This window comes from Armigeres subalbatus, chromosome 3 (assembly GCF_024139115.2).
Source record: "Armigeres subalbatus isolate Guangzhou_Male chromosome 3, GZ_Asu_2, whole genome shotgun sequence".
Taxonomy (NCBI): domain Eukaryota; kingdom Metazoa; phylum Arthropoda; class Insecta; order Diptera; family Culicidae; genus Armigeres; species Armigeres subalbatus.
Window position 1 is genome coordinate 408,528,144 of NC_085141.1, and position 144,179 is coordinate 408,672,322.

General features: G+C 41.3%; 2 protein-coding genes across 4 annotated transcripts; one reads left to right on the forward strand and one right to left on the reverse strand.

Annotated features, from left to right (window-relative positions):
- Window positions 1-2,056: 2,056 nt before the first annotated feature.
- Window positions 2,057-48,026, reverse strand: LOC134227104 (nucleolar transcription factor 1-like). Of its 3 annotated transcripts, XM_062708374.1 has the most exons (6): window positions 47,877-48,026; window positions 47,232-47,326; window positions 46,570-47,125; window positions 45,277-46,314; window positions 2,370-2,513; window positions 2,057-2,311 (listed from the first exon to the last, which is right to left on the reverse strand). In XM_062708374.1, exons 2-6 carry the CDS (start codon window positions 47,299-47,301, stop codon window positions 2,239-2,241), a joined length of 1,881 nt encoding a protein of 626 aa, XP_062564358.1. In that variant the 5' UTR covers window positions 47,302-47,326; window positions 47,877-48,026; the 3' UTR covers window positions 2,057-2,238. The 3 variants fall into 3 exon arrangements, with proteins under 3 accessions (XP_062564358.1, XP_062564357.1, XP_062564359.1); XM_062708373.1 differs by lacking the exons at window positions 2,057-2,311; window positions 2,370-2,513 and adding an exon at window positions 12,212-12,696 and having other exon boundaries at window positions 47,877-48,025; XM_062708375.1 differs by lacking the exons at window positions 2,057-2,311; window positions 2,370-2,513 and adding an exon at window positions 44,959-45,188 and having other exon boundaries at window positions 47,877-48,025.
- A 3,533-nt stretch (window positions 48,027-51,559) lies between these two features.
- On the forward strand, window positions 51,560-98,202 carry LOC134224162 (splicing factor YJU2-like). The gene is made up of 3 exons (XM_062703446.1): window positions 51,560-51,751; window positions 51,809-52,377; window positions 97,579-98,202. Exons 1-3 carry the CDS (start codon window positions 51,728-51,730, stop codon window positions 98,078-98,080), a joined length of 1,095 nt encoding a protein of 364 aa, XP_062559430.1. The 5' UTR covers window positions 51,560-51,727; the 3' UTR covers window positions 98,081-98,202.
- Window positions 98,203-144,179: the final 45,977 nt, after the last annotated feature.

The window sequence follows — 144,179 nt, forward strand, 5'->3', positions numbered from 1 at the left end:
ACGATTTTTGCTATGGAATTCGATAGCGCATGCAATCTTCAAAATTGGGGAGACTTGATTCTCTCTCTATAACATCTACTCAATAAATATTTTTTTAGAGCAAACCCTTCATCACATCTGTCAAATCTACAAAAAAATAGCCGCTTGAGAACAAATTTATATTTTCTTGAATTTGTTTGCCAAACTTCTCAAGTCTAAGAATCAAGTCTCCTCATATTGTGACAACAACTCAAAATTCAATTATCCTGAAATTGTGGTGGAATGTTGGCATTTTTATCAGTGAAGATCATTTCAAGACAAAATTTTCAAAACGACTTATCTGCTTTTGTAAATAAAGATTCAAACGACGATTTGACGAATCTGATAGCTCTCCCACGCAAACCATCACCATCAATAGGTAGGTGAAGGATTCCGCTACCTGTTGATGGTGTTGGTTTGCGTGGGAGAGCTATCAGATTCGTCAAATCTTAGTTTGAATCTTTGTTTACAAAAGCAGATAAGTCGTTTTGAAAATTTTGTCTTGATTTAGCATATTGACGGCTTGTGCTGTGAAAAAATGATAGCATTTTGTCAATATTAGGGGAAGTTGTTCAAATTTTGCTAGTCACTAAAAAACATCTTTAGGAGGGACAAACACAGTAAATAATAGAGTAAAAAAGGTTGTCAATCAAAAAATAATTCGTCACATAACGATCATTTAGAGGATCTATAATAAAAGAACGCTCTAACAATACTGCTATAGTTCTCGGTAAAACAGCGGAGAATTAAGTCTCCCAAGGGGTCAAGTCTCCGAAGGAATCAAATCTTCCCACCTTCTCCTACTGTATAAAGTTTGAGCTTTAAAACAAAATCGGAATTGGCAGGTCTCCTGCTTGCATGACTGTATACCAATTTATAAATTGTGACGTGAAACACCTTCAGTTAGCTACTGGTGAAATGCCAGTAAAAGCAGCGAGTTAAACGGCTTTCGAAGTTTCAGCACGATCATTTTTTTAAGATCCGTAATTTTATTCCGCCATGATTTACAACATTTTATTCCAAAAAGAATAAATATACTGGTTTACACCTTCTAGGGGAAGGAGGGGCAATATGCCCTAGCTAAGCAAAGACTGCTTTGATGTCTTAGCTGTAACGATTTTCATGGGTATTTTTACCTCATGCAACAGTTAAACAATATAGCTAACTGATGCCATCTAAAAATTGATCGCGTTTTGGGGATTTCGTTTAACATCGAACACAATAATCAATTCAATACCAAATTTTCAAAACGACTTATCTGCTTTTGTAAACAAAGATTCAAACGCTGATTTGACGAATCTGAGAGCACTCCTTCGCGAACCAGCATCATAAACAGGTAGCAGAAGCCTCCACTTACGTATTAATGGTATTGGTTTGCGTGAGAGTGCTCTCAAATTTGTCAAATCGACGTTTGAATCTTTGTTTACAAAAGCAGATAAGGGTCTGTTCAAATATTACGTAACGCGAAAAACGTTGTTTTTGAGAACCCCCCACCCCCTCGTAACAATCTGTAACAATTTTCAGAACTACCCCCACCCCTTAGCGTAACGCGTAACAATTAAAAAAAATTGAAAAAAAAAAGATTTTTGGTAGGATTTAACACGCGTTACAATAAATAATAATGCATTGTATATTTTATGCTATTTTAAAGAAAATTAACATTTTTTAACATTTTTAATTTTTTTTCTCTATGCAATTAATTTGTTACGCGTAACAATATTCCGAAGGACACCCACCCCCCATATTTTGCTTAACAAATCGTTACGAAAATTAAACAATCCCCACCGCCTATTGCGTTACGTAATATTTGAACAGACCCTAAGTCGTTTTGAAAATTTGGTATTGAATTAATCAATCATGTAATTAACACTAATTTCGGAAAAAAAAAACTTTAAGTACGCAAGTGGTTTTTTGTGGCAAAGTTTTTTTTTGGTTTTGTTCATCAAATCAAATGAATCGCTTCTTGCATCGGTCATTAAAATATATATATATATATATATATATATATATTTGCAAATTGCAATTGCAGATTGCAAATTCATGTTTGGTTTAAAGAAACCAATCTTTCAATAGTTCGGGCTATCTCTTATCTAATCTTGCTAGATTAACTTAAAAAACGAAAACTCAACTGACCTTAAAAAAACAATTTACATTCAACAAGCCATTCAGTGAACATCACATGAATGCGTATTTGAAATTATTCAGCCCGAACTTCAACTTTCAATGACGAAGATGAGGAAGAATGTTTTTACAAAATGGTTCCCAGGAGTATGTTGAAGGCCGGAGAATGGTACTGTAACAGAAATTAAGTAAATTCAATATAGCATACAGTATAACACTGTTCAACTCACCTTAGTTGTGTATTCGGGATCCAGTTACTGCGTTCTTTGGAGTGGGATTGTTGACACGTGTTCGACGAATTTTCTTGTATACCATTTACTGATTTGAGGTCTCCGGGAATGTTCTGTGGAGAACGCTGAGGTGAAATATCATATCTGTAACAATGGAAGGAAGGAAGGAAAGTAAGCTCAACGTGATTCTCCATTCAGGGTGTTGTACCTCTGTTGGAATATCAGGTAGTGTGCGACGCTTCGCTGTAGATCGTAGATGGTTAGGAAGCAGGCGCCAGTTGATTGTAGATGCTCTTGGGTAGAATAAGGAATATTGTTATGGATGTATCTTAGAGTGGGGCGCAGTTGTATGGAAAAACGCAAACTTCGTCCGATCAAGTGAGATCAAGGTTTTTCTGAATCGTTTTGGGACCCCAATCAACTGTGCAAAATATGGGCTCGATTGGTTGCGACCTCGCATGCCGCATCGCGTTTTAAATTTACATGGAGATTAGTATGGGAAAACGTACTTTTTTACATAGCGGCTTCAATTTATCATCAATCACGTGACTCAATACGTTAGCATATAGTCTGGAAGATGCCGAAAGACTTTGCTGAAGAAGGTACGCAGCTGGAAAAAAAATTACAAAAAAATAACAAAAGTCAAAGCCAAATAACAAAAGTCTTACAGAATTGTAAGTACATATGTAGTGTAGTCAATTGGTTAACAAGCGGTTAATAAAAAGCAATATAGCTACTTACACTTTTGTAAGTTGATCCTGACATTTGTTACGTTCGGGAGTTCGTTATTCGTTTATTCGGGAAAGAAACATGGTTTGTATAAATAATTGCGGGTTCTCCATTGATTCATATACATAATCTTTACGTGTTTTTTAATAAATGCTCGATAAGTTTGTTTCAAATATTTAAATTGATTTTTCAAAAGAAATTCAGCAAACGATCATTTTTAAAATTGCTCCAGAGATATTTATCATTGATACGAACGAATGCTTCAAGTTATCCTGCCTTGAAAACCAACGGCGTTTGAGGCTGCCTTCATCCGAAGGAATTTCTTCAGAAGTTTGTTGAAAAATTTCTTCATAAGTTTCATCAAGATCCCCAGGAGTTTTTCGCGATAGTTCATTTTTAAGAAAGAGCAAGTTCAAATATACACATATTTTTTCCAGGAATTATATCAAAAAATACTTGGCACTTTCCTTCAAAAAATTTCAAAAACCCTTATGAAAGATTATCGTTTTTTATCCAATATAAAATTGACTATGTTATTGAATCAACCCGCAAAACCAGAACACTACACAAAGCAAGGAGCAACAGATAACTTTCTCGCTTACAGAAACATTACCTAACACTCTAGCAGAAGAGTCCCGCATAGTAAGCCTAGAGTATGGAAATACCGGATAAGAAAGCAAGTCGACTGCGATCTATAATCGGTAAAACTCGGCTCGGTGCTTTGCGCAATCGGGAGTACCCGGCTTCGGTGCTAGGCTAAACGACATAACACGGTGCCGATGGTTGAAGACAGACACCGAGAGCGGTTTTACACTCGTTGCGGTGCCTACTCATTCGTCAGCCACCGAAATCGAGTGGTAAGCTTAATGCATTTGGTGGTGTGCTTCGAAACAGTTCTCGGTGCGGTGCGGTGTTTGGACATGCCTGGCTGGAAGGTCTACAAAAAATGTTATTACGTTTCGAAAAATGATTGTTTTAACCATATGCAAAAAATCAATGTTTCTGCCAGCACTACCGGACAACCTGTAATTGTCAGAGGGCAAAACCCATTTTCCTTCTAGTTGGAATTTTTTTACTTTGTGAAATCATTCCGAATATCTCCCATTAGCTCCAAAGTACTATAAAATCAATAATTTTGAAATAACACTCAGTTAAATTATTGCCCCACGTAGTTCGGCAGTGCTGGCAGAATAAATGATTTTTTCCAGCAACGTGCCTTCTTCAGGAAAGTTTTTCGGCATCCTTTGGGTTATACTTTAACGTAATGTGCCACTTGGTTTACGATGAACTGAAACCTCTAGTAGTAGAAATGCAAAAATATACGTTCTCCCATACTAATTTCCATACAAACTTCAAACGCGATGCGGAAAGCGAGGAAGCAACCAATCGGTTCCAATTTCTGCACAGTTGTTCAGGACCCAGAATGGGTTCGAAAAACCATTGATTTGAAAAAATGACCATGACGCCCCACTCTAATGTATATTGTATATTCCTATTGTTGAATAAAGATAACTGCAGCTGCTGGCAGAAGTATCAGTTGAAAGGGAACTCTAGTTGTTATTCTTTGTGAGGGGTTCCTTTTCCGGCCAACAGGTTATGGGCCCAGAAACGTTCCCGTTCTCCATCTTAGTGGGATGTTATGGCCGTCGACGTTATCGCAGTGGGATCATGGATCGACCGCATAAGTCGCTTGCCGCAGTGGGATCATGGATCACCCACGTAAGTCTTGGGTAGCGCCGGACGGAATTCATTAGGAGTTTGGAACGTTTGGTAGGATGCTGGCTGGTCAGGAGGAAGCTTTGAAGCGTCGGATAATTCACAGCTGGTGCTGTGCAAACGTCGGATAGAGGCCATTTGTACGGGCAACGGATTGGGCCAGGAGGCATTGTTCGGCGAGGAGGAGCTCAGGACTAGAGGCTCAGTGTTAGAGGGAGCCAGAAGAGTTGCGAGGCGGAGTGGAGGAGGAGTGTTGGAATATCAGGTAGTGTGCGACGCTTCGCTGTAGACCGTAGATGGTTGGGAGCAGGCGCCAGTTGATTGTAGATGCTCTTGGGTAGAATAAGGAATATTGTTATGGATGTGTATATTGCATATTCCTATTGTTGAATAAAGATAACTACAGCTGCTGGCAGAAATACCAGTCAGTAGCCTGCCGTGGAGTAAGAGGGAACTCTAGATTGTTTGGAAATGCTAATATCATCTTCCAAACTTGGACGTACATGTTCATGATAGCATTAGAGGCGAAAGTATAGAATTGATAGTTCCGTTAGGATACGGCAGGCATGAAGAATGTTTTTATAGAAGTCGATTTGAAAGCGAGCGGAGGGCAATATTTGTGATGGCACATATCGCACGACCTTCCTTCTGCCAAGCTCCCGTATGAAGGGGAGGGAAGAATATCAGTGTGGAAGCTGATATATCTCCACTGGCAAAAGGAAGGTGGTTTGACTTGCTCATATGCCATCGCGTGCGGAAGGATTTGCTATCGACGAGTACTGTCCCCAAATTTCTAATATGACATCAGCATTTAGTCGAATAGGATTTTTATTGCACAGTTCTGTTTTCTCATTGCGTCCGTCTCGTCGCAACCAACTTGGCTGCCTCGGAGAGAACAAAGCAGAGAAAGGCACTGCTGCTGTACCGTCGACCAATAACAGCTTAATTGATGGATGCCCCACCAAGGGTAGTACACTAAATTAATGATTTCGTGTGTTACTTCTACGTGAAGTTAAACGATTTACAATGATATGGAAATGCTAATATCATCTTCCAAACTTGGACGTACATGTTCATGATAGCATTAGAGGCGAAAGTATAGAATTGATAGTTCCGTTAGGATACGGACAGTACTCGTCGATAGCAAATCCTTCCGCACGCGATGGCATATGAGCAAGTCAAACCACCTTCCTTTTGCCAGTGGAGATATATCAGCTTCCACACTGATATTCTTCCCTCCCCCTTCATACGGGAGCTTGGCAGAAGGAAGGTCGTGCGATATGTGCCATCACAAATATTGCCCTCCGCTCGCTTTCAAATCGACTTCTATAAAAACATTCTTCATGCCTGCCGTATCCTAACGAAACTATCAATTCTATACTTTCGCCTCTAATGCTATCATGAACATGTACGTCCAAGTTTGGAAGATGATATTAGCATTTCCATATCATTGTAAAACGTTTAACTTCACGTAGAAGTAACACACACGAAATCATTAATTTAGTCTAGATTGTTATTCTTTGTGAGGGGGGTCCCTTCTCCGGCCAACAACCTCGACATACCACACGGGTGGGCGCGCTGTCCCACCAACTGCCTCACTAGAGGAATGATTTTAGGGTGGATTAGCACACGTGTCATCGTTTTGTTTCGACCCGATTCATAGTGGTTAAAATCCCTAAAAACGTGATAGTCAGCTTTTTCGGTATGATATCGTGTTTTAAATGGCATAGTATGCTCAGCAAGTATGTCCTGAGGAATAGTTGGAACTTGTTCCGAGAACATATAGAAAAGAGAAAGGCCCGTTTCTGGACCTAACCACATGGTTAGTACCCTACCGTGACGCCATCTTGTCTAACACTTTGCACAATACATAATACATTCAATATTTCAATTACCTTTCTCTTGAAATATTTCTAAATCACACAAATGTTTTGCAGTGCAATTTTGCTTAGCTGATTTTGAGCAAACTATACAATAATAGAAGAACATTTTAATAATCATACAAACAATATTTGTTCTAACACGAACCGTACTATGTTGTTCTTCTTTTCACATATTTTTCTTCGTACTATTGCCCGTACTATTAGTTTTAAGCATCGCTACCTAAGTTTTTTATGTAAAGAAACAACACTATAATTAATAAGTTTTTAACACTCTTTAGCTAATCACAATTTTAATACTTTTTAAATTCTAGACACGACGCGCACTTCTAGATCGTCCACTGGTAGAAACAGGAAAGAAGCTTTTCTAGCAATGGCTGAGTATTTATACTCTAGATTTGTAAGGACGGATTGCAATTTTAATAATAAACCTGTAAATTTACATTCATCAATTTGCTCCTTACCTTGCATGTAAATCCGTGCGCTACACTGGCGTAATCTATGTGTCGAGCTTGACATCATTCTGACAAGCGATTGTTTTGACAGAACATTCACACCATTGTCAATGAGTGTTGTCACGAAAGGAATGAATAAGAGAGGAGCCATGAGTGTTTCACTTGCGAAAGCGGCACTCAATTTCTGGTGCTGTCAGTTTGTTTCATTAGGGTGGGATATGAATTTTGGACTTGCGGTGGAGCCAGCAAGATACAATTAGACCAGAACGGTTACAAGTTACAGCCTTATGTAAGATTTTTATTTTTTCAGCCTTTTGCCTTTCTCGTATACTAAGTATACGTAAAGGCTACAGCATTGCTCCAGAACTTTTGATAGAAGGCTAGGAGACCCATAGTGTTATATACCAATCGACTCAGCTCGACGAATTGAGGTGATGTTTGTATGTTTCGCGAAACCGTTTCCTTTGCCGCCAAGCCCATAGTCCCTTCGGTACAACCAGAAAGTAATGCTTCAAAGGGGGGCCAGTGCATAACGCACCCTCGAGGTTAGCTGCGTGTCCTGCGATGCTGCAATCGAACATCGTGACTCGCTTTTTTAGAAGAACACCATGGTATCGTGCACCCAGAGGGACTTGCCGACGCGGTGCCTACGCCTGCCCCAGCCTTGACGAGGACCCCTTTTCGTCCTCGGGCTCGGAACCCGCCCGGTTGACCGACGCCGCGAAAGCGACGATACCATGTTGTTCTTTACGCGGCCACTTGTTCGATAAAAGGATCGAGTTCGACCACAGGGCACCGGTATGACCCATGAAGCCGACTCCGAACCCTTGGACCACCTCTTATTTGCGCCTGAACTAGCCATCCTTGAGTCCACGCGCCAACTTCTGTGTAGCTCCGAGACGATTTGGACGATAGCCGATAAAACGGCGTTCCAGCCAACTTCATCTTTACACATCCTCCGAACTAGGTTGTCCGGGGTAGTGTCCAGACCACATGTGCCAAGCATGTGGTCACGCATTGCGCGAAAACGTGGGCACACGAACAACACGTGTTCCGCCGTTTCCTCTAAACCTGCGCACACTAAACACTCGGGCGAGGCCGAGCAAGCCAGCTGCGTTACCTGCACTGTGATTTTGCAGCACGCTTAAACACTGGGCACTTCGAACCCCCCATGGGGTGCTTGCTGTTCACAGCTTTGCTGGAACAAATCAAACAATTGGGAGGGTTCGTGCAGCATTGTGCCTTATGTCCAGGCACTTGAAGCAAACTTCGGGTTGCTCGTATATGCCCACAGGGCACACCGACCATCCCACCTTGACGCTCCCTAACTTGACTACCTTGGAGGCGTCCGCTGCAGATAGCCGAACCAGTGCTACCTGCGACTTCTTGCTACCCTCATTCGCCTGGGCCTTCTTTTCGGCCCTTGACGTCTTCGGTTTCCTCTTGTTCTTGACCAGGGTCCAGGAGGCGCCATCCCCCTCTATTTCCCTGGTCTGGGGCGGCTGAGAGTTCCCAGCCTGCCGTAACCCCTTACCACCGTCTTTCCTGGGTGGATGGACCTTTTCAGGTCCTTCCTCCCCCGGTTTGGGAGGTACCTAGCCGGGGTTCAGCTACCCAGCCCCACTACTCTTGTTCGGGGTAGTAACCCTCCGCGTTTTGGAGCGGCCCCCAGGGAGCTCATCGCCTGGAGACTGTCTCTCCCGTTTTTGTGTCTGCTCCGTTGGAGCAGTGACCCCGACGTGCCCGCGAATACTTGAGCCTCAGTCTGGGTAGACTTTGGCACCACCGTCTTCGCTGGCACGCCCTCGGTCGATTCAACCTTGCCCGAGTCCGCGAATCCTTGGGCCTCAGTCTGGGTAGACCTCGACTCCACGGATTTCACGGGTTTACACTTGGCCGTCCCGACCGCCCCCTCTAGCTTTGCGTCCAACATCGACTTTCGAAGTTTCAGCAAGTTCCTCTTGAGGTCCTTACTGTCCAGCTGTTCCGTTGCCACCTCGAAGGCCGAAAGCTCATCGCGTTTGCGGTTCATCGCCTTCACAAGCCATGAGCCGTCTATAACCTCTACCGGCGTAACCTGGTTGATGGTTAAGTGACCCACGCTGGCGCTGCGCACCGAGCTGCCGACTATTGCTTCTGGCCTCCTAGGCGGAGACCTGAACAACCCACCTCTTGCGAAGGGGTTGTCGTCCAATGAAAATAAATACTAAGGTTTGGAAATCCATATATTGTGTGCGTCCCTTTTGTGCAGTGTTGGTAAAATCACTCATAAATCTCAATCAACGAGCGCTCCCGTGCGAACGAAATCGTCTGCGATTTTAAAGGAATGCATCACGCTTGATTTTTTCATGCTAAAACGCATCATTTCACTCATTTGCCAAAAAATCATTTTGGTTTAAAAACGCATTTGAAATCACTTTGGGGGCAATTTATTGCTTATACATAAAAGAGTGTCTAATATTTTATGCGACAAACATCAATTCACTGTTTTTAACGAAGGAGAACAAAAGAAAACCTACGATGATTCAAATGGATGATTTAACTCGTCCACGAGTTGTTAGGTGCTGAGTTTGGTGCGTTTCGACTCAAGCTTGATTTGAATCGTCCATGAGTTTTGTGATTTTGAGTTTTTACCAACACTGCTTTTGTGTATGGCGAAAAAGCTTTCACTACTACATTCGAACGAGCTCCCATAAGAAGCCATTACATTTTTCATCATCCACTAATACACTTGCATTTGGTCTTCTTCCACACCTTCTATCTATTCTCATTGGTTGTCGCCTACACTACTACCACTAGTTGAAGAATTGCCTTGGTTTTCCATTTTGGTCCCACGAGTTGCTCGGGAAAAGAGGTCCACCACGCCAGAGCCCAGCATAACGCGGTAAGGGACAATTACTGTGGAGGGTGCCCAGGTACCCCACAGGCTCCGTTAAAGGCCTAGCTCATTATTTCACCCCCTGGCCATGCATCCCCTCGGCACGGGTCGCTTAACGCCTTGGGATTAGGGGTTAGGTACGATGGTCCCTTTGGTCGCACCCACTCACTCTAGCTGATGTCAGAAGGACAACAGTGCCCAGGCTGCACTACCAGCTAAGTACAAAATCCTTAGCTGACGGTCGATTGTCATCGTGGAAGCGTGAGATTGGAACTTGTGAGGACCAGAGCTGTGTAGGTCGCTCCTTCCCAGATGTCAACTCACAATTTCGCAGCCCAAGAAGACGGTGTGTGGCGGCGAAGAATGAACCACGAGCTCGCCAATTCTACGGCGAACCCAGTATCCAGAAGGTAGCTAAAGCCGGAAGGGTACGATGGGCAGGACATGTTGCAAGAATGCCGGACAGCAACCCTGCAAAGATGGTGTTCGCTTCATAGCCAGCAGGTACGAGACGGCGTGGAGATGTAGACTAAATAAATGAATGAATTAACGGAAGATGTCTTTCCAGATGCATGTAAATTTGTCTGCGCTCACGCCTATAGATAAAACGGGCAGCACACGAAAGGTTGAAAATTATCGCCCAATCTCTATCCTTTAATGTATGGCTAAAACACTGGATCTTTTTATTCATGACAAAATGTACTTTGCGGCTAGACTTATAATTTCGGATTATCACGGTTTTGTGAAGAATCGTTCTACCACCACCAATGACGTACGTGGGCATGGTCAACTCCAGTTTATAAAGCGGATTTTTCGAAAGCTTTCGTGGCCCGCTAATCTTCATACAGTTTGTGTACATTGACTCCACCTACAAAGAAACGCTTCGGTTGCTGCTTTATTTGACCGTGTGTGAGGTTGTTCTAACAACCATTTGACAGTTGGTGATTCGGCTGAAAAAAAAACAAAGCGGTTTGATTTTGGTTTGAGCTGTCGGTGGCGGAGTCGAAGTTCGCCGAACATGTTTGAGCGTTTGAGCGACTTCACTACGTTGCGCAAACCCCCATATATTTTTTATGGTTGGTGTTCAAGTTGACGCTTCGGTCGTCCGTGTGTGATTGGCGCTTTATGTTGCATGAAGAAGAAAAAGCAGAAAAATGGTATTTAAAAATATTCTCATAGGAAACCAAACACAGACATCAAATCGTAGCACTAATTGATTCGGAATGCCTCAAATAGGATAAGAATCCTACATAAAAGCTCAGCTATGAATACTGCAAACTAATAGCTAGTTGGACATATTTTTGCGGGATTTAACTGATGGACCGAAATCTCGTGAAACCTCGTTATATCCCGTAATGGCGCCCAACGTCGGGCGTCAATGTAACAAGCTTCACCTTATAATTATTTTATACAAACAAAAGGATACACAATTTCCATGTAACAAATAACAAATTAAAATAATGCACGTTCTCTCTTGGTGCCCTGAGAGAGATGGCTAGGTGATACCCATTACGGGATATGACGAGGTTTCATATAAGATTTTGGTCCATCAGCCAAATCCCGCTAATACATTTTTATTGCGTATTGCGCATTTTGTCAACAGCAATTTGCTGTATTCATAGCTGAGCTTTTGGTGTAGCATTCTTATCCTGTTTGGGCACTTTGAATCAATTAGTGCCATTTGGCATCAATGATTCGATGTCTGTTTCTGGAGCAAACTTGTACAAATCACTACTAATCATTTTATTGCCTACTTCCAGGCTTTCTTCTTGAATCCTGACACATAATCAACGAACAAAACAGACACAATCCAGCACCAATGATACGGACTAGATCAAATATTAACAACTCTTCGAGCAAGATAAGACAAACCGTAACAAAGCGAGAAGTGAAAAATGAGAAATGAGAGAACTAGCGAGTGGCCTGGAATATGAGATGTCCGGCTTTGGTCCGGACAACATGGAGTGTACATGTACAACCATCATAGATGTAGATAGGCCTCGGTCAATGCTAAAACTAATAAACCGCCCAGAATAGAGATGTTGTACGTTGGTTCTATTTACCCTTAGGGGTGATCAGGACCCATGACTGAGTGTAGGTGATATTTGATAAATTATTCTACAGTGTGAGAAACATGTATAAATGCTTAACACAGTGGCAATTATTTCGAAAAATACTGAAGAGTTTAGATGGTGAACACAAACATTTACTTCCTGTAACTTAACTTCAAACGTAAAAATACAACGAGTCAAATAAAGTATGAAAAGAATAATGTTCTAAATAACTAAATCTATCTGGCACAATTTGAACATTGCGCTAAATCAAGCATTTACAGTTGGCATTAAATGTAAGACAAAACTAGGCACTACAACTAGTCATCTTCCTCCTCTTCCGAACTACTTTCTTCATCATCATCCTCCTCATCATCGGAATCTTCCGATTGTTCAGCCTTTCGTATTGTGTTCACTTTATCCTGGATATACTTTCGGATCTGATCCTTGGGTAGCGATTTCAGGTACACCTCGAAATCGATGATGTACTGCTTCTGGGCAGCTTTCAGCTGCTCGATAATGTCACGTTTCTTCGACGAAGACAGATTATCATAGGATTCTTTGTGTTTGCCCAATTTGCCCTTGTATATGTGCTGCCGATAGAACTCTTCGGCATCTCTGCAAGTAAAAAAAAAGAAATTTGCAAGGCATTAATTACCACCCTTGTGATCAGTTGATTAAAACGGAGCAAAGTTGGCAACCTAAGGACGAGATTGACATTTATGCACGCTAAAATATTAGTATTTACAAAAAAGATTCACATTATTTTTGGCAAAATTAATTACACACATTTATTGTAAGCTTATTTGAAATAAATCTTAAAACATAGAAAGGTTCTTTTCTTTAGGATGAACATGAGGGCGTTGATAGATCGTCGTCATATCATGAAGTAAAACAAATGGTCTAATGCCAACAAAAGATTTCGTTTTATTCTCAATCTAATTTTTATATCATGCAGTTTCTCAAGTATTTCTAGAATTTTCTATGCGATAGGTAACCGTTGTTTTTCTAATATCGAGCTTGCCTAACACACACTTGCTGTCTCGTTGACTTGGGCAGCCATCTTGCTCCGTATATCCCACAATGAAACGGGTACTTAGTATTTACCCAGTTGTTGCGTGCTGCAGAGATGAAGACTGTTGAGATATCGAACGTTAAACGAAGAAACCAACGTTGGGTGGATTCGATTCGTTTCGATTCTTGAGATCCTCTCAGCAGAACAGTATTCGGTGCTATCTGAAAACGACTTTGCAATCCTAGCAACGAGTCCGCCTGGTACCTTGTCGACGACGTAAGTAGTACAATAGTGGAGGGATGCGAGGAGTGAGGGAAGGGAGGACACAGCGAAGCTGATTACGGAAATAATGGAGACAACTGCGAAGCGTGCATCTCGTATAAGGGGAGCTCGACAATCAGCAGGTAGGCACATGCATGTAGTCGCAAGACCGAGGATGAATCGCTTTAATTTTTCAGTTTGCAAAAGAGTCCGTTGATCTCATATTGAAAGAGCAATATCAGGTAAGTTATTGTATGAACAAAATTACACAAAATGATGACTTGATATCATAATTAGGTCTATGGAATGTCTTCTCTTTGTCGCGTATCGACTATGGACTTAACCACGAGCGTTTTCTTTTTCCACGATTCTTCTTCTTTTCGCTCGAAAAAATGACATCCGCTGCGGGCCGATGAACATTTGAGTGAATTCGGAGCTTTTAGTTCACCGGATGTTCACGTTGATGTTCATTTTTTGTAAACTTTGCCCTCAGATGAGGTTTTCTTCTTACTGAAAATCGACGCGTGACGTCATCGTGGTTTAGTCCATAAGTGAAGAGATCAATTGATAAAGGAAGAGTGGCGACAAGAAGAAAGAAGACACAGCAAGGTTTTCGCCAGCTCACTGGATTGTTTATTGATGTTTCTAAGCAGGGCTCTGGAATTACAAACGACGGCAATACGGTCCTTAGATTTTTTTTCAAAAATTGAACAGCGACGGGGCTATCGACGCCATTTTGTACCGCTTGCCCTCCCCATCGTAAAAAGGGCTCGCTACTACCCTCGTGGTGGCCTTTTCCATCGATGCCATCGCATCTTGGAACACCAAGAGCAACACCGAAACCGGTAGAATAGGGTGGTTGCTATTCCGATCCACCGTTTTGGATCTGCCAGAATTACCGAACCATCTGTCAACGAATCCAGCCAAGAATCCACCCTACCAACGAATTAGTTTCACTTGTGAATGTAATGCCAAGAAGATTAAGCATATGCTTAATTAATTAGCCCTTCCTGGCCATTTCATGCACTACTAACATTTTCACCGTTCTTTTTAATCGCGTTTGTGCGGGGGTGCGGACTGGCAAAAAAGTTTTGGTTTTAGAGGGTCGGGAAAGCTTCTACATGGTCAGAAAAAAGTACCTAATTTTAGATACTTTTTTTCTCTTGCATCTCCTTCCCTCTTCCCTTTGTTGTCATAAAATGAAGAGCAAAGCCACTCAACAAGGGCATTCAAGTGTGGGAACCCAACGTTGAGTAATCTCATGTTTACAAAAGTTGAGTGAAATTTACCTAATTTTTGGATAGTTTCTATTTAAAATTAAGGATCTGTCTCAATTGGATAATTAAACTGAAATTAAAAAAATTAGATACATTATTGGAAAATATACAAAAAAAAATGAGATAAGCTTCCAAATAAGTACCTGAGAACTTTTTCCGTATCTTACATCAATCAGATTTTAATTACAATTTGTCTAGAATTTATGATAAGCATTTTAAAATGATCTTCCTATGCTGCGCTGCAGGATCTGTCAAAGTTAACACCGTCGTGTGTCTTCTTCTTATTTTTACTTGGATTCGTCTATATCAACGCATAGAAGCGCATCGTTGCAATAGCAATAGCAATAAAAACAAAACAAAATGTTAAACGTCATGCCACACATTCAATTATCCAGAGCCACCGTGAGTAGTTCGTGAGCTCCCTCTTCCCAACTAAAAAGATCCAGTCATCATCCCTGCAGGTTTTATCAAATGTGTTAGCTGAGGAATCGGTTGTGAGTCTATTATGAAGCAGTGACATTTCAATAACAATTGAAAATCAGAGGTTGCTTGATAATTTTTACTGAAATACCGACTTTTACTTTTACCGACTTTTCACCACCAGTATGCGCTGCTATCAAAAAAAAAGTTGTTCGCTAATGACAAGTATGTGATATTGAAAATGCTATCTTGTACTTTAAAATCTTTGATAACACCCATCCCCATGATGAGAACGTCTTTCACAATATTAAAGCGTTTATATACAGTGTCGGATAAAACTAGAGGCGCGGCCACGTTCCGAGACGTGGGTAGGACAAAAACTGTGTTATCAAATCCATAGAATATTTTTAGAACTTTCCGGAGATCCTCTCGGATTTCAAAAGATTTTTTCGGACATCTTAAGATAGTTACAAAACTCCCTATGACTATTAAGACAATCATTACATTTCCAGTGTTTATAGTGTTAGTGTGTTATATAGTTTTCCAAGAAGTATGTGTTCAAACATTTTTACGAAATTGTAATAAATATGTAATGGTTTCAAGCAATTATCACAAACTTCTAGGAATTCGAACCTTTAGAAATCTTCAGAAATATCGATATATGATCTACCAGTGAAGCTTATGATCGTCCAAGAATCATTCAGGGTGTTCAGAAGTAGTAGTAGTACAGTACAATATACAATCTTCGATATAACGTACACTCGATATAACGTACATTTTTCCCCGATATAACTTCGGAAAATGATTTTAATTTGGGTAGTTATTCCAAAATATTTTACGAAGTTGTTAATGATCATTCATGTGGGGATGACATCATCTTATGGAGTCTAATTTTATCAGCTAGAAGCTGTTACTGTTTTCTTCAGTTCACACGATCCTCAGAACTCTACCGAAGTATTGGATAATATTGATAATATTATTTATTTATTATTTAATCAGACTAAGGCCGAAGTGGCCTGTGCGGTATATAAGAGTCTTCTCCATTCGGCTCGGTCCATGGCTACACGTCGCCAACCACGCAGTCTACGGAGGGTCCGCAAGTCATCTTCCACCTGATCGATCCACCTTGCCCGCTGCGCACCTCGCCTTCTTGTGCCCGTCGGATCGTTGTCGAGAACCATTTTCACCGGGTTACTGTCCGACATTCTGGCTACGTGCCCGGCCCATCGCAGTCGTCCGATTTTCGCGGTGTGAACGATGGATGGTTCTCCCAACAGCTGATGCAATTCGTGGTTCATTCGCCTCCTCCACGTACCGTCCGCCATCTGCACCCCACCATAGATGGTACGCAGCACTTTCCTTTCGAAAACTCCAAGTGCGCGTTGGTCCTCCACGAGCATCGTCCAGGTCTCGTGTCCGTAGAGGACTACTGGTCTAATTAGCGTTTTGTAGATTGTCAGTTTGGTACGGCGGCGAACTCTATTCGATCGGAGCGTCTTGCGGAGTCCAAAGTACGTACGATTTCCAGCCACTATGCGTCTCCGAATTTCTCTGCTGGTGTCATTTTCGGCAGTCACCAGTGAGCCCAAGTACACAAATTCTTCTACCACCTCGATTTCGTCACCACCGATGCAAACTCGCGGTGGGTGGCTCACATTGTCTTCTCTTGAACCTCTTCCTATCATGTACTTCGTCTTCGACGTGTTGATGACTAGTCCGATCCGCTTAGCTTCCCTCTTCAGTCTGATGTAGGCTTCCTCCATCTTCTCAAAGTTACGTGCCATAATATCTATGTCGTCGGCGAAACCAAATAGCTGGACGGACTTATTGAAAATTGTACCACTCGTGTTAATCCCTGCTCTTCGTATTACCCCTTCCAAAGCGATGTTGAATAGCAAACACGAAAGACCATCACCTTGCCGTAACCCTCTGCGGGTTTCGAAGGGACTCGAGAATGCCCCTGAAACTCGAACTACGCACATCACCCGATCCATCGTCGCTTTGATCAACCGTGTCAGTTTATCCGGAAAACCGTGTTCGTGCATTAGCTGCCATAGCTGGTCCCGATCGATTGTATCATATGCGGCTTTGAAGTCGATGAATAGATGATGTGTGGGCACGTTGTATTCGCGGCATTTCTGCAGTACTTGGCGAATGGCGAACACCTGGTCCGTGGTGGAGCGTTCGCCCATAAAACCCGCCTGGTACTGCCCCACGAACTCCCTTGCAGTTGGTGCTAGTCGACGGCATAAAATTTGGGAGAGTACCTTGTAGGCGGCGTTCAGCAATGTGATTGCGCGGTAGTTGCTACAATCCAGCTTATCGCCCTTTTGTAGATGGGACACACGACACCTTCCATCCACTCCTGCGGCAAAACTTCCTCCTCCCAAATCTTGGTAATGACCCAGTGCAGCGCTCTAGCCAGTGCCTCACCACCGTGTTTAAAAAGCTCTCCTGGTAGTTGGTCAACCCCAGGTGCTTTGTTGTTCTTCAGCCGGCCAATCTCCTCCTGGATTTCCTGGAGATCCGGAGCCGGTAGAATTATGTCCTGCGCGCGTTCTCCCAGGTCCATCACCATACCGCCATCTTCGTCTGCCACATCGCCATTCAGGTGTTCTTCGTAGTGCTGCCGCCACCTTTGGATCACCTCACGCTCGTTCGTAAGAAGGTTCCCGTTTATGTCCTTACACATATCAGGCTGTGGCACGTGGCCCTTACGTGAACGGTTTAACTTCTCATAGAACTTTCGTGTGTTATTAGCGCGGTACAGTTGCTCCGTTTCTTCACGGTCTCGATCTTCCTGCTGGCGCTTTTCCTCCGGAAAATCGAGTTTTGTCTGTTCCGCGCCTGTTTATATCGTGCCTCGTTCGCCCTCGTGCGGTGTTGCAGCAATCTCGCCCATGCTGCATTCTTCTCTTCCACTAGCTGCTCACATTCGCCGTCATACCAGTCGTTTCTCTGACCCGGGGCACCGTGCCAAGTGCAGCGGTTGCGGTGCTACCAATGGCGGATCGAATATCTCTCCAGCCATCTTCAAGAGACGCTGCGCCTAGCTGCTCTTCCGTTGGAAGTGCCACTTCCAGCTGCTGCGCGTATTCTTGGGCTAGTCTACCATCTTGTAGCCGCCCAATGTTAAGCCGCGGCGTCCGACTTCGACGCGTGTTGTACACCGTCGAGAGTTTTGAGCGCAGGCATACTGCAACGAGGTAGTGGTCGGATTCAATATTCGCACTGCGGTAAGTGCGGACGTTCGTGATGTCGGAGAAGAATTTACCGTCAATTAGAACGTGGTCGATTTGGTTTTCCGTTTCTTGGTTAGGTGATCTCCATGTGGCCTTGTGGATATTTTTGCGGGGAAAGAAGGTGCTTCGGACTACCATTCCGCGGGAGGCTGCGAAGTTTATGCATCGTTGGCCGTTGTCATTCGATACGGTGTGCAGACTATCCGGTCCGATGACCGGTCTATACATTTCCTCCCTTCCTACCTGTGCGTTCATGTCACCGATGACGATTTTAACGTCCCGCAGTGGGCATCCATCGTATGTCTGCTCCAGCTGTGCGTAGAACGCTTCTTTCTCGTCGTCGGGTCTCCCTTCGTGTGGGCAGTGCACGTTGATGATGCTATAGTTGAAGAAACGGCCTTTAATCCTCAGCTTGCACATCCTTGCGTTGATTGGCTGCCACCCAATCACGCGTTGGCGCATCTTACCCAGCACTATGAAGCCGGTTCCCAGCTCGTTGGTGGTGCCACAGCTTTGGTAGAAGGTAGCCGCTCGATGCCCGCTTTTCCACACTTTCTGTCCTGTCCAGCAAATCTCCTGCAGCGCCACGACGTCGAAGTTGCGGGGATGTAATTCATCGTAGATCATCCTGTCGCAACCTGCGAAACCTAGCGACTTGCAATTCCATGTTCCAAGCTTCCAATCGTGATCCTGTATTCGTCGCCTAGGTCTTTGCCGATTATATCGAGTCGCATTATCTCTTATATTGTTCGTAATGATTGGTTTTCTAGGCGGCTTATTGGGCCAGCGCAAACCTCCTGTCTCGTCGGAGGGCCGTCGTGTCAGGGCTGTTTAGCGTCCCACCTAACACCAGGACTTGGGCTTGTGCGCTTTGAGTGGCACACGGTCGCTTTGGTGGGGCCTACTTGCGGATACATGCAGCTTTTTATAGAGGTTTAACAGGGCCCACTGTCAAACCCCACCACATCCTAGGCAAGCCCCACAACTCGCAGATGGCCTGGGGAGGGATCGTCAAGCCCTTGGACATAGTCCCTGCTGCCCGCGTTGATAATAATGATGTTTTATTATATGGACAAATGTCTAGTTGATATTGGGCAAAAGTTCTGTCAATGTCAGAACTGATGTCGGGTTGCTTCCCGGTCTAAGTCTGCCAATGTCGAGTATTGATATTGTAGATTCAAGCTTGAAATGTGTATCATAGATTATTTTTAAATTAATCTTAGGGGAAATTTCTGGAGGAGCTCCCGAAAGAATTTCTGGCGAATTTTGTGGAGGAATTCCTGTAGCAAATTCTAAATGAGCTCCAGGAAGAATTTCAGAATCAATTGAACAAAAAATCTGATTGACCCCATGAAGGGATTGAAAAAAAAACTAAAGAAATTTTCAAAACGAATTCGCAAAGTAATTTCTGGAGGATTCTAGGGAGAATCGCCAAACATAATTCTGAAGAAATACCTAGATTTCTTCTGGAATTTCTTTTGGATTTTATTCGAAAATAGCCCCAGGTAGTTGTTCTTTCGATAAATTGGGTTTCTGGGTTTTTCGACCGTCCCTCCCCCCATGTAAGATTTTTCCAATACAAATGATTTTTTATTTATATGGCGCGTAAGAAAACAACAGACCCCTCTCCCCCCAAAAGTGCTCACGTAATATATGTACGGCACCTTAGGTCAATACTTCCACATCTTCCTTTCTTTCCTCCTTCCTCAATTCGTTGAGTAATAATTTTAAAAATTAGTCGAGGAATTCCTCCCAAAATTCTAGAAAAAAAAATCATAGAAACTCATGGGGAATTTCTGTACTCCTGAAGGATTGTCAAAGGAACTCCTGAAGGAATTTTCGATATTCTCAGATTTTTCCAAGATTTTTTTGGGCATTAGCTCAAGATTTCCTTTAGAAATCCCACAAGGGATTTCTTTGAAAAATCCTCCGGAAATAACTTTTAGATTTATAAAAATCCTGTTTAAATTCCTCCGGATGTTCCTTCGAAAATTGAAAGAATGAATTTTAAGAATTACTTCAGAATGTACCTCAGGAGTTCCTTCGGGATTCAAAACTTCCTCCTAGATTACTTTCAAAAATTCTTTGAATCATTTACTTAGAAAAAAAAAACATTTACGAATTCCTTTAAAAATTTCTCTGGAAATACCTTTTGAAACACCTTTAGAAATACCTACGGAAAATATTTTGGTAATTCTTTTGGACATTCCTTCCACAATTCCTTATGGCAGCGGTTCTCAACCTTTCGAACTTTTGAATTCATTGAGGTACCCCTATTTTTATCGTCGTAATGAAAATAAGCGTAGCTAATAAGATATATGAAAGACGGACCTGAGAACTAAAGTGATAAATGGCTCTCCATCATTCACATGGTTTCTATCAAAACAAGTTTTGTTTTCCGTGAAATTTTCCAATTGAAATTGAGTTTATAGATCTATCTTCCAAGTCTCTTGAAAGCAGGGTTTCGACTTTTCGGGTCAATGAGACCAAAGCAAGCGTTTTTCGGACCAAGGGAGAATCCTTTTTCGTTGTTTATGTTGAGGATCATCTTTCACCCATCAATCTTCCTCCAGAATTAGCCTGGGAAGATAAACCAAAATCTTGCCTATTAGATGAAAATCCTTTTTCGTTTCATCACTTTTACTTCTCACTCACTTTTCGCGAGAATTATCGCAGAACAATTACAAAATTGTATGGCCGCGGTGGGATTCGAACCCAGAATAGTAACAATAATAGCTGTGGGGATGCGCTTACTCTAGCCACACCACCACGCTATCTGTACGAAAGCGTCAAGTTATTTGGTCCACATAAGCTACTACCATTTGCATTCATGGTGCCACGAAAAGACTCAGATATGAAAGAAAAAGAGCAAACCAACGTTTGGCGGCAATCGAAGTGAGCGAAAAATGGTTATCACTCTCCAGCAGGCATTGAAAAAAATCAGATCATGAGTAAAAATCGGCTAAATTCATGCCAACTTGATGCTCTACTGCGGTCTAATCGCTGATGCTTTCTAGATCGTTGAAATTTGGCGTTCGTTGATTCAATGTTTAAAGATCTTCATCGCTCACCAATGGGAGACAACTGAGTGAGGCAAATCACTTGGTAACCTAACAATGAGTGTTGTTACCACACGCTGTTAGAAAAATCTTTCCAGACATTAGGAAAATTAAGTTCGCTATAAGAATGGAACTCTGATACGCTGCATTGGAGGCTTTGATACTTTCTCTCCTCCATCCCGGCTACTTGAAAGCAGAGTGAATAAAGCAGGACACCTGATGTGTTTCGGTTTTATTCTAGTAGAGCGAGCGTACCACAAATGCTCCAATCGTAGCTTCCCTGGATACCATACCAAGTTTGGCTTGGCGAACTCTGTTGCTCGTTGGTTACGCAGCAACGATCGCTCATAATCATTGTTTGGTATCCATCTGAGCAAGGCTGTTCACTCACTGGCATAGGATGCTATGATTCAATTAGATCAATGCTCGTCCACTTCACTCACGCTTTCAATGCCTGCTCTCCAGGCTGTTTTTCTTTCCCGAAAAGCGATTTCTCCCCGAAAATTTTGGCGAGGGAGCATCCTGTGCTCCTGAGATTGAGTGAGCATTACGAACCCTGCTTGAAAGGACTGAGAATCTTTGAAAGAGGCTTTCAAGCCCCAAAAAAAGGCTTACGAGTCTCTTGACATGAGGCTTCCGTGCTTCTTGAAGTGGGCTTCCGAGCCTCTTGAAAGGAGGCTTCCGAACCCTTTGAGAGGTGGTTTCTAAGGCTCTTGAAAGGGGGTCTCTGAGAATCTTGAAAGAAGGCTTCCAAGCCTCTTAAAAAGAGGCTTCCGAGACTCTTGAAACGAGGCCTCTAAACCATTCGGAAGAAGGCCATTGCAGCTCATATGTGACCATATTTAGTCACACTCAAGTTGCTGCCCTTGGGAAAGAGGCTTCCAATTATCTTGAAAAGAGGCTTTCGAATCTCCTGAAAGAAGGCTTTCGACCCTCTTGAAAGGACAGCTTAAGCATCTCGGAAAAAGGCTTCTGAGAATCTTAAAATGAGGCTTCCAAGCCCTTTAAGAACAGGCTTACGTGTCTCTTGTAGTGAGGCTTTCGAGATTCTTGAACGGGACTCTCGAGCTTTTTTTAAAAAAAAAGACTTCTTACACTCTTGAAAGAAGGCTTCCAAGCAGGCATTGCAAACCATCTCATCATTCGATCTTTTGGCAAAGATACTGATGAAATAATGGGATATCGATCTTAGTTATCTATTCGCTCATTAAACAAAGTGCAATGTTCGTCATGGAGAAACATTTTTTCACAGCTTTTGTTGTAGCAACACCTTCGCAACGCGAACAAACCCCGAACCGCGCTGGCTATCCGGATCATCATCGAATGCTCAAATGATAATATCTTTCCAGAGTGCTCTTCGATTAGGGATAATATCTTTGCACAAGCAAAGATAATATCCTGTCTCTTGAAGAAGGCTTATGAGTCTCTTGAAAGGAGACTTCTGAGCCTTAATGATGAGAAGCATCCGAACCTCTTGAAAGAAGGCTCTTTATATTTTTCAAAGTAGGCTTTGTAGCCTTTTGAAAGGAGTCTTTTTATCCTCTTGAAGAAGGCTTCTAAGAATCTTGAATAGAGGCTTCTAAACCTTTTAAGAAAAGGCGTACGAGTCCCTTAAAATAAGACTCCCGAGCGCCTTGAAATGAGTTCCCGAGCTTCTTGAAAGAAGGCTTCTGATGCTCTTGATAGAATTGTCTTGGAAGGATGTCTCTCAGGCTCTTGAAAGGAGGTTTCCGAGTCTTTTGAAAGCAGGCTTTTGGGCCTGTTGAAAGGAGGCGTTCGAACGTCTTGAAAGGATGCTTTCGAGCCTCTTGGAAGGAGGCTTTCGAACCTTTTAAGCCATTTAAATGGAAGACCCCACGTTCAGATTCTAGATTTTGGTTCGAATGCTTATACATTTTCTTTTCCCGATCAAATAGATTACATTAAAGATTTTCAAATTTTGTAACTTCGTCGTGTTGTTCTTTTGACCTTTTGTCCTACAGCTCTTCAAACTCTGTGCTGGTTATGGTAGGCAAGATTAACTAGACTTTGAATGAATGATTTTTTTTTTGTGGTGGTTACAATGGCAGCTGTCCCTTGCTATTAATCTACACTGTACCCCGCCCATATTGGCTTCTACGAGCCTCCCGTTTTTCATCATCACACAGACGTTCCTAAGCGATGTTGCTCATGTGGTCACTGTTATGGGCCGTGTTGATGAAAACAAGGATTTGTATAACAGCCCACCCCCATCATTATAAGCACTTAGTATTGTCAAACTACCATCACTAACATCAACATCACTCTTTTCATCTTCTTTACATTTACAAAACTATATAAGTTTTTCTGCCACTACGAATAATTTCACTCAGTATAAGCAATGAAATCACGCATCATATTCACCTACTATCATTACGTTAATGTTAACATAGTCATCATGATCACCGAAAATTATTGCGGTCACTATCACCGTATCGTTCTTTCTTCACATTCACAACTCCTCCACTATCTTAACTCCCTTAAGCAGGAAACCAGCCTCAGAAACGAGTCACCGAAAAATAACCAGACCGTCAAAACCAAATTACTAAATCGTTGGAACCATATTTGTTTATAATTCCGTTCAACATTTCCAAATTCACGTCACAACTTATACTATGTTCACACTAGGGCCTTGTAACATGTTATTCGGCTATCTTGATGAGCTTTCTTTTGTCGATAATTTGAATAACATGTTATTCAGGCCGTAGTGCAAACATAGTATTAATAAGTATATAAGTCACTGCTTACGATTTTGTTGAACATATATTGCAGTCGTGTGTTTAATGATGAGTCGATTCACTTAATTCACTTCACCCATGACTGCCAACACCGCTACATCAATTTTTACATCAACTATATTTTGCACTTCTCAGTAACCATCCTAAACAACACTTCAGCATAATTTTCCACCTATTTCCTAAATCAATTGGTTATTGTTTTGATATAATATACACACACACTCACAGAAACATATATACGTTTTTCACAAATGTGCATATATATAAGCAAAGTACGGTTATCATTTACAAAGTAAACACATATGATATATACATTTACGCAATGGAATAAAAATATGATAAATTTATAATTTATTTGCACTTACCATGTATGTATTCTTTCTATCTACTTACCACTTATTAGCTTTAATAAGTGTTTACCAGATTTCAGATTCTTCCGATTCCTGACGATATTAGTAGGATCATGCTGCATTTGGTGTTGGCTCGGAGTCTTCTTAATTTCGAAGCTCCATCATAATTTATTATAGTTGAGATCGGGTTAGATAGTGAGGAAAATAATGAAAAGAATGGATATTAGTAAATGTCATTTTATTATTTATGAGGTTCTTTTAAATGGCATTCTCAAATTAGTGTAGTGTTATATTTAATATCAGTCGGATTTAATTAAGTAGCTTGTTTTTTCTAATTTCAGTTAGAGATTTATATAATAAGTGATTAATTTGGTTACAGCATAGCTGGGCCTTTCGACGACAATATCGATTTATTGAATAATTTTTCCTCAATGTGGTCCACGTTGTCTTGTAACTGATCTAGCAGGAAATAATGAGCACTTCATTTTATAACTTATTTTTAACATAAACGTTGACTACGATAAAATTATGAGAAGTCTCTTCTAAAGTAACTCTCTAGTACAGGATGCTAGACTTGGATCAGCTAAATAGTATCTTCAAAACTATGTTGCATAGGCCATTAAACTACGTAGCCAATGTTGAATACATTCAAATGAATTATAGATTGTTGTGAAAGGAGGTGTCTGTATCGATTACCTATTTTGACATTATTCAGTTACAACACAATAGGAGGCTAAGCACAATTGACTGACTATTAAAAGGCTCTTTATTCAATAAATTCAGTCGAATTGTACCACACCTCCCTTAGCTTCTATCCGCGACATGTAGCACGCACCCTGTCGGTCATTGAGGAAACCGAATAGTAGTATACGAACTTACAATTCAATTCCCAAAATCTATATCACTTTCTTCATGTGTATTCAAATAGATTCCAACCCCCAGTTCGTAGACTCCTACCAGCACAGATTACAGTTCTCCTAAAATATATCAATATTTGTGGAGAATTATAATCCAAAGCCCAGGGATGACTGATCGCTATGCATATTATATACAACACAAAAGATTAGAACCAAAAGTTGAACAAATATCAAAACTTTATCAATAAGTTTTTATTGGAATTATTATACATACGCCATTACGCATTTTTGTCCGAGGTACCCCCTGGGACTAGCGGGCTAGCGAAGATACCCACAGGGGTATATGTACCCCAGTTTGAAAACCGCTGTCTTAGGGGATTCGTTCGGGAATTCCTTCACAGATTCCTATAGATTTTTTTTAGGTTTTGAGAATTCACGTAGGAATTTCTTCGGAAGATAGATTTATTTTTTATTTTTTCAAAGAATTCATTTCCACCGGAAATTCCCATGGAGATTCCATCAAAAATACCTTGAGGAATATTATTAGAATTTCATTCAGGAATTCTTGTTAGTGTTAGTTAAAGTATTAGTAAAATTTTTCTTTATTAAAAAAATTGTTTGTTCTACAATTATTATTAACATGTACAGTGATCGGCCGGCTTGGCCCTCCAACTTCGATTTTAATTATTATTATTATTATTATGTTGTTACTTAATTTTCATAAATATAATAGCCCTGCACTCTGAAAAATCTTCACGTCATATTTACCTGAAAACGAATGTGGTTCTCATCCACCATACTTTTCACGTAAGAGTGACCTGAATGACAAGTAACCTGAACAAATTTTAGTTTCCTTGAGTTACGTGATTTATCCGGTGACTCTGACTAGATCTTCCAGCACTAATGACGTGAAGCTTGAAAGTAGTTACGTGTTTGATCAGGTGAACCTGACGTGATTTGTACGTACTGGTTACGTGAAATTTTAGTGAAAGCTACAAGACAGCAGGTAACCACTACATGTTTTGAAATGTATTGCAATATAGTGATTTTGGAATGAATACAAAAATGAACAGGGACTACCCATAAAAGGGAATCTTTTTCGCGTTGTTGATGCATTGAAACATTGAAATGCCGTCATTTGGTCATTGCGCTTTGGAGTTACCGCAGAAACACTTTTGAAGAAAAAAAAGTTATCGGCGGATGTTGAATAGAATTTATCAGATTTGTTGAGAAATGACGTCAAATTTTAAAATCAGTTTCTTGCTCGAAAATAGCTAATATTGCCGCTGTTAATTAACCAAAAAGTAGTGGAACAAAGACTACAAATTTTATACTAACGCGACCGGAAAACTGTAGCTCTAGACTTCCTTGCAGCTTCCTTTACTTCCACATCATTTTTCAACGAATCTAATAAATTTTAACCAACCTCAGTTGTTTTTTTTTCCAAGGAGGAGTTTAGACCGACTATTGGAAAGTTCAGCGCTCACCGGCTGACGAACGAAAACGGCCTACGACTAATTGATTTCGCCGCCTCCAAGAATATGGCCATTCGCAGCACCTACTCCGTATCGGTACACCTGGAGATCACCACTGCAGACAGAATCACAAATCGACCACGTTCTGATTGATGGACGGCACTTCTCCGACATTATCGACGTCAGGACATATCGTGGCGCTAACATCGACTCTGACCACTATCTGGTGATGGTTAAACTGCGCCCAAGACTATCCGTCATCAACAATGTTCGGTACCGACGACTGCCGCAGTACGTCCTAGAGCGACTGACGCAACCTGATGTCGACACTGCATACGCGCAGCATCTCGAGGCAACGTTGCCGAAGGAGAGTGAGCTCGATGGGGCCCCTCTTGAGGACTGCTGGAGTACAGTTAAAGCAGCCATTAACGACGCAGCGGAGAACAACGTCGGGTATATGGGTCGAAGTCGACGGAACGATTGGTTCGACGAAGAGTGCAGACAGATTCTGGAGGAGAAGGACGCAGCGCGGGCGGTCGCGCTGCAGCAAGGTACCCGGCAGAACGTGGAACGTTATAGACGGAAGCGGAGACAGCAGACCCGCCTTTTTCAGGAGAAGAAACGCCGCCTGGAAGAAGCGGAGTGCGAGGAGATGGAACAGCTGTGCCGTTCTCAATAAACACGCAAGTTCTACCAGAAGCTCAACGCATCCCGCAAAGGCTTCGTGCCGCGAGCCGAAATGTGCCGGGATAAGGATGGGAGCATCTTGACGGACGAACGTGTGGTGATCGAAAGGTGGAAGCAGCACTACGAGGAACATTTGAATGGCGCTGAGAGTACAGGCAGTGAAAGTCAAGGCAGCGGAGGAGATGACTACGTCAGTTCAGCGGACGATGGAAGCCAACCAGCCCCCACCTTGAGGGAAGTTAAGGATGCCATTCAACAGCTAAAGACCGACAAAGCAGCTGGTAAGGATGGTATCGGAGCTGAGCTCATCAAGATGGGCCCGGAAAAGCTGGCCACTTGCCTGCACAAACTGATAGTCAGAATCTGGGAAACCGAACAGCTACCGGAGGAGTGGAAGGAAGGGGTTATATGCCCCATCTACAAGAAAGGCGACAAACTGGAGTGTGAGAACTTTCGAGCGATGCCGCCTACAAAGTGATATCCCAGATCATCTTCCGTCGTCTGTCACCATTAGTGAACGAGTTCGTGGGAAGTTATCAAGCCGGCTTCGTTGACGGCCGCTCGACAACGGACCAGATCTTTACTGTACGGCAATTCCTTCAAAAATGCCGTGAATACCAGGTCCCAACGCACCATCTGTTCGTAGATTTCAAGGCGGCATACGACAGTATAGACCGCGTAGAGCTATGGAAAATTATGGACGAGAACAGCTTCCCTGGGAAGCTTACCAGACTGATCAAAGCAACGGTGGATGGTGTGCAAAACTGTGTGAAGATTTCGGGCGAACACTCCAGTTCGTTCGAATCGCGCCGGGGACTAAGACAAGGTGATGAACTTTCGTGCCTGTTGTTCAACATTGCGCTAGAAGGTGTCATGCGGAGAGCCGGGTGTAACAGCCGGGGTACGATTTTCAACAGATCCAGTCAATTTATTTGCTTCGCGGATGACATGGACATTGTCGGCCGAACATTTGCAAAGGTGGCAGAACTGTACACCCGCCTGAAACGTGAAGCAACAAAAGTTGGACTGGTGGTGAATGCGTCAAAGACAAAGTACATGCTTGTGGGCGGAACCGAGCGCGACAGGGCCCGCCTGGGAAGCAGTGTTACGATAGACGGGGATACCTTCGAGGTGGTCGAGGAATTCGTCTACCTCGGATCCTTGCTAACGGCTGACAACAACGTTAGTCGTGAAATACGAAGGCGCATCATCTGTGGAAGTCGGGCCTACTACGGGCTCCAGAAGAAACTGCGGTCGAAAAAGATTCGCCACCGCACCAAATGTGTCATGTACAAGACGTTAATAAGACCGGTAGTCCTCTACGGACATGAAACATGGACAATGCTCGATGAGGACTTGCAAGCACTCGGAGTATTCGAGAGACGGGTGCTTAGGACCATCTTTGGCGGTGTGCAAGAAGACGGTGTGTGGCGGCGAAGAATGAACCATGAGCTCGCCCAACTCTACGGCGAACCCAGTATCCAGAAGGTAGCTAAAGCCGGAAGGGTACGATGGGCAGGACATGTTGCAAGAATGCCGGACAGCAACCCTGCAAAGATGGTGTTCGCTTCCGATCCGGCAGGTACGAGACGGCGTGGAGCGCAGCGAGCGAGATGGGCAGACCAGGTGCAGAACGACTTGGCGAGCGTGGGGCGTACCCGAGGATGGAGAGATGCGGCCTCGAACCGTGCATTGTGGCGTCAAATTGTTGATTCAGTGTTATCTGTTTAGATGTTAACTAAATAAATGAAATGAATCTTAGTGGATCTGAAGGACAGCTAATTGCATCACAAACATATCAGGATGAGACTTCGGATTGTGAATTCATTGGGTTTGATGAAGATACACATGAACCGATGTTTATAAAGCAAACTCCGAAAACCGACCTGCGGGAAAAAATTGTGCTCGAAGAAAGCATTCAAGTCTGTGAACCGAAGGTGAGTTTTCGACCCAGTGATATCATGCCTCTGCCCCAGCAAATTCAACGATCCGTTCAAAAACGAGGTAGACAACCCGAAAAACCAGCAGTTCTTACTAGCGACGATTTCGTGAGCGCTCTTCGATTGAAAAAGTTGAAGAAGGAGGATACTTCCGTGGCCATTCCTCCGTTGGCGGATCCAAATGGTCGTAGGTAGAGGCCTGAGGTCTCTAGTCGTAAGCATCCAGCAACTATGAGGCCCAGAGTGAAGAAAGAGTCGGATGAAAACCTGCCTCCTTCGGCTAGCTCAACTATCTGCAAGCGGAAGACACCCAAAAAACTAAGAGGCAGTCGATCTACAAAAGTTCAGCGTAAGAAATAATTCAACTGCAATTTAGAAAACATGTTTGTTGATTTGATTTTGTTGAACAAAAAGTGTAGAGGAGAAGTAAGCGTAATTAAGTAAGGGTAAGAGTAATAAAGGAGAAGTAAGGAGTAATTCAACTACAATTTAGAAAAAAAAGTTGATTTGATTTTGTTGAAGAAAAAATGTACCGTGAAGTACCCTTATTTCGCGCACTTAAGATCTGACAAAGTTAAAACGTTCATTGAAAAACATGTAGTGACCATTTCGGAACATTTGCTACTGCATCACGTAGTAGAAGGATTCTCGGTTATCGAAAAAATGTTACTTGCAAACTTTGCTGCTATTTAAAAAAAAATGCGGTATGAATTTGAGACCGTTGTATGCTCCTTATTTCGCGCATGAAAATAGGATAGTTCCTAATTTCGCGCAAAAGTGTTCCTAACTTCATGTTTGGAATGGAATATCGTTATTGGTTTGATGAAATATAATCAATTGACCAATAGAAGCATGCATCCATTGTTCAAAATATACAGATAACGGCATCAGACAGCCGTCAGTGAACCATTCTTTAGTTGAAATGGTATGCCCCTATATTTCGACCCTCTGGAGCTTTGCTTAGATTTTACTTTGACTTTGAATTTTAGTTGACACAAGTTATAATTCCCAATATATCGTTTTCTTCTGAAATATAAATCGTATTTTAGGAAATAAGACATTGTATCAGCAATGTGCATTAAAAGAATTAATTTTCGAGACATCTTGTATGAAAGTCTTTAATTCCACTATCTCTTACTTAGACAATCTTCAAATATGTGTTTCATATAAGACATCTTCAATATTATATATTATCGAAAAAGCTGCTGTAGTTTTATCCTCGACTTAAGTTTAGCATCATTTTACACATCGGATTTGATAGCTATTGCAAGCACTAATCTATAAGATCTTTCAAGTCAACATTAGTCGATGTCGGTGGTTATCCGCCTGAAAATTAGATAAAAAGCGTATGGTAATGAACTCCTCGGGTTCTATTTAGTGTAAAACTGTCCTGTGTATTATATTGCTTTTGTTTCATTAGAATGTTGCAAATGAAACTACGCAACAGCAATAAACGAAATTAGGCACTCTAATTACTCTCATATGCCTAATTTTGCGCACAAAGCGAAAGTCTAAATAAACACAAAATACATACAGTTTCACATTTTTCAATAGTAATGACGAATAAACATATCCAACAGAGCATAATGGATACAAATATTTCTAAAAGGTAGCCAGTTTTGTTCAGTAAAATCATTTGTTTACTTGGGTCATGTTCTTCGTCTCTGTGCTAAGCACAAGCAAATATGGCGGTCGATGGGAGGACCGAATTGAAATAATTTTATTTGGTGTACTAAACCAAGTTTGTTTTTCAAGTTCTTTCGTGAAAAACATTCAACAACAATGATATTTTGTAATCCTCCAGATTTTTCAATTCAAAAAACAAAAAAAGGAAGTGTCAAATTTTATTAATTTTGATCCAAATATTGCAGCTATTTACACAAGTTCCAAGTGTCCTTATTGTCGCAAATAACAATTTCAACAGCTGTACAATATGTACCACAGGTACCAGTGATGTGCCCTAATTTTGTGCGCGCCCTAACTTCGCGCATTATAAAATCATTTATTTTTTTTCAATTTTTAGGTACCAGTCAAAATTGAAACATCTGGAGGATTACAAAATATCATTGTTGTTGAATGTTTTTCACGAAAAAAAATTAAAAAACAAACTTGGTTTAGTACACCAAATAAAATTATTTCAATTTGATCCTCCCATCGACCGCCATATTTGCTTGTGCTTAGCACAGCGACAAAAGAACATGACCCAAGTAAACAAATAATTTTACTGTACAAAACTGGCTACTTTTTGGAAATATTTGTATCCATTATGCACTATTGCAGTGGTTCCCAAACTGTGGGTCGCGACCCCCAGAGGGGTCGTGGGCTGTTCAGTGGTGGGTCGCGAAAGACAAATCTTAATTAATAATTTTGTTACTGTTTTGTCCCACAAATCTATTCCATATTTTGAATTAGGATTTAACTAATGATTGCAACAAACCTGACTAGGTCAATGGCTTTTTTTGTTATACGATATTTGGGCAAGTAGAAAGAAGTCCTATCCCAAGTAACATTTAAAGTTTTATAACGCTCTTGAAGAGCATAATTTACTCTTCAAGAGTGTTATAAAACCAGCATAAAACCAAAATGTTACTAGGGATACAATCCAAATGTAAGCCCCGAACCCAATCCAAAACCAATCCTAAACCAATTCAAATCCGATCTAAATCAAATCCAAATCTATTCAAAATCCAATCTAGTGATGAACTTTCTTTATAATTTAAAAATCACTTTAATAAAAAAGAAAATTCAAATCCAATCCAAATCTAATTCAAATCCAATCAAAATCCAATCCAAATCCAATCCTAATCAAATCGAAATCCAATCCAAACCCAATCCAATTTTTATTTATTTATTCAGACTAAGGCCGAAGTGGCCTGTGCGGTATACAGTCGGGATTCGCTGGTTGGGATCTTAATACTTGGGTCACTTTTTAGTTGGGCCTCCGCTGGTTGGGCCATGACCCAGCTAAAAAGCAACCGTACGTCAAAATTCAATGTAAACACGGAAAACGGGATTGGGCGTCACTGGACATCATTTGTGATGTTCAAGTCGAAATACACGTGATCAAATGGCTGTCAGTTGGGCCTACTAAGAACCGAGTTCGTTAGTTGGGTCCAGGTCGAGGCCCAACCAGCGAATCGCGACTGTATAAGAGTCTCCTCCATTCGGCTCGGTCCATGGCTACACGTCGCCAACCACGCAGTCTACGGAGGGTCCGCAAGTCATCTTCCACCTGATCGATCCACCTTGCCCGCTGCGCACCTCGCCTTCTTGTGCCCGTCGGATCGTTGTCGAGAACCATTTTCACCGGGTTACTGTCCGACATTCTGGCTACGTGCCCGGCCCATCGCAGTCGTCCGATTTTCGCGGTGTGAACGATGGATGGTTCTCCCAACAGCTGATGCAATTCGTGGTTCATTCGCCTCCTCCACGTACCGTCCGCCATCTGCACCCCACCATAGATGGTACGCAGCACTTTCCTTTCGAAAACTCCAAGTGCGCGTTGGTCCTCCACGAGCATCGTCCAGGTCTCGTGTCCGTAGAGGACTACCGGTCTAATGAGCGTTTTGTAGATTGTCAGTTTGGTACGGCGGCGAACTCTATTCGATCGGAGCGTCTTGCGGAGTCCAAAGTACGTACGATTTCCAGCCACTATGCGTCTCCGAATTTCTCTGCTGGTGTCATTTTCGGCAGTCACCAGTGAGCCCAAGTACACAAATTCTTCTACCACCTCGATTTCGTCACCACCGATGCAAACTCGCGGTGGGTGGCTCACATTGTCTTCTCTTGAACCTCTTCCTATCATGTACTTTGTCTTCGACGTGTTGATGACTAGTCCGATCCGCTTAGCTTCCCTCTTCAGTCTGATGTAGGCTTCCTCCATCTTCTCAAAGTTACGTGCCATAATATCTATGTCGTCGGCGAAACCAAATAGCTGGACGGACTTATTGAAAATTGTACCACTCGTGTTAATCCCTGCTCTTCGTATTACCCTTCCAAAGCGATGTTGAATAGCAAACACGAAAGACCATCACCTTGCCGTAACCCTCTGCGGGTTTCGAAGGGACTCGAGAATGCCCCTGAAACTCGAACTACGCACATCACCCGATCCATCGTCGCCTTGATCAACCGTATCAGTTTATCCGGAAAACCGTGTTCGTGCATTAGCTGCCATAGCTGGTCCCGATCGATTGTATCATATGCGGCTTTGAAGTCGATGAATAGATGATGTGTGGGCACGTTGTATTCGCGGCATTTCTGCAGTACTTGGCGAATGGCGAACACCTGGTCCGTGGTGGAGCGTTCGCCCATAAAACCCGCCTGGTACTGCCCACGAACTCCCTTGCAATTAGTGCTAGTCAACGGCATAAAATTTTGGAGATAACCTTGTAGGCGGCGTTCAGCAATGTGATTGCGCGGTAGTTGCTACAATCTAGCTTATCGCCCTTTTTGTAGATGGGACACACGACACCTTCCATCCACTCCTGCGGCAGAACTTCCTCCTCCCAAATCTTGGTAATGACCCAGTGCAGCGCTCTAGCCAGTGCCTCACCACCGTGTTTAAATAGCTCTCCTGGTAGTTGGTCAACCCCAGGGGCTTTGTTGTTCTTCAGCCGGCCAATCTCCTCCTGGATTTCCTGGAGATCCGGAGCCGGTAGAATTATGTCCTGCGCGCGTTCTCCCAGGTCCATCACCATACCGCCATCTTCGTCTGCCACATCGCCATTCAGGTGTTCTTCGTAGTGCTGCCGCCACCTTTGGATCACCTCACGCTCGTTCGTAAGAAGGTTCCCGTTTATGTCCTTACACATATCAGGCTGTGGCACGTGGCCCTTACGTGAACGGTTTAACTTCTCATAGAACTTTCGTGTGTTATTAGCGCGGTACAGTTGCTCCGTTTCTTCACGGTCTCGATCTTCCTGCTGGCGCTTTTTCCTTCGAAAATTGAGTTTTGTCTGTTCCGCGCCCGTTTATATCGTGCCTCGTTCTCCCTCGTGCGGTGTTGCAGCAATCTCGCCCATGCTGCATTCTTCTCTTCCACTAGCTGCTCACATTCGCCGTCCAGTTGCTTCTCTGATCCGGGGCACCGTGCCAAGTGCAGCGGTTGCGGTGCTACCAATGGCGGATCGAATATCTCTCCAGCCATCTTCAAGAGACGCTGCGCCTAGCTGCTCTTCCGTTGGGAGTGCCACTTCCAGCTGCTGCGCGTATTCTTGGGCTAGTCTACCGTCTCGTAGCCGCCCGATATTAAGCCGCGGCGTCCGACTTCGACGCGTGTTGTACACCGTCGAGAGTTTTGAGCGCAGGCATACTGCAACGAGGTAGTGGTCGGATTCAATATTCGCACTGCGGTAAGTGCGGACGTTCGTGATGTCGGAGAAGAATTTACCGTCGATTAGAACGTGGTCGATTTGGTTTTCCGTTTCTTGGTTAGGTGATTTCCATGTGGCCTTGTGGAAATTTTTGCGGGGAAAGAAGGTGCTTCGGACTACCATTCCGCGGGAGGCTGCGAAGTTTATGCATCGTTGGCCGTTGTCATTCGATACGGTGTGCAGACTATCCGGTCCGATGACCGGTCTATACATTTCCTCCCTTCCTACCTGTGCGTTCATGTCACCGATGACGATTTTAACGTCCCGCAGTGGGCATCCATCGTATGTCTGCTCCAGCTGTGCGTAGAACGCTTCTTTCTCGTCGTCAGGTCTCCCTTCGTGTGGGCAGTGCACGTTGATGATGCTATAGTTGAAGAAACGGCCTTTAATCCTCAGCTTGCACATCCTTGCGTTGATTGGCTGCCACCCAATCACGCGTTGGCGCATCTTACCCAGCACTATGAAGCCGGTTCCCAGCTCGTTGGTGGTGCCACAGCTTTGGTAGAAGGTAGCCGCTCGATGCCCGCTTTTCCACACTTTCTGTCCTGTCCAGCAAATCTCCTGCAGCGCCACAACGTCGAAGTTGCGGGGATGTAATTCATCGTAGATCATCCTGTCGCAACCTGCGAAACCTAGCGACTTGCAATTCCATGTTCCAAGCTTCCAATCGTGATCCTGTATTCGTCGCTTAGGTCTTTGCCGATTATATCGAGTCGCATTATCTCTTATATTGTTCGTAATGATTGGTTTTCTAGGCGGCTTATTGGGCCTGCGCAAACCTCCTGTCTCGTCGGAGGGCCGTCGTGTCAGGGCTGTTTAGCGTCCCACCTAACACCAGGACTTGGGCTTGTGCGCTTTGAGCGGCACACGGTCGCTTTGGTGGGGCCTACTTGCGGATACATGCAGCTTTTTATAGAGGTTTAACAGGGCCCACTGTCAAACCCCACCACATCCTAGGCAAGCCCCACAACTCGCAGATGGCCTGGGGAGGGATCGTCAAGCCCTTGGACATAGTCCCTGCTGCCCGCAACCCAAACCCAATCCAAATCCAACCCAAATTCAATTCAAATTCCATCCAAATCCAATCCACATCTAATCCAAAAAATTGACGAATTTTTGACAAATACAATGATGGGATATAAAGCAATTTATTATAATTTGTCCAATCTAACGCGAACTCATTTTATCTAAATTCACAAAATCAATGCATTTGGTACCTGGTGGGTCACCAAGCAATATGGGATTCTGCTTGGTGGGTCGCATATCCAAAAGTTTGGGAACCTCTGCACTATTGGATATGTTTATTCGTCATTACTATTGAAAAGTGTAAAATTTTATGTATTTTGTGTTTATTTAGACTTTCGCTTTGTGAGCGAAATTAGGTATATGAGAGTAATTATGGTGCCTTATTTCGTTTATTATTGTTGCGTAGTTTCATTTGCAACATTCTATTGAAACAAAAGCAATATAATACACAGGACAGTTTTATACTGAATAGAATCCGAAAAGTTCATTCCCATACGCTTTTTATCTAATTTTCAGGCAGATAACCACCGACATCGACTAATGTTGACTTGAAAAATCTTATAGATCAGTGCCTGCAATAGCTACCAAATCCGGTGTGAAAATGATGCTAAAATGTGCGATGTGTAAAATGATGCTAAACTTAAGATAAAACTACAGCAGCTTTTTCGATAATATATATAATATTGAAGATGTCTTGAATAAAACACATATTTGAAGATGTCCTATGCAAGAGATAGCGGAATTTAAGATTTTCTTTCATGACGAAAATTTAAACTTTTTTTTATACACCAGCTAAACATTGCTCATACAATGCCTTTTTTCTTAAAATATGGTTTATATTTCAGAAGCAAACGATATTTTAGGAATTATGACTTGTGTCAACTAAAATGCATGAAGTAAAATCTAAGCAAAGCTCCAGGGTCGAAATATAGGCACATACCATTTCGACTAAAGAATGGGTCACTGACGGCTGTCTGATACCGTTATCTGTATATTTTGAACAATGGATGCATGCTTCTATTCGTCAATTGATTATATTTCATCAAACCAATAACGATATTCAATTCCAAACATGAGCGAAGTTAGGAACACTTTTGCGCGAAATTAGGAACTATCCTATTTTCTTGCGCGAAATAAGGAGCATACAACGGTCTCGGATTCATACTCCAATTTTTTAGAAATAAGGTACAGTGGGGTAAGTGGGTAAATGGGGTAAGTGAAAAAACGCAAGTATTTTATTGATGAAGCACAGAATTATTCAATTTCACTTCACAATCATACAAGGCCATTCAAACCAATGCGTTAAATAAGTGAAACATGAAATAATGAACCATTTCAACATGCGAGAGTAGAAGTTTATTAACCTTTCAAGTTTATCTTTTGCACAAGTTGTTTGCGTGTCAATAAATACAAATATTTTTTTTATGTTGGTTTCCATAACACATTCAATTAGTGCATTGATGAGTTGGTTTTCTTTGTAGTTTTGAATTCCAGCCACAAAATATTGATATGAACATCATAATTTTTGAAAAAATGTTTTATTGCGTTGCCTGTTTTTTACCATGGGTGGGGCAAGTGAAAATTTTCCGACACTGAATGCATTTCTCTATTTTTCCAATTAATCTATTAAGCGTATATAAACAAATGATACTAATTCGAACTCATTTGAAGGGTTTTAGTTATTACAGTGATACGTGGTAATACTAAATCAGGAACCCAAAGTGCCAAGCGTGTCAGTGTTTTAAATAATCCATGTTTGATAAACAATTCGTGAAAAAATGTTATTTATATAGCTTTAATACATGTTGATATATTTGCACTACTATTGCAAATATATCAACAATTATCAAATTTATTTAGCTGAAATTTATAAAATTTATTTGTTTGGTAATGTAGACTCTTCTACTGAAACCATAAGTGGATTGTTAATGAAACACAATATGATTCCAGGTTTGATGAATATTTCAAAGATAATTTCTCTACATTATCGCCAAGATTCATTATCTTACTATAAACCTGAATTAGAAAGTAGTGTTAGACTCAAATGGAGATGAGATATTAGATCTCGAAAAATCAAGTAAAGAAAACATAAAATATAACAATCATTCAATGGAGGCACTCTAGTGCCCTTTGACTTCCATGAAGTGTCAAAAAGCATCACAACAGATCACAGTTATGCTCTATTCAGTATAATTATCATTTGCATGAAATATATGAACAGAAAATGTGTTCTTATATTGAAAAATCCTCTTTTAAAAACAATTTTTTCACTTACCCCACATGTGGGGCAAGTGAAAAATTGAAATCGATTTTTTTGTTTTCCAAATATTTTGTATCCTAAAAGTATTTTTCAAAGATCTTGTTCGCAGGCATATAAAGATTGGATAGATGATTCGTTATGTCATAAATATGATCAATTTCAATATTATCTTCAACTTTTATGACTTGATGAACATGAAATATACGATTTCCTTTACCCACTTGCCCCACTGTACCTTAGCAGCAAAATTAGCAAGTAACATTTTTTTGAGAACCTAAAATCCTTCTACTACGTGATGCAGTAGCAAATGTTTCCAAATGGCCACTACATGTTTTTTAATAAACGTTTTAACTTTGTCAGATCTTAAGTGCGCGAAATTAGGGTACTTCACGGTAGTATTCATCATATTTACAATTATTGACGCATAATACATTATGATTTGGATATTTAAACAGGTGACCCATCTTGCCCCGTAGTTTTTTAGTGGTTAAAATTTGATACTTATTAAAAACTCCATGAAAAAATAGAAAACAATATAAGAAAATTATTTTGAGCTTTTTCGTGGAATGTCTTCACTTGTCATAAGACGAGTTAGTACAATCCCATTGAATTCCACCACTTAATTGTATCTTGACAGATACGTATTTCGACCTCAAATGTAAGGCCGTCTTCAGTGTCTCGTACTTGACTCGACTTGAAGAAAATGATCGCAGCTTACACTATTTATACTATGCGTAGGTATAATAATTTATCTAGGTACTTATCTAGTTACATTTACTACGGTGTTTACTTCTACTCGCTTGTTTCGCTTAATGCTTAGGTATAAACTTGAAGAGCCAGGAGCTACCATTTCCTTGATCTTTATTCAACAACCGCGTTTGTACCTGTCGGTAGATTTCCAAGCTCTCAGCAGCGAGTACGAGTCAAGTACGAGACACTGAAGACGGCCTTACATTTGAGGTCGAAATACGTATCTGTCAAGATACAATTAAGTGGTGGAATTCAATGGGATTGTACTAACTCGTCTTATGACAAGTGAAGACATTCCACTAAAAAGCTCAAAATAATTTTCTTATCAAAATGGCATCCAAGCGGAACGAGAGTAGTACTTTTATAGATTTGAAGAGGAGGATCGCAGGTATTCTTAAGGACGTGGCCTTCCTTAAGAAGTGCCAAAGGAGAGGCTGACTCCTGTCAGCCATAGGATTAAGATAGAGCTCACATCCCAAAATCTATCAGTAAGAGGGCGGAATCGGATTTGTTGAAGTTGTCAATCAAGGGACACTATGCCAAGCTAGAGAGGTTGAACTTGGAGTGCTACAACCTGCACCTCAAGCTGGCAAAGGAGAACCAAGACTCTTTCGACATATTCCTAAAGAAGGTACAGCGAGCCGAATAGTGTGAAGCGGACAGGAAGAGGAGACTGCACAAGAAGAAATTGACCATTCTACGAGGGAAATCAGCGACGGAAGGTAGAACGACCAACCCCACAGTACAAATGATCGAGGGATTCGTTGTTAACCGTTCTACACAGCAGTTTACGGAGGAACAATTAGCACACCTCAACAAGGGGTTAGGGTATGCGACAACCCAGAAAGCGGACATAGAGCAGATAATCGTGGATACTGAGACAGCGATTTCACGAAATGTTGATCAGCAGGACCAGAATAGTGTGAGAAACATCGTAGCAGACGCCATCAAAGTAGGACATCATGGGACATCGAACAAAGACGAGAGGAGGATTTTAAAGGAGTTGAAGGAGAAACCAGTTTACTACATGAAGGCGGACAAAGGGAACGCAGTGGTGATAATGGACAAAGAGGACTACGATGAACAGATGACGACAAAAATCAACGGAGGACCATACAGGCATTTGAGAGTGGACCCACTACCCGGACTAATCCGACTTACGGATAAAACGATAAAGGAATGCAAGACGATCATCGGAGAAGCCCGGGTTAAAATGACGAACCCTGTGTTACCAAGGATCAAAGGACTACCAAAGATACATAAGCCAGGTACAGAGATGCGAGAAATAGTTTCATCAGTGGGATCCCCTACACAAAACTTGGCCAAGTGGTTAGTCAAGGAGTTCCAGAGTATGCCGAAGCCGTTCCCCAGCAGATCAGTTGTAAACACCCAGGAGTTCACCAAGAGGATATTGGAATCAGGAAACATCGGAGAAGAGGACATCATGGTATCATTCGACGTAGCGGCATTATTCCCAAGCGTTCCAGTGAAGGATGCTCTGAACCTTTTGGAGGATTGGCTAATAGAACAACGGACGGATACAGCATGTCGAGGATAAGTAAAGATGTATCTCAAGCTTGCAAGATTATGCATGAATGAGAACTACTTTACATTCCGTGGAAGCTTCTACAAACAAACGAAGGGTGCACCTATGGGAAATCCGCTATCACCGTTTTTGTGCGAATTATTCATGGCAAATTTGGAGGACAACCTAGAGGAACAAGGAGTACTACCCGAGAAATGGTGGAGATACGTGGACGACATTTTCAGCATTATCAACCGGAAAGATCTACCCAGGATTTTGGAAGCGATAAACAACGTGCATAAAGACATCAAATTCACCCACGAGGAGGAAAAGGAAGATAAATTACCTTTCTTGGATCTACTGGTTATCAAGGGAACAAATGCAACATTAGACTTCGAAATCTACAGGAAGCCCACCAACACCATGAGAGTCATCCCATACACATCAAATAATTCGTATCAGCAAAAATGGCAGCTTTTCATCACATGATCCACATGATGCAGACGATCTCCCTGAGCGAAGAAGGAAAAACGAAGGAGCTACAACACATCTTGGAAACAGCGAGGATCAACGGATACAAGGAAAGAACAATACAAGCAATCATCAACAAGAAGCAGAGGAACCTACGAAAAAACGAACTGACAACACTGACACCGATCGATGAACCGCTGAAGAGGGTATCGGTCCCCTATGATCGACACATCACCCACCAGCTACGCCATCGACTGAGGAAATTCGGCATCGATTTAGTATTCTCCAGCAGAAGCAATCAACTGAAGACACTGTTGGGCTCCACAAAGGATAGAGTAGAAATGTTAAATAAGGCCGGGTTTATCAAATTAATTGTTCACAGTGTGATAAAGTATATGTAGGTCAAACAAAAGATCGTTAGATATAAGGTTCAAAGAACATATTGCAGAAGTAAGTAAGGCTAAGAGGGAAACTGATAAGGGGTTAAATTATGAGTTTAGGTCTAAGGTAGCTGAACATGTATATCAGGAAAATCATTCAATTACGACATCAAACATTAAAATTTTAAGAAATGTCTCTTCTCCGTGGAAACTTGATGTTGCTGAGAGCTTGGAAATCTACCGACAGGTACAAACGCGGTTGTTGAATAAAGATCAAGGAAATGGTAGCTCCTGGCTCTTCAAGTTTATACCTAAGCATTAAGCGAAACAAGCGAGTAGAAGTAAACACCGTAGTAAATGTAACTAGATAAGTACCTAGATAAATTATTATACCTACGCATAGTATAAATAGTGTAAGCTGCGATCATTTTCTTCAAGTCGAGTCAAGTACGAGACACTGAAGACAACCTTACATTTGAGGTCGAAATACGTATCTGTCAAGATACAATTAAGTGGTGGAATTCAATGGGATTGTACTAACTCGTCTTATGACAAGAGAAAAAATATGTTTATTTTTGTTTTATTGCTCAGACCCAAAGAAAACATTTGAAACGATTGTATGTCACACCCCAGAAACCCATTGCCCAGAAAGTGATTCCCCAGAAATTAATTGCCCTGAATGCACTACTCCCTAGAAAACCATTCCCCAGAATACCACAATCCCTAGAAATACATTCCCCAGAATGCCCCTATCCCCCGAAAGACATTTCCCAGAATGCCTCCATCCCCCGAAAGACATTCCCCAGAATGTCCTAATCCCCAGAATACCATACCCCAGAATGCACCATTTCCTAGCTTAGACTAAATACTTCGTAATTGCTTCATCCCGGGCAAATGCGTACTTTTAAAGAAGGAGTCATCTACTCTTTTGCCTTATTCCGGGCAAATGCATACTTTTAAAGAAGGAGTCTACTCTTTTGCTTCATCCCGGGCAAATGCGTACTTTTAAAGAAGGAGTCATTTACTCTTCTGCCTTTTTTCCTGGCAAATGCATACTGTTGAAGAAGTAGTTATCTACTCGTTTGCCTTTTTCCGGGCAAACGCATACTTTTGAAGAAGTCATCTGCTCTTTTGCATTATCCCGGGCAAATGCGTACTTTTAAAGAAGGAGTCATCTACTCTTTTGCATTATCCCGGGCAAATGCGTACTTTAAAAATGAATGATTTACTCTTTTACCTTTTCCGGGCAAATGTATACTTTTGAAGAAGTAGATATCTACTCGTTTGCCTTTTTCCGGCAAACGCATACTTTTAAAGAAGGAGTCATCTACTCTTTTGTCTTATTCCAGGTAAATACATATGTACTTCTAAAATGGAAATCATATATTCTTAAGACCCATTGCATTTCATACTCTTTTCAACGATTGTGCCAAATGGTCATTATGCCAAACGGCATTATGCCAAATGGCATTATGCCATATGGGCTTCCCCCAATATGAACAACGAGTATAATGGATTATATGCTCCTTCGTATTATATGTGAGCCCTAACAAACATATCAAATGGGCTTCATTCGGGGCGATTGTATGTCATACCCCAGAAACCCATTGCCCAGAAAGTGATTCCCCAGAAATTAATTCCCCTGAATGCACTACTCTCCAGAAAACCATTCCCCAGAATACCACAATCCCCAGAAAGACATTCCCCAGAATGCCCCTATCCCCCTAAAGACATTTCCCAGAATGCCTCCATCCCCCGAAAGACATTCCCCAGAATGTCCTAATCCCCAGAATGCACCATTTCCTAGCTTAGTCTAAATACTTCGTAATTGCTTCATCTCGGGCAAATGCGTATTTTTAAAGAAGGAGTCATGTACTCTTTTGCCTTATTCCGGGCAAATGCATACTTTTAAAGAAGGAGTCATCTACTCTTTAGCTTCATCCCGGGCAAATGCGTACTTTTAAAGAAGGAGTCATTTACTCTTCTGCCTTTTTCCTGGCAAATGCGTACGTTTGAAGAAGTAGTTATCTACTCGTTTGCCTTTTTCCGGGCAAACGCATACTTTTAAAGAAGAAGTCATCTGATATTTTGCATTTTCCCGGGCAAATGCGTACTTTTAAAGAAGGAGTCATCTACTCTTTTGCATTATCCCGGGCAAATGCGTACTTTAAAAAAATGAGTGATTTACTCTTTTACCTTTTCCGAGCAAATGCATACTTTTGAAGAAGTATCCGAGCAAAGATGGAGAGCAAATCGATAACTAATTTTGTTGTTGTGAAATCGCCTAATTTTGATAACTCAGCATGATATCCTTTTGCTTGTTTTAACGATTAAAATAACAAAATGTATAGCAGAAAAATCTTACTGTGACATCAAATTGAAAACTATTTCTGCTGTCGATGAGAGCAAATCGAAAACTGATATTGATATTGGTTTTGGATAACGAAATAAGTAATCAGTTTAATATCACTTCATATTATTCAGAAATCAACATCAAATTTATACCTAAATAAGTGATCAATCATGAATATCAAAGTTTATGTTTATGATGTGTTGTTTATGTTTATGATATGATGTTTATGTTTATGATTAAGTTTATGATTTCAATTTGATGTCGATATCAAAATATGTTTTCTTTTTGCTCTCATTATGATGCCAGGCTTTGCTCGGGTAGTTATCTACTCGTATGCCTTTTTCCGGGCAAACGCATACTTTTAAAAAAGGAGTCATCTACTCTTTTGTCTTATTCCAGGTAAATACATACTTCTAAAAATGGAAATCATATATTCTTACGACCCATTGCATTCCATACTCTTTTCAACGATTATGCCAAATGGTCATTATGCCAAACGGCTTTATGCCAAACGGCATTATGCCATATGGGCTTCCTCCAATATGAACAACGAGTATAATGAGTATAAGATGTATAACGATAGTATAACGAGTGAGCCCTAACGAACATATCAAATGGGCTCAATTCCGGGCAAATACGTGCTTTAAAATAAGGCAGCATATGTCGTTTTGCCTAATTCCGGGCAAATGCGTACTTCAATATAAGAATTTTTGCATAGAAATATAGTATCTAGTATTTTTAATTTATAGAAATGACAGCGAAAAACATAGTTTCTTAGACTGATACCTTTTTCTGGGGAACGGGTCATTCTGGGTTTTTGGTTTCTGGGGAATGGGTCATTCGGGTTTTTTTTTTCTGGGGAATAGGTCATTCTGGGGATTTCTTTTCGGGGAAATGGTGCATTCTGGGGAATATCATTCTGGAGAATTGGTCGTTCTGGGAAATGGAATTCTGGGAAATATCATTCTTGGGAACTGATTCTGGGGATTGGTATTCTGGGCATTGACATACAACCTTTGAAACTAACTGAATGCTACAAAACTTTACTAAAACTATCATAGACTATCATAGACAACACCATCAACAGGTAGCGGAAACCTTCGCCTACCTATCGATGGTGCTGGTTTGCGTGGGAGAGCTATCAGATTCGTCAACTCGTCGTTTGAATCTTTGTTTACAAAAGCAGATTAGTCGTTTAGAAAATTTTGTCTTGAAATGCACGCGAAGCCCTCAAATCGTTATGTAAATCCGTGAAAATCGCATAATCCGCGTGGTTTTAACGACCCTGTAATCACGCTCAAATTAGGTACCTAACTCATTGATGATCGTCATCGAACATCGATCAAAACATCGAATATCGGACGAGTTCCGGATTTTTTTTTTAAATAATCAGCAAAATCGTAGTTACTATTCAGGTCATCGTTTAATAAGAATAATCAACACTCTTAAACTAATAATCACAAAAACTAAAACATAATCGTATGTTTCAAATTAATAAATTTCAAGAAAACAAAAAAAAAACAAATGTTCTTCAACAGTAATTACGTGTTGCAAAAGTAATCTAAAGGCATATAGCCTTTTACCACTCGGAACACTGTGACCAGTGTTGTCAACGCTTTGTGCTCTTAGACATTCTGCGGAGAATGCGTTGGATAAGAATAAAGTTAGTTATAATGAATATAATGGCATCGATCAAACAGAAACACAATCCGAACTACTCACCGCGGTGGTTTCTCCGGCTCCACTGGGGCAGAAGGTTCCGCTTCCTTTTTAACCTGTGCCTTTTTGGATTTCTTCACCATGGTTTGCGGTTCCTCAGACGATGTTCTCTTTCTTCCGTTACTGTTAGTCACTGGTGTGGTGGCGGCGGCAGCTTTGCCCTTTGCTGGCGATTGTACAACCGTTTCCTGTTCATCCGAAGAGGAATCGGACGATGGCGGTGGGTTGAGCTTCGGTTTGGTGGCGGTTTGTTGCTTTCGCTTTTTTGGGGAAGCAACAGACGCGGCCGCCGGCGATGGAGTTACAGTTGATTTGGATGTCTTTTTTCTGGCAGATGATGAAGGCTCAAACGAATCGGTATCTGAGTGATCCGATTTGTGTTCCTCCTTAATAGGGGCTACTTTGCTGCTTTTTGCCGGTCGTTTTTTGATGGTTGTTGACTCCGCAGCTGGTGGGTAGTCCGGGGATTCAAGATAAGGATCTTCCTCCGTAGCTGCGTTTGATTTCTCAGCCTTGACCTTCGTCTTTTTCTCCGTAATAGTCATAAGGAAATCCAATTCGACTTGCTGTTTATCCTTTGGAAGCTTCTTAATGTACTCTTGATACTGTTTGACGAATGCTGTTCGAGCTTGTTGGTACTCTTGCTTGAGCGCCTCCAGCTCTTGTGGATTCATATTTTTATAATCCGCGGATATTTTGGCGGCATGTTCTTTGCCGGAGAAAGTTTTTTTCATCTTTCGCCGGAAGAACTCATACACGTTGCGTCCACAGAATTCCGGTTTCCCAAGTGATTGGCCGAGCATTTCCAACTCTTTCTTGTTTACCAACTTCAGGTCGGTATTGCCTTGAACCTCGAACGATTTTTGGATGTAGACTACTTTGTCCTTTACTGAAAGCGATTCCCATTCCTTTCGGGCCTGCTGGAACGATATATTCGAGGAAACCTCCCGCCGCTTCTGGTAGAACAGATGGAAAGGAGTTTTCAGCGGTTCCTTACGCGGTTTCCAACCCTTCTTAGGAGACAGATCAGGATGCTGTATGCTGTAATGGAGAAATTCAATAAAAACATATAATATGAAGTCAGTTAACTGTTATGACTTTCCTGATAGCTTTTTGAATAAATTTAAAATCTCAGCGTGAACTAATTTCATTACTATATTTAGATATTCTATTCAGATATTTAAGGTCTACATGAAATATGTGCTGAAATAGACTTTACATATATAAATTCTTAGGCCGCATAACAAATAAATTCTTTTGAAATATAATTAAATCCAAGATGGACATGATACTTACTAAAACTTTTCCATTCGATGATGATAATCTTCCTTCAACTTGGCTGCTTCATTTTCATACCGTTTCCTCTTTTTTGCCGACAGTAACTTAAACTGCTCTGGAATGAGTTTGAATATTTGCTGAACCTTCAGGTCTCTGTGTTCCTCACGCAGATGTGGCAGCTTCTCCTTCACGAACAGGCTGTATGCCGTCAGCGGAGGTTTCGGTCGTTCAGCGCTCATCAATTTGTTCACCACATCTGCCACTTCATCGAGCATCTCACTCAGTATCCGGAAACGTCTCGTTTTACCGATGACTTCCTTAGCCACTCGCTCGACTTCGTCGGCGGTGCGTTTGCCAACTACCACCTGCTTCCAGTCTAACGCTTCCAAGGTAGTCTTCCATTTGCGAACATCCTTTTTCGGCATCACTTCCTTTATTTTTGCAACCATTTCTTGGTACTCGGCTTTAGTCCAATCTGCATCGTTCGTGGCAGCATTCACGTTTGTGTCGCTGAGATGAATTTCCGTGTCAATTTCATTATCGGACTCTGATGGTAGATCGTTGTCGGACGCAACTGAAAACCAAAGCATTTTAATTGTCAAAATACATCATTTAAACCATGATTCAACAATGTAATGTAGCCTTGTTGCGAAACTTAAAAGCACATGTTTATAACTTACCTCCCTCGAATTTACGTGATAGGCAATTGTCGTCCCTTGGGGTGAAAACAGACATCGATCTTTTACGCATTTTTACTGCAATTTTTGGGGGAGGGCTGGCAAACAGAAGACATAAAATTGCATTAGAAAATTATCAGATAAATAATTTTGCTTTCTTATTTGAATGATTGTTAAATTAATTAATGATTCTTGACGCTGAACTTCGGACATTTGCATGTACATATAATTATTTTCCTAATCGCTGCTTAACCTTGATATAATTTGTAATGTAAACCAACAACATATTGTACTCAATAAAATTACAATTACTTTTTTTTTCGGGTGAATGAAAATCATTTTAGAATTACAAAAAACATTGCTCACAAGATGCTAGCTCATAAGTTGAGCTTATATGAAATTAAACGTCTAGAAAGCAAAACAGCTAAAACAGCCCTGTAAATTCTCAAAACAAACATCTTGTTTTGATATCAGCCAAAAAACGGAAACATTTAGCAATATTGAGGTTAGAAACTGTCCGGGGAGCACTTCTCCGATCTTTTTCATGCCAGTTTTACAAGCACCCAAAAATATAACAGTTTACACATAATACAAATACTGGGAATGTTTTGCAAATTATCTCAACTCATTTCTTCGAATAATACTTACCTTTAAAAGTCGGAAAAACTGGTAAGACCGCCAACTTAAATGAAAACAATTTCGTTGCGCTTGCTGGCTGCTGTTCTTTTTTTGATTCCTCCCATGCAGAGACTTCTCTTTGCTCCCGTTATGTCAGGGTGGCCAGATTATTTTTTTGATAAATCTCGCTTAGTTTTTCAAAAGGACTACATGAACACTCGCGCTAAAGGTGCCGTCAGACGTTGCAAGCAAATCACTCGCAACGAGCATTTTGCTCGCAAAAACTGACAACTGTCGAAAAATTTGCCTGTCTGACTACACTGAAAGTGATTGCATGCAAACAAATTACAACTCGTAAGCAAACGCTCGCTTGCAATGTGTGACTGCTAAGCGTCAAAAATTTTCAACTCGCAGAAACGAAATTGCGCTTGCTAGTGCAGCACTAGCAAATTTCTCGCTCGCAAAAGTGATAACGTTTTCAGGTGGCAGAGTTGCACTGCAAAAATAGGAATGAAATTGGATTTTGTGGCCGAAAAACAAGTTTTTCATTTTTGTTTATATTTGCATGAGAGTAAATCTGTCATTTGCTTAAAGTAAAAAACTGCTACGTGTGACTGCAATTGCGAGTGCTCTCAGAAATCATTCGCTCGCACGAGTGATTTGCTTGCAACGTCTGACGGAGCCTTAATATTATACATCAAGACAAAATTTTCAAAACGACTTATCTGCTTTTGTAAACAATAATTCAAACGACGATTTTACGAATCTGATAGCTCTCCCACGCAAACCAGCACCATCAACAGGTAGCGGAAACCTTCACCTTGTTGACCTTCATCTGGCCAAAGAAAATTGGAAAATAACAAAATGACCAATGAACAAAATCGATTAAATTCAATTCGATTGTTACATTGGACTTTTTATTCAGAGGGCATGCAAAACGTCCAATGTAACAATAAAATCCAAACGAAACAAAACTGTACATAGTTCATTCTAATTATTCTGGGGAATACAGTTCACCGATTGTAAGGAGTCACGGAGTCACGAATTCGAAGCGGGTGTGAAAGGTGAATCAATATACAGTAATCATTCGCTAATTGGGGCACGACCTCACCCCAACTAGCGAATGCCGTTCGTTAATTGGGGTGTTTTGACAAGCGTTAATGTTGTTTACTTTTTGGATTGAACAAAGAAAAATTTTACGCGCCAGAAAATATCGATCCCGCCAAACACGGAAACAAAACGTCAACGCGTTTTTGACATCGCATTCTGACGTTTAGCTGCTTTTTAGGCTCTGTCTCATTTCCCGAATTAAATTTAATTTTACTTAAAACTGACAGTTCAAAAATTAAAAAATCACCCGGCCATAAGAATGGCTGCGTGCTACCCAGCAAATCCAATAAGACATCGATCAAGAATGATTCGATATGTGTCAAAAGTAATCCTGCTCATCCAGCAGGGTTATTCGATAATTATTGAACTGTCACTTCTAAGTTTAATTTGAGTTTAATTATCCAATTGAGACAGACCCTTAATTGGGTTTCGCCCCAATTAGCGAACCCCCAACTAAAAAGCGCCCCAACTAGGAAAAACCCAATTAGCGAACGTTTACTGTACTTGGCGATAAACCGAAAAATTGAGTTTGGATGTTAGTTATGGGCCAAACACAATTGATACGTTTGCGTGCGTTTTGACAGTTTTTCCATGGGAAAACCACAGAGAAACAGACGTCTCACTCAACATATGTTCCATCGTACACCTTTTTAACAGTTTATTTAACTTTTTGTAGGTGGTCAATCGGCCACCGATGGCGCTTTCATCGATTTTGCTTGTGTTTGACGTTCGCACACTACCGCCATCTGGTAGCCACTTGGCCACTCACCGGGATTTTAGCATTGGGCGACAAAGTTTTCGTGACGATGATTTTGATTGCATTTTGTTCTAAGTGAGACGTCTGTTTCTCTGTGGGAAAACTGTCAAAACGCATGCAAACGTACCCATTGTGTTTGGCCCATTAGAATCGCGAGCAAAGCGTAAAAATTGATAAGTGAGGATCAGATTTTTTTTACTATTTGCAAATCACATTTACATAAAATTATTTATCTAATTCAAGACAAAATTTTCAAAACGACTTATCTGCTTTTGTAAACAAAGATTCAAACGACGATTTGACGAATCTGATAGCTCTCCCACGCAAACCAACACCATCAACAGTTAACGGAATCCTTCCCCTACCTATTGATGGTGTTGGTTTGCGTGAGCGAGCTATCAGATTCGTCAAAGCGTCGTTTGAATCTTTGTTTACAAAAGCAGATAAGTCGTTTTGAAAATTTTGTCTTGAATTATTCATCTAATCTAATTTTTTTATCTTTATTCAAGTGATTTTGTTGTAATATTATATTCCAGCCTTGATAGTTTGGTAGATAAAGCACGAATTTCGTTTTGGGCTACAATTTAATAACAATTTGACTAGTATGGTATTTGTTTTGCCATGGCTCAACAAAACAATAAATTTTGAAGCATTCAATCCCTGCTGATCAACAGCACTTCAAGACTAAATTTTCAAAACGACTTATCTGCTTTTGTAAACAAAGATTCAAACGACGATTTGACGAATCTGATAGCTCTCCCACGCAAACCAACACCATCAACAGGTAGCGGAATCCTTCCCCTACCTATTGATGGTGTTGGTTTGCGTGGGTGAGCTATCAGATTCGTCAAATCGTCGTTTGAATCTTTGTTTACAAAAGCAGACAAGTTGTTTTGAAAATTTTGTCTTGACTTATCGGAGACATAAGACGACAATTTCCACCGGCTAGCTAGAAGCCAGCAAGTAGGCAATTAACTAAGGAGGGAAAACACCAAAACGACCAATGTAACATCCTCGAACACTAAACGACCAAATTAACATGTCCAATGTACAGCTTAGGAATTCAAAATGTCCTATCTGACTTTTTTGCTGTTATTACTTTAAACTCAATATGTAATGCAATGTTGTGCATTTCTATAGCTAAATGAGCTTTACCCCTTACCCGTAATTGAAGGAGGCTCAGAAAAATTGAATACGTTTTAAACATTTTCGAAAAATATTCCCTTCACTTTCATCTTCGTTTATCTCGGAAGTTTTGAAAAGTTTAGCGAGAAATCTTATTTTTTAAATCATTTTTGGCTTTCAGTGTGCGTAAAGGGCGTGAACAGGCTATAGACATCCCTATCTAACTCCCTTAGCCTAAAAGTAGCCACCATGTCCCGGGCACAGTGTGCAGATAGACCGCTGTCAGTTGCATGAGATGTCAACAATCGTCAACAACATCAATGATTGTAGCTTGATAATTGAAAATATCCACAACAATAAAAGAGCATGATTTATTTTAAATTCTGCTCAAGCTTTTCACGGTGAAATAAAAGACAAATTGTTGTTCTCCATGTAAGTAAAATCAAAATTGATCATGTAGATAAGTTTTGAATCAATTAAACTCATTAGTCATATTTATTGAATATTCCCGATTAAAGTTGCATATAGAAGAAAGCTGAATTTGGATGTTTTATGATGTTAAGCTTTTTAAGATTTGACGTACGTTGCTCGGCGTTGGTGTTGGTGTTGGCTACGCTAAACATGAGCTCTTAGCATAGGCCTGGGCGTGAAGGATGTGGTACGCAGCCAACCAAATGACATTTCAATTGATGAAGTAGTAGAACAATTGTTTGCATTTCGACTTGTATACGTATATAATCACGCAAATGCAATCACAAACTGCGATTCCGCTAAACTACTAATTTTTATTTCTTATAAATTCAGCGAGTGCATTGTACAATAATTGTTAGTTGTAGTTTAAAATAGGAATTTTGATCGGTTAACATTTGAAAGCTCCAGTACTCTCAGAATGTCTGAACGAAAAGTTTTAAACGTATGTATGCTTGTTCAAACGTTCATCCAATATACTAAACATTCTTCCATTACACAGAAATACTACCCGCCGGATTTCGATCCGTCGAAAATTCCCCGGGTCAAGCTTCCCAAAAATCGTCAGTATACGGTTCGCTTGATGGCTCCCTTCAACATGCGGTGCGTAACCTGCGGCGAGTACATCTACAAAGGTAAAAAGTTCAATGCCCGCAAGGAGGATGTGGAAAACGAGGACTACCTCGGCATCCGGATCTACCGGTTTTATATAAAGTGCACGCGCTGTCTGCAGGAAATATCGTTCAAAACGGACCCGCGCAACACCGATTACGAGATCGAAGCAGGTGCGACGAGAAATTTCATGGCGCTCAAGCTAGCGGAAGAGCAAGCCCGTCGCGAGGAGGAGGAAGCCCGCGAAGAAGAGGCCACCAATCCGATGAAGCTTCTGGAGAACCGTACTCAGCAATCGCGGAACGAGATAGAGCTGCTAGAATCCCTGGAGGAGTTGCGGGATTTGAATAGGCGCCAACAGGATGTAGACTACGATCGGATGCTGCAGCAGTACGATCCGACGGAATCGATTCAGCAAAGGGAAGAACGGCTTGAACGTTTGGATGAGGAATACATCAAGTGAGTAATATTCGAATATATTTACATTTCCATGGTCTGATGCTAAGTTAACTAACAGATCCGCATGAAGTTATTAATCTCAGGTTAATAAATTAAATACAATACAAAGACTAACAACGAAATAAAATTTCAAGTAATATGCCTTATTGGCCTTATTGGCCTTTAGATCTAATAGAGATGAGTGACGTTCAACGCTCGCACACTGATGTGCAATTCGGCATGTGTAAATACATGTTTGTTTTCCTTCTGCTCATAACCTCAAAATTGATCGAGTCATCACGATGGTTGCGAAGGAGTCAAAAAATATATGGAAATATACTCATTTTTACCCTAACTTTGCTGAGTAGCACCATCTAGGAGTGTTTGTTTTCCTTTTATCGCCACTCACACATTCGGGTATGAGAATCTCAATAATAGCTTCTGCCGATAAAGCAGTGCTTTTCTGTCTTGCGACGAAACTGCTCGAATTGAGATTCTCACGCCCGAATGTGTGAGTGGCGATAAAAGGAAAACAAACACTCCTAGATGGTGCTACTCAGCAAAGTTAGGGTAAAATGAGTATATTTCCATATATTTTTGACTCTTCGCAACCATCGTGATGACTCGATCAATTTTGAGGCTATGAGCAGAAGGAAAACAAACATGTATTTACACATGCCGAATTGCACATCAGTGTGCGAGCGTTGAACGTCACTCATCTCTATTGCGAATGTACACACTAAACAGAATCTCTCTGGTTATATGCTTCAATTTACACGCTGAGGAAAAGCGACTTAAAAATTAATTTAATAGTTGAAATTCTAATTATTATTTTTTATGATCTTCATAAAAGTCGAATTGAAATTTACCATTCATCGAATTATTCAAATTATTTAATTTTTATTCATTGATTGAATGTTATATTCACAGTTAGAAAAAAGGACCTAAGTTTAGGCACTTTTAATTCAAATCGGAGTTTCAGTACGGGAAACCAAAATCAGGCGTTTTTTTTTTAAATAATTCCATAATTCTAAGTTGCGGGGGTGTAATTCATCGTAGATTATTCTGTCGCAACCTGCGAAACCTAGCGGCTTGCAGTTTCATGTTCCAAGCTTCCAATCGTGATCCTTCATTCGTCGCCTAGGTTGTTGCCGATTGAATCGAGTCGTATTATCGTGTTATATGTTGTTCGTAATGGTTGGCTTTAAAGGCGGCTTATTGGCCCTGCGCAAACCTCCTGTCGCAGCTTGCAGAGAATCTGGCGAGCCGAGCAGCAGTCGACAAGTATGACTAACTTGTGATTGGTTAGTTAGAGCGAAAACAGGCTGAGCGCGGGGAAGTGAATGAGAGATTTGTACATGCCGAGGTAAGAGTGTCGAGGCATGACAGAAGAGTGAGCGCATACGTGTGAGTATGGACTGCACATGACGAGGTAGGAGGGTCGTAGCGTAGAACTGTTGGTACCTAACCTATCGCTATCGACACCTTGAGGCATGGCAGAGGAGAGTAGAGTGAGCACCCACACAGCAAAAAAAGTTGTTGAATATTACATCGAAATCGCTGCAACCAACTGAATCCATCGGTTGATGAATATTACACTGCTCGATGTACTCGAGAGCTCGCTGTGTAATAAACAGGAGCGATGTAATTTCGTACGACGTAATCAATAAAACGACGTAATCAAAGCTATGTAGATGAATGTGATGTAAATCCGGTAAATCCCCAATATGCATGGTAGGAATATGTGAATTATCATTATTTTGGTAAAATCATGTTCATAATGTAATATTTTCTGTTGTTAGTCATGTCTTTATTTAAATGTTATTTAAATTTACGCATAAGTATAATTTTACTCATACAATCTACCAGAGCTTGAACATTTTTTTTAGTCTATTGTAGGCACATACAAATTTGGTTACTTCCATACAACTAAAGCAGCAAAGTATTCTTAAGCAGATGATCGGATCCTGGTCGGATCCATATGCGATGAAGATGAAGTCGGTGAAAACGCAGCATTGTGTTTAGACCACCATGCACAGCTACATCATATCGTCCCACTTCAGAGCTCCACATTTAATGCTTCTCAGGCGAATTCCCAGACGAGTGGTATTGTTCGCTCGCTGACATTGATTGTTGATTGTTCATGTTGTCCATACGCAGCTGTTAACTAGAATGGCAATATCGGCCAGGGGTGGCGAGTTACCGTGAACATGAACCTCTGATCCGGTGAACTGGTATGACGACAGGATTGTGCCATCTTGCTTGAAACTCGAAAGACAGTTCTAGACGAATTTCCATGGTGCACCGTTGAAAATACTTATAATACTTCAGTATCTGAAACAGGTGAAAAAAAAGTTTAGGGCTGGTGAGGAGCAATGATTTAAGATGATTCATCTAAGAAGTAGATGATTCTTTGTAGGATTATCTTCAAGGAATTGTTAAGTGGTATGGCATCTGAACCAACTAGTGATTCTTGAATTAACCGCAGTGAAATCTAGTACAAAATACATTTCGGAACGATTATAGGAATGGTTTGATCCAATAGTGTTTTGGAGGAACCAGGTAGACTCGAAACGAACGGATACGGAATGGATTCTTGGAACCAGGAAATAAAAGCCGACTACAACGCGGAGCTTGTATCGAACACGTCTCTTTATTAGAACTGTACTTATTGAGAGAAAGTTACAGAGTAGGGTTGGGGGATATGAAAAATCAAAAAATACACTGTTAAGTAATTTTAACAACAAAAGAGTTTAATTATGTTTCTAATGTGATGTGGCCGTGTTGCCAGTACATCTACACTCCTCCTCAACATCGGCATTTTAGTCCTCCAATCCACTTAGTCGTCGAAGGTGACCAATACGAATACGAGCCACCGGCTTGGTGAGCAGATCGGCTACCATTATCTCCGTTGGGCAGTACAAATACTTGATCGCTTTAGATTGACATAAATCCTTAATAAAATTGTATCTCGTATCGATGTGTTTGGTTCTGTTGCTAAACTTTTCAGACTGCAACATTTTCAAACAAGACTGGTTGTCTTCGAACAGCTGAACAGTTTGGATATCTTCACCTAAATCGCGTAGAAGTCGCTGAAGCCAGATCGCTTCTTGAGATGCCTCTGACAAGGCGACGAACTCGGCCTCCGCAGTTGATAAGGACACACAGCTCTGCTTGCGACATGTCCATGATATGGTGCCGCCACAGAATTTGAACAGGAATCCACTGTTAGATTTACGATCCGTCCGACATTCCGCCCAATCTGCATCAGCGTGACCCACTAAACCAGATTCATCACCACGACAGCTTAATCTTAGCTTAAGGTTTATTGAACCCTTCAAGTAGCGCACAATTCTTCGTAATTCGTTCCAGTCACGTTGCGTCGGATTCGAAAGTTTTCGGCTCAGAATCGAAATAGGTGCTGCAATATCAGGCCGACTATTAACAGCAACGAATAACAATTTTCCGACCAGCTTTTGATACTCCGACTTATCTTGCAAAAGTTCATCCTCGGTATCCAACTTGTAGTAACCAACATCAATGGGAATCGCAGATGATTTGGCATCCTGTAATCCTGTTGATTTCACAATATCCGCGATGTAATTGCGTTGTGAGATGTGAAAATCACCGTCACTATCACGATCTACTTCGGTGCCAACATAATTACGAACTATCCCCAAACTGACGATCTCAAAGTTACGAGCTAGTGTGCTTTCAACCGATGTGATGATTGATTCTTCTTCGCTAGCGATGATCAAATCATCAACATACACAAGAATTTAGCAGCGTTTTCCGTTCACTACCTTGCTACACAGACACGGATCTGCTAGGCTCCTCTTAAAACCATCACCTTCCAGTACATGATGAAGCTTGATGTTCCATGAACGAGCACTTTGATTCAAACCATAAATACTACGCTTTAAACGGCAGACCTTGCCTTCGGCACCCTTGACAACGCACCCTGGAGGCTGGCGCATGAACAACTCCTCCTCAAGGTCGCCATTCAAAAATGCCGTCTTAATGTCATACTGACGTACAACCATCCTTCTTTAAGTCGCAACAGACATTACAGTCCTGAAGGTGGTTTGACGAACGACGGGACAAAGACCTCGTCATATTCGCTCCCATACTGCTGGTTGTAGCCTTGTGCTAGGAGTCGGGCCTTGAAACGAACGATCTTCTCATCAGCGGTGTGCTTGAATTTGAAAATCCACTTGCATCCTAGCACACGCTTGTGGAGCATCGACCAACTCCCAGGCAGCATTGCTCTTGATCGATTCCAGTTCATCCAGCATTGCTTTCTTCCAGTTATTGTTATCCGGTCCTGACAGCGCCTCCTTCACGGATCTGGGCTCCTCCTGAATCACAGCTTCCGCAGAGCAAGCATATCGGGCCGGCAGTTGACCCTTTGTAGACCTGGTTGACCTTCTCAGCATATCGTCTTCGGCAGCCAGCGTAGCATCCTCCCAAACTTCGTCCTCCTCTGGATCCTTTGGACCAGCATCGCATTGCTCTATAGCCACCGGATCATTGGCCATCCTTTCATTTGTTATGGAAACTATCACTTTGCTACACGTTGATTGACTTATTGCTTTAGGCACAGAATCGAAACTCCGCAAAAATTTTACGTCTCGACTAATTGTTATCCTGCCAGTCTTAACATAAATCAAACGATGTGCCTTTGATACTTCGCTATAACCCACAAACTTAAGTTTTCTGGCCTTCTCATCTAGCTTGCCCCGCTTTACTCCTGGTATATGACAGTACACATCAACGCCAAATGGGTGAACATGACCGAGGTTTGGTTTTACTCCATTCCAACGTTCATAAGGCGTCACTGGGATTGCACGGGAAGAGAGGCGATTTTGAAGATAATTCGCCGTTACGATGGCTTCACCCCAGAACCGGTCATCAAGCTTCGCCTGGATCAACATACAGCGAGCCATTTCAACTAAATACCGATTCTTACGCTCCGCAGTGCCGTTTTGTTGCGGCGAATACGGCGCGGTGAACTGACCAACAATACCATTTTGTTTCAAAAAACGCTTAAAATCTTTCCCAGTGTACTCACCGCCGTTATCCGATCGTAGTATCTTTGGCTTCTTTCCAAACAAACACACGCGATTCCGCCGCGCTGGGACCATAACCTTTTGGAGGAACCAGGTAGACTCGAAACGAACGGATACGGAATGGATTCTTGGAACCAGGAAATAAAAGCCGACTACAACGCGGAGCTTGTATCGAACACGTCTCTTTATTAGAACTGTACTTATTGAGAGAAAGTTACAGAGTAGGGTTGGGGGATATGAAAAATCAAAAAATACACTGTTAAGTAATTTTAACAACAAAAGAGTTTAATTATGTTTCTAATGTGATGTGGCCGTGTTGCCAGTACATCTACATAGTGAATGTTGCCCAGAAGGATTTCAATCGGAATCTCATAATGGGAGGATTTTGATGGAAATACTATTCTAATGCAAATCTCTCTGTGAATCCGAAGGGAAGAGAGTCCGGTTGACGAATCCGAAGAGAATTTGTTTTGAGATTCCGGAGAGAATTTATACAAGATTTGGGAGATTATTCTTCCGGGATTCCAAAGAGTAACGCTCAGTATCTCTTGTGGATTCTGAAAGGAATACTTAAGGAAGTCAGATGGAAATCCTTTGGGGATTTCAAAAAGTATATAAATCAGGAATTCCTAAGGAAATCTATCAGGGATTCGATGTAAATACACCTGCGATTATTCAAATATGTCACTCAAGGAATCCGAAGAAAAAGATATAGAACGCAATTCTTTCTGAATTTATATAAAACTACTTCATAAATCTTCATAAGTTTTGGGATTTCAGAAAGAATTCTCTTGGTATTATGATGGAAATACTTCTGGGATTGCATAGAAAATACGAATAACTCACTCAGATGAGTGTCTATCGGATGTCCACAGCGATTCCCGCCAGAAGAATTCCTTTTAAAATTTCAGAAGCATTTCTATCGAAATCTTGTAAAAATCCTCAAATGATTTCTTTTGGATATTAATATCATCATTGGAATCTTGATATCTCCGTATGATTCCATTTATACCTCGAATTATACTTCGGAGGATTCTCCTCGAAACCCCCAGTGGATTCTCTTCGAAACCTCTGGACGATTCTTTTCTCTGGAAAATTATTTTCGGAACACATATGATTTTCTTCTTCCAAAAATTCTCTTCGGAATCCTTGAAGAATTCACGTCGTATCCCAAGGGGAAGTCGCCTAAAAATCCCCCTCAGAATCCCTTGTGAATTCCCTTCGGGATTCCCAGAGGGTCTCTTTAGAATACTGGAAGGATTCTCTTCGAAATCGACGGAAGATTCTCTTCGGAATATTGGGAGGATTATCCTCTAAGACGTAAGACTCTCTTTGGATCCTCTTCAAAAACCACGAAAGATTTCCCTTGGAATCCTTGGAATATCATCTTTGGAATCCTTGGAAGATCTCCCTCAGCATCCATGAAAGATTATCATCAAAGTCCCGGAGGAATTTCCGCAGTAATCACCAAAGAACTCTATCAGAAATTTATAAAGTTTAGAATGCCCGAAGATTTTCCTTCTGAATGATAAAAATTCCCTTCGGATTAAGCATTCCCCGAAGGAAAACCTCAAAGTATTCTCTTCGGAATCCTTGAAGGACTCTTCTAGAAATCCCCGAAGGATTTTCTTCGAAATTCCCGGAGGATTATCTTAAGGGATTTTTTTTATCAGACGGAAAACCTTCGGGCATTCTGAAAGGAATCCTTCATCAATTTCTGATAGAATGGTTCTTTGGTGGTTCCTTAAGCCCCAAACACAATGTCAGCGGAACGGAAACGGCAAATTTGACAGTTAGTCCATACATTTTCTGTCAAATTTGCCGTTTCCATTGCCATTCCGCTAACATTGTGTTTGGGGCTTTAAGAGAATCATAGCACAGCATAGCATAGCATAGTTACGGGGTACTTCGTAGTGATACCGTGGACCCCCGATAATTTGAACGGTACCCCATTCAAATTAACGGGGTTCATTTTTAATTTGAACTTCTGGTTACTCTATTTGCATCAGAAAAACTGGTTTCTGGTTGCTCTCTTTGCTGGTTTGTTTTGATTCTGCATTCCTTTTCACGATGTTCCATTTTTCTTTTCTCGATTCCACGTGTTAAATGACGTTTGAACCATTTTTAATTTGAACGATGTTCAAACGAACGGGGTTCAAATTAAAAAGTGTTCAGATTAAAAGCGGTCATATTACCGGGGGTCCACGGTACTCATATTTAACTTTTGAGATCCTTATTCAGATTTCTATCAGAAATCAAGGTGGGTGTGGTCTTTGATTTCAATCTAGAATAAAAATCACAAAAGCATGAGGATTACTACTCCATGCCCATCTTCACCGTAACTTGGGAGGGGAAGGAAGTGTTGATGTAGTACTTACTTAACGAGAGGCCCCCGACTCAGCGACACTCTCATAAGTACCACGGAGTTGGATATTGGGGAAGGTATTCGTTGGGTAAGACGCGCGGCTACAAAGCAAGACCATGCTGAGGGTGGCTGGTTTCGTTTCCCGGTGCCGGTCTAGGCAATTTTCGGATTGGAAATTGTCTCGACTTACCTGGGCATAAAAGTATCATCGTGTTAGCCTCATGATATACGAATGAAAAATATTAACCTGGTTTAGAAACCTCGCAATTAATAACTGTGGAAGTGCTTAATGAACACTAAGCTGCGAAGAGGCTCTGTCCCAGTGTGGGGATGTAATCCCAATAAGAAGAAGAAGATTCGTTGGGTTAGGATTTGCCTGTAGCTGACAATGTGACCGTGGTAGATCTTACACCGTAACACACCACGCAAAGGTGTCTACCAAGTGTTACGAGGCTTTGTTGGTTCCTAAGAGAACCCTTCGAAAATACCGCAGATAATTATCCAGAGTTTCTGAAGAGAATCCTTCATGGATGCTGAGGGAATAGAGGTAATAAACTATAGAGGACGATTGTCGCTGTGGTTCCCTTTGTTATCGTCCCCAAACATATTGGGTACCTATCTGTCAAAACGTACTGATTTTTCCTTTGTTGACATTTAGTGCCCTAACCTCGCCAGCAAAAGATGTTTTGCCAGTGATGACAGCGACAGTCTTCCTCTATGGTTTATTACCTCTATTGCTGAGGGGGATCTTCCAAGTATTCCAAGGAAGATATTCAAATGTGAATATTCCGGAGGATTCCGAAATTGTGAAGAAAAAATCTCCGGGGATTCCGAAATTGTGGAGAAGATCCGAAGAGAAACAGGAATTGTAAAGGGAATCCGAAGAAAGACTTCCGTCGAGAATCCTCTACACTCAGAATAATCTGCATATTGTATTTATATGCCGCGCACTTATATTTTGACCAGTGTACTTTGCATTTGCAAAATATGTGCGGCGCTAACGGATATTTGCCGATTCAATCATCATGGGTTTTATGTGCAGATGTATTGATTTTACCATTAGATCCGCACATATTATTCATGACAAAAATAATTCGTCCCTATTTATTGCGTTTGAAAATGTTTCTGATAATCATAAGTTTTGGTTTGAAACAAAGATGAAATAATTGCATAGTAATTAAATGATTTATTGGAACTAAATGCTGTTACATTTATGCATAATCGTATATATTAATTAAAGCATTTCCGCATCGAAAAAAACAGCGCTCTAACGTCTAGAAGCTCCTGCAAAGAAACAATTAATAATAAATTAATGAAGTATACGTTAATAAAATTAAAAACAAAGCTACAAACCTGTAAGCGAGCCTGTAAGTGTATTATGCACAAATTCGGTGATAGGTGTGGTTGAATCCTTGGCTTGGAGCATAGCAAATGGTGGTGCCGCACAAACTTTTACCATATTCAGCAGCAAGTTTTGTTTTTAACTCGTTTCTAACCCAGCTACCGGAAGTCTTTCTCAAAAGATACGCCACCGGGTGTTTGTTGGGAGACAATACCAAACATTATCCTATGTATTTCAGCCGCCATCTCTCTAAATATGCTATATAACACAGATAATACTTTTAGCAGATTATGTGGATACATCCCAATTCTAAAATCGAAGAAATTTTTGTTTTAGAATGCGCGAAAAAGAAAAAAAAACTTTTTACTTACTTTGTTCAATTACTAACGATGCTGATTTCAGTTTTTAGGCTTGTTGACAACATGGTGGGTTCATAACCAATGTTATAAATTTTATGTGCGCAAGTCGTATAGTAACATTTCAATAGCCATTGCCCTTAAAATTATTCCGATTATGTTTTGCAATGCAATACGCCTGCACATATTTCACATAAGACGCACATAATTTTGAAAATCAGTGCTACAAGTGACTTCTATGCGAGTTTTGCACATAGAATTTATCAGTAGAATAATTTGAGTGATAGGGATTTCGAACAATATCTTCCTGGGATTCTGAAGAAAATCCTGCCTAGTATTCCGAACAGAATCATCCGGGGATTCTGAAGAGAATCCTCTGGGGATTCCAAAAAGAATTCTCCGGGAATTTCGAGGAGACTTCTGCTTGGATTCCAATAAGAATCTTCCCGGGATTCCGAAGAAAATCCTCCAGGGATTACGAAAAAAATTCTCCGAAAAAGACAATCCTCTGTGTATTCCGAAGAGAAGCCTCCAAGAACTTCGAAGAGAATTCCTCCAAATTTCAGAAGAGAATCCTCCGGGATTTCCAAAAGTTCCGAAAGGAATTCTTCTGTGGTTCCAACGAATATCACTTTGACTTAGCAATGCATGCATTTTCCAAAACTGACCTCAGATTGTTGATCGGCCACACCTACATCCTGTAATCGTTGGAGGGAGTATCGTCAGTTGGCATTTATATGGACGAAAATTGCACACAAATCGCATGAACGATTTTATTGTTGTTTTTTCTCTGAAATGAACTCAATACTATTTTAGAGACGACGAATCTTGAATGCAGTTTAGTTTCTCCCAAATATTCTGGATTTCAGAGCCTTGGTCTGCCAAGTCAAATGGGCTCAATACAAAGCCAATAGCAACCCATGGTGTCCATATAGGCCCTTAGAGGCCGTATGCATGATTTACGATCTAGATATGTCCAAACCGATATGTTCTAAGTTTTTCAAATCATTCTTGAGTTCGAACCAACTGGTTTACCAAGTCATCTGCGCTCAATACAAAGTCAGTACCATACATGCCAATAGAGCCCATATGCATGATTTAAGATTTGGATATGTTCAAACCAGATGTTCTAAGTTCTCCAAATCATTCTGGAGTTCAGACGAATTGGTCTACTAAGACAACTGGGCTCGATACAAAGCCAATATCAACCCATACAGGCCCTCAGTAGTCATGTGCAATATTAACGATTAAGATATGTCCAAACCAGATATCTTAAGTTCTCCAAATAATTCTGGATTTGACAAATTGATCTACCAAGTCAACTGAGATCGATTGATTTACGATTTAGATATGTCCAAGCCGGATGATATAAGTTCTCCAAATCACCAAGGAGTTCAGACCAATTGATCTACCAAGTCAACAAGGCTCGGTTCAAAATAAATAGCAGCCCATGGTGTCCATATAGGCTCATGGAAGTAATGCGCATTATTTGAGATTTTGTTATGTTCAAATTGAATGTTCGAAGTTCTACAAATCATTGTGGAGTTTAAACCAATACATTTTTCAAGTCAACTGTGCTCAGTTTGAAACCAGTAGAAACCAATGATGACCCGATCGACACTTAGAGGCCTTTCAGAGGAATTTCCTGGAGGTTAAAAGAAGGCATTTCTGTAGGAATCTGGTGGAATTTCTGAGATGTTTATGAAAAAAAAACTTCCCATCACAAAATTTTATTCGCTCAATCGATTCTTTTATTTATTCAAGGTCAACATTTCCAAACAACCCATAGTATTTAACGCCTTCAATTATTTAAAAAACCTAAAACAAAAAATCGAAAAATACTACTTTTAGAATTGGTCTCACGTTCTTCAGATTTTGAATTAACATCAGGCCAATCCAATGGTTTCCACGTGCAGAAATTTTTCTTTTTGAGTTTAAAAATAGTTAGAGGCTTCAATTAATTCGTTCTGCACAAAAGTTGGTATAAACTAAATCAAAGATTTGACTGGGATAATTGAACGAGATGAAGTCTATGGCGAGGAAGATCGAACCAATGAAGAAATTTCAGGAATAATATTCGTCAGAATTTCAGAAGAAATGGAAATATTTTAAATTCTCTACTAGTCGATTTTGTGGACATATTTCCAGAGGAATGTACAACGGAATTCCGGGAGGAACTTTCAGAGGAATCGCTAGAGGAATTCCCGGTGAATTTTCCGGAGGACCTTTGCAGAAGAACTTCGAAAAGGAGCTTCTAGAAGAACAACCAGAAGGAATTTCCCGGAAGAACTTCCGAAGGAACTTGCCTAAGGAACTTCCAGAGGCAATTCCCAGAGAAATTTCTGGAGACACCTTCCGGAGGAACTTCTCGGAGGATCTATCCGGAGGAACTTCCCGGTGGAACTTCCGAAGGTACTTCCCGAGGGAACTTCCCAGAGAAACTTTCGGATGAGCTTCCCGGATGAACTTCCTGAGGAACTTCCCAGAGGAATTTCTGAGTAACTTCCGGAGGAACTTCAAGAGAAACTTCCCGGAGGAACTTACCGGAGCAACTTTCCGCAGGAACTTTCCGGAGGAATTTCCCGGATGAACTTTCCGGAGGAACTTCCTGAAAGAAACTTTCCGAGGAATTCTAGAGGGATCTTCCTGGAGGAACTTATCATCTAACGAGTAATTCAATATAATAAACATTCGTCAAGCAAATGTAGTCTACAGTAATAAGGTCTTCAGTATGATGGGTATGATTTGAACATTGTTAATCTTAAGGATATCAAAATATTCAACCGATCAAATTTTCCCAAAATCTTTAGTGCTGCCGCGCAGCTGACTTTCGAAATAGTACGATTCGTAACAATATGGTTTCGTCCCCTGAAAAAAATCTGTAGTAATCGCCAGCTTTCTAAAACTTACGGATTCTACAATATCTAAGCCAACGAGTATTTTTATATACAACGCCACCAAGCGGATGAGTTTTGAAATATTGTGATCTGTGACAGCTTCGTTTTCAATTCTTGAACAAATTTGTAGAAGACGCAACATTCCAAATCTCAATACTCATAAACACTAGCGCCACCAAGCGGATGAGTTCCGACATAATATGATCTGCAGCAGTTTGGTTTTGTCCTCATGAACAAATTTGTGGAAAACTACAACTTTCTACATCTTAGGGACTCCACAATAGCTAACCAAACGAGTATTCTCATAAATGTTAGCTCCGTCAAGCGGATAGTTTCCAAATATGATCTGCGGAAAATTTGTTTTGACCTAATTTATATAAAACGGCAAGTTTCTGAATCTCACGGATTCCAAAATATCTAACCCATCGAGTATTCCTTTATACCCTAGCGCCGCCAAGTGGATGAGTTCAGAAATAATATAATCTGCGACAGTTTCGTTTTGACCTCTTGAACAAATTTGTAGAAGACGGCAACATTCCAAAATTAACGGATTCCACAATATCTAACCCAAGGTCCCAAGGAGTATTTTTATATACACTAGCGCCGCCAAGCGGATGAGTTTTGAAATAACATGATCTGCGGCAGCTTTGATTTGATCTTTTGAACATATTTGTAGAAAACGGCAACTTTCTAAATCTTACGCATTCCACAATATCTAACCCATCGAGTATTTCTGTATACACTAGCGCCGCCAAGCGGTTGAGTTCTGAAATATTTTTATCTGCGACAGTTTTGCTAGCGTTCAGTAAAGGTTCCCCCAAACACACGCGACGCGATTCTATCGCTTGGCGACAGCGATTCTGTCGTCGTTGGTATGGAAGCGTAGATAGAACATTGCCTGCAGCGACCCAACGATAGAATCGTGGCGATTAGTTGTCGCCGTCACGGCGATGAAATTGCTTAGGTCTGGGGGAGCTTCAATAGTGGAATGCGGTACGTTTTTGGGACGACAGGCTATACGGGACAAGTAGGCTAAATCCGGGACTGTCCAGCATAATCCGGGACGTCTGGTCACTTTAGATTAGGAACAAGTACTGCCAAATGACTCGCATGTGTCGACAGTCGGTTCCTCAAGCCTCAAACACAATGGAACGGAACGGAGACGGCAATGGTAGATTTTAATCTCGAAAATATAAAGGGTAACTGTCAAATCCTGCCGTTACCGTCACCGTTACGTTCCTTCACGTAAAAAAAAACTTAAAGTTATGGAAAAAATAATTAGAAAAAAATAATACACTTCATTTTGTCACCTGATGAATGATTTGATACCAAAAAGATTCATAAGTTAATGAAAAGTTTTGAAATGTATGTGGCTAATGCAATGTATAAGTTTTTTCTTTACATATCATTAAGCCCCTGCTTTGGCAAAAAGTAGGTATTAGGGCGTTCAGGGCTTTATCCGTAAAATCATTTCATCCTCCGACATAATTGTTAGTCCATTGAAATATAAATGTAATCAGTCAAAATCGTTTTTTTGAAAATCAATTATCTTTTCAAAACATTTGTAAATGAAATAATATTTCATAAGCATATTATTAAACAACGTTGTGATCATTTTAATTAAGGATGATGATGATGATGATGATGGTCCCGCCACATACCCCTACAAGGGTTTGAGCTAGACGAGTTATCTTTAAGATAATTTATTGATATGCATTTAATCGGATTTCCAAAAAGAAAAACGATCCGATTTCTTATCACAGATATAAATTTGAATATTTTACATCACTATACAGCAAAAAATATAAATTTAAAAAACTGATCTTTCCAAAACTGCAATCTTGCTAAAACATCAGTAGTGATACATACAGCTCTATGAAAATGCAAAACTTGTGATACCTCTCGCACAGATTTCAAAAGTTTCACCAGGAATCGCGTATCAAGTTAATTTTCGCTCAACAACTTATATGTATCTATAGTATTCATGATTCTCGACAATACAGGCACCAACACTTGTGATACCGCTCCGTCGATATCAAAAGTTTCAGTTTAACCGCGAAACAATCTACTGGATAGCTATATCGAACATTCAAAACTCTTTCAGCAGTAACCATACAAAAGTCATTCACTCCTAATCATTCAAACAGATCAAAATGTGGCACATGAAAATTAAATTTGAAATAATTTATACCTGTATTTCGCGCGCGAGGCTCAAACTCTTGTAGACTACACAAAGAAAAGTTAAATTAATAATTACGTCAAGAAAGTAAAAAATCCATCATCATCATCGAGGCGATCGTTGTAGTCGTTAATGCCCCAAAAACAATAAATAAAATTAAAATAAAACACACAAAAGTATCCGTTGGGTAAAACTTCGTCAAAACTTAAATTAGTTAATGCTAAAAATTGTCGAGTAGCTGTCTAAAATGCAGCTTTGACGTGTGAAATACATTGTCTCTTGAACTGTGCTAGTGTCGCTGCACGTTTGATGTGTGTAGGCATCGAATTGAAAACATTTACACCCTTGTAGAACAATGAATTTTGTGAAGCACCATGCAAAAAGAAAGGTGTTCTTACATCAACCGCGTTTCTCGTATTATATCTATGAATGTCACTTCCTCTTTCAATTCGATCACACAAATATCGAGGCAGCAAACCATTAATTACTTTAAAATGAACACCATAGTCAAATAAACAATGCGTTGCTTCACTGACAGCCACTGCAAGGCGTCTAACAAAAAGTTGAAGAAGTGAACCTATTGCATCTCAAAATCAAGCGCATTATTTTATTTTGCAAACGCTGTAATCTCGATATTTGTGTACCGTTAGCCAAGAATAGGATGGACGGGCAGAAATCCAGATGAGGAGAGATGATTGATTTATACAACAATATTTTACTAGCAATGGTTAAATCGTGTTTTAATCGGCAAAGAATTCCATACTTCTTGGCAATTTTCTTGATAACATTGTCAATATGTTTGTCAAATATTAGCTTGTCATCAATAATCACGCCAAGATATTTAATCTCCCGTACGCGATCAATTGCCTCATCATCCATCATAACAGAGACATTTTCACTTATTCGGTTCCGCGAAATTATCATGAACTTAGTTTTACTTATGTTCAATTTTAACTGTTTATATTTCAACCATCTACTTAGAGAATGCAAATCTTCGTTTAAGTGTGCAACGGCCTCTTCTAGGTTTTTAGCTGCAATGAACAGCACGGTGTCATCAGCAAAAAGATTTATATCACAAAATCGTAAGACTCGTCGCATGTCATTTATGTACATAATGAATAAAATAGGCCCTAATACACTTCCCTGTGGCACGCCGAGCGTGTTCTCCACGGGACTTGATACACAATCGTTAAAAGCAGTCCGTTGAGTTCTGTCACTCAAATAGCTTTCAAACCATTTGTAAGCAGAACTGTTTCAAAAGCGCGTTTTAGATCCAAGAACACCGCAACAATCGTATCTTTTTGCTCTACTTTTTCTTTCCATTTAGCCAATACCAAGTTCAATGCGGTTTCACAAGAATGACCTTCTCGATATCCCGATTGTTCCGGTATGAGCAAGTTATTATTATTTAAATACTCTAGCAGCTGGCCTTTTATAACAAGTTCTAAAATTTTCTCTAATGTGTGCAACATGTTGATGGGACGAAACTCTTCGGATTTAATCGTTCCAGCAACTTTTGTATAGGAATCAAGGGATTCCTTCCAAACTTGTGGCACGTGCCCAGTTTGTATAGATTCATTAATTAGGTCCAGCAAGCTGTCTCCGATGACATCAAAGCAGTCTTGTATCACTTTTGCATTTACGTTATCTACACCAGCCGTTTTTCCCATCGAGAAGCAAATATTCCTCAATTCTTCCAATGTTATTGGGTGAAAGCCTTCAAATCTACAGTTAACATCGATCGGCTGTCGTATTTCGTCGGGTTCATCAACTAATTCAATAGATGCATTAATAGATGAAACACTGCTGACAAAATATTCGTTAAACTTATCTGCAATTAATTGTTCTGATAGTTCTAGTGTGCCATCAAAAGTTATGGACCGCGGTTTACTAGTACTAGGTTTCAAAAGTGATTTCAATATTTTCCATAACTCTTTGCTGTTGTTTTGATGTTGATCAATTTTCCTCTGAATATATTCGCATCGCGTACGTTTCAAACGTTGCGAATATTTATTACGCGCAACCTGGTACCTATTCCAACGATAATCACTGTTATGTTCATAAAATTTTCTGTACAACTTATCCCTTTTACGTTTAAGGCGCAAGAGGTCTAAATTGTACCAGCTGTTCGAATTATTTTGAGATACAAACTTTTGTTCAACTAATTGATTGGTACAGGTTTTTATGACATTCGTGAGAACAGCTGATTTGTGATCCAAAGATCCGCCATTTGTTTGAAAATCCACGTTTCTTTCGACAAGATTCGAAACTGCTTGTTTCGAATATTTCCTCCAGCACTTCAATTTATTTACATTACTATCATTACCTTTATTATCATCAACATTGATTACTATTGTTTCATGATCGGTTATTTTTAAATCGCAATTAATAACAGTATTAACTGAATCAAAATTAGAATAAACATGATCAATTAAAGTTCTACTGTGCCGGAACAAACGCGTATAATCTAAAACTAACTGTTTGAAGTTGAAAAACTCTGCCAAATTTTTCAAATGCTTCGAATTATGAACGTCACACCAATTGATATTGAAATCGCCAGCGAGTACATTTAATTTGCTATGATCTAGAAACCTCTCCAACCAGTTTTCAAAAATTTCAACAAATCGCTGGTCATTAGAACTGGGAGAGTGATACAAAACACCATAGTTACCCATCTTCATGCCACGTACAACTGTAATGCCTAAGAACCAGTTTCCATCACAAACTTCGTTCAATTGAAGCTTGAACTGAACCGATTCTTTGACATAAATAGCAACACCGCCAGTGTGTCTCGAATGTGATAAACAAGCAGCCACACTGTAACCCGGAATACTATATTGATCAAAAGCATCAATGTCGATAATATGTGTTTCAGATAGAAAGACTAAAAACGGACGTGTATCTTCCACAATCTTACGTAAGGCAACGTGGATAACCCAGCAATATTGAAATACAAAATATTTAACTGATTCACATTACTACTGGAACTTGGTTGCTATTCATTGAAACGTAAGCTGCTCTTTTCCGATCAAATAATCTTTTGTATACTTGACATTCGGTGCTAAATGCCCCGTGGTTAACGTCCAGATTAATTTTACGTTCCTTATTCATTTTTAAACAATTGACACATTTCAATACAGTTGACGTGCAATCAGAGGTCTTGTGACGTTCACTGCACTTTGAGCACGCAATGTCATTCTTACACTCCGTACTCATGTGCCCAAATCCTCCACACTGGAAACACCTCAAAACGCTAATCTCTGGAACTACAAGGCACCGATCAAACCTTATGTTTACCTTTTTCGCGGTTAACAAACAACTATGAGTCTCTTTATCGACTTCAATTACCACGTTGTACTTGTTGTACTTAAAACGTGGATTTTCATACATCCTAACGACTTTAACATCATTTATGGCGATGTCTTCATTCTGATCTTTTAAGATCTGAATAAAGTCATCGGAGGAAAATTTATCAGACATGCCCATCACTTTCAATCTTGGCACCGATGATGGGACAACAGCGTTATAACTCTCACCCAATTCGCTTTGAATGCCTTCTTTGACAGCGTTAACATTATACCCTGTTGCACACTCAGCAATAATAGAGCCGTCTTTCCCGTTTCTAAAGTTACTGATCTTGTGTGTTTTTGGATCTAACTTTTTCAAAAACTTGCGAGTATCATCGCTACTTTGATTGGACTCTTTCGGTTTTATCACAATAACCGGACGAGTCTTACGAGCCACTTTACATCATTAATGGCAACACTTTTCTTGCTTTCTTTATTACTACTAATTTTACTCCCAGTGCTTTTTTAACGATATCCGCGAAGCTAATATTCGCATTAAAAACATCATCAACGTCTTCTTGAACTTTACATTTTTTACTTCTGGGATTCAAATCCGATTCCGAAGACGATCTTGATGTACCTTGTGACACATTAATTGCAGCTACTTTATTGATCGCATCAAATTGTAAAATGATCCTTTCATATTTTCAATTCATTTCCAATTAAGTCCTGAAAACCATTAACTGCATCATTTAGGGCATTTTGCACCCTTTTCCCCAATTGTTCAATCCTGTCTTTTAGCGCGATGTTTATCTGAGCAGCAATGTTATCTCGAATGCCCTCGATCGAATCAGACATAGAAGAAATCTTCTTCATTTCCTCTTCGATCTTTTGGACGTTCGAGAGCAATACATTCTGCTCGCCACAACACTGGCTTGATAAACAATTATCACACTTAAACACAACATTATCATTCTCCGTGACCAGCTTTGCCAATGGTTTGGTCATGGATGTGCACTGTAGTGGTACACTTTAGCGCAACCACAACCAGAACAACTCATTGGCAAATCACTGGGCAGGATCCCCATGCCACACTCACTGCACTCAACCATCTCGCTTATGCCCTACACAGCTAGCAAACGGTACCATGCAGGCGACACAGAACACAAAGAGACAAAACAAAGCACAAAATTTACCGGCCGCCAGCTGCTGCTGGGGCTGAAAATCAAATTGAACGAGAATAACCAGCAGACACAATTTGTCTTTTGGTTATTTCGTCACTTAGCACTTTAGGGCACGCGAATAAAAGCACTTTTTCGCGGCACTGTCGCAATTTCACACGTAATTAATCGTTTTTTAATCACTGCACGGCAGAAACAAACCACTCCGGTCACCACTACATCACTGGATGAAATCAAGGAAATCAAGAAAAAAAAGCAAACAATCATTAATATAGGCTACATATATAACATATTAGCCTGGAGCTACTGCAAATATCTGTATAGCCCACACATAAATCATATAATATATGGAATTATTTCCACAGTGTTAAAATATGCCATTTGTAATTCCATAAGGAGGTGCCCTCCTTGGCCGTGCCGTAAGACGCGCGGCTACAAAGCAAGACCATGCTGAGGGTTGCTGGGTTCGACTCTCGGTGCCGGTGTAGGCAATTTTCGGATTGGAAATTGTCTCGACTTCCCTGGGCATAAAAGTATCATCGTGCTAGCCTCATGATATACGAATGCAAAAATGGTAACCTGGCTTAGAAACATCGCATTTAATAACTGTGGAAGTGCTTAATGAACTCTAAGCTGCGAGGCGGCTCTGTCCCAGTGTGGTGATGCCAAGAAGAAGAAGAAGAAGAAGAATTCCAAAAGATTTCCGCTAGGAACCTCAAAATAATTTGCTACGGAATCCCAACAGAAAGCATTTCGGGATCCAAAATGGAGTCGGTTCAGAATTTTGAAAGGATAAAGTTCAAAATCCCAAAAGGTTTCAAGTATCAGAAAGGTTCGGAATAACGAAAGGATTACCAAGGAAAAAGTATTCGTTTCGGAATCGAAAAAGTTTTAGTTTCGGAGTTCAGAAACAAAGCAGTTCTAAATCTTAGTATGTTTCAACTATGAATCACGAAAGTATTTGGTTGAGAATCCCAGATAGATTCGGTTCGGAATCCTAAAAGGATTCGATTCAGAATCCCAAAAAAGATTTGGTTTCGCATCTCAAAAGGATTAGTTTTCCAAAAACAACATCGTTTACCGAACTTCAAAAAAGCGTTTCGGAAAACCAACAGGATTGAACTCGTCGGAGTCCCGAAAAATATCGCATAAAAATCGCAATAGAATTCGGTTTAGAATCCTAAGTGGAACTCGGTTCAAGATCCCCGAAAGGATTAAGTTCAAAATTTCAAAAGGAATCAACTGGGAACCCGAAAGAATTTGGTTCGGAATCTTAAAAGGATGCGGTTTGGAATGTCAAAAGGATTCAGCTCGGAATTCCAACAGTAGGGGGAATGACGACTTTGGCAGGTTTTGTTCTATTATTGTCAAAGGGGTTTCTGCTGACCAAATTTTATGAAATTTGGCCACAATATTCTTTGATATGCAAAGAATGTTAAGGCCAAATTTGAGCATAATTGGTTATAGAGAACCCCCTTGCCAATAATAGAACAAAACCTGCCAAAGCCGTATTTCCCCTATTTGATCTGAAATTTCAATAGAATTAGACTAGAATTAACAGATTTGACATAGAATTTTAAAAGTATTCTGTACGAAATTGAGACTGAATTGAAACGGTTTGGAATCCCGAATGGATTTGATTCGAAATCCCGGTTCAGTTCGATTCCAGAGAAGTTTTCCACCACCGCATATGCTTCCCGAAAGATCAAATATGGTTTATGTTTTAGTTCTTACCAGTTATTCGTGTTCTCCAATTCATCGTGTCTTGATGCTATAACAACTTTACTTTGTGGCATATTCGTTTTCTTTTGGCAGGGCAGTAGAACGAGTACCTCCGCTGAAATTCAAGATAATTAAATTAGTAGATTATAATACTTCGTACATTGATTTTCTAAATTGAAGCGGAAATGACCAAGCATGAAAATCAGAACGGCAACTCATTTCTAGCCATGTAACGAGATTTCCTAGAATTAGGTTCTATAGCACTTATAAAGATGTTCTTAACTAAAACTTAACCTGGTCTAACTGGACATTTATACAAAGAACTTCCTGGACAATTTTTTATAAAAATTGTCTGAAACCCCCACTTTTCGATAATAAACATCTGTCAAAGACGCTTTATGCTTTCTATTAGTGTTTGGATCATTTTTTTTAAATTCGACTATTATCTTACTTCTGGACCGGAACAGGGCAACCAATAAACAGTAAAGAGGCCGCACACTTGCTATTAAGGTCTTCCGGCATCATTTTCATGATTCGAAACTTATCGCCGCATATTCAACTGAAAACCCTGGTTGATTCCTGGCAAGTTATTTCTCGTTATTGTTCTGCAATATGGTCGTAGTTCCTGAAACATAAATTGAACAATAATCAGTCATTATATAGTTATCCTAAATAAGCAAAAGAAACTTACATCTTGTACGGCACCACGTTATAATAAAGTCTATTATTATCACTTTTTTGGCTGTTATAATTGGTGTTTAATACGATAAATAATTAAAAATCTAAAAACTCTCACGCGATGTGCGTGATATAATTTCAAAATGGCACCTCAGCCTCAACTCAACCAAACTCGATTTTGTCGGACTGAGAATGGGAAGTGCAGTGCAGCCAGATTTAATATTGTATCATCAATCGACGCAATATTACATTAAATTTGTGTAATAGTACACACGCCTATCGGAACCAGTTGGTTGCACTTGTTTCTGTGTAATATTATCATTTTTTGTATGTTAATATTACACGAATGTGACGTTATGCCAAATAAGATTTTTATTCCTGTGTAATTTTAAGGCGATGTAAAACCACATAAAATCGATGTAGTTTTGTATCTTTTTTTCGCATTTACATAGCTTTTTCATCACATCGTGCTAATTACGTCGACGTGTCTTACAATAATTTTTGCTGTGCAAGTCAGCCTCGCATGGCATGTCAGAAGTGAGAACCTAAATAAGTTCCACATGGTGTGTCAGGAGGAGTGGCAGGGTGTGGTAGAGTGAGCACCCAAATAAGTCTCAGATTGGTGTGCTAGAGCGTGAATCAGGTGGTAGGGTGAGCATCAAGTTAGTCTCACATGGTGCGTAAAGGGTGAGCACCCACTCACATGGTATGTCAATGGTAAGCATCCAATGATACCTTTGCAACCATTGTTCATAAGACCGAGAAGTTCCGAGAACTCCCGATGTTTGACTGGTCCAAGTGGCTTTGTCATGATGTCGGCCAACATACGATCGGTAGGGCAGTACAGCAATCGTACTTCCTTTCTCACGTGTGTCGATGTGCTTGCTTCGTCGACTCTTTCTCTCCTACCGCACGAAAGATAGGCATCCCTGGTTATCCTCCAGAACTAAAGTGGGCTGATCTTGAGTTTCGCCCAAGTCACGGAGGGGTTGGCGCAGCCATATTACTTCCCGGCACATCTCGCTGAGCGCGAGATACTCGGCTTCCATCGAGGAAAGTGTGACGCTTGATTGGCGCCGGCTGGCCCACGAAATTGTGCCGCCTGCGAATTGAAACACCATTCCCGATGTCGAACGCCTGCTACTGACGTCGCCAGCCCAGTCAGCGTCGGAGAATCCAACGAGGTTTTGTTTCTTGTCTCTTCCCAGCTGCAGTTGATAACATTTTGTCGCCTTAAGATAGCGGAGAACTCGTTTAGCTGCCGTTCAGTCGAGCTCCCTGGGTTCGTTGAACTTCCGTCCTAAGATCGCAGCAGTCGCAGCAATGTCTGGTCTTCAACAACGGATAGGTACAGAAGTCCACCTACGAGACTACGGTAATACGTTGGATCTGCGATCACTTCTTCAGCATCAACCATTTTTAAGTAGCCGGGGTCCATCGGCGACTTCGATATTTTGCATTCTTCCATTCCGAAAACCTTCAGCAGCTTTTCAATATAATTGCGCAGACTCAGCTTGTACATTCCATCGACGTGCTGAACTTCTACGCCGTGGAAATGCTTTACTTCAACCCAGACAAGTTAACTCGAAATCCGCACGCAAACCTTCACAAAACTTATCCAGTTCATTCTCGTCGGTCGATGCGACTAACAGATCATCCACATATATCATCAGGAATACCTTCGCTTTTCCACTGTCTTTGACGTACAAACAAGGGTCAGACGAACAAGCCTTAAACCCGATCTTCACTAGCACTTCGTCCAGACGTTTATTTCAGCACCGGGCTGACTGGCATAAACCGTAGATGCTCCGCTGAAGCCAAAGTCATCCCCATCAGGAAGCCTGGGAAGTATCCTTACTCTCCGAAAAGCTATCGCCTCATCAGCATTCTCCCAGGGCTATCCAAGCTGATTGCCGGCTACTTGAGTCTGCCGAACACCACAACATCTTGCTCAAGGAACAGTTTAATTTCCGTCGTGGTCGATCAACCGTACACCAACTGACCCGAGTTACCAACGTCCTCAGACGGAACAAGTCTGTCTCTAAAACATCCGCCATGGCCTTACTCGATGTCGAGAAGGCATTTGACAATGTATGGCATGATGACCTGGTGTACAAACTACAACGCTAGAATCTTCCCAGCTCCTTGGTGAAAATCATCAACAATTACCTGTCGGCAAGGACATTCCGGGTCTCAATCAGCGGAGCTAGTTCCAATGCGCACAACATCGTCGCGTTCTCCAGGGCAATATCCTCGGGCCCCTGCTTTTCAATATATTCACCTCCGACATACCAGAACCTCCAAAAGGCGGCATTCTGTCTCTGTTCGAAGATGACACCTCCATCGTCTACAATGGTAGAGTGATCAGAGAGCTTGTGATAAAACTCTGACAGAGTACCTCACCAGCTGGAAGATCTGTATGAACGCGGCGAAGACCCAGGTCATCATGTTCCTCCACTCTGAATCCCCTAAACATGTTCCGCCTGGGGACTGTAATATCATCCTCAATGGCACGACTGTGGAATGGGCAATGAGGTCCTCGACATCAAGCTTATTTTCCGTCAATAGGTTAACAAGACGGTGACAAAGTGTAACGTTTTGTTAAAACTACTGTACCCTTTGATCAACCGTCGGTCGTCATTGTCCCTGAATAATAAGCTTGCTGTCTACAAGCAAATCATCCTCCCTGTTGACTAAAAAAAATCAAAGATAAAGGGCCAAGTGGCCAACAACTTGAAATGTTAAAAATAATGTAACAAACAAAAATAAAAAATAAACGAATTTAAGTTAAAAAAAAAGTTCAACAAGGAAACCCAAGACAAAAGTAAGTAGTGAGAGTTGAGAATCGCGATGTGAGAAGTGAAAAGTGAAAAAAATGAGAAGTAAGAAGTGAGAAGGGAGAAGTGGAAAGTGAATAGTGAGAAGTGAAAAGTGCGAAGTGAGAAGTGTAATTGAGAAGTGATAAGTAAGAAATGGGAATTGAGAAAAGAGAAGTAATAATCGAAAAATAAAAATAAAAGTGAACTAAGAAATTAGAAATGAGAATGCAGAAGTACGAAGTATGATCCCAACTAACAATTTTGGTTCTAAAAGCTTCAACTTCTAGCCTTTGGCTGTATAATATTTGAATAAAAGCAGCCAATGCTGAATAAAAGAAAAGCCTCCGCAAATAATTCCCTAAACTTCAACTCGACTATTACACAAATATCTATCAGCTAGTCAGTTTGTGCCGAATATATTTCATCTTTTATCGTTTATGCAGCTTTCATATAGTCATAAAACAGCTCTGTCTGAATTAGCAACAAAGCTTATCGGTTAAGAGCTCATGTATGTAACTGAGTTGCTTGTTAGCAACTTCCCATATTACGGTGAGTAGCATTCACAATGAAAACGTTTTCGCTGTTGTTATAGCACTAACAATATAGCGTAATGGCGCTAGAAATGAACTAACGAAGCATTTAGGCAACTTCTGTATCTTTGAAGATTATACAACGTTTAAATAAACCTTATACTGCTTCTTTTATTAGCTTATCAGTATGGAACGTCAAAACCGCAATGTTTACATTTGAGTTTTGTTGCCGGAGCTGTGTATGAGCTATTAATTTCTGTAATGCAGCTACAAAGGTATTCACCTGCTCTTATAGCAACTGACAAAGCGCTGTCATTAATGCTAGCAGATAGTGTAAGAAAACAAGCCATTTAGAAGCGATATTTCTTTTGACGGCTACTGTTAAACGATTAGCAGCAGAGTAGCATCTATACAGATCGAGAAAATGTTGCCTAAAAACAATTTCAGTGATTGATGATGCATAAAAGTTATCCAACATAACATGCTGATAGATGTTTGAATAATGGTTGAAATAATGCTGAAAGCAGCATGTAGGCCTCTTTCTAACATTTATACAGCAAGAATCTGAAAATAGCGTTAGTAAAACAACCTATAGGATATGCGAAGAAGCACATCTATAATTTCCTTTGTTATTTACATATGTTAAAGTGACGGTGATGACAGAGCAGCGGCCATTGAATCAGGAGATCAGGAGTTCGAATCTAGGTAGCAACAAAATTGATATATTTGAGTTTTCACAAAATAAAACATATTAAGGTTTCCCCAGACCTTAAGCGATCCCATCGCCCGCGATGGCGACAACTAATCGCCGCGATTCTATCGTTGGGTCGCTGCTGGCAATGTTCTATTTACGCTTCCATACCAACGGCGACAGAATCGCTGTCGCCAAGCGATAGAATCGCGTCGCGATTGTCGCGTCGCGTGTGTTTGGGGGAACCTTTAAATAAACTCCGAAATTTACTCTCCTCTCAAATAATATTTAATAAAATTGAATTCATTTGGCTGTATAAAACTTATTTAACAGATTCAAACAATCTGAATAAGCGTCATTGAAGCGAATTATATATTACTTAAATGGTTTAGTAAGGATTGAGAAAAAATTGTGTAACAAAAGCTGTAAAGTAGTTGTGCAGGCACGTCAAAAACAGCTGAATAGATTCGCCAGACTTGCTGGTAAAAGATTGAATAGAAGTTGTTGATCATATGTATAGCACACAAATCAGGGGCCGTACACTTATTACGTAAGCAATTTTTCTGGGTTTTTCGACCACCCCTCTCCCCATGTAAGATTTTTTCCATACAAAAGATTTTTTAGTTATATGGTGCGTAAGATATTGACCGACCACCTCTCCCCCATAACTGCTTACGTAATATGTGTACGGCCCCTCAGCTTGAAGCCGTATAGATGAGTTGAAATAACATTTGCATTGACATTAAATGGTTAGTTGTGGGATGTGTAATAAAACAAACAAGGTATTTCTGCTTCCTTTTTCATTCCTCCTTTTTCATCCTTCTTTCTTCTTTCTTCCTTCTTCCATCTTCCTTCTTATTTCTATCTTCCTCCTCCTTTTTTCTTCCTCCTTCTTCTTTGTTTCGTCTTCCTCTTCCTCTTCTTTCTGTGTTTTGCATTGCGCGGCCGGTAATAAAGTTAATCAGATCAGTTCGTGTTTTTTCGGATTAGCCATCGAGCAAGCGTTATACAGTGCGTGTTTTAGTCGTCGCGATGTAGTTGAGATATCGAATCAGTCTTCGGGAAAATACTTAAGACACGCGTTGCTTTTCCGTTTTTGTATCATCATGAATATGGCGTCGTTCAAAAGAAATAATTAGTCGCTTACCAAGGCGATTTCCTTCTCAACTAACATACTATTCCTTTCCAGTGCGCTCATGGAGATGCAGAGGATTCCTCAACTCAAATTTTCAAAACTCAAATTTTCAAAAAATCGAGGATGATCAAACTCACCCGCGATCTTACTTTTAAATTATCAAGTGATAAAAACTCGCTAGCGATTAAGAATCGTTTGAAAATTGTATCTTGATTTCAAGCATTTACCGTTACATTTTGATTTTTTTTCCTTACTACCATGAAACCATAACGCCAAATAGAAGATATAACGGGACTGTTGACAATTAGCTGATATTAGTAAAGATTAATGTTTGAATGAAAATTCTGTGTATATTATCGTTTGAGAACAAAATTTGAGAAGTTGTCACCGGCGACAACTCGCCTACTGTTTTCAAGTGAAAAGTTTTCACATGAAAATTGCAATCATTATCGTCTGATAATGATTCAGCACAACACTGGTGAGAAGTATGAGAAGTCTCGGGCAGCAGGGACTATGTCCAAGGGCTTGACGATCCCTCCCCAGGCCATCTGCGAGTTGTGGGGCTTGCCTAGGATGTGGTGGGGTTTGACAGTGGGCCCTGTTAAACCTCTATAAAAAGCTGCATGTATCCGCAAGTAGGCCCCACCAAAGCGACCGTGTGCCGCTCAAAGCGCACAAGCCCAAGTCCTGGTGTTAGGTGGGACGCTAAACAGCCCTGACACGACGGCCCTCCGACGAGACAGGAGGTTTGCGCAGACCCAATAAGCCGCCTAGAAAACCAATCATTACGAACAATATAAGAGATAATGCGACTCGATATAATCGGCAAAGACCTAGGCGACGAATACAGGATCACGATTGGAAGCTTGGAACATGGAATTGCAAGTCGCTAGGTTTCGCAGGTTGCGACAGGATGATCTACGATGAATTACATCCCCGCAACTTCGACGTCGTGTCGCTGCAGGAGATTTGCTGGACAGGACAGAAAGTGTGGAAAAGCGGGCATCGAGCGGCTACCTTCTACCAAAGCTGTGGCATCACCAACGAGCTGGGAACTGGCTTCATAGTGCTGGGTAAGATGCGCCAACGCATGATTGGGTGGCAGCCAATCAACGCAAGGATGTGCAAGCTGAGGATTAAAGGCCGTTTCTTCAACTATAGCATCATCAACGTGCACTGCCCACACGAAGGGAGACCCGACGACGAGAAAGAAGCGTTCTACGCACAGCTGGAGCAGACATACGATGGATGCCCACTGCGGGACGTTAAAATCGTCATCGGTGACATGAACGCACAGGTAGGAAGGAGGAAATGTATAGACCGGTCATCGGACCGGATAGTCTGCACACCGTATCGAATGACAACGGCCAACGATGCATAAACTTCGCAGCCTCCCGCGGAATGGTAGTCCGAAGCACCTTCTTTCCCCGCAAAAATATCCACAAGGCCACATGGAGATCACCTAACCAAGAAACGGAAAACCAAATCGATCACGTTCTAATCGACGGTAAATTCTTCTCCGACATCACGAATGTCCGCACTTACCGCAGTGCGAATATTGAATCCGACCTCGTTGCAGTATGCCTGCGCTCAAAACTCTCGACGGTGTACAACACGCGTCGAAGTCGGACGCCGCGGCTTAACATTGGGCGGCTACAAGACGGTAGACTAGCCCAAGAATACGCGCAGCAGCTGGAAGTGGCACTTCCAACGGAAGAGCAGCTAGGCGCAGCGTCTCTTGAAGATGGCTAGAGAGATATTCGATCCGCCATTGGTAGCACCGCAACCGCTGCACTAGGCACGGTGCCCCCGGATCAGAGAAACGACTGGTATGACGGCGAATGTGAGCAGTTAGTGGAAGAGAAGAATGCAGCATGGGCGAGATTGCTGCAACACCGCACGAGGGCGAACGAGGCACGATATAAACAGGCGCGGAACAGACAAAACTCGATTTTCCGGAGGAAAAAGCGCCAGCAGGAAGATCGAGACCGTGAAGAAACGGAGCAACTGTACCGCGCTAATAACACACGAAAGTTCTATGAGAAGTTGAACCGTTCACGTAAGGGCCACATGCCACAGCCTGATATGTGTAATGACATAAACGGGAACCTTCTTACGAACGAGCGTGAGGTGATCCAAAGGTGGCGGCAGCACTACGAAGAACACCTGAATGGCGATGTGGCAGACGAAGATGGCGGTATGGTGATGGACCTGGGAGAACGCGCGCAGGACATAATTCTACCGGCTCCGGATCTCCAGGAAATCCAGGAGGAGATTGGCCGGCTGAAGAACAACAAAGCCCCTGGGGTTGACCAACTACCAGGAGAGCTATTTAAACACGGTGGTGAGGCACTGGCTAGAGCGCTGCACTGGGTCATTACCAAGATTTGGGAGAAGGAAGTTTTGCCGCAGGAGTGGATGGAAGGTGTCGTGTGTCCCATCGATAAGCTGGATTGTAGCAACTACCGCGCAATCTCATTGCTGAGCGCCGCCTACAAGGTACTCTCCCAAATTTTATGCCGTCGACTAGCACCAACTGCAAGGGAGTTCGTAAGGCAGTACCAGGCGGGTTTTATGGGCGAACGCTCCACCACGGACCAGGTGTTCGCCATTCGTCAAGTACTGCAGAAATGCCGCGAATTTTTTTTTTTATCTATTGTGTTTATTTGACAGGCTCAGGCGTGTATAACACTTAACGGAGCCGAGACTTTATGATATTTACAATCGATATCATCTTATTATCAACAGTTAGTAAGGGGAAAGGGTATAGACCAAGATACTCGTGGCGACTCAAGGTTAGATTGCGTAATTTCAGGACGGACTAGGTTGGGATTTAGGTTTGAGGTATTTCAGCTGCTCATCCGGGTATTTGACGTCAATAACGGTATGGCGTAGCGTCGGGCTCGAGTTGTGGTTCGTCAGGAAGCATCTTCCGGATGGCCATAGCTTCGTATTACACAGAACAATAAGACAAAAACAAAACGAGAAAGAAAAAAGATAGGGAATTAGACTTTTATGTCAGACGAGCAAAGAAAGGCATAGATGGCCTGCATATAAACCACATCGCGATCCCCCAAAACACCTCTTACTTCCCTGTAGGGTTGTTTACCTCGGGCCACAAGGGTATCCAATAGTTGCTCTCTGGAGGCGTCGTTTTCCGAGCAATACCAAACTACGTGATCGATGTCATCGTAACCGGCTCCACACCTACATAGGTTGCTGTCAACCAGGTTTATTCTATAGAGGTGTGCGTTTAGTGAATAGTGATTGGACATAAGTCTCGACATCGTGCGAATGAAGCCTCGGCTTAAGTCCTCACCTCTGAACCACGCTCGCGCAGAAACTTAAGGAACTATGGAAAGAGCCACCGTTTAATTTCATTGTGTGACCAAATCATTTGCCAATTTTGAAGAGTACTCTGACGGACTAATGGGAAAAACTCGTTGTTCGAGATTTGTCTATCATAAAATTCACCTTCCTGTGCGCCCACCTTTGCTAGCGAGTCCGCCTTCTCATTGCCATAGATTAGGCAATGGGATGGGACCCATACAAAGGTAATCTTGAATGATCTTTCGACCAAATCACGCATCTGCTCTTTTACAGTTGTAAGAAACGGAGTTACAGTTGTAACGACCGGAGTGCCTCGATAGAACTAAGACTATCCGAGAAGATGAAATAATGGTCTACGGGCTGATTGGAAATTATCCCCAAAGCGAAATTAATTGCTGCCAGCTCAGCAACATAAACCGAACACGGTTCTTGAAGTTTTCGGAAGGTGGTTGAATTTACGTTGAAAACACCGAAGCCAGTGGATCCGTTAATGCGAGAACCATCAGTGAAATATCTGTTATTGCAATTGACATGTTCATATTTTTCAGAAAAAATGGAAGGGATAGATATTTGTCGAAGATGATCTGGTATTCCTTGAATAGCGTGTTTCATGGACAGATCGTATTCAATTGAGGAACTGTCGTTGACGAAGTGAACTCGAGGTGGATTATAACATGGAAGACAGAGATCTGACGATATGTAGTTGAGATAGACTCGCAGGTATCTTGAACGATGAGCCAGTTCAAGCATATTATCGAAGTTTTCTAATACAAGTGTGTTACTTGTTCCACATTTGATCAGTATTCTAAGTGAGAGCTCCCAGTAACGGTGCTTTATAGGAGTGACTCCAGCAAGCACCTCCAGGCTCATGTTATGCGTTGAATGCATACAGCCAAGGGCAATACGCAAACAACGATATTGAATTCGTTCCAATTTGATTAGGTGGCACTCAGCTGCTGAGAGGAAGCAGAAAGAGCCATACTCTAAAACAGAGAGAATAGTCGTTTTATATAGTTTGATGAGGTCTTCCGGGTGAGCGCCCCACCATGTTCCGGAGATAGAGCGGAGAAAATGGATCCTTTTCGGCATTTCTCTAACAAATAATCAATATGGGTCTTCCAGGTACACTTAGAATCAAACCAGACCCCAAGGTATTTAGAAGATAAAGATTGGTTTATGTCATCTTTCAACAGCTTTAGTTTCAGTTGAGCAGGGTACCGCTTCTTAGTAAACACAACCAATTGAGTTTTTGCGGAGAGAACTCGATCCCTAAATGTCTGGCCCAAACAGTCAGGTTATTTAGGGAATTTTGCAATGGTCTTTGCAGGACTTCTGCACATGAACCTCTTAGAGAGATCACGGCATCATCTGCAAGTTGTCTAAGCGTGCATTGTCCTTCCAAACAATTGTCAATATCTTTAACATAGAAATTGTAAAGCAAGGGACTTAAACATGAACCTTGGGGAAGGCCCATGTAGCTATTTCTGGAAGTTGTCAGAGTGCCGAGAGTAAAGTTCATGTGTTTTACTGACAACAAATTGTACAAGAAATTATTCAAAATAACGGGTAATCCACTACTGTGCAGATTTTCCGACAGTACTTCTATGGAAACAGAATCAAAAGCGCCCTTAATATCCAAGAAAACTGAAGCCAGTTGCTCCTTGTGCGCATAGGCCAGCTGTATATCTGAAGAGAGCAACGCTAGACAGTCATTTGTTCCTTTACCTTTTCGAAACCCGAATTGAGTTTTTGACAGTAATGCATTTTGTTCGACCCAATGGTCAATTCTTGAAAGGATCATTTTCTCCAATAATTTTCTCATGCATGATAGCATGGCAATCGGTCGGTATGAATTGTGATTAGACGCTGGTTTCCCAGGCTTTTGAATAGCTATTACTTTGACCTGGCGCCATTCTGGTGGTACGATGTTGTACTCCATGAAACAGTTGTACAGGTCAAGTAATCGTCTTTAGCGATATCTGGGAGGTTTTTAGAAGATTGAATTTGATATTATCGCATCCCGGAGAAGAATTGTTTGATGAAAGAAGAGACATAGATAGTTCCAGCATTGAGAATGGTCCACCCAAAGAACCGGGATCAAGCGTAGATTCTCGAAATAGCGGTTCAGCTGGTACGGAATCTGGACAGACCTTTTGCGAAGTTGAATATCCATCGATTGGAGTATTCTTCACTCTCGTTGGTGGAAATGCGGTTCCGCATGTTGCGGGCCGTTTTCCAAAGTGTTGTCATTGAGGTTTCTCGTGATAGTCCCTCGACAAAACGTCGCCAGTAGCTACGTTTTTAGCCTTGAGAAGATTTTGAGCTTTCTTTCAAGCCTCAAATACTCTTCAAGCTCAGACCTTCCGTGTTTACGGAAGGCCTTGAAGGCATCAGATTTCTCGGAATACAACTTAGTACATTCATCATCCCATCCAGGAGTGGCTGGTCTTCTTATGACAGATGTACTTGGAACGCGTCGTTTCTGAGCTTCTAGTGCGCTTTTATGAATCAATTCGGTAAGGAATCGATACTCATCCAGTGGAGGAAGAATATCAGTTGATTCAATACCAATGTTTACCGCCGATGAATTTTTGCCAGTCAATGTTTTCGTGAGGTCGAAAGGAACATTAACTGGCACTGATCGTTGATAGCCGCTTTTGATTGTGGTGACTATCGGCATGTGGTCACTACCATGGGGATCTTGGATTACCTTCCACGTGGAATCTAATGATAGTGAATTAGAGCATAAAGACAGATCTATTCGACTTTCCTGACCTTGAGGTCCTATTCGAGTTACTTCGCCTGTGTTCAAAATATTCAAGTTGAAATCGTCGCACAAATCATAGAAAATAGGCGCTCTGTTATCGTCTCTAGTTTCGCCCCATGCAATACCATGTGCATTCATATCACCCAGTATTAAAACTGGGGATGATAAAAGAGAGACTACGCTCCAAAGATGCCGACGATTAAGTGAGGCATTTGGGGGAATATACACTGAAGCTATGCAAAGGTCTTTATTCTTTACATTTACTTGGCAAGCGACGATTTCTAAACCATTAACAGTCGGAATGGGAATTCTGTAGAAAGTGTGACATTTTTGATTCCCAAAAGAACGCCACCATAATGATCATTCCGATCTTGGCGAATAATGTTAAAATCGTGGAAGTTGATTTCATCTTCGGAAGAAAGCCATGTTTCACAGAGTGCAAATATATCGCAATCGGAGTTGCGAATTAAAAACTTAAACACGTCAATTTATGTTTCAGACTATGACAGTTCCACTGCAGCACAGTGATTGTATCTTGTATGGCTGTATTATCCATCGAAAGATACAAGTCCTGCAAGAAGGGCCATGAAACAGTCAATTGCTTCAGATAACTTTCAACTGTTGGAATAAAGAGGTCAATGATTGGCCTCAATGAATTCGGAATATTGAACAAGTTCAAAATACGATCCACAAGATCCTTAAAGGATATCAGTCCTCGCTTGGACGAGATTCTTTTCTTAGAAGTGCGAGTAGCAGTTTTCTGCTCAGAGATATTCCTTACCTGATGTTTCTTTGTAACATCAGTTTTAGGCAATGGCGGGAATGTCTTACTGCAACATGGGTCAAAAGGAGCAGTACAGACAGGCTGCTTCGGAATTTTAAAAAACCCCCATTACCATCAGATTTCGGCAAGCTTCTAGGGATGATTTTTGTTTTCTTACGGCGCAATCCCGGGGAAGACAGTTTCTTCCTCTTTTCGGGTACGTGTACCTCCGCAGAATCATCCATATCGGCTACGTCAGAGTCCGATTCGTCTATGGAAATCTATATATATAAAAATCAATCTATGTATGTATGTTCGCTAACTACTTCTGAACCACTTGGCCGAATTCAACCAAATTTGGTACACACGTTCTCTATCCTCGGGGGAAGTTGAAAAGGGGGGTGGGGGGGTCATTTAGAAAAGGGGGGGGGGTTTTGTTTAGAAAACGAACAATTATGTGTAACTTGCATCTCCTAGGACCGATTTCAATCAAATTTTGTACACATATTCAATATAAGGAGACAACCATATGAGAGTGTAATCTTTGAAAGGGGAGGGTCTGGAGGAGGGGTATGGTTCAGAAAACGGGTAATTCAGAGTAAATTCTGAACCCCTGCACCGATTTCAACCAAATTTGATACAAACATTCTCTACCCTAAACAAAAGATAACAAAGCGGGTGGGGCGGTCATTGTAAAAAAGGGAGGGTATGGGGGAGGGTTGTCTTTATAAAACGAGCAATTCAGTGTAACTCCCAACCCCAGTACCCATATCAACCAAATTTTGTACACATATTCACTAAGAGTAGTCGATCATATGGAAGTGTAATTTGGGAAAGAGGGAGGGGCTGGGGGAGGGGTATTGTTCAGAAAACAAGCAATTCAGTGTATCTTTTGAACCCCTGGACCGATTTCATCCAAATTTGGTACACACATTCTCTATCCTAAGGAGAAAATAACAAAGGGTGGTATGATCATTGAGAAAAAGGGAGGGTAAGGGGGAAGGGTTGTATTTAGAAAAAGAGCAATTCAGTGTAACACCTAACTCCCAGGACCGATTTCAACCAAAATTGGTGTACACATTTTCTATCCCAAGGAGAAGATAACAAAGGAGGTGGGAGGGTCATTGGGAAAAAGGGAAGTTATGGGGGAAGGGTTGTCTTTAAAAAAATGAGCAATTCAGTGTAACTCCCAGGATAAATTACAACCAGATTTGGTACACTTATTCTCTATTTTTGGAAGATGTTTATTGAAAAGGTAGAAGGGCCAAACAAATATATAAAAATAGATTGATACAAAGGAACAATTCTATGAGCGGTAGATCTACCTCTGTGGGTTTTGTGCTACAGCATTGGACATTTTAATTGAATAATTTACTTTTCAGTCCCTAGCAAAGCCGAATACATATAGCTATTAGCTATCTATATATCTCGGATACTTATTCAACGTATGTGACGTATGTGATTTTGTAAACAAAAATTTAAACGTTGATTTCTGCAATCTGATAGCACTCCCACGCAAACCATCGCCACATACAGGTAGGGGAGGTTTCGGCTACATGTTCGTTGTGTTGGTTTGCGTAGGAGTGCCATCATATTTGACAAATCGACGTATGCATCTTTGTTTACAAAATCACATACGTCCTTTTGAATAAGTACCGAGATATATAAAACTCAATGTTTGTATGTTTGTGTGTATGCTCCAGCCTAACTTCTGAACCCATTATTGTATTGTTTAGTTATCGATCAATTTAACCATTTATCGAAATTATGGTTGCCCAGTGACAAGCAATGATTAATGTGTTTCCTTCTGGATGGTGAATGTGATCCCTTCTTTAAAAATAGACGTTTGCCCGGAATAAGGCATCGGTGGATGTTTTTCCTTCTTTAGAAATAAACGTTTGCCCGGAATATGGCGATTATGGGTTTGCTCCCTTCTTCAAAACCAGTCAATGTTTTCAAATGAAATCTGCCTTCTTCTGATCAAATGATGAAGTATCGATAAGAAAACGCAATTATCCTGTTGACCAATTGGTTTATTCATTTTCCGATTGTGAAAAAAAACTGCGAATCAAACTGGCAATTCCGAGCAAGGCCGGGTACATAAAGCTAGTCTATATATATAAAAACCAATCTATGTATGTATGTTCGCTAACTACTTCTGAACCACTTGGCCGATTTCAACCAAATTTGGTACACACATTCTCTATCCTCAGGGGAAGTTAACAAAGGGGGTGGGAGGGTCATTTAGGAAAGGGGAGGGGTTTTGTTTAGAAAACGAACAATTATGTGTAACTTTCATCTCCCAGGACCGATTTCAACCAAATTTTGTACACATATTCACTATAAGGAAACAATCATATGAGAGATTTTGGGAAAGGGGGAGGGGTCTGGAGGGAGGGTATTGTTCAGAAAACAGGTAATTTAGAGTAAATTCTGAACCCCTGCACCGATTTCAACCAAATTTGATACACACATTCTCTACCCTAAAGAAAAGATAACAAATGGGGGTGGGGCGGTCATTGTAAAAAGAGGGAGGGTATGGGGGGGAGGGGTTGTCGTTATAAAACGAGCAATTCAGTGTTACTCCCAACTTCCAGTACCCATATCAACCAAATATTGTACACACATCCACAAAGAGACGTCGATCACATGGAAGTGTAATTTGGGAAAGAGGGGAGGGGTCGGGGGGGAGGGGTATTGTTCAGAAAACAGGCAATTCAGTGTTTCTTTTGAACCCCTGGACCGCTTTCATCCAAATTTGGTACACACATTCTCTATCCTAAGGAGAAAATAACAAAGGGGTGGGATGATCATTGGGAAAAGGGGAGGGTAAGGGGAAGGGTTGTCTTTAGAAAAAGAGCAATTCAGTGTAACACCCAACTCCCAGGACCAATTTCAGCCAAATTTGGTGCACATTTTCTATTCTAAGGAGAAGATAACAAAGAAGGTGGGAGGGTCATTTTGGAAAAGGGAAAGTTATGGGGGAAGGGTTGTCTTTAAAAATGAGCAATTCAGTGTAACTCCCAGGATAAATTCCAACCAGATTTGGTACACTTATTCTCTATTTTGGAAGATGTTTATTGAAAAGGTAGGGCCAAACAAAGATATAAAAATATATTGATACAAAGGTTCAATTCTATGAGCGGTAGATCTACCTCTGTGGGTTTCGTGCTACAGCATTGGACATTTTAATTCTATAATTTACTTTTCAGTCCCTAGCAAAGCCGGATACATATAGCTATTAGCTATCTATATATCTCGGATACTTATTCAACGTATGTGACGTATGTGATTTTGTAAACAAAAATTTAAACGTTGATTTCTGCAATCTGATAGCACTCCCACGCAAACTATCGCCACATACAGGTAGGGGAGGTTTCGGCTACATGTTCGTTGTATTGGTTTGCGTGGGAGTGTCATCATATTTGACAAATCGACGTATGCATCTTTGTTTACAAAATCACATACGTCGTTTTGAATAAGTTGCCGAGATATATAAAACTCAATGTTTGTATGTTTGTGTGTGCTCCAGCCTAACTTCTGAACCCATTATTGTATTGTTTAGTTATCGATCAATTCAACCATTTATCGAAATCATGGTTTGCCCAACGTAAAAGCAATGATTAATGTGTTTCCTTCTGGATGGTGAATGTGATCCCTTCTTTAAAATAGACGTTTGCTCGGAATAAGGCATCGGTGGATGTTTGTCCTTCTTTAGAAATAGACGTTTGCCCGGAATATGGCGATTATGGATTCGCTCCTTTTCCAAAATCAGTCAATGTTTTCAAATGAAATCTGCCTTCTTTTGATCAAATGATGAAGTATCGATAAGATAACGCAATTATCCTGTTGACCAATTGGTTTATTCATTTTCTGATTGTGAAAAAAAAAACTGCGAATCAAACTGGCAATTCCGAGCAAGGCCGGGTACATAAAGCTAGTGACATCATAAAAATCACTTACTTGAACGGCAGCTGAAATAGCAGCCGTTGCGTTGGCAGTTGCGGATGTGTCTTGCGACTTCACCATTTCTGCAAACGACTGCTTAGAGCGCTGTACTAATGAACGCTTAACTTTTGGGTGCGCTTTTTGTACACCGGACATTCTTGCAAACCATGGGGAGGTCCATGCCACAATAAGCGCACTTTGTAACTTGTTGTTGGCAGGACTCCTCCCTATGCCTTTCAAAACATTTGCCACAACGGGGCTTGTTGTCGCAAAACTCGGCAGTGTGCCCCAACTGTTTGCAGTTGGTACAATTGAAAACTCTGGGTACAAAAAGACGCACCGGAAACAACATATTTTCGATATCTACATATTTTGGGAGTATCGAACCGGCAAACGTTACCCGTAGCGAACCTGACTTCGAATATACTTTTTACCATCTACCATGGCTGCTGAATGCAATTCCTTGCAGTCCAGAATATCCACGGTAGATTGCAGGGCATTCTTTAAACGGCCTTTTCCTGCAAGCACATCCTTGCAAGTCAGGCTCGCTGCGTTAATTACGCCTTCAATCTCGACCTCCCGCGAGGGCACATAAACCAAATATTCCACATTATAGTTCTGGTCTTTTGCGATAGCATTTGCATCCTGGTATGTAGGTGCGGTTACACGTAGTTTGTTCCGATTGATTTGATGAAAATCAGTTTTCGGAAAACGACGCGTCAAATCACGTTTGATTCCTAGGAAATCAATACTTTTCACTTTCTGCCGAAAGTAAACAACCCAAGGCCCAGGCGAAGAAGCCTGGTAGAATCGCGTGCGAAGGACATTGTCTTTGGGAGGCGTCTCGCCTCCGTTTTCTTCATCCATGAAATGTAATACAAAATCCCTCCCCAAAAAAAAATAGAAGAGAAAAAAAAAATACTAATAGGTTTTAATTATAATAATGACAAAACAAACACACACACAAAAAAGAAGAAAAAAAATTCAAAGTTTTTAATAATAATTCAGGCAACCTTTTTTGCGTTTCGTCCCACTCTAATGCAACGGTGCCACCCTTGCCTAACGACAGGCAGAGCACACAAAAGCTTCACCACTGGTGCGTGGATGAAAGTTAAACGAATGCAAAGAGACAATGGGATACAATCTTTTTACTTAGCCTGTTTGCTGCCTACCCGAGTAGGTAGCTTTGTCGATGACGACCTGATGCTGATTGATACTGATCGTCGTCGCAGCACTTGATGAAAAAAAAACAAACTAACGAGACTGCAATAGCATCGCTAGAACAGCTCGCTTCCTTAACTAGTCGGCTGGATAAATCACCTTGTAACTAGCTTTACACTCGCGTAGGCAACTTAACGATATAAAAACAACCCGCCGAATACAAAACGGGGGAAAAAAACTCTAGCGGTATAAAGCGCGTCACGTGATGAGACACGGGAGTAAAATACGTCCGGCTCGTCCAGAAACATGCCGCGAATACAACGTGCCCACACATCATCTATTCATCGACTTCAAAGCCGCATATGATACAATCGATCGGGACCAGCTATGGCAGCTAATGCACGAACACGATTTTCCGGATAAACTGACACGGTTGATCAAAGCGACGATGGATCGGGTGATGTGCGTAGTTCGAGTTTCAGGGGCATTCTCGAGTCCCTTCGAAACCCGCAGAGGGTTACGGCAAGGTGATGGTCTTTCGTGTTTGCTATTCAACATCGCTTTGGAAGGGGTAATACGAAGAGCAGGGATTAACACGAGTGGTACAATTTCCAATAAGTCCGTCCAGCTATTTGGTTTCGCCGACGACATAGATATTATGGCACGTAACTTTGAGAAGATGGAGGAAGCCTACATCAGACTGAAGAGGGAAGCTAAGCGGATCGGACTAGTCATCAACACGTCGAAGACGAAGTACATGATAGGCAGAGGTTCAAGAGAAGACAATATGAGCCACCCACCGCGAGTTTGCATCGGTGGTGACGAAATCGAGGTGGTAGAAGAATTTGTGTACTTGGGCTCACTGGTGACTGCCGAAAATGACACCAGCAGAGAAATTCGGAGACGCATAGTGGCTGGAAATCGTACGTACTTTGGACTCCGCAAGACGCTCCGATCGAATAGAGTTCGCCGCCGTACCAAACTGACAATCTACAAAACGCTAATTAGACCGGTAGTCCTCTACGGACACGAGACCTGGACGATGCTCGTGGAGGACCAACGCGCACTTGGAGTTTTCGAAAGGAAAGTGCTGCGTACCATCTATGGTGGGGTGCAGATGGCGAACGGTACGTGGAGGAGGCGAATGAACCACGAATTGCATCAGCTGTTGGGAGAACCATCCATCGTTCACACCGCGAAAATCGGACGACTGCGATGGGCCGGGCACGTAGCCAGAATGTCGGACAGTAACCCGGTGAAAATGGTTCTCGACAACGATCCGACGGGCACAAGAAGGCGAGGTGCGCAGCGGGCAAGGTGGATCGATCAGGTGGAAGATGACTTGCGGACCCTCCGTAGACTGCGTGGTTGGCGACGTGTAGCCATGGACCGAGCCGAATGGAGAAGACTCTTATATACCGCACAGGCCACTTCGGCCTTAGTCTGAATAAATAATAATAATAAGTAAGAGAAGTGAGTAGTGAAAGTTGAGAATCACCAGAGTCTATTATATAGAGTTGCGCAAAGAGGATCTTCTTACTCTTATTCTGAATGATGCTCTTGTTATTATGTTGAAAACTTTCATTTTTGTTCAACCCTTCAAGTGACTTCACGGGAGTGATCACTTCTAAAACTTTTTAATTCGATAACCAAAGTCACCTACAGAGTGCAAACACGTGAGTTTCTTGTTGCAACTTTATTGGGGGTGTATTGAAGTTTTTTGAAGCTGTTTCTAGAACAAATCTAATACATTTCAATTCATGAGTTTTAATTCGCCATAATAATCATCAGGCGAAATGCTTATCTAATCTTCCGGTCAATGTCATCATATAGTGCATATACTCCTGTATATATACGATTGTGATGCATCACCAGTGCTACGATGTGCACGTATTACCTGGCAATCTAACTGCATTGATTGTCTGCCTTTTCAGAATTCCCAATAAGATTCCGTTGAAATATCACAAATGATGGTAATTGTTTGTGGAAAGGGAAAGAAAAGTGCAGTGGGTACCGGCCAAGTTCCCCCTGGCGGTGCTAAAATGATAAGCGGGAACAATGCCTAATTTCATTCAAATCTTTTTGTATCATTAGTGATTAGCACACGTTATTATTTTATGTGGGGGGCAAGCATGGAACATATTTTTCAACGCGGGTGTCAGGCGGCTGACCCATGCTCGACCAAAATAGTAAAATTTAGCTAGAATATTTTAATTTTTGTTTGATTGTTTTTATTTTGTTTTATTTTTTGCCAAATGATTAGGAGCTTATTTTCAGCATCACATAACGCAGGAGAGGGTAAAAAAAGTTTGTTTTTGGAGCGATCATATAGCCTTTACCGTATAGAAAACCCCAAACAAGTGACGCGCTCGCGAGTGATTGTGGTATTTATTTATTTATTCATTGATCTATTTATTTATTGATTTATTTATTTATTTTATTTTATTTGTCCGGTGACGTGTATTATAGAAATTGAAGTGAATCATTGAAATTTGAGTGAAACGTTTGATGGAATGGAGAAAAGAGAAGAGTCATGTTCTTTGTGAAATGCAACATATTTATACAACGCAAAAGGAAGTACTATTTCTATTACTATGTGTGATATGTGTTTAGGTAGATCAGCGCGTGATGAATATTTTCTGGTGGTGGTGCATTTAGGCCGTTTACGTCACAGAGCTATTGAATTTTATATCAGAAATCGCGAAAATACTTGAAATAAAACTTTGTAAAATATTTAGTATAATTATCTTTAAAAGGCGTGGTTTGATTTTTGTATTCGTTGAACCTAGAAGAATCGTTTTGCTCACTGAGCAGAAAGTACAAATTTGGTAAATTTAGATTTGTTCAACGGATAGTTGTTGATAGATTGAGGTTAAGAAATCGTCTGTAAATTATTTAAAAAATAAACTGTAAATAAAATCGATATTAGCATACTCTTTCGACAGCCGGCTGGCAAGAGTTTAAATAAAAACAGGTAAACAACATAGTCTGTGGGTCGAATTGCCAGCTTGAGGCAAACCTCCATGACCTACCTTACCCTACCAAACCACCAACTCCGTAGAACTTATGAGGGCGTCGCCAAGTCGGGGGCCTCTCGTTAAGTAAGTTCTACATCAACATTTCCTTTCCTATCCCTAGTTACGGTAAAGATGGGCGTGGCCGGGAGTAGTAATCCTCATGCTTATGCCATTTTTATCTTAGATTGGAATCAAGGGTAACTCCCCACCTTGATTTCCGATAGCAATCTGGATAAGGATTCCATAAGAAACATGAGTATCACTAGTGTCCAATCTACGAAGTATACCGTAACAACGCTAACGCTAACGCTAACGCTAACGCTAACGCTAACGCCATAATAATCATCAGGCGATAACAATACTTCCGCCTTACCAACAATCATTTGTTTACTTTGCTCGATAGGTAGACGGTTTGACAGTTCAATAGGTAGATTTGGCTTCACTCTTTGCGTAACTCTATATATAATAGACTCTGAGAATCACGATGTGAGAAGGAAGAAGTGAAAAGTGAATAGTGAGAAGTGAGAAGAAATAAATGAGGAATGGGAAGTAAGAAGAAAGAAGTAAGAAATGGAAAATGAGAAGTAAGTAAGAAATAAGAAGTGAGAAGTGATAAGTGATAATCGAAAAATTAAAAGTGAGAAATGAAAAGTGAACTAAGAACTGAGATCTAAGAAATGAAAACTAAGAACTACAAACTTAATTTTTTTCGCCGAGGCCCGCAAAATAAATTGCCGAGAATCCAACAGCTGATATCTCGGTAAAAATCTCGGCGAAAGTTCAAATTACCGATTGGTCGTAAAATGTTGCCGTAAAAAATGCCGATTTACCGTGCCGCTCGATAGTGGGTTGCCGAATTGATCGGTAAAGTGCTTTGCCGAAATACAGCAAATGATTATTTTTATTTATTTTTAGATGAGTCAAAACAAAAATCAAAAGAGTCAATCAATATGAAAGTAGAATATGTATATTTAGGGCCATATTTCTGTTGTTGTACAATTTGTTGAATGAAAAAAAGAAAAAGAAAAGGTACAAGTAATGCAAATACGAATTCGCCTATAAAAATGTACATGATTTCCATTCGCTCGCTGTAAACGTTGGGGCGGGAACAGGGGACTACCCAAATGGTCCTTTCTCGTATATTGGTTCGTAATTTTCCCAATAATATTTGTATTATCCAGCCCGGTGGCATCCCTATCTCACACAATAGGTTTGTTTTGCAGCCAACATTGCGCGACCGTATCCCACTGACAGTTCTGTATCCTAATGAGAATCAAATGTGATGTTTGTAAACAGAACACATACTATTATGAATTTTACACTGAGATGTTGGCTGCAAAAACATGGCGTCGTGCCACCCACCTGGTATTATCATGTTAAATATGTTCACGAGGAGGAAGACATTTTCATAGCTTTAGGTGTCATTTTTTGAGGTGAAAAACAGCTGGGCTGAAATGAAAAACGTACACAAGTTTCATTATTTTCAATGTTGGAGTCAATATAAAACCTACTGTGAATTTTGAGCAGATTGGTATCGTGCCCGGAGAAAGTTAAATCAGATTAAATGCTTACCAAAAAGAATTTGTTTTTCTATTGAATTTACTTTTCCACGTTTTTTTTTGTTTCAACGGAGATAGAGCACGCTAGAAGTTTTGCGTTTGACAGATGGGTACCGTGAAGCACCCTAATTTCGCGCACTTAAGATCTGACAAAGTTAAAACGTTCATTAAAAAACATGTAGTGGCCATTTGGAAACATTTGCTACTGCATCACGTAGTAGAAAGATTCTAGGTTCCCAAAAAAATGTTACTTGCAAATTTTGCTGCTATTTAAAAAAAATTGGGATATGAATCCAAGACCGTTGTATGCTCCTTATTTCGCGCAAGAAAATAGGAAAGTTCCTAATTTCGCGCAAAAGTGTTCCTAACTTCGCTTACGTTTGGAATTGAATATCGTTATTGGTTTGATGAAATATAATCAATTAACCAATAGAAGCATGTATCCATTGTTCAAAATATGCAGATAACGGTATCACACAGCCGTCAGTGACCCATTTTTTAGTCGAAATGGTATGTGCCTATATTTCGACCCTGGAGCTTTGCTCTGATTTTACTTCATGAATTTTAGTTGACACAAGTCATAATTCCTAAAATATCGTTTTCTTCTGAAATATAAACCATATTTTAAGAAAAAAGGCATTGTATGAGCAATGTTTAGCTGGTGTATAAAAAAGTTTAAATTTTCGAGACGTCATGAAAGAAAGTCTTAAATTCCGCTATCTCTTACATAGGACATCTTCAAATATGTGTTTTATACAAGACAACTTCAATATTATATACATTATCGAAAAAGCTGCTGTAGTTTTAAGTTTAGCATCATTTTACACATCGCACATTCTAGTATCATTTTACACATCGGCTTTGATAGCTATTGCCGGCACTGATCTATAAGATTGTTCAAGTCAACATTAGTCGATGTCGGTGGTTATCTGCCAGAAAATTAGATAAAAAGCGTATGGAATAAACTCTTCGGGTTCTATTCAGTGTAAAACTGTCCTGTGTATTATATTGCTTTTGTTTCATTAGATTGTTGCTAATGAAACTACGCAACAACAATACGAAATTAGGCACCATAATTACTCTCATATACCAAATTTCGCGCACAAAGCGAAAGTCTAAATAAACCAAAAATACATAAAATTTTACACTTTTCAATAGTAATGATGAATAAACATATCCAACAGAGCATAATGGATACAAATATTTCCAAAAAGTAGTCAGTTTTGAACAGTAAAATCATTTGTTTACTTGGGTCATGTTCTTCGTCGCTGTGCTAAGCACATGCAAATATGGCGGTCGATGGGAGGATCAAATTGAAATAATTTTATTTGGTGTACTAAACCAAGTTTTTTTTTTCAAATTTTTCGTGAAAAACATTCAATAACAATGATATTTTGTAATCCTCCAGATTTTTCAATTTTGACTGGCACCTAAAAATTGAAAAAAATAAATGATTTTATAATGCGCGAAGTTAGGGCGCGCGCGAAATTAGGGCACATCACGGTATGCTGAAACTCGGTAAAGTTTTGAGCTACCGATCGCTATGGAAATCTTGATTGCCGATTTTCAGTAAACTTGTGAAACGTCATATTTATTAACGAGATATCAGTAAAAATAAGCTTTAACGATCATGCTCGTCAATTTATTTTACCGAGAAGAAAAACGTCGATTAAGTGTGTAAATGCTAACAACTGAGAACGAAGAAGTGCGAAGTAAGATGTGTAATAATAAAAGGAAGAAGGAAGCACTCGTCTTTGTCATTCCTCTTTGTTTCTTCCATTTTTCTTCTTCCTTCTTCCATCTTCCTTCTTACTTCTATCTGCTTCCTCCTTTTCTTCTTCCTTTTTCTTTTGTCCTTTTTCCATCTTCTTCTTGCTTCCTTCTTCCTCTTCCTTCCTCCTTCTTCGTTCTTTGTTCTTCTCTCTTATAGAAGCCTCTGAGACCCATAGTATTATATACCAATCGAATCAGCTCGACGAACTGAGCACATGTATGTCTGTCCGTGTGTATGTATGTGTGTATGTGTGTGTGTATGTGTGTGCACAAAAGCTATAAAAAACATTAGACAACTTTTCGTATAGTAATCCTTAACCGATTTCCTCGCAACAAGTTTTATTCGACAGGGGAATGCTTCGAACATCATACGCTTAATAAGAAAAGACATTTCAAAGGGTAAAAATGCCCCTTTCGGCCAAATGGCCATAAACCGTTCAATCACATGCAAGTTTAATTTATTTCTTGAGTAACGCGATCATTATAATAGCCGTCTGATACCATGCTCTTATACATTCCATAAGTTAGCATTAATGTTGATATAATATGTTACTCCATGTCTTACCATTGAGAATAATTAATATTGCTCTATGTTTCATCTACTTTTTCCTTTACTCACACTATAATGTCTATTCCTCCATTTCTCCAAATAGGACGATTAAATTCCGTGCCCAGCCGTCGTCGATAGCCTCTGCCAGTAGTAGCAGTGGACTAAAACGTGTTGCCTGTGAGGAAATCATCGAGGAGATCAAGCAGGAGCCGGACCAACCAGCGACCGAAACTGCCGGCGGTGAACCAACAGCTTCCACAACGACGGGCCCTGTGCCGGCTATCGGAGGAGGCAAGGCGAAAAAGTTGGACACCGCCAGCAGCTTTAGCATTGGGGTGCGGAAAAGTTCACTGAGCAATTTGGTAGTCAAGAAGAAACAACCGACGACGGCGACGACGACCCCTGCGGTAAGTGTTGCCCTCGCCGCTGCTGGTGGTGAGCCGCGTGAAACGGAAGCAAAAACCACGGTTACGGAAACTAGTAGTGAACCTGTTGTTCCCAGTGCTACCGTTGGCACCAGCTCAACAGGGCAAGGTATCAGTGGGTTGGGACTTCTGGGAGCCTATTCCGATAGTGAAAGTTGTTCGTCTGATGGAAATGAATGATTTTTTGACAAAAAAATGACATATTTTTGTTTGGTTTCTTCTTAGGTAATTGAAATTGGTTAATATAACATTGCACATAAGATCAATATTAATATTGAATATGTGACATACATATAAATGTACTACATATATGAACATTTCGAATTTATATCACATGCCCTGATTATACCTTTTAAAAATTATAACATCAAAGTAGGTATTATGGCTAGAAATCATTGACTAAACGAGTTTAATCCTACTTTTGTGTTATCACAATGCTCAATCTTTGAACATTGCCATTCAGTGCCACACCGCATTAAAATGTATGGTTTGACCAAGTTCGTGAATTCGAATACTTTTTCTCTTTCGCTTTCGAAGCGGTGTGGTGTCTCATCACATGGCAAGTTTCATAAAACTTTTGCCGTTTTCTACTCCATTGTTTCTCTATCAATTTCGCCTAACCAAAACAGCACGTGCTATTGTGACTGGTGTCAGTGCTTCCTAAAAAAGTATGTGTGCAGTCTGGAGTTTTGATATCCATGATATGCTATAGTGCGGGTGCAAGTAAAAAGTTTGGAAATCTCGTTTCAATTTACGTTAAACCATTAGAGAATGGTTGAACTGAGAAGGATGGCGGAAATTGGAGAAGCAATCTCTTAGAAAATCCTTTTGGGTGGTGGAGCACATATTGCCTGAGCTAGTATTACTATATCATTTCTAAGCCTTTTGTGTCCTGAACAAGTAACACGTATTACGAGGACTTAGCCAAGCTCAGGGGCATTAAAATGTACATCAGTTTGTCCAACGATTTTAGTTTAATAATTAGGTGCCGTCATGTTTTCCTAACGATGGTGGTATTAAATAAGTGACCGGAAGTGTCTCACTAATCCTGTTCTGCCTACCCGCGTCAGTGAATAGGTTCAATGAGGTCACAGAAAAAGAGTTCATTCCTGGTTGGCCGGAGTCAATTTTGTGTGCAACGAGGTAAAAATTTTAATCACGAAATAATTTCCATTCAATTGGTAACCCGGCCCTACAACGTTAATTTATTTAAAAACATAAAAATAATACATCAGTATCGGCACAAAATGCAGAGCAGAGTCTGGAGGCTGCTGCCCCCCGTAGTCGACGTCGGCGACATAAGCTGGAGTGAATCGAGGCGTGGAATAAATTGTGCCACGTGCATAATTTATAACCGTGTTCTGGGCGATCGGGGTGAGTTTTTTGAGGCTGTGAAACCGCGTGGAAATAGTACTTTCCGTAAGTTGTTTGTGTATACGAATATGACTGGTAGAACTACAGATGAAATTCAGCGAAAAATGAAATGCATACATGCAGCATATCATTATAATTTTAAGCGCAAACGAGTAGCTCATTCTTAATGCACCAGAATTGTGAGTTAGCTCGACGAAAAAAAAAATGTATTTTGCCATGCAGAACAAAACAATTTTCATACCACAATATGCGACGTGATATTTTGGCAGCGAAAACTGTAGTAAAACGAATAAGTTCGTGGAACCGCCTTACCCTCTATTTCACACCACAGAAATTTACCACGGTAGTTTATAGGTAATGAAAAGCAGTAAAAATACACTCCATCCACTTTTAAGGGTCTGCAAATGATTTATTTGTCAATCAACTAGCAATATTTGTTCCAAAACATCATAATTTTTTTTTATTAACTTCAATTGCATGTATGCTTAATTTTATAGCACTGTTGTTAAAAAGCTAGACGCATCTAGAAGCGCGAATATGGGTCACTCCGTTGAACGGGGGGCGGAGGGGAAATATAAATGTTTATTTCAGATTTTTAGGGTATCTTGGGTATTTATCTTTTTTCACAATAGTTTATGTCACGAAAATTACACAATTGCATCTTATCGGGATTCTAAATCAGAGTCTGCTTGAGAACTAAAGAAGATGAATGTTGATCCAAGATAAATAGGTCGCCACACTTAATAGATATGTGGAAACGCAAAAAACAACTCCAGTTTTGGTGTGCAGTTTCCTGGTCTGTGAATAATTCTGTTGCTTGTGCCAAAGCGATGCAAGTCGGTGGGTAGTGAAATGTTTTTCTCTCGGGAGCCCACGATTTAATTCTAATTGAATTTTTATGCTTAAATGCGAGTAAAGAGCTTTGTTATCCAAAATTGCTTCAATTTATTTCATCCCGGTTCATGTGAAATAAATTGAAGCAATTTGAGTAACGTCGGGCCCAAATACGGACAACGTGTTACCTAATGAGTGTTCTGTGCTTTACATATACATACCTATATCCTGTTTCAATATATCCACTCATAGAAAGGGTGGTCACTTAGGTGTTACGTGTTTTATCAACACTATCTCATCCTTATTTGATGCTAGCCATATTAGCTCTATGTAGGTACCTGGCTTTGAACATGATGGAAGAGTAAATTATGCAATTTAAATGTCTTATTATAGCGCCAAACGCACATAAATAGAAAGATTGACAAAAGATAAATCGATGCAACTCGGTAAATACACTGAGATCGGTTTCAAAATAGAGTGGCTGTACTCAGGCTGTACTGTTTTGTCTTTGTGTCATGCTTGTGTAGTGATAGCAACGATATTATTGAAAAAAAAAAACCCTGATTAATCCACCTAGCGGTGATGGTGCCTTTCTCGTCTTCTTCTTCTTCATTGGCATTGCATCCCCCACTGGGACATAGCCGCCTCGCAGCTTAGTGTTCAATTAGCACTTCCACAGTTATTAACTGCGAGGTTTCTAAGCCAAGTTACCATTTCTGCATTCGTATATCATGAGGCTAACACGATGATACTTTTATGCCCAAGGAAGTCGAGACAATTTCCAATCCGAAAATTGTCTAGACCGGCACCGGGAATCGAACCCAGCCACCCTCAGCATGGTCTTGCTTTGTAGCCGCGCATCTTACCGCACGGCTAAGGAGGGCCCTTGCCTTTCTCGTGCATTATAAAAATAGTATTTCGGCCATTACTCTTGAGCCCATAGTCCGATCTGGCCAATAGGAAACAATGGGAGAGTATTCTGCGTCGAATGCAACTTGTTGCGAGTAAATCGGTTAAGGATAAGTGCCTGAAAAATGAGTGACATTTTTTTACTAAATTTTTCTATAAAAAGGTGGTATTTTGGCCATAACTTTCGAGCCCATAGTCCGATCTGACCAATTTTCAATAGGAAACAATGGTAGAGTATCCTGCGTCGAATGCGGGGAGACAGTCTCCAGGGGATCAGCTCCCTGGGGGCCGCTTCAAAACGCGGAGGGTTACTACCCCGAACAAGGGTAGTGGGGCTGGGAAGCTGAACCCCGGCCAGGTACCTCCAAAACCGGGGGAGGAAGGACCTGGAAAGGTCCGTCCACCCAGAAAAGACGGTGGTAAGGGGTTACGGCAGGCTGAGAGCTCTCAGCCGCACCAGACCAGGGAAATAGAGGGGGATGACGCTTCCTGGACCCTGGTCAAGAACAAGAGGAAACCGAAGACGTCATGGGCCGAAAAGAAGGCCCAGGCGAATGAGGGTAGCAAGAAGTCTAGGGTGGGCGCCAATCGCTCCAGGGGTGATGCCCTAGTCATCAAAACGGACGAGGCTAAGTAAAGTGTGAAGTGGAGACGCCCACCGCAGCCGTTCGGCTACGGAAAGGTCCGTCAGGGACGCAGGTAGCATTGGTTCGGCTATCTGCAGCGGACGCCATACACACAGACATCACCAACAACAGGGGAGGGGAGTTCGCTATTGTGCAGTAGTGACTCTCGACGTGAGGAATGCATTCAATAGTGCCAGTTGTTCAGCTATTGCAGATGCGCTTCTGCATCTTGGAATTCCCGAGTACCTGTACAAGATTCTCGAAAGCTACTTGCAGGATCGAGTACTGGTATACGACACGGAGGCGGGTCGGAAGTGCGTTGACATACGTTGGTTCCGCAAGGTTCCATACTGGGTCCGGTGTTATGGAACGTCATGTGTCTTGAGGTTGAAGTTCCCGGTGGGCGTGGTAATCGTCGGCTTTGCTGACGATATTACGCTTGAGGTCTACGGCGAATCGATCGAAGAGGCGGAGTTGACTGCAGCCCACTCAATCGTAATTGGGGAGGAGTGGATTAGTTCCAGGAAGTTAGAACTGGCTCACCACAAGACTGAGGTGGTTGTTGTTAACAACCGAAAGTCGGAGCAACAAGCGGTGATAAGGACAGGCAACTGCACGGTCATCTCTGAACGCTCCATCAAACTCTTGGGGTCAATGATCGACGATAAGCTCACCTTTGGTAGCCATGTCAATTAAGCCTGCAAGCGTGCCTCCACAGCTATAGTGGCATTGCCCGGATGATGTCCAATAGCTCTGCGGTTTATGCCAGCAAGCGCAAGCTTCTGGCTAGCGTTGCTCTGTCCATACTGAGGTATGGGGGGCTAGCTTGGGGCACGGCCCTGCGTATTAACTGCTACAGAACGAAGTTAGAAAGTACGTATAGGCTCATGTGCCTAAGAGTTGCGAGCGCGTACCGTACCGTGTCGCACGATGCACTTCGCGTCATCACCGGTATGATGCCTATTGACATCGTTATCGATGAAGACATAGAGTGCTTCGAAATGCACGGCACGAGAGGCATCCGTAGGACTGTCAGGTTGACCTCAATGGTCAAATGGCAGCATGCGTGGGACAGTGCCACTAAGGGTAGATGGACACATAGGTTGATACCGGAGATAGGTACGTGGGTCAAGAGGCGCCATGGGGAAATCACTTTCCACCTGACCCAGGTCCTTACAGGCCATGGTTGCTTCAGACAGTACCTACACCGGTTCGGTTCGGTTGTTCGTGTGCCCGCGTTTTCGCACAATGCCTGACCACATGCTTGCCACATGTGGTCTGGACACTACCCCGGACAACCTAGTCCGGAGGATGTGTAAAGATGAAGTTGGCTGGAACGCCATTTTATCGGCTATCGTCCAAAGTAGCTACTATCGTCGGCTATCGTCTCGGAGCTGCACAGAAGGTGGCGCGTGGACTCGAGGAATGGCTAGTTCAGGCGCAAATAAGAGGTGGTCCAAGGGTTCGGAGTCGGCTTCATGGCTCATACCGGTGCCCTGTGGTCGAACTCGATCCTTTTATCGAACAAGTGGCCGCGTGAAGAACAACATGGTATCGTCGCTTTCGTGGCGTCGGTCAACCGGGCGGGTTCCGAGCCCGAGGACGGAAAGGGGTCCTCGTCAAGATTGGGGCAGGCGTAGGCATTGCGTCAGCAAGTCCCTCTGTATGCTGGCGAATAGGCCCTATCGCAGAGAGGTCAATTTGTGGTGCACGCGGCATCATCATTCTTGATACCAGTCGTGCAGAGGGAAGCAGGCGCGAAGTCGACCCTTCCCACCTTCCGAGGACACAGGGCGTGGTAAGGCCACCTCAATTCGTCGAGCTGAGTCGATCGGTATATAACACTATGGGTCTCCGGGCCTTCTATAAAAAGTTTGTTTTTGGAGCGATCATATAGCCTTTACCGTATACGAGAAAGGCAAAAATAAGAAATTGAAGTTAAACAAAAAAAAAAATGTATGTACTGATTAAAAAGTACATACAAGGTACTTATTATAAATCTGCGCATATCACAAATTCATGAACATGCGATGTAACCACGGATCAATCTCAGCAAAATGTCTGTATTTGTCTGTATGGAGTTTAGCAAAGTTTCTGATTATAAAGTTGCGCAAAGAGGATCTTCTTACACTTATTCTGAATGATGCTCTTGTTATTCTGTTGGCAACTTTCATTTTTGTTCAACCCTTCAAGTGACTTCACGGGAGTGTTCACTTCTGAAGCTTTTTAATTCGATAACCAAGCCACTCACAGAGTGCAAACACGTAAGTTTCTTGTTGCTACTTTATTGGGGGGTGTGTTGAAGTGTTTTGAAGCTGTTTCTAGACCAAATCCAATATATTTCAATTCTTGCGTTTTAATTCGCCATAATAATCATTAGGCGATAACCGCCTTACCAACATACATTTGTTTACTTTACTCGATAGGTAGACGGTTTGACAGTTTAATAAGTAGATTTGGCTTCACTCTTTGCGCAACTCTATATATTGGCGAACAAACGTTGCATGAAGAAGAAGAAGCATAAAGATGATATTCGAAAAAAATTGCACGGGAAAGGATACGAAGAAAATTTTGAAACTCTTTTTTAAAAATTCTAGAAGCAATTTAAATAAAAACGGTTAGCAGTGCGGGATTGGAAATTTCTTATACTGTGTATGAAGTGCAATATCACTAAAAAATTTTTTTAATCGAAATGATGTGGTTATTATGCAATAAAAGAAATTTCCGACCCCGTACCTACTGCCAACCGTTTTTTAATTAAATTGCTTCTAGAATTTTGAAAAACAGTTTCAAAATTTTCTACGAATGCTTCCCCGTGCAATTTTTTTATATATTATCTTTTCTGCTTCTTCTTCTTCTTCTTCATGCAACATTAGACTGCCAATAATAGACTCTGGAGTTTAGAAGATACAGGAATTAGAAAATTATTAAAAAATCAGGCATTTTTGACAACGTAAAATATCGAGGTTTCAATAATCAAACAGTTGTTGTAGGACTTAGTTGAGTCAAGTACGAGATACTAAAGACAAGTAAGGTTGCTGTTGAGGTCGAAATACGTATTTTGTTACAATCAAGTGATGGAATTAAATAGGATAATACTATCTTGTCTTATGCCAAGTGAAGATATTCCACTACAAAGCTCTGAATAATGTTCTTATCAATATGTATGTTGTTACATTAGCATAAATTGATAATATTTACGCAATTTTCTTACTGAAAATCAGTCCAAAAGAGTTCAGTTCGGAGGAGAGGCACAGAAGGAATAAATCCGTTTGGAAACCCAAAGAACGGAACGGACATCTTTTGGGTTTACAAACGGAGAACCTTTGGTCTTTCGAATTTTTTGGGCTTCCGAACGGAACTCTTTTTGAGCTTTTGAACAAAATCCTTTTGGCTTCCGAACGGAATCTTTTCAGGCTTCGGAATCCCAAAAGGATATCCCTTTTACAGAAACAGAAAAAAATGCATTCAGAAGCCCAGATGGCTCTACTCGGAATTCCAAAAGTATTTCTTTCAAAAATTTGAAAGGAATCCGTTTGAAACTAAAGTTTAAAATAATTCTGTTTTGAGATTTCCTGTTTTCCTTTTTCCTTGAGAATTCCTGTTTTGAGTTTACAAACCGAGATTTTTTGGTTTTCTGAACGTAGCTCTTTTTGACTTTCGGAAAGAACTCTTCTGGATTTTCGAATCGATTCCTTTTGCGCTCCCTAATTAAATACTGCTAGAGCTTCGGTAGGAAATCCTATAAGTATTCTAATCAGAATCTCTAATCCAGAAGCAGAAAAAGATTCCGTTCAGAAGCCCAGAACGCTCCAATCGAAAGTCCAAATGTAGGTATTTCTTTCAAAGGTCCAAAAGATTCCGTTCGGAAGACCAAAAGTATTCCGTCCAAAGGATTCCGTTCGGAAGACCAAAAGTATTCCGTTCGGAATTCTAGAATGATTTTGTTCAGAATCCCATCAGAATTCCGTTTGGAAGTCCAAAAGAATTTCTTTGGGAAGCCCAGAGTGATTCCTTTCGAAAGCCCAAAAGCCCGTTGAGAAGCTTGAAATGCTCCGCTCGGAATTCCAAAATGATACCGTTTGGAAACCTTATAGAATTTCGTACGAACGATTTTGTTTGAAAACCCAAAATAGTTTAATCAGATAGCCCAAGAGGATTGTGATTGGCAGCCCTAAGTTTTTAAAAATTGAATGTCTGCAAAAGTCTTTAACTTCAGTCAAAAGACTATGTATAATGTCTGTAATCTGTATGATGTCTATATGCAAGACCAAATGTCTGTATAAATACAGACATGTCTCTATGTCTGGCATCCCTGGATGTAACCAAGTTATGAAAGGGTATTATTGATAATTCGTTAAAAACTATTTTTTTCTCGTTCGTCCGCTGTTTACGTTTTTGCTTCGTCGCGTTGGCGTTATTTTCTCCCGGACCCGTCATGGGAGACTCGGTGGCCGATTCGGTCGTGGGAAAAGTACCTAAGCGCACTGCTCTTGGAGGCGCGGGTAGCCCCTCCAAGCAGCTTTCGCAGAGCAACGTGTTCTCACTGTTGCCGCTTGATGACGCCAGCAAAGAGGAAGAAGCAGCAATCGCAGCTGCCACAGGTGCAACCAACTGGTTCAATTTCAGACACGGCACCAGGAACTGCCGCATGAAGCCGCGCTGGAACAAGTGTGGCAAACCCCATACGACTGACGAGTGCGACAAGATGGAGGTGGCCGAACCCAAGTGCACCACAAAGGGCTGCCCAAAGCGAAACGAGTTACTGGAAATCCGGAAGAAGGCTTCCATCAGAAACCTTACGAAGAAGAATCGTGATCCTGTAGTCAACGAGGTGAACTATCCGGCCATCGCGGCTCCCAGTCGAGCGATCCAATCCCTTACAACCGCACAAGCGATTGGCAGCAGCAGCTGCGTCGGCTCAAGGTCCAGCACCGCCGGCTCCATCCTCCAGCGAATGGCCATCGCTCCCTCCTCCTGGATTCCACCGACATCAAGAGGAGCATCCTCTACCCTCGGAGGATTCCGCTCCGCTCTACGCCCCGGAGCAGCTGGCTCAAATATTCAGCCAACTTGCGGGTCGGCTTCGAAGCAGCAAATCCCTGTTCGACCAGATCTACACTCTGGGCCTTTTCGTCATTGATAATGGTTGGGTCTGGTTAATTGAAACGCTTGGTCGCTCAAGAGCAAAATCATCGAGCTCAGCGATTTCCTTCAGGAGAAGGAGATTGACGCGGCAATCATCACCGAAACCCACCTGAAGCCCGAGGTAAGTGCAATAATTCCGGGTTTTAGGCTGGTGAGGAAGTCACCACCTCCGTCGGAGTCGTCACTTTCATCGTAGCTTACTGCCCCACCCAAGCCAAAGTCGACGATGGCACGTCGGCCGAGCTACGAAGGGATATAGTCAAGCTTACTCGGCGGCAGGGGCAGTTCATCATCGCCGGAGACCTGAACGCAAAGCACCAATCGTGGGGAAACACCGTCTCAAACCGGAACGGAGTCGTCTGGTCCAACGATGAACTAGAGGGCCACTACACTATCCTGAGCCCTGACAGCCCTATCCGGTTAACACGGTCCCGGGCCCATGCAACGCTCGACATCTTCATCATGAACATGAACGATCACGTCTCCCAGCCGTTCGTCTTCCAGGAGCTCAGCTCGGGCCACTATCCGGTGGTGCCGGAAATTGGAACTTCGGTGAATCAGCACGAACCAACCCGACGAAACTATCATCGAGTGAACTGCCAGCGGTTCCAGCAGTGCGTCGACGACACCATCGATTACGAGGTGCGTCCAGAGACGCCGGAAAGTATCGACCGCCAGCTGTGCGCCTTCGAAGAGGCAATCTCGGTGGCCAGAGAGCAGCATGTACCGACGGCTCGGCAGGTGAACAACTCCCTAAACATCGATACACTCACCAACGATTTGATTCGATTGCGGAATGTCACTCGCAGGCAGTTTCAGCGTACTGGACTGCCTGAGCTTAAGGCACGCTGCAATCGAATCTCAAAAATTATCAATGCCAGAATGGTGGACCTCAAAAATAACGATTTCTCGAACAAAATCCGCACTCTCCCTGACTATGCAAAGCCGTTCTGGAAAATTACCAAAATATTAAAATCTATGCTTCGGCCCATTCCACCTTTGATCCCGTTAAACAATATTGGCTGGATTGCTTGATAACTCCTGCAGAGAAGGTTGCGAAAATAGGTCGTCACTTCGTCAGCTCACACAATCTTGAGCAGACCATCATCAGTCCAAATGAAGCAGCTTTTAACGAGAATGCACACAACAGTCATCTGACTCCCAATGACTTCTCGGAGGAGTTGGAGATCTCAGCTGGCGAATTGACGGCCTATGTCAAATCATCGAAGAACATGAAGGCCCCAGGTTTCGATAACATTCTGAATCTCGAGCTCGGACACATGAGTGCTCAGTTCTTTGAGCACCTTTCGCTGATCTTTAATCAGTGTCTCCTGCTCAGCTATCCATCGTTCTGGAAGTCAGCGAAAGTTATCCCCATCCGTAAGCCTTCCACACCCAAAAGTTATCCTCCCATCAGTCTTCTCTCAGGGTTATCCAAGCTATTCGAAAAAACTATGCATCACCGGTTACTTGAGTCTGCCGAAAATCTCTTGCTCGAGGAACAGTTTGGATTCCGCAGTTTGGATGCGGTCGGTCACTCAAGTAACACCGAAAACATCATTATTAGCAAAGACCTAAGAATCATGTTGAATTAAGATCGGTAAAAGGAAATACAAAACATGTTATGTTCGAAGAAAGCTATGCTAAACATATGGCAGTTTGATCATTGAAGATGTGTTGTACTACAATCTCACGACTTGCTTATAACATGTTGGTTTTTGACATTTGATTGATTTTTCAAGATGTTTTGTTTTACATTCTCTCAACATAAAGGATGTCTACAGGATGATATTACAAACATGGTCATAACATGTTCATTTTTGACATTTGTTTAGTTAGAAAATACATCTTAATGATGGGAGTATAGCTAAAACACGCATTTTCAACGTAAGGTCAACATCTTTTAGGCTTAAAGCAACCAACGTTTTCGATCGACTTTGTTGTTTATCGAGAACTCGCCATATTGTTATTTGGGATTTTGTTTACAGATAAATTCCTAAATTATTTGATTTTGGCATAGATTTTTTTCTTCAATCAATGGCGCATGATTTTGGGAGAAGTAAAATGAAAAGTTCGCCAATGAATCATGAGTCGCATATAATTCGAGGCTTCGAAACAAATTTAAAGTATGTATTTAGTTTGTGTCTTTAATTTTATCAAAATGGTATTCATCATTTCATAGATGCATTTTTAATTCGAACCATGTTGAGAAACGGTTATTGAAAACTTCCTTAGTACTTAACTTTAGTCGTGTAAATGTGCAATCAAAAACTTAGTTGCGACTGAAAGATGTTGAAAATATCAATAATTTTTGCGCTTTTTAGGTCGTGTGAATGTAATGAAACGTGTTTTTCATACCAACACATAACAAGCCTATATGCTCGAAAGATGTATTTTTAACTCTCATACAACACTTACTTGGGCAACCGTACACCAACTGACTCGAGTTACCAACGTCCTCAGACGGAACAAGTTTGTCTCTAAAACAGCCGCCATGGCCTTACTCGATGCTGAGAAGGCATTCGGCAATGTATGGCACGATGGACTGGTGTTCAAACTACAACACTACAATCTTCTCAGCTACCTGGTGAAAATAATCAACAATTACCTGTCGGCAAGGACATTCCGGGTCTCTATCAGCGGAGCGAGTTCCAATACGCACGACATCGTTGCAGGCGTGCCCAAGGGCAGTATCCTCGGGCCCCTGCTTTTTAATCTGTTTACCTCCGACATGGCGCAACCTCCAGAAGGCGGAATTCTGTCTCTGTTCGCAGATGACACCTCCATCGTCTACAGCGGTATAGTGATCCGAGCGTTAGCGGCAAAACTCCAACGAGGCCTGGATGCCCTGACAGAGTACCTCACCAGCTGGAAGACCTGTATCAACGGGGCGAAGACCCAGGTAATCATTTTCCCCCACTCTAAAGCTTAGTTTAGCTTAGCTTGATTGACTGTACCCATTGTAGTTGCTAGTCGTGATTGGCCGAGGGCTTCCGGGCCTCTTGAAAGAAAGCTTCCGGGCCTATTGAAAGGAGGCTTCCGGGCCTCTTGAAAGAAAGCTTCCGGGCCTATTGAAAGGAGGCTTCCGGGCCTATTGAAAGGAGGCTTCCGTGCCTCTTGAAAGGAGACTTCCGGGCCTCTTGAAAGGAGGCTTCCGGGCTTCTTGAAAGAAAGCTTCCGCGCCTCTTGAAAGGAGGCTTCCGGGCCCCTTGAAGGAAGACTTCCGGGCCCCTTGAAGGAAGACTTCCGGGCCGCTTGAAAGAAGGCTTCCGGGCCTCTTGAAAAGAGGCTTTCGGGCCTCTTGGAAGAAGGCTTCCGGGCCTCTTGAAAGACGGCTTCCGGGCCTCTTGAAAGACGGCTTCCGGGCATCTTGAAAAAAAGGCTTCCGGGCCTCTTGAAAATAGGCTTCCGGGTCTCTTGAAAGGAGGCTTCCGGGCCTCTTGAAAGGAGGCTTCCGGGCCTCTTGAAAGAAAGCTTCCGGGCCTATTGAAAGGAGGCTTCCGTGCCTCTTGAAAGGAGACTTCCGGGCCTCTTGAAAGGAGGCTTCCGGGCTTCTTGAAAGAAAGCTTCCGCGCCTCTTGAAAGGAGGCTTCCGGGCCCCTTGAAGGAAGACTTCCGGGCCGCTTGAAAGAAGGCTTCCGGGCCTCTTGAAAAGAGGCTTTCGGGCCTCTTGAAAGAAGGCTTCCGGGCCTCTTGAAAGACGGCTTCCGGGCCTCTTGAAAGACGGCTTCCGGGCATCTTGAAAAAAAGGCTTCCGGGCCTCTTGAAAATAGGCTTCCGGGTCTCTTGAAAGAAGGCTTCCGGGCCTCTTGAAAGAAGGCTTCCGGGCCACTTGAAGAAAGGCTTCCGGGCCTCTTGAAAGGAGGCTTTGGGCCATCTTGAAAGGAGGCTTTCGCGCCTTTTGAAAATAGGCTTCCGGGTCTCTTGAAAGAAGGCTTCCGGGCCTCTTGAAAGAAGGCTTCCGGGCCACTTGAAGAAAGGCTTCCGGGCCTCTTGAAAGGAGGCTTCTGGCCTCTTGAAAGGAGGCTTCCGGCCTCTTGAAAGGAGGCTTCGGGCCTCTTGAAAGGAGGCTTCCGGGCCTCTTGAAAGGAGGCTTCGGGCCTCTTGAAAGGAGGCTTCCTGGCCTCTTGAAAGGAGGCTTCCGGGCCTCTTGAAAGGAGGCTTCCGGGCCTCTTGAAAGGAGGCTTCTGGCCTCTTGAAAGGAGGCTTCGGGCCTCTTGAAAGGAGGCTTCCGGGCCTCTTGAAAGGAGGCTTCCATGCCTATTGAAAGGAGGCTTCCTGAACCACTTCAAAAGAGGTTTCCGAGCTGCGGAGACGAGCCAGCCTCGGGCTGAAAGTCTCCTTAATAAAGACACAAAAAAAAAAAAAGGTTTCCGAGCTTCTTAAAAGTAGCGTTCCCAGCCTCTTGAAAGAAAGTTTCCGAAGGCTTCCGAGTCTGGTGAAAGGAGGCTTCTGGGCCTCTAGTAACGAGACTTCCAGGCTTTTTAAAAGTGGGCTTCCGGGCCTCTTGAAAGACGGCTTCCGGGCATCTTGAAAAAAGGCTTCCGGGCCTCTTGAAAATAGGCTTCCGGGTCTCTTGAAAGAAGGCTTCCGGGCCTCTTGAAAGAAGGCTTCCGGGCCACTTGAAGAAAGGCTTCCGGGCCTCTTGAAAGGAGGCTTCGGGCCATCTTGAAAGGAGGCTTTCGCGCCTTTTGAAAGGAGGCTTCCGGGCCTCTTGAAAGGAGGCTTCCAGGCCTCTTGAAAGGAGGCTTCCGGGCCTCTTGAAAGGAGGCTTCCGGGCCTCTTGAAAGGAGGCTTCCATGCCTATTGAGAGGGGGCTTCGAAACCACTTCAAAAGAGGTTTCCGAGCTGCGGAGACGAGCCAGCCTCGGGCTGAAAGTCTCCTTAATAAAGACACAAAAAAAAAAAAAAAAGGTTTCCGAGCTTCTTAAAAGTAGCGTTCCCAGCCTCTTGAAAGAAAGTTTCCGAAGGCTTCCGAGTCTGGTGAAAGGAGGCTTCTGGGCCTCTAGTAACGAGACTTCCAGGCTTTTTAAAAGGAGGCTTACGGGCCTTTTGAAAGGAGACTTCCGATCCTCTTTAAAATAGTCCTCCGAGCTCCTTAAACGGATGCTTTCGAGAAGCGTAGAAAGATGCTTCTAATCTTATTGCAACGAAGAAACTGAGCTTTTCGGAAAAAAGCCTTCATGTCTCTCAAATGGAGGCTGCCGAACGTGTAGACTCTAAATTTCAGTTCAGAACCATATACGTAACATATGATTCAACATTTTGTTTCAAACAGGTAGATTGCATAGAAGATTTTTAAAATTTGTTCGTTCGTCGTTCTGTTCTTTTGATCCTTTGTTTCGCAGCCCTTCATCTCTGTGCTGGTTTTGCAAGACAGGATTTAATAGTCTTTGAGTTACTGATCGCCATGTACTAGACAAAATTTTGAAATAAAAAAAATGTACATGTATCAAAACTCCGCCATTATGCATTTTTGTCCGAGGTACCCCCTGGGCCCGGCGAAGTTCCTCCAGGGGTACATGTACCCCAGGTTGAGAACCGCTGATCTAAAACATATGCCGATGGAATTATGAAATCAATTTCCCAACAAATTCCTGAAGGAATTTCCAAGAAAGGATTTCTCCTGAAAAATTTTTTGAAGGTATCCCTTGAACAATTTTTGTAGGTATTCCTGAGGAATATCCGAAGAATTTTTCTTAGGTAGTTCCAAAAAAATCGAATTTTAAAGCAATTCCTAAAGAAATTTCTAAAAGAAAAAATCTTAAAAGAATTTTTAAAGGCCTTTTTCGAAGAAATTTTCGGATTTTTTTTGGAATTGCTTCTTTGAATTTTCAAAGGAATGTCTTGAGAAATGTCCAATTTTTGCAACGCTGCGGCATGTGTTTGCAGCGATTCGTCTGAAAAGTATCTGCCCATCTCTTAATAAAAAACTCAAAGGTGCAGCCCAATCGGGTTGTACGCAAAGGTGACGTTGAACTACGTAGTTGTATGTAATGTACAGGTTTTCGACTTTTCTGTTCGATATGACCAAAGCAAGCGTTTTTCAAGCCCAGAGTGAAACTGTTTTCGTTGTTCATCCTGTGCTCCTGAGATTGAGTAAGCTTTACGGTTTTGACTCAAATTCCTAACATGACTCATATTCCGAACATTACCTTTTTAATTGCCATTTTGGCTTCATTCGTGTAATTTTCTCCACAGGAGTCTAAATTCGTTAGAAATCGTAATCATCAGTGAAGAAAAACAATTTTAGGGCCCTAAAACGCCAGTGTTCGGAATATGAGTCATGCTCGGGATTTGAGCCAAAACGCTACGAACCCTGGTAATGTATATTATTTATAGCCCAACATATCCAAATTATCAATTGATAATCACTCGCTAGAGAGTAAGAATTGTTCGTTAATGAATTATTGGCAGTGGCTGATTTTCTACCCGCCGCTTCCAGTGGAAGCCTTCCATATCCAGGTGCTATCGTATATGCGCCAATAGCCAGCATGAGTTAACCGCCAGAAATTTGTATGGTGAAATAGATCTAACGCGGGTTTTCTCAAAATTAGGATCTTTTCATGAAAAACTATGTGGTACCGGTTATGTAGGAAGGTGTCCGCTACAACGCGTACCAAATATGTTTTTGAGAAATCGAGCATTAGATGCCTTTCGCCATACTGATTTCCTAGTGTGCCGCTGTAAGCACGCTCAAAGCAGGCGATTCATTGTATCTAGATTTGAAGCATTGGTAAATGCTGCTTTTGAACTTATTTTCCTACATAACACCAAAACACAATGCCAAACATCCGATTGAACTTCATTGTTGACATTAAATTGGTAGTTAGGTTTAGTTAGTTAGTTTAGCTAGTTACGTTTATATTTAAATAATAATTTTGTTTTTTTTTATCAATCGATTCCAAAATTTGAAAAGTTATCACCGATGACAACTCGCCTACTTTTCACACCTGAGAAGTTATCAAATAATAAATAATGAATTACATACAGTGGTTGGTTTCCTACCCGCCGCTGCTGTATCCATGCGCTATTGTATGTATATGTAAAAATAGCCAGCATGAGTTAACCACCTGAAGTTTGTATGGCGAATGCATCTAACGCGGGTTTTCTCAACAGTAGGAACTTTTCACGAAAAAATGTTTAGTGCCAGTCATGTAGGAAGGTGTTCGCTACTACGCCTACCAAATACTTTTTCGATAAGGGTGCTTTTTTTTCGAGATATTAAACATTTGATGCCTTTCGCCATACTGATTTCAAAAAGTTAACTCTTAGTGTGCCGCTGGCTGTAAGCACGCTCAAAGCAGGCGATTCATTCCAATAATTATCGTATGAGAATGATTCAACACAACCCTGGCTGTTAGTGTACCGCTGCAACCATCACCGACACAAACTGGAACAGAGACTAAGCACCCGCCACTAAGTCAGTCTAAACCCCTGGTGGCGATTCTTGATCGGATCAAGAATGTTTTCGGGTGAGAAACATTCTCGACACCCTGGGCATATTATATCCATTTTATTTGCCACACAAGATAGGGGAACTGTTCTGATCTCCATCTCACTGTACATCTCATCGCTAAACAAAGAAATACGACACCAAATTCTTCGTTTCTTTTTGTCAACATGCGTGCTTACTGCTGAAAAAAAATCACAAAAATAAACCAAATTCCTTTCCATTGCTTTGTTTTTGATGGGATGGAAATAGGAGCTATGAGATGAAATGGCGAACCGTTCCCCTACATATTAATGCAATTGCGGTCATAAAATGCTTTCAATTAAATAATAACTAAGGAAATGCTAATAGATTACTAAGTTGAAAAGCAGGCCAAGTTCCAGTTGGAATGTAGTGCTATAGAAGAAGAAGCTTGCGATGCACTTACGAGATTGATTCACCGAAACTAAAATTTTAGTTTTTAGTTTTCAGTAGTGTAACACACTTTAGTCAGTTTTTACGCGGAGGATATGAGCCGAGTGAATCCAAACAACGTAAAAATCGCGTAAGTCCTAAAATATGTCTGAATGAACCGGAAATCCCGAAATACGAGTGTAAAAATCGCATAAATAGTGATTCGTGTAAAAAAATCGTGTTAAAAACGACTTTAGTGTACATCGGGTATGAAGCGTTGACCCTTCCTTGATCGAATGGTCCATGAAGAAACGGCTGAGATATTAACGTTCAAAGTCTATCATATTTAGATATATTTAGATTTTTGCAATCGTAAAGTGTACTCCAATATAGAAATGGCAGACGTTGTTCTACTCAAAATCCCTAGGAGGCGCGATAAACCGAAATCAAAATCAATTCAATAAGTTTACCTGATTCTGATTACTACAGAAATCATCAAACTATTTTGCTATTTTTCACCAACCTTGAATTTTTCCGATTATTTCTGTCGTTTAGTTTAATTAATTTGATTTTATGTCTCGCCTCTCAATTTCAAGGGTATTCACGTGAATGAACGACCATCACTAATTAGTGTTCACCTGATTAGATCTCGGAAACGCAGTTGTTCCAAAACCAACAATCTCTCGAGCTCATGTTGATTTATTAGTAATTAATGATCATCCTAACATTGTACTCTGACTGTCAACATCGTGCAATAGCACCATGTCGTAATGATTGTTCACAAAACTTGGCATAACTAATAATCAATCAGTCGAACTCTGATATCCCGCTATTAGGCTGATGATGGCCAAATGATGCGGATGCTAGTAGGCAAATATGCAGCCCCCGGATTAAACCATAGTGAAGATTAGTAGGAAGGCAGTTCATGATGCCACCAACTGAACCGAAAATGATGCTCCAGTATCTCGGGGTGATTTATTAGGATCCGACAACGCAATCGGGAATTTAATGATCTAATCAATAAACTTTCGATGGAAAACCGGAAAAGCCCAGCAAATAGAGCGCCGTATGTGAGGGGAAAGGGGTTTGGGGATTAAATCGAATCACATTAACATTCAGTCAGAGTGCTGCCGAGTCAATGGGTTTTACAGAGCACGAAATTAACGGCTTTGGGGTGTTGAATGGAATTTGCGATTCGTTGGCCCGACAGGAGTAGCAAATTGAAATAATTTGAATAAAGCATTGAAATTAAGATAAGCTACGAGCGTGCGCAACATAGATGCTCATTTGTTTTGACCGTCGTTTATCCAGTTTTCAATTAGACGCACCTGTCACGGGATGGTCATCACGTTGTGGGTTGCTGGTTTGTTGAATGTACGAATGTATGCGGGGACACATGACTGAGGATCTATCGGACAAATTCAATTATGCAATAATTTGCATAAATGTCTCTTGATGCATGACAAGTGCAAAAGGTAACCCATGTGAGCCAAGGAACATAATTGAAATGTACAACAATTTTATCGGATCTGGAATCGGAGAAGTGATACATGATACGGTGATAACTCCTTGAGCAAAGGTGAAATGCTCCACGAGAGGATCTGAGCGGGTATCATTTGAATCTCGACCAATATCTGTGTCGAATCGGCATGCCAGAATAATAATCGTTGTTTACAATAGGTTCTACGGCATTTATTAACTGATTAGTATGCATAGTCATGCAGAATATCAATTTCAGGCGATGATCAAAATGTTCAGTTATAGATATTATATTATTTTAAAATTATCTGAACAAAATATAATTGTTAAGAAAATTATTTTGAGCTTTTTAGTGGAATGTCTTCACTTGTCATAAGTCGAGTTTGTACAATCCCATTGAATTCCACCACTTAATTGTATCTTGACTTGACAGATACGTATGTCGACCTCAACAGTAAGGCCGTCTTCAGTGTCTCGTACTTCGTAGTCGAGTCAAGTACGAGACACTGAAGACGGCCTTACTGTTGAGGTCGAAATACGTATCTGTCAAGATACAATTAAGTGGTGGAATTCAATGGGATTGTACAAACTCGTCTTATGACAAAAGAAAATATAATTGACAATTGAAATAACTTATCCACATCGTATTGGGTTTGACATTGATACCTTAATTGATGATTGTCAAGGTAATTTATACCTACACCATATTTGTCATGACCCAAATTATAATTATAAGTTATTCAGCGAAAATACATCGTTTTGTAGCATGGTAAATGCTGGGTAATGCGTACTGAATACTTCGCGTACCTGTAGCCCTGTAGCAATAAAATAGACTCCATCTTGTGGTCCTTAGTTTCTTACCCAGCAACCCCTATCCCTAGATCCCCGTGAAGCCGGCCGGGATACGAGCAACCTTAGGGAAGATCGGATAAACAGCCCCGGTATGAACGTTGGTCCTATGCTGACAGGGCAGGGGAGGTTTGCTCCTCTCCGGGGGGGTGCAAATCTGATCGAGCGTCTGATCTCTGTGTTAGGGCGGCTGATCATCATACAAGTGCCAGCAAGGGACTCCACCGGAAATTTTGGCGGAATGGTCCTCCGGATATTTATGGTGTTTGTGTCAGACACTGCAAGTCAGCTATAAATAAAAAACAAGCAACGAATAATTAGCTAAAGAATACGGACCAAACCAATCGGCGAGAACCACAGTCATGAAAGCCAACGATTGGAAATTCGGTTCAAGGAACTACAAATCTTTAAACCTCATCGGGGGAGCACACGCATTCTCGCCGATGTGCACAAGAACCGTGGGTTCGACATCGAGAGCCGTAGGATGTTTGTTGGAAGGGATCAATGGTGCGAACGTTTAGAGTTAATCATAGAGTTAATCATCATTAATTAATAATACCTACCATCTACCAGAGTTGCGGCAACACACACCAGTTGGGAACATATTTCGTAGTGATGGGCCATATGCAAAGGTGCGTGATCGGGTGGTGGTAGGGTAACGGCTGTATTTTTGACCACCTAGCTGAATATTGTATTTATTTCACACAAAACTAAATAAAACATGTAACATTTAAATTTTATTGCAAAAAGAAACTATTAATAAGGTATCTCCTACATTTGTTTCTTATAAAATATAGCCATTATTAAGAATATTTTCACGTATTTACCCATTCCGGCTAGATTAGACCAAAATCAAGACGACAATATAAAGTGGAATTCAGCTTTAAAAAGCTGTAAGTTTATTTGTACATATATTTAAAACATGTGAATGATGTTGTTGACCTATTAGAACCTAATTGAAGCAGTTTTAGACCTGGAGCAAAACATTCCAAGTTTAATTCTAAGGCATGTCCAAAATAGGTTCATTTTTCATTGAACCGAACATATTTTCGACATATCTTCTTTTTAAGTTCTAGATCCCATAAACCTTTGCCTTTTTGCTACCAGAGGTGAGCCCGCCAAGAACTGGAAGCCTCTTAAATGAAAACAATAATAATAAAAACTTTTGTTTTTACCAATAATTTATTTCTCTAGTATCAAACCATTCATAAATTACCGTTCATATCGAATTATAAATTACTGTTCATTGATGTAAGTCCTTGAAAAATGTCTATTAAACTAACATGTAACTGTTTTCATTATTTCCATACGAAAATTGTTGAGAAAGCTCCATGACAAAAACCAATCTTTGCTAGAGCACTCCGTCCGTGCTGCTTGCCAATGGAACAGAGTTCCGTGTTCTACGATTATGTTTCGTTTGGAAAAAGAATGCGCAAGGAGCAAGGAAGAACCGAGCAACCCACTACTATCAAGAACGCAAATGGAACAGATCGGTAAACTACATGAAAAATATGGCAGGGTAGGAGTGACCAGGTGCATACATCACGGCCATGCACCACACGTTTGTTTTGCTTTGAAGATACTGTACCGAGTGGTATTGAAATTGATTAGTTTCAATACCCTTAGCTATTGGTATTGTTCTAAGCTTTTGAGTGCTTATAAAAATGTTTTTCTTAACAAAGACTTTAAGGATGAAACGTCAAAAATGCTGGGGATCACTAATTTAATCTAATAGTAACATAACTTTACAAGCAATTCAAAATTATTCGAGTGGTCCGAAATAAAAACAGGTGGTCCAAAATTAAATCTTACATATCTTCAGAATTTATAATATTTTGTTTCTTTCGGTGGGATTTACAAACATTTTTACCTACAAATTCTGCCTAGCATTCACCACTTTTTAGTTGCGTAGGGAATTGATCAAGAATTATTACAAAATCTGACTTTTATTCGAAAAATGTTTCGTCCATCTCCTAAAGTGGTCCAAAATACCTCCCTTACCCTACACCTGGAGTTCGCCACTGCAGACAGAATCACAAATTGACCACGTTCTGATTGACGGATGGCTCTTCTCCGAAATTATCGACGATAGGACATATCGTGGCGCTTACATAGACTCTGACCACTATCTGATGATTGTTCAACTGCTCGCATAACCTGAAAGGATGTCAAGCATAGGTACTTCGTAGATTGGACACTAGTGATACTCATGTTTTTCTTTTGAAATCCTTATCCAGATTGCTATCAGAAATCAAGGTGGGTGTGGTCCTTGATTTCAATCTAGGGTAAAAATCCCAAAAGCATGAGGATTACTACTCCTGGCCACGCCCATCTTCACCGTAACTTGGGAGGGAAGGAAGTGTTGATGTAGTACTTACTTAACGAGAGGCCCCCGACTCAGCGACACCCTCATAAGTGTGGAAATGGAATGACCACTAAGTCACCCTCGCCCAGTAAAACACATTGTATTGTTATACTTTATTTGTCTTGAGCCATACTTGTAGTAATACATAAGTTAGCTATCAATAAATCGTCATAAAGGAAGGTTTCGTTCGTATCTTTTATTCTCCACGCGTCTCGAGTTTCTGTTTGCTTTTCCAGTGGTAAAGTCCGTTTCCCGGGTGAATTCCTGTTCTTTGCTCATCAGGTTATGGGCCGCAGTATTCGGTGAAAGTGGACATTAGTAGAGAAAAGCTGTTTTCCGGAGGAATCGTGTTTTTCCCCGACGATTTTGACTGTGCATCGTGGAGAGAGATAAAAGATGGCCGATAACGTAAAAGTGACTTTTTCAAAATTGAATGGCGGTAATTATGTGTCATGGAAGTACCGCATGATGACGATGCTGGAACAGGAGGAAATTTGGCATGTGGTAGAGGAGGCAAAGCCAGAAGAAGTCGATGCAGCGTTTCCCCAATGGCAGCGCGATGACCGAAAGGCTCGTACTACTATCGCCTTATTCGTAGAGGACAACCAGCTCAGATTCGTGAAGAAGGCAAACCTCAAAACATATCACGAAAAGGCAACCATCGGCAACCAAGCGCTCCTGTTGCAGCAGTTGTGTGCTTTGAGCCTGAGCGAAGGGGGTGATGTGGATCGACAAATCGAAGAGATAGAAAATCTGTATGAGCGGCTAGATATCGCAGGTGTCGAATTGAGTGAGTTGCTGCGAATCATTATGATGTTGCGGAGCTTGCCCCCATCGTTCAATAGTTTCGCCACGTCACTGGAGAACCGACCGCAGGAGGATTTAACCATGGATTTGGTAGTAGCTCGGATGCGGGATGAATGTCAGAAGCGCGCAAACCAGCCTGGAGCCATCGGTGATGAGGAGAAAGCAATGAAAATAGAAGTTAAATCGAAGTATAATAAACGAAAGTGTTTCTTCTGTAACAAGCCGGGTCATCTGCGGAAGAACTGTCGGAAGTTTCTGGCCGCGAAGAAGGAGGAAAGTACTAGTTGTCGTTTGTCAAGATCCAGTGAGCAGCAAGCGAAACGAGTTAATGCGAAACATAAATCAACGGAGCACGCACCTTCAAGTTTAGCTACGGTACAGGGTGCTGTGTGCTTCATTGCAGGAGGAGCGATTCCTGGTGCATGGACGGTGGATAGCGGTTGCACATGCCACATGACCAACGACCGTGGTTTTTTCAACGAATTGAAAAGAGATGTGGTCATCGAAGTTACACTATAGCTATAGCTGATGGTACCACAACTATGTCAGCTGGAAGTGCCAATGGCGTGCTAATCGCCGTGAATAATAAAGGTAATCGAATAGCGATCAGGTTGGGGAATGTTTTATACGTGCCGTCTCTCGAAGGCGGTTTGATATCAGTTCGGAAACTGGCTTTGAAAGGATTTGCTGTGGTGTTCAAAGTGGATTGCTGTGAGATTTTAGCGGATAACGGAGCTGTGATAGCGGTAGGAGAAACGGTTGGTAACCAGTACAAACTCAAATTGGCAGAGCAGTGCAAAGCAGTGCAATAAAAGTGCAAAGCAGTGACAAGTGCAAAACACAATGGCCAATGCCAACACATCTGGCACAGGAGGTTTGGCCACCGAGATCCAAGTGTCATAAGTGTCATAAAAACGAAAGAGCTGGCGAGTGGATTCAATATTAAGGACTGTGGTGAAAAGATCGTTTGTGAATGTTGTCTTCAAGGGAAGTTGGCACGGAGTCCATTCCATCCTGTGACCGACCGAAGATCTAAGAAACCTCTGGATCTGATTCACAGTGATCTTTGCGGACCGATGGAACATCAGACACCGAGTGGCAATAGGTACCTAATGACCATAATCGATGACTATAGCAGATTTTGCGTGGTGAACCTCCTAAAATCGTAGGCTGAGGCAGCAGAAACTATTCGTGAGTACGTGCGTTGGACTGAAAACATTTTCGGTCGGACGCCTCGGGCCATCAGATCAAACGGCGATGGGGAATGTGTTGCTCCATTTATACAAAACAGAAGGCATCGAACAAAATGGGGTAGCGGAACGGAAAAATCGTTCACTTCAGGAAATGGCCAATTGTATGTTATTGGATGCTAATTTGCCGAAGCGATATTGGGGAGAAGCAGTATTAACTGCTGCTTATATCCAAAACAGAATGCCATCCCGCGCCATTGATCGTACATAGGGTGGTCTAACCGGTAGTACCGAAACCGGTAATACCGGTATTACCGGCCAATTTTGGGTACCGAAAATACCGGTATTAGAGACGGAAAATACCGGTATTTTCGGTATTTAAAATTTTGCTGTCAGTATAAAAAATCTGACTTTTTCTTCAATGAACATTGTTGATATCGTCCAAAATTTTCCCGCAATGTATGAAATTGTGAAAACGGTACGAGCCGTAGTAGTTCTTTTCCGTAGATCACCTGTGAAAAACGATTCTCTGCAAAAAAAAGTTCGTTCTGAATTCGTAAAAAAATTTGAATTAGTGGCTGATGCCAAGGCATGCTGAAATAATTCAAGCCCTCGAACCTGTTCAATCTGTTGTGGCCACAGAAATTTCCGCCACTACTTTTATGCTTTTAAGGAATGAATCCAAGAGAGACGATCCAAATACGCCGATCTTTTTGCATCCAGAGCTACTTTGATTAAGCAAGCATATGGGATCTTGAAGCATCTAATCATTCCAGATGAGATCGTTGAAACTGAGACAACGACCATACCTGACGATCGGTACGAAGAAGATGCCTCTATAAATATTTTTCTGGTTTATCGGTTAAAGAACAACTTGTGAAGAGACTGTAGCAAAGCAAAACACTTGCGTTGCTTATGGCAAATACGTTGACGCCAGGATCCTTGCATACAATCCGTAAGGAATTCTCCTACTATGAATCGGAAGGGATTAATGGCAAGTATTTGACATTAATTTTTGACGGTCTTGAAACCATTCATCCTACTTCGGTTGAACCAGAGAGGGCATTGGGATTGGAATCGGGAGATTAGTCGCTCAGTATGTATTGTCTACTTAAGTTTCGCTTTGCCCAGCTCAACAAGCAATGATTTTAAAATTTGAAGTTTGTCAATAAATATTGTTTTTCATCCAGAAGTCTAAATCAAAAGTTTTTTTTACTACCTGAAATTTTAACAAAAACCGGTATTCTACCGGTATTACCGGTATTGACTCCATCAAATACCGAAAACCGGTATTTGACAAAAATGGCCAATACCGACCACCCCGTACACCACACGAATTATGGACAGGTTCAATACCGGATTTCGCTAAATTCCGAGTATTCGGGGGTCATGCATGCATACGTCCATGTTCCAAGCAACAAAAGGAAGAAATTTGACCCTAAAGCAAAGAAGCTCGTATTCGTTGGTTACTCGGATCACCATAAAGGATTTCGTTTTCTTGACCGTGAGACCGACCGAATTGTGATCAGTCGTGATGCACGATTCATGGAACTGGTCGAAGGATCGACACCATCAAATAGCGAGGCTCAGCAGCTGCGAAATGATAACCCGGAGGCAGCTGATAATGAGTGTGAAGTGATACTAAATGGCGGTTGTGAAGAAAACATTGCAATTGAAGAAGAAGTCCGCTGTGAAGATTCAGTGTATGAATACGCTAATGATACGGATGAGAGTGAATTTCCGGGTTTTGAAGAGGACAATGAAGAAGATAATCCTGCAAGTGATGAACAATATCTAAGAAGATCTGATCGACAAACTGGCGGAGTTCCACCAAAACGTTTTAGAAACTATGTAGTTGGACTTGTAAACCCTAATGAAGAGCCGGACGATTTCCGACAGGCATTAGCATTGCCAGAGTTGAATAGTGCTATGAAAGATGAAATGAAAGCCCACGAAGTGAATGGGACATGGGAACTCGTGAGTTTGCCGATTGGATAGAAAGTGATTGGTGTGAAATGGGTTTTTAAACTCAAACGTGATGAGACTGGTAAAGTGATTAAACACAAAGCCCGAATCGTAGCACAAGGCTACGCACAGAAGTTTGGTGTAGATTTCACCGATGTGTTCGCTCCGGTGACTGATCTCGGTCCGGTGAGATTCTTCCTAGGATTCCAAATAGATCGCACAAACGGATATTTTTCGCTACGGCTCACTTCGTACATCGAGCAATTAGTTTCTAAGTTCGGTATGAAGGATTCGTCACCAGTAAGAAATCCAATGAATCCAGGTTATGTGACGGTGAATAACGACAGCAAGCAATTTTTAGAAATAGCTCGATATCGCAGTCTTGTAGGGGGATTACTCTATCTAGCTGTGAACGCTCGTCCTGATGTATCCATCAGCGTAGGAATCTTGGGTAGAAAGGTGAAAGACCCAAACCAGAGTGACTGGGCAGCTGCTAAAGCTTACTCCAATACTTGAATACAACGAAGTACAGGAAACTACGATTCGGTCCTGGGCAAGGCTGGAAGTTGCTAGGTTATTCGGACTCAGATTGGGCGGGCGATCAACGCGCAAGAAAGTCTACATCTGGAAATGTTTTCTTCTTCGGAGAAGGCCCTATCAGTTGGACTAGTAAAAGCCAGGAGTCTGTGGCGCTTTCCTCGCTTGAAGCAGAATATAACGCGCTAGCCATTTCGTGTAAAGAAGCCATTTGGATCAGAAGGCTGTTACATGACCTGGGCGAATGCCAAGATGAGGCGACAACTATCTTCGAGGACAACCAAGGCTGCATATGTTTTGCCAAGGCGGAACGTATAAGTGGCCGAGTGAAGCATATAGAAACTAAAGGTCATTTCATCAAAGAGTTGTGCGAGCGTAAAATCATCGTATTGACTTATTGCCCTTCAAGTGAAATGGTTGCCGATGCCTTAAACCATTTGGACCATTGTTACACAACAAATTCGTTGAGCGAATCGGACTTACGGCTTAGTGGTAATTCAGGAGGAGTGTGGAAATGGAATGACCACTAAGTCACCCCTCGCTCTGTAAAACACATCGCATTGTTATACTTTATTTGTCTTGAGCCATACTTGTAGTAATACATAAGTTAGTTATCAATAAATCGTCATAAAGGAAGGTTTCGTTCGTATCTTTTATTCTCCACGCGTCTCGAGTTTCTGTTTGCTTTTCCAGTGGTAAAGTCCGTTTCCCGGGTGAATTCCTGTTCTCTGCTCATCAATAAGTACCACGGAGTTGGATATTGGAGAAGGTATTCGTTGGGTCAGGATTTGCCTGTAGTTGACAATATGACCGTGGTAGATCTTATACCGTAACACACCACGCAAAGGTGTCTACCCAGCGTTACGGGGGGCTCGCATAACCTGAAAGGATGTCAACTACCAAATGTATATGCCTACAGTACATGTGCCTCTTTGTGAAAGCCAGCTAACACAAAATATTCGCCAGCGCTTTTCCAGAAGCTAATCCATTTATACAACTTTGCGGAGAACGGGAAATTTGTAAATATCACAGATTTGAAGTTTTCCAACAAAACATGAAATTGCTTATATACTTGCATTGTCAGGTAGCTGAATTTCAAATTAAACTTGCCTCCATTACATTAGTTTTTACCACCTGAACAATTTTGTAGAAGATGATAACTATCACGATGGTATTGACAACTTTGTAGAAGACAACAACTTCCTAAATCCTTTAGGTCTTAAAATATTCAACCCATTAAGTAATCGCACATATGCTCCTGCCTCTAAAAGGATAAATTCCTAACTATTCCGTATTTCAGCTTGTAGGTCGGAAAATTTAGCGTTAATCTTAATTTCTACCATATTAATTTCCATCAACCATTAGTTTGATTCAACACAATTACTCCTGCTCTCTCAATTTTGGTCCTCACCTGTTAACATTTGAACCGAAAGCTGAAAAAATAACATTTTCTCCAGAACCTGATTGATGTATCAATTATTAAAATCTTAATGCATAGCGGAAAACGTGCTTTTCGCTGTCCGATTGTTTCGTTTCAATTCATACCGCGAGAAGAAATCATTTCACTGCGCCGGGTGGTCGCCGCTCTGTCCATGTTCTGTATTTGCTCACAATTTCAATGTTCTGCTGATGCACTGTCGTTGCATGAGAATTCATGTCGAATACCCGCATTGGTTCGTATATAGAGTATGCTGGGCCAACGAGATTCGTTAAAACTATTTCATCTAAGCAGGAATTGAAATAGTCGTTAGTGCGACTAGTTGCAAAACTCGATTTTTTAGCACTTATAGTATTTATCCAACTCGGCAAGCCTCGATGGATAAACGTACCACTCATGGTGAAAAAAATCATCTTTTTGCAACTAGTTGCACAAACTAAACTATTATGCAACACATTTAAGTTGCATAATGGTCATTAAAGCAGCCACGAATGGCCATTCGACCTAATGACCGTTCGACCTAATGGCAATTCGACCTAATGACCATTCGGCCGAATTCGGCCTAAAGGCTTTCGATCTAATGACCCAGCATCTTTTATCGAAAACTACTAAATTGCATTTGTTTCGGAATTGGTTTCTGATGCTCGTTCAACCATTTCAACTTATAATAACTTTTGAATTTTAGCAAGTTCGATGAGTTTGAAGTAGCTAAGGAATTTTTGTCTCTTATACAAAAATTATAATAAACCATCTGTCGGTTTTCCAAGGAAAAACTGCCCGAATTGCATTTTATTCGAAAAGAAACTTTAAATAGCTCAGCGCAGTCGATGTTTGTTGAAAAAAGTTAGAAATTTTCATCGTATAACCATGTAGGTATTATTTAAAAACAAATTGAAAGTTGAGTTCTTCTGTAAATTCTTTTCTGATGTTGAATAATAAACAACACAATGGAAGCCATAGACAACGAAGGAAACCATCGTTTGCTAGGACGGAAATTTTAGTTCAGTGTCAGTGTGTTAGTTGAAGTGTCGTGAAATTCTTTATAGCATACATTATGGAAAGCTGGATACGCATAAGCTCGAGAATAAGTTTAAGGTCACTCCTGACGGAATCCAAGTTTAAAAGTGCTCGCGTTTTCGGGGCACACCACTCGATTCAGAGGCGGCGCATAACTGTCATTTTTGTTGATTTGGCTTTGCTGCGTCGCAGCATGCGTGAAATAACAAAAATGACAGTTGTGCGTTAAATCGTCTAAGACGAATTAAGTACTGTCCATTTAATTCCACCAGTTAATTTTCGTTATCTTTGCAGATACGTATTTCGACCACAACTGTGTGGTCGTCTTCAGTGTCTTGTACTTGACTCGACTTCTAAGTCGACCACACAGTTGTGGTCGAAATACGTATCTGCAAAGATAACGAAAATTAACTGGTGGAATTAAATGGACAGTACTTAATTCGTCTTAGACGGTTTAATACATTCCACTAAACGAGCTTAATATATTTTTCTGAGTTGTGCGTTGCTTCCGTATCGAGTGGTGTGTCCCCGAAAACGCGAGCACTTTTAAACTTGGATTCCGTCAGGAGTGACCTTAAGAAAAATTGAAATTTTATTCAAATTTTGGCTTTCTCAGTCTGTTGATTTAAGAACGATTATTTGTATACGTTCCCGATGTTTCGGCCGATTTGTTTTGGCCTTTCTCAAGGGTTGTAAGGTCTATCGTCTATCGTTAGATACGGTTCTCCACTTTAGTTGCTCGGAGAGTTTTGCGAACATGCCTGCAATTTCGTAGTAATTATACTTTAATCTATAATGTTTTTACTGATACGACAACTGCAACGTCGGAAACGTATACAAATAATCGTTCTTAAATCAACAGACTGAGAAAGAAAAAATTTGAATAAGATAACAAGGATCTCAATCCCGCACTGACACAAAAAAATATCTGGTCACTTTATATAACACACATTCTACACTGGGGTATAGAACAGTGTGTAGTGGTGTAAATCTGGTCATATTATCAGGAGCACTTCAGTGCAGCTAATAATATGACGTCCCCTAACCCCTAATCCTTCGGTATCAAGCGACTCGTGCCAAGGGGATTCATGGTCTGAGGGGTGAAATAAATAGCAGGCCGCTAACGGAGCCTGGGGGTACCGGGGCACCCCTCACAGTATAGCGTTCCCTTACCACGTTATTGCAGAGCTCTGGTGTGACGGACTTATTTTCTCGGGCGTCTAGTGGGACCAAAATATTGACCAAACCAAAAAAAAAACAAATTTGAGCTGAGAGGAAGAAGTGTCTGACGAAAGGGTGGATCCCTTCGCCAGACGAAGTGGCCTTAACAGATCGCCCCATCGATCGCCAGGGGCAGGCGATACAGAAGAGCGTGGCAGGTCGGAGGAACCACCCATTGAGATCATGATGGACGGAGTTACCCTGACCAGGGCCAGAAAATGGAGGTGATTACAGACGTAACGGACGTAATCATGTCCTTTCTGGACAACGGCGGGAAGTACAGTAAGGACCTTAAGAAGTCCGTGCTGACCCTCTAGAGGTTGTAGAGGCAAAGCAGGAGTAAGGAGATGGAACAAAAGATCCGCCAACTTACCGAGGAGAAAGAGTTGGCAGTGAGCCATGCGGAGGAGGCCTGGAAGGAAGCTAGAAGGAGCTAGCGCCAAGCCGGTATTGCATGAGAAGAAGGCTACTAAGAAACGTCGGGAGAAGGCTTAGCAGGTAGCCGTCCCTAAGGAACGACGGAAACCAGTTCCTCCTTTTACGAGTAATACCGAAGTTCGCCGGGAGGAAGGCCTGCCCTGGAGGGAAGTTGTGAATCCCAAAAAGGCGAAGAAGGAGCGAAAAGCGGCAGAGGAGGCGAGGGCGCCATTAGCCAAGAAGGGGAGTGCCCGTAGAGGAAAGGGTAGAGTAGAGTGGGGCAAGAGTACGCACTTAGTTTTCAATCGATCATGTGGCCCTTATAAAGAAAGCTTCTGCATATCAAATCAGTGTCGATGATTCATATACTCTTCCTTTATGTTACCCAGTGGAAAAAATATTGAAATTATTGAAATTCGATTTAGTAGAGCCCTTATTGCAAGACAAGTGAAAAACGCACTCTTACCCCACCGGTGGGGTAAAAGTGCGCATCGAGTGGGGTAAGAGTACGCATTTATCCAATCATGTGCTTTAAGCATATATTAACACAAATAAGAGTTAATAACATTTAATTGATGTTTAATGAGCATATATTAGGAAATGTTTAAAGATTCCGTAACTCTTAAAGGGGGAGGGGGTCCTAAAAATGTGCACTTTCATACGAAAAACCATTGTTTTTTGTATATACAAAAAACTACAGAGGGAAAAATATATATCAGGTTTCACGTGGCGTATACAAAGGAATTTTCCTTAAAGAAAGTCCACCAATCACGTAACGTAAAATTTGGCTATTTCATCACCCCTCCCCCCTATGTTATACTTTTTGTATGAATCCTCTAAAAATTATATGGATCGTCATACATCTCGCAACCCCTCCCAGATAAACGTTGCGTAATTTATGAATGTTTCTTTTGATTAAATGAAATTATCATTTAGATGAAATTGTGTTTTTGTACTATGTTTAGATGTACAACAAGTCCTAATACAATTTCATTATTTCTCTTCAGTGCTTGGTTCGCTAAGTTCTTTCTAACACCGAATTACTTAAACTTATCCTAAAAACTTGTTATATTTTTGAATTCTGTCCCTTTTTTCTTAGTTGTGGATCTTTACGCTTTGGAAGAAGTCTTATTTCGGCCGGAGATACATGTTTGACATCAGAGCTTGAAGATTCATATGCGTACTCTTGCCCCACCGGTTCCTGCGTACTTTTACCCCACAGTTCCAAAAATTATTCAAGTAATGGTTTTGACTTCTTGGAAAACCAACCGGATTGGTGTTCTGCACCATAAGGTACTCTATACAATAGGTTATCGAAAAGGTATAATGTTCCCCTGATTGAACGTATATATGGTAATGAAATACTAGTTGCGGAAACCCAATTATTTTTAGCAAAATGACCATAAAGTTATCTAACTCCATATCTTCCTTGTTGTTTATTCAAATCGTTTACAATTACACATGATAATAGTTGGCCAGAATACCTGTCAAACTGATGCAGTGCTACTAGTTTATCTTTTTTTATTACTTCAAAAAATCGAAAACGTACTCTTACCCCACGCGCACTCTTGCCCCACTCTACTCTACACCTTCCAATGGTTATGGCAGGAAGGACAGAGGCGAAGCAATCAGTGGCGATTCCTTAACCCCAATCTACCTGTTCAATGATTTCGAATGTGCAAAATTTGCGTAAATGCATGGAATAAGTAGATTTCGATTACCTTGATCGAATCTGGTATTTATATTTCCTTTTTGGACTGTCAAAATAACGAAATTTTCCATTTTTGTATCGTTGAACAGGTAAAGGTGAGCAATTATCGTCAAGGCTGATGGTAAAAGCTATGTTGACGTTCTGAAGGCTTTGCGGGGCGATAAAAAGCTCACTGGCCTAAGGGATGATGTCAACTGCATCCGCAGAACGCAGAAGGGCAAGATGATCCTCGTCCTGAAGTGGGATGCTGCGCGGAAGATTTCCGCTTATAAAATGTTGGCAGAAGAGGTGCTGGGTGATGCGGTTCAGGTGAGAGCTCTATGACCAGTAGAGGTAATCCAATGCCGAGGCCTGGACGAAATTACCGAAGCCGGTGAGCTGATAGATCAGTGTGGCGTTGAAATCCAGGATACCGTGATTTGGTTGCGGAAAGGTTATGCTGGAACGCAGCTTGCCTCATTCCAGGTACCTGTGGCTGACGCCAAGAAGGTACTGGATAAGGCCAAGCTGAAGGTGGGTTGGTCGGTATGCTCGGTGAGCGCAACCCAACAACCTCAGGCCTGCTTCAAGTGCTTCGATTACGGACATAAGTCATATGACTGCAAAGGTCCTGATCGGATTCGGCTTTGCCAGAGGTATGGAGCTGAAGGTTACAAAGCTCACACCTGCCAGGCCGCACCGAGGTGTTTGATCTATGGTCTTGGCACAGACAAGAAACACCCATCCGGTGGGCAGGCCTGTCAGGCCTCCAGACGGCCTCGGTCATGCAAGTAGCTCAGCTAAATCTCAATCACTGCGAGGCAGCGCAAGCGCTGCTACAACAGTCGATACACGAGAATGAGACTGATGTTGCCTTGCTGTCCGACCCGCACCGCAGCCCAGCTAAACATAGTAGTTGGGTTGCGGATAAGTCCGGAATAGTCTGGACTTGCGGGAGGTACCGCATCCAGAAGATAGTGTCATCTCCTGATGATGAGGGTTTTGTTATAGCAAAGGTAAACGGAGTTTACTTTTGCAGCTGCTACTGTCCTCCAAGATGGAGCATAGAGCAGTATACTAGGGTGTTAGATAATCTTGTAGCGAGACTAACTGGTCTTAAACCATTAGTTGTAGCAAGTGACTTCAACGCGTGGGCAGTGGATTGGGGCTCTCGGTTCACTAACGCTAGAGGTCATATCCTGCTAGAGTCTCTAGCGGTACTGAACGTAGTTCTGCTGAACGAGGGCCAAGCGTAAACGTTTAGAGGACCGAATAACAAGTCATGCATCGATGTGGCCTTCTGCAGCACAGGATGGATGGTGGAGCCTGAATGGAGGGTTCACGAAGGTTATACTGCTAGTGTCGATCTGGAAATACGTTTTATGGTCAGCTATACCCCCAACAGAACCACAAGGCGGGTCAGTAAAGCTGATCTAGGATGGCGTACCTCGCAGTTCGACCCAGAACTGCTGGAAGAATCACTACGGTGGGAAAATCGGACTCTAGGCCTTAGTGGTGATGAGTTATCCGATGTCCTAACACGAGCATGTGACGTGACAATGCCCAGGAGGACTATGCCAACCGGCAACCGCAAACCGGTGCACTGGTGGACGAGCACGATAGCTGATCTTCGCAGAACCTGTCTTAGAGCTGAAAGAAGGTTGCGACGTGCTAGAACCGAAGCGGACAGGCTAGAAAAACGCCGACTGTTCCAAACAGCGAGCAGAGCTCTGAACTACGAAATGAAATGTAGTAAGAGAGCCTGCTTTGAAGAGCTGTGTAGCATGGCCAATAATACTCCATGGGGGGATGCATATAGGATAGTGATGGCTAGGACCAACAGCACACCTCCTGAGAAATTCTCGGAGATGTTAGCCAGGATCGTTGAAGGTTTGTTCTCGAAGCATGACTCATTGGACTGGCCCGCTACACCGTACGAGTCAGTGAAGCCGCTAGTGGCTAACGATGAGCTTATCGCCGTTTCTAGAAAACTTAAGCTGAATAAGACACCAGGGCCGGACTGTATTCCTAACCTGGTCCTTAAGCACGCGATTCTTGCCGCTCCAGATATGTTCAGGAGCTGTCTCCAACGTTGCCTGGACGAAAGAAACTTCTCAGATCGTTGGAAACGGCAGAAGTTGGTGCTATTGCCTAAGCATGGGAAATCCCAGGGAGAGCCTTCGGTATACAGACCAGTTTGCCTACTCGACACAACTGGTAAGTTGTTAGAGAGGGTGATCCTGAATAGATTGACGGACTATACGGAGTTTGCTGGTGGCGTATCAAGCAACCAGTATGGGTTCCGTAAAGGCCATTCTACCATCGAAGCAATTCGGTCGGTAACGGAAACGGCTAAGATAGCGCGTGGCTTGAATAGGAGAGGTATTAGGTACTGTGCATTGATTACCTGACTTGAAGTCGAGTCAAGTACAAGACACTGAAGACGACCACACAGTTGTGGTCGAAATACGTATCTGCAAAGATAACGAAAATTAACTGGTGGAATTAAATGGACAGTACTTAATTCGTCTTAGACGGTTGAGCTATAGCTGATTCCCTGCATCGCTTGAGAGTCCCGGATTATCTGTGCAGGATTCTGAAAAACTATTTTCAGAACAGGATATTGCTAGTCGACACCGACGCTGGTCAGCAGTCGATTGAAGTGTCAGCAGGTGTTCCACAGGGATCGATCCTCGGACCGGTTCTGTGGAATATCATGTATGACGGAGTATTACACTTAAATCTCTCGGCTGGTGTGAAAATAGAAGGCTTTGCGGATGATGTAGGTAGCTAGAGGTCACAGGAGACACTCTCGACGAAGTTGAATTGCAAGCTTCGTACGCGATTAGCAGAGTCAAAGAATGGCTCAACTCAAGGAGGTTGACATTAGCACATCACAAGACTGACGTCGTTGTGGTGCATAACCACCATGGGTTGCAGAAAGCGAGGATAAACGTAGGTACCTGCGTAGGTTAACTCCGTGCGGTCATAAAGGTATCTGGGCGTGATGATCGACGATAAGCTCAATTTTGCAAGCCACGTCGATTACGTATGCCAAAGGGCTTCATTGGCAATAATGTTGAGCCCAATGCCATGCTGCTTGCTAGCGGCATGGATACAACCCCGGACAACCTCGTTGAGAGGATGTGTCGGGAAGCGGTTATATGGAGTGTGGTGAACACAGCGTCTCAACAGATTATGTCGAAACTACAGCGCTGGTGGCGTCTTGAACAAAACCAGCAGCTGCAGTAGAGACTACTGTGATGCAGTGAACACCATGCTCACCCCAACAACAAAAACGTCGCGGGTGGGTTGCGAGGACCTCCGTATGTAGATATAGAGGTCATTGCTGTTCACGCGTGGCGTTTGTTGTCGGGGTGCTCGTCTGCTACGCGAGATTATGATACGAACCGCTAGGTTACTATCATAGCTTGCGATCGACGGGTGATGTGATGTTACCACCCTTGAAGTCGATGTTGCGTTATAACGTCGAGTGCGTTAGCATAAGCGTGAGCGTTCTCAATAATCCTCCCCTGATGTATTGCTTAATTGCGGGCCGGAGGATACGGACTGGCGAAAGGGTTTTGATTTTAGTGGGTCGAGTGATCCCATCCCCACACTACCTGAGTTAACCTCCTCAGGTGTCTGTTTGCAGATTTCCGTTTACCCTTGATCTGTGTGTGTCTGTGTGTGCGTGTGCGCAAAATAATCTCACTCATTTTTCAGGCACTCATCCTTAACCGATTTGCTCGCAACAAGTTGCCATCGACGCGGAATCTTGTCCCATTGTTACGTATTGGCCCAATCGGACTATGGGCTTCGGGGTTATGGCCAAAACATATTTTTATATTACTCATTTTTCAGGCACTTACCCTCAGCAAATTCGCTCGCAACAAGTTGCTTTCGACGCAGAATCCTGTCCCATTGTTTCTTATTTAAAATCGGACTATGGGCTCAGAAACTATGGCCAAAATACTTTTTTTTCATACCAAAAGTGCGTAGAAATTACTCACTCGAAAAAAACGAGAAAGGCACCATCACAGCTAGGTGGATTAATCTGGGTTTTTCTAATTGGTATTACATCCCTCATTGGGACATTGCCACTGTGGTGGATGTGATTTAGATTGTAAAAAAAATTAGAACAGTAATTTGAATTTCTTATCGTTCTCTTATATTTGGTACAGTTTTGATAAATAATAAGTATATTTTGTTCTAAGTGTAGTCGATCAAACAGTTTCATCGAATTTTGTGAAAAATGATATTGAGTACTGTGCACTTTATTAGACTCCTGAGCTGGAATTATTTGCTCAGTTACAATCCCTCAGCTCAATATGAAACGCATGCTTGCTATGATTTTTGTAGGGTTGTTTTGATTATTTATTTGTTTGTCAAATTTCTGCTTGTTGATCCGTTGTCGTATTGTGCTGTTTAAGCATTTCCCTAATAAAAGATAATATTTTTCTGGAGGTGAGTCATGAAATATAGTGATTGAATCAACAATTTTTCAAGTGAACTACTTATTCCACAGCTCGCATACTATTCTTTGATTGAATTTGGAATGGAATCGAGACGCAGGAAGTCGAGTCGCAGCAGCAGTTGGAGAAATGCTAATGTTGGCCAATCAGGACATTTGTTCATGGAATTCATCCGAATATTTGTTAGAATGGAGATAATTAAAAGAACGGTTTATTTGAAGCTGACATAAGTTAAATGTTCAAAACGCAATAGATATAAAAACAATTCAACAAAGAAATAAAGATTTAGCAAATTCACAATAATAGAACTGAATTTGATTTCTTCGGTATTTAACGTAGAGGCGTAAAGGCAATTCTTTGATGTTGCTCAACCACAATCCGAAAGTACAAAATCTAATTTAAAGCTTAGATCCAAAATTCAAAGACTATGGTGGACCTATAAGTTAGTGAGTACAACACTGATTGCAGACAAGTTACAACTAATGGTGTTGAGGCCGTAAAAGCCGAGCGGGAAAGGTTTGCAAGGGTCTTTGCTTATCAGGCATCAATATGTAGCTAACCTATGCTGACACCCTGATACGCATTTGTAGAATGTCAACTCCTCAATTATGATCAACAGTAATTGGATAGATTACTAGGATGAGGAAATAAGTTCAGCCGTTGACAAATTTCGCGGAAGTCTAAACATTGATAGCATAAGCAATAGCTTGAACCGTTTGTTCGTTTTGCCGAAAGCTTCTACGAAAACGAAGGAGGCCGACGAGAGCGTGCGAGAAAGCTTTCATCGTGCTTCTTGCGACAGATCTTGGCGACGATAGACGCACGTGCGCTGAGTGTTTTCTACTCAGCATAGTTTTTAGTTCGGCCGATTCAATTCGTTGTTTCGGCTGGTTTCAAATTTTAGTTTGGTTACCACATGGCGCAGTTGGTAAGTATGACTTAAAGTTACAGAAAACTGAAATTTTTATTCCGGAGCGACAGGTCTCCGTGATGTGTTTTTTTAAATTTATCATAGAGCGACAGGACTCTAGAAATAATACCGGAGCGACAGGTCTCCGATGGTTAGTGCCAGAGCGACAGGTCTCTGAGGCAACATTTTTGTTCGATGGGAGCGATGGCTCTTCATGATGTTTTTTTGTTTTATGCCGGAGCGACAGGTCTCCGAGGATGAATTTCGGAGCGGCAGGTCTCTGAAGAAATTTAGTTGTTCGATTGGAGCGACAGGTTTCAATTTCCATTTACGGATGGTTAGAATTCATTGTTGAAGCGACAGTTTTCCGGGGAATAATACCGAGTGAAGTTATAGGCAAATCAATGAACTTTCTTATACGGACATACATCGAGGCGACAGATTTGCAGGGTTGTTTTCAAAGCGCCAGGTATCTGATGTTTGAATATGTTTGAGCTCATATATTGGATTGGATTGATTTTGAATTGGATTGGATTCGAATTCAGATTGGATTGGATTTAGATTGGTTTTAGAACTGAATATGGATTTGATTGAATTTGTATTGTATATGGATTTAGATTAAATATGAATTAGATTTGGATTGAATTTGGATTGGTTTTTGAAATAAATTTGGACTGAATTTGGATTCGTATTCGATTTGAATTGGATTCGTATAAAATTTGGATTGAATTCGGATTGGGTTTTCGAATGAATTTGGATTGATTTTGAATTGGATCTGGATTGTTTTTTGGACTGGATTGGATTTGAAATGAGTTACATTTGGATTTGTTTTTGGAATATCTTTAGATTGGATTTGCAGTGGATTTGAATTGGATTAGATCTGGATTGGATTTGAAATGAGTTACATTTGGATTTGTTTTTAGAATATCATTAGATTGGATTTGCAGTGGATTTGAATTGGATTTTGGACTGGATTCAGATTTAATTTGGATTGTAAACGGACTCTAGGAATTCATTGTTGAAGTGATAGTTTTTCGGCGAATAATACTGAGTGAAGCTATATGCAAATCAATGAACTTTCTTATGTGTACATATATAGAGGCGACAGATTTGCAGGGCTGTTTTCAAAGCGCCAGGTATCTGATGTTTGATTATGTTTGAGCTCCTATATTGGATTGGATTGATTTTGAATTGGATTTGGAATTTGGAATTCAGGTTAGATTGGTTTTAGAACTGAATTTGGATTTGATAGGATTTGTATTGAAATGGATTTGTATTGTATTTGGATTTAGATTAAATATGAATTAGATTTGGACTGAATTTGGAGTCGTATTAGATTTGGATAGATTTCAGATACGGTTTGGATTGGATTCGGATTGGTTTTTTAAATAAATTTGGACTGAATTTGGATTCGTATTAGAGTTTCCATTTCCCGGCCATTTTCGTTGTCCCGGGATTCGGGATGAACTTGTTCGTATATCCCGGGAAATCCCGGGATCCCGGGATTTTTCGATGTTTCCTTAGGAAACTTATTTTTTGATTTAAAAACGATTTTATTCAATGTTCAGGAGTAAAGTTCATATTTTGGAAAGGCCAGATAATACAGATTTCAAATTGGAACTCAATTTAATTCTAATTTGAATCGATTCTTTCGAAAAAAAAACGACTTCAAGAAACAAATAAAATTCACGTTTTTCTCGGATGGTAGAGTACCCTTTTGGAATATATGATCGCCGAGTCCGAGAAGAAGGGGTCCGCTGGCGGTTGAACTCGGCTTGACTGTTTGCATTGTTTTGAATATGCATTGGGTTTAGACAGTTGCTGGGATTGCATTTAATACCCTAGTGACGAAAGATGGAAGATGCGCAGTAGAATCGTACTGGGCCCATAACCTATTGGAGATAGGGGAACAATACTAGAGTATCATCCAACCCATGGCAGGCTACTAATTGATACTTTTGCCAAGAGCTGCAGTTCTTCCTAATCTTGAACAGATCGTTTCCTAATCTTGATGTTAATCGTTAATTTATCGTTATCACCGATAAAGTTAATTGAGTTCAACGTAATCGCTTACTGCGATAAAGATCAATCAACTCAATTATTATCGGAGTTCGATAATTTAACGTAAGTTAACTCGATAATTTAACGATAATGGGGTTAATAGATTACGCGATTAAAGTTGGTATATAATTTTGACAGAAGCCGAGAATTGGAAAAATTGATTGCAGCCTGTTGACCAGAGTTGATTTTGATCGAAGCGAAACACCAAAAAAAATAGGCAGGGCATCGGGGTCGGACCACTTGTACTCGCGCATGTGCTAGAAAGTTTGTTGTTTGAACGTCGATTGGAAGGACATGAATTGAACCAAGGATTGTTTTGGAGGCAAGTAGTTCAGGAAGACTGACTCAATGTTGGACGGCGCGAGGAGATTAGCAACGCGAATATCAGCTAGTGTACACAACCTCGCTGTAGACGGGATATGGGGAGGAAGCAGGCGCTAAATAGATGTAGCTGATCTTGTACTGTAGATAATTGTCGTTTAATTAATAGAGATCTGTAGCTGCTGGAAAAAGTATCAGTCAATAGCCTTCCATTGGGTCGTATGAATAAAAAGTAGTAAGTTCAACTTTACTACATCTTTAGTAGTAAACGTCACTTGTGGAACATGTTCGTATGAATAAAAGAAACTTTACTACACTACACATTTCGAACATACTACAAACAACTGATTCGGTATGAATAAAACAAGAGTTTACTACTGATTTCTTGTAGTCTGCTCAAGACGTTGCTACTCATGTTTCAAATGCAGATTATTCATCAGAATCGAAGCAAACCGGCTTTGTTCTTGAAAATAGAAGTCCAATTTAGGGAAAATAAACAAAACAGACATGTCTTTTGTTGATTAGCCGCAAAAAATGATTCGAATGTAGCATATGCAATAAGTTCGAAAATGTTTTCGTTCATATCAAACATGTAGTTTTCTCTGTGAACTTTATTTTTGAGTAGATACTACTAGCGTTGAGTTTTGCTACTTTTTATTCATACGACCCATTGTGTGGTATAGGGGAACCTAATATTTTTTGTGAAGGTGTTCTATTAACTATCTCCGATATTTTCATGTCTGTTCCTCTCTTACTAATTTAATAATAAGATGATATCGATTGTGCATCATAAAGAACCTTGGCTCCGTATACTCGCCTGAGCCTACCAAATAAACGAACTTGGAAAAAAATCATGTCTGAGGGGAGGTATTAAAATATGATATGAGTTTATCACCTAAGTTGGCTTTCGCGTTCTAAAACAATAACTTTTGTAAGAAGAAAAATTGTTTGCGAGCCGGAAAGGAAATTGTATTTTTTGTCCCGGGTATCCCGGGATTTTCGGGATTTCAAAAATAATATCCCGGGAATCGGAAAATCCCGAATTTTCCTAAATCCCGGGATTTTTTGTCCCGGGATGTCCCGGGATGGAAACTCTAATTCGTATTCGATTTGGATTGGATTCGTATATAATTTGGATTGAATTCGGATTGGGTTTTCTAATGAATTTGAATTGATTTTGAATTGGATCTGGATTGTTTTTTGGACTGGATTGGATTTGGAATGAGTTACATTTGGATTTGTTTTTGGAATATCGTTAGATTGGATTTGCAGTGGATTTGAATTGGATTTTGGACTGGATTCAGATTTAATTTGGATTGTAAACGGACTCTAGGAATTCATTGTTGAAGTGACAGTTTTTCAGCGAATAATACTGAGTGAAGCTATATGCAAATCAATGAACTTTCTTATGTGTACATATATAGAGGCGACAGATTTGCAGGGCTGTTTTCAAAGCGCCAGGTATCTGATGTTTGATTATGTTTGAGCTCCTATATTGGATTGGATCGATTTTGAATTGGATTTGGAATTTGGAATTCAGTTTAGATTGGTTTTAGAAGTGAATTTGAATTTGATTGGATTTGTATTGAAATGGATTTGTATTGTATTTGATTAGATTGAATATAGATTAGATTTGCATTGGATTTGGACTGAATTTGGAGTCGTATTGGATTTGGATTGGATTCGGATATGATTTGGATTGAATTTGGATTGGTTTTAGGGATGAATTTGGACTGAATTTGAATTCGTATTCGATTTGGATTGGATTCGGATATAATTTGGATTGAATTCGGATTGGTTTTTCGAATGAATTTGGATTGATTTTGAATTGGATTTGGATTGGTTTTCTGACTGGATTGGATTTGAAATGGATTACATTTGGATTTTTTTTTGGAAGATACTTGAGTTGGATTGATGGGCAATGGGCAACACCGCGGTACCAGGTCGCTTCAAGAGTGCAATCAGGACAAGTGAGGTTTGATACGGTTTGCGATCTGTCAAGTGATCTACGGGTAACGTCAAGAAATATGACGGAGAATACAATAAGTGCAGCGAATACAGTTAGCTACACCCAACCAGCGGATGGCAAATTTTAATACAGTTCTGCATAAGAACCTTACAGGAACTGTATAATAATTGGGCATATACAATTTTTGGGAGATTTTAATACAATCGTTGTATTGAAATTATACAGATTTGTATTATTTTAATACAATTTATGTATAAAAACCTTACAGATTTGTATATGCCTCGTTTTTATACAATAATTGTTAGATCTGTTTTTTGGGTGTACATTATAAATACTAGCCGTGTTTCGGAAGCAAGGATCCAGACTGTGGACGTTAGCTATCCTGAACAACAACCAGCTTACAGCATATGTGCAATACCGCAGCAAACTTTACCCAACGCCATACCTAGTGTTCTACCGGTTTCGTCTCATTGAGCCAACACGTACGATTATTCTCGGAACCAAGCCCATGTTAACTTTTCTCAAGCGAATTTAGGATATCCAAACATTCCTTATTATCCGTATCCAACATTAAACAAACAGTTTCATCCTAATCCGGTCTATTATCAAGACCTTCAATACCAACCAAATGCAGGCTGCCCAGTAACGGAACCGACACCGACACCGATTAACCACTGATTTATTAGGTTTGGCTAGGAGCAGCACTACTGCCCCGAACCAAAATCCTTATCAGAACACAGTAATTAATAGTCCTAATCAATATCCCTAAACAAGTACTAGAGCATACACCCCAGCTCCTACTCCCTCTTTGAACCCTTTCCAAGATCTGGATTTCGTACCGGTGGCCAATCGAACGAAAACTATACAGGTAGTTGTGGTAACCAAACTAAAATTTGAAACCAGCCGAAACAACGAATTGAATCGGCCGAACTAAAAACTATGCTGAGTAGAAAACACTCAGCACACGTGCGTCTATCGTCGCCAAGATCTGTCGCAAGAAGCACGATGAAAGCTTTCTCGCACGCTCTCGTCGGCCTCCTTCGTTTTCGTAGAAGCTTTCGGCAAAACGAACAAACGGTTCAAGCTATCATTTTTCACAAAATTCGATGAAACTGTTTGATCGACTACACTTAGAACAAAATATACTTATTATTTATCAAAACTGTACCAAATATAAGAGAACGATAAGAAATTCAAATTACTGTTCTAATTTTTTTTACAATCTAAATCACATCCACCACAGCCACCTCGCAGCTTAGTGTTCACCCAGCCAAGTTATGATTTTTGCATTCGTGTAACGTGGGGCTTCTGATATTGGATTGGTACAAGGCTAACACAAGGATACATTGCCCGGGAAGTCAAGACGATTTCCAACCCCGAAATCCTTTAGACCGGGACCGGGAATCAGCCCCCACCAAATTGGTGTAGTTTTGCATCTTACTGCTCGGATATGGAAGTTCCCAATTCCAATTGTTATAGCCTTGAAATTCTCCGGTGTTAGATTCCGCACTCGTTTCTTAGTTTGTTGAGCGATAATAGAAATGTTTGTCCCATTCGAACTGTTTGCCCCACTTTACTCTACTGTTGGCTCCAAAAGGCAGCCAAAATTGCAATTTCTAATTCTGATTTTTGCAAAGTTTGCACAAAGCGATAAAATCCTACGCTACGATCAACTGCTGGCTCCGATAGAAGTACGGGCTTGGCTGTGCAGAGCTGAGTACGGAGTCCAAAAATTGGTTTATTCAGTTGGTCATTTTCATTTATTAAACATTTAAATTGCCTCACAGAGCGGTGGAAAACGTTCGCGATTCCTTCTGGTCGGTGAATGAACACTCCGTTGAGAGTTTTCGGTAAGGCTTTATGCAACTGGCACTTGGATGCTATAACGGTAAGAAAATTGTTCCCGTGTGGGCAATGTGGTCAATGTGTCAGGTTAATTTTATTGAATTTTAAAAAAATTGAAAATGTGCCCAACGATTTGTGTATCTCAGTAGGGTGGTTAGAAATCGATTTTGCTCCCCAATGTCCTCGGAAAAGTGGATAACAACTGATTTAGCACATGGCGTTCAAGTTTGCATGGAAATTATTAGTTTTTTTTATCATATTGATTATAGCGCTTCCCCATTAGGCGCAGGCGAAAAGCAAAAACCTACATAGCTAAAAGTAATACTCAAGATCTTTCACACAACGAAAACTGCATATTGATTATTCGCCCCAATATTTGATGATCGATTTGAATACTGGTTGTGAATCTTTAGTCATGAACATTAAACATTTTGTCTCTGCTATCTTTAGCGCTAGGAGCAGCAATGTTGCCTGTTGAGTAGTTACGCGATTAGTTCCAGAAAACTATGACATATAATTGAAATCGATTACTAAATATTGGGGTGATTAATCAAAATGCAGGTTTCGTCGAGGAATAATCTTGAGTATTACGTTTAGCTATGTAGAAGCGTTATTTCCATGCAAACTTGAAACGGCTTATGCTAAATCAGTTTTTATCCAAATCGGCTCAAATTTTTCGGTGGACAATCAGAACATGAGATTGAATCAGATGAGAGTTCTGAAGATCATGAAAATAGCTAATTTTGCTCGTTGTGTAATGAATCCGAACACATTTGCAGAATAAACCATAAATAAACAGATTCCAAGGAATTATTTCTTTTGCTTTGTCGATTTTGGAAAGGCTGGAAAGAGAAGAGTTCACGCTGCGCTGCCAACTATAAATCTGAGCTCAGAAATGTTTTATCTATGAATTGAAATACATTAAAGTAAGTCTCCACCTCTAATAAATTATAAACCGCTTCCATTTATTTTGTGGGCGGAGCTGACATCATGAACGGCGTACGTACAATTTCTGTTTGCACAGATTTCACACAAATTATCTGTCTGTTTTATGTGGCCCTCCTTAGCCGTGCGCTAAACGCGCGGCTACAAAGCAAGACCATGGTGAGGGTGGCTGGGTTCGATACCCGGTGCCGGTCTAGGCCATTTTCGGATTGGAAATTGTCTCGACTTCCCTGGGCATAAAAGTATCATCGTGTTAGCGTCATGAAATACGAATGCAAAAATGGTAATTTGGCTTAGAAACCTCGCAGTTAATAACTGTGGAAGTACTTAATGGACACTAAGCTGCGAGGCGGCTCTGTCCCAGTGTGGGGATGTAATGCCAATAAGAAGAAGAAGAAGATCTGTCTGTTGCACTTTCACAATACGAGGCTATTTATTACCAGAACTGTGCTCAGCTGTTAGTGAATCTTCCACGTTCCCACAAATTCGGGGTGAGAAAACTATATTTGACTTACGATACTAAACTGATTCTGTTCAAGTTATTGTTTTTCTGACAAACCGATGAAAAGAACCACACGATTCATTCGTAGCATGAGGCTTCCATTAGTTGCATCTGTTTGTTGTGGATGGGTTGAGCAAACTGAAAGAAAGCAATTTGTTGAAGTGTCGAACGGAAATAATTTTCAGAGGGGTATAGATGTGGATACCTATACCGAATACTCGTGTGAAGAAGAGAAGTGGCCGTGTATTGCTGACGCTGAATGTTGAAGGAACCGGCTTCCGATGACGGTCAAACGGGAAATGCATCTCCTGCAGCTCGGATATAAATTTCAATTAAAGTTTTGTTGGGAATGTTTCTGGCTGCTGAGTGAGAAAAATGAACCTATTGAATGGGATCTGATGGGATAAAAAGAATGCGATAAACGAATTCGAAAGCTGTGGAGCTAACAAATATTCCTGATCAATCCATCTAGTGATGGTGAATTTTTCAGGCATTATGAAAGGTAATAAAATCAATTTTTATTTTTTCAATACGACTCCAATGTCCAGATCACTCTACTGAACAAAAACTCGTCCGTATCCAACTGCGTGGAGGCGCGTGATACATAGTTTCGCAAAGATGTTTGCTTTGCAAAATCGTTAGATGTGTCCACATGTGTCTACCTACTCTTCGTGCAATAATTGGGACAGTTTTATTAGAAACCTAACTTAAACACGGTGAAATTTTGGGAATATCAAAAAGATGTTTTATCCAAGTAGTGCGTTACGTGGAGCCAAATAGTTCTCACGCTATGATGCAAATAATTCATCTTCACCAGCAAGCCAACGAACTCTAACTGAGATCAAATTTCCAGTTAATATCTTCCAACGGTTTTCTGTTTATTTTAGGTTCTAGTTATGTTTCAGATATTGATAATACGAGAGAAAACCAATTTCTGATGATGATGTTTATACACAAACAGTTCTATGAATCCGCGCAACTGTTTAATATTCACTTCCGCAGCCCATACTACATTTTCAGTTCGCTTCCAGTATAATAATCAATTAAATTGTATTCTGTAAGTATTTAAAGAAACTGCGTAAAGCAATGTGCACACAAGCAAACTAGGTCACGATTTGTATCAACGGAACCCCAAGCTGCGATCGCAATCAGTCGCACTAATAATGGTAAACTTCTATCAGTTTACCATTCGTATTCAAAACCCGAAACCGGTGTGCAATCTATACCTATAACTAGATGCAGATGAATTCGATTCAAATAAGAGTCAAACTTCCGAACAAATAACTAAAGTGACTGGGTTGAAGTAAAATTTATGATTGAAAGTTTTTGTGGGGGACTTAACCGTGTCGTCCGTCTTCTGATTCTGTTGGTCGGAACGAGTGTAGAATATTATTCGCACAGTGAGAATTTAGAAGTGACCTTTCTTCGGTCAACATTGTGAATCTGTGAAATTAAAAATTCCAAATTGCTTATAGTGAATAGAACAATTTTAAATTAACTTCTGTTTAATTGAGGTTAGGATTATTGAAGTTATTATGT

Coding starts and splice junctions, on each gene's coding strand:
- LOC134227104 (XM_062708373.1), bottom strand. CDS start 47,301: ATGCGTAAAAGATCGATGTCTGTTTTCACCCCAAGGGACGACAATTGC. Junction 47,126..47,231: donor ATCACGTAAATTCGAGGGAG/GTAAGTTATAAA, acceptor TTTGGTTTTCAG/TTGCGTCCGACAACGATCTA. Junction 12,697..45,276: donor GAGCCGGAGAAACCACCGCG/GTGAGTAGTTCG, acceptor TTTTACTTGCAG/AGATGCCGAAGAGTTCTATC.
- LOC134224162 (XM_062703446.1), top strand. CDS start 51,728: ATGTCTGAACGAAAAGTTTTAAAC. Junction 51,752..51,808: donor CTGAACGAAAAGTTTTAAAC/GTATGTATGCTT, acceptor TCCATTACACAG/AAATACTACCCGCCGGATTT. Junction 52,378..97,578: donor TTGGATGAGGAATACATCAA/GTGAGTAATATT, acceptor TTCTCCAAATAG/GACGATTAAATTCCGTGCCC.